The sequence below is a fragment of the Bos taurus genome, unplaced genomic scaffold (genome assembly GCF_002263795.3).
Source record: "Bos taurus isolate L1 Dominette 01449 registration number 42190680 breed Hereford unplaced genomic scaffold, ARS-UCD2.0 Leftover_ScbfJmS_713, whole genome shotgun sequence".
Lineage (NCBI taxonomy): Eukaryota > Metazoa > Chordata > Mammalia > Artiodactyla > Bovidae > Bos > Bos taurus.
In genome coordinates this window covers 1-104,703 of record NW_020192012.1, presented here as the reverse complement: position 1 = coordinate 104,703, position 104,703 = coordinate 1, and the positions used below count along the sequence as shown (strand labels likewise).

The following is a 104,703-nucleotide window of genomic DNA, read 5'->3' as shown; positions in this document are numbered from 1 at the left end:
GGCCAAATTATTAGAGTTTCAGCTTCAACATCAGTCCTTTCAATGCATATTCAGGACTGATTTCCTTTAGGATGGATTGGTTGAATCTCCTTGCAGTCCAAGGGACTCTCAAGAGTCTTCTCCAATGTCATAGGTCAAAAGCATTAATTCTTTGGCATTATAATCTAACTCTCACATCCATACATGACTACTGGAAAATCATAGCCTTGACTAGATGGACCATTGTGGACAAAGCAATGTCTCCAATTTTTAATATGCTGTCTAGGTTGATCATAAATTTTTCCCCAAGGTCTAAGCGTCTTTTAATTTCAGGGCTCCAGTCACCATCTGCAGTGATTTTGGAGCCCCAAAAAATAAACTCTGACACTGTTTCCCCATCTATTTGCCTTGAAGTGATGGGACTGGATGCCATGATCTTCATTTTCTGAATGTTGTGTTTTAAGCCAACTTTTTCACTCTCTTCATTCACTTTATCAAGAGGCTCTTTAGCTCTTCAATTTCTGCCATAAGGGTGGTGTCATCTGCATATCTGAGGTTATTGATATTTCTCCCAGAAATCTTAATTCCAGCTTGTGCTTCATCCAGCCCAACATTTCTCATGATGCACTCTGCATATAAGTTAAATAAGCAGGGTGACAATATACAGCCTTGATGTACTCATTTTCCTATTTGGAACCAGTCTGTTGTTCCATGTCCAGTTCTAACTGTTGCTTCCTGACCTGCATACAGGTTTCTCAAGAGGCAGGTCAGGTGGTCTGGTATTCCCATCTCTTACAGAGTTTCCCACAGTTTATTGTGATCCACACAGTCAAAGGCTTTGGCATAGTCAATAGAGCAGAAATAGATGTTTTTCTGGAACTCTCTTGCTTTTTTGATGATCCAGCAGATGTAGGCAATTTGATCTCTGGTTCGTCTGCCTTTTCTAAAACCGGCTTGAACATCTGGAAATTCATGGTTCATGTATTGTTGAAGCCTGGCTTGGAGAATTTTGAGCATTAATTTACTAGTGTGTGAGATGACTGCAGTTGTGCAGTGGTTTGAGCATTCTTTGGCATTGCCTTTCCTTGGGATTGGAATGAAAACTGACCTTTTCTAGTCCTGTGGCCACCGCTGAGTTTTCTAAATTGTTGGCATGTTGAGTGCAGCACTTTCATAGCATCATCTTTTAGGATTTGAAATAGCTCAACTGGAATTCCATCACCTCTGCTAGCTTTGTTCGTAGTGATGCTTCCTAAGGCCCACTTGACTTCACATTCCAGGATGTCTGGCTCTAGGTAAGTTATCACACCACCATGATTATCTGGGTTGTGAAGATCTTTTTTTGTACAGTTCCTCTGTGTATTGTTGCCACCTCTTCTTAATGTCTTCTGCTTCTGTTAGGTCCTTCCATTTCTGTCCTATATTGTACCCATCTTTGTATGAAATGTTCCCTTGGTATCTCTAATTTTCTTGAAGAGATCTCTAGTCTTCCCATTTTACTGTTTTTCTGTATTTCTTTGTATTGATAACAAACAAGGCTTTCTTATCTCTCTTTGTTATTCTTTGGAACTCTGCATTCAAATGGGTATATCATTCCTTTTCACCTTTGCTTTTCACTTCTCTTCATTTCACAGATATTTGTACAGCCTCCTCAGACAGCCATTTTACATTTTTGCATTTCTTTTTCTTGGCGATGGTCTTGAACCCTGTCTCCTGTTTCACGAACCTCCATCCATAGTTCATCTAGTACTCTGTCTATCAGATCTAATCCCTTAAATCTATCTCCCACTTCCACTGTATAATCATAAGGGATAGGTTTTAGGTCATACCTCAAAGGTCTAGTGGTTTTCCCTACTTTCTTCAATTTATGACTGAATTTTCCAAAAATGAGTTCATGATCTAAGCCACAGTCAGCTCCCAGTCTTGTTTTTGCTCACTGTATAATGCTTCTCCATCTTTGGCTGCAAAGAATATAATCAATCTGATTTCTATGTTGACCATCTGGTGATGTCCATGAGTACAGTCTTCTACTGTGTTATTGGAAGAGGGTGTTTGCTATGGCCAGTGTGTTTTCTTGGCAAAACTCTATTAGCATTTGCCCTGTTTCATTCTGTACTCCAAGGCCAAATTTGCCTGTAACTGCAGGTGTTTCTTGACTTCCTACTTTTGCATTCCTGTCCCCTAAAATGAAAACAGCATCTTTTCTTGGTGTTAGTTCTAGAAAGTCTTGTAGGTTTTTCTAGAACTGTTCAACTTCAGCTTCTTCAGCATTACTGGCCAGGGCATAGACTTGGATTACTGTGATATTGAATGTTTTGTTTTGGAAATGGACAGAGATCACTCTGTTATTTTTGAGATTGCATCCAAGCACTTCATTTCAGACTCTTTTATTGACTATGATGGCTATTCCATTTCTTCCAAGGGATTCTTGCTCACAGTAGTAGATATAATGGTCATCTGAGTTAAATTCACCCATTTCAGTCCATATTAGTTTGCTCATTCCTAAAATGTTGACATTCATTCTTGCCATCACCTGTTTGACCACTTCCAATTTGCCTTGATTCACAGACTTAACATTCCAGGATCCTATGCAATATTGCTCTTTACAGCATCAGACTTGGCTTCCATCACCAGTCACATCCACAACTGGGTGTTGTTTTTGCTTTGGCTCCATCCCTTCATTCTTTCTGGAGTTATTTCTCCACTGATCTCCAGTAGCATGTTGGGCACCTATGGACCTGGGGAGTTCAACTTTTAGTGTCTTATCTTTTTGCCTGTTCATACCATACATGGGGCTCATGTATTCAAGGCAAGAATACTGAAGTGGTTTGCCATTCCCTTCTCCAGTGGACCACATTTTGTCAGAACTCTCCAGCATGACCCATCTGTCTTGGGTGTCCCTACACTGCATGGCTGATAGTTTCATTGAGTTAGACAAGGCTGTGAGCATAGATACTGTTTCCATAGTGAAGACGCCATCTTAGCCTCTTTCCCAGGAGCTCAGACCTGGCTCTCTTGCACCCTGATGCCTAAGCCCTTCCCTTCCCCATTTAAACAATACTCAGTTGTCTTCCTCAACTGATGGGCACCAAGGACTTGCACTCATTTCAGGAGCAACATCAAGCCCCTGCCAAGAGGGAGTTACTTTATGGGTAAAAAAGCTATGAAACAAACAAAATTGATTATATGACTACCTTCCTTCAGGTTTAGGAAACACATTGATTTCTTTTTTTTTTTTTTTTATAACAGAAGTTTTTTTTTTTTTTTTTTTTTTTTTAGTTTACACTATTGTACTGGTTTTGCCATACATCAACATGAATCCACCACGGCTGCAAACGTGTTCCCTATCCTGAACCCCCCTCCCACCTCCCTCTCCGTACCATCCCTCAGGGTCATCCCACTGGTAACGCATTGATTTCTTTCTTTTCATCAGGGTGATCACCACAGGAAACAAAGGAAGCAGTCAGTAAAGGTGAGGCGGTGCCCTTAATATTCCAGGAGGCTGGGTGCTGATAAAGCAGTCACTAGAAAAGCCCATCAATTCCCTGGTGTAAAAGTAGACTCTGGGTCTTCCCAGGTGGCTCAGTGGTAAAGTACCTGCCTACCAATGCAGGAGACACAGGATATACGGGTTTGATCCCTGTTCAGGAAGATACCCTGAAGAAGGAAATGACAACCCACTCCAGTATTCTTGCCCAGGAAATCCCAAGGACAGAGGAGCATGGTAGGCTACAGTTTATGGGCTCACAAAAGGGTTGGACATGACTGAGCAACTAAACAACAAAAAGTAGAATCTGGGTCACAAAATAAAAATTTAATCTTTTTTCTTTCCCTTTGTGCTGAGTTGACATTCACTTGCTCACAGATCATCTCCTGCAGAGGCCTCACATTCCTAGCCCTTTAGACCAGGTTCCTGGGGAGAAATGACTGCGCTGACATCTCAGCTCTGAGGGCCATGTGGAAAGATGCTGCTCAGGGTGCTGTGATTCAAGATGGCGGCCAGGGTCCCGTGGGCAGAGATGATGCACCTGGCACTGCAATCTGGGCAGACAGCTACACAGCTGAGCCCACCCAGCAAGAACCGTGCCCCTCTCCACTCACATGAACCACAAGCAGCAGCCCCATGGAGGACTTTTGGGGGAGAGCATGTGGTCCAGATCAAGTTCTATTGGAACAAGCCACAGCTTCTTGGGTATCCCTTTGGGTAACAGACTAGAGGGTGGGTAACAGACTAGGAAGAAATCCAACCTTCTTCTGCCCAATAACAGAATGTGATTCTCCAAGAGACCTAGATAAGGGAGAAGCAGCAGACTAGTTTAGAAAATTATTACATAATACCATTGTGGTCTGCATCATTCCCTTTAAAATGATGTTTACTCTTGGAAACATGTGCTTCCCCTCCTGATAGAAACCAGGCGAGACTTATAGACCTTCCAGTTCTATCAGGTTAAAGACATAAAGAACCAGAAACTCGGGAACCTCTCAAAGTGGGATTCTTGAGGGAAATCCGTTGTCTGGGAGACCCAGACTCACTCTAGACCCAGAAGCCAAGAGCATCAGACAGTTTTCTCCTTCAGACTTCCCCACCCTTCCTGACCTGAGCCCCAGGAAATATCCTATCATGCTAATCTGAGGATTTAAACTCGAGATTTGGTGACTAGCCAGGGAATGGAGCCTGACTCAAGTGATGAGACTTTGATAAGGATGAGACTTTCCTACGAGGATGTATCTCCTTCAGGAGGCAGGTACAGATTCATGTGAAGAGAGCAGAAGGGGGCCCTCAATAAAAAACAGGTTCAAGAGGGACAGTGTTGCCCTGGGGATTTTCTCCAATAGAAAGAAAGTGTAGTTGTTCAGTCTTGTCCAACTCTTTGTGACCCCACATACTGTAGTCTGCCAGGCTCCTCTGTCCATGGGATTTTCTGGGCAAGAACACTGGAGTGGATTGCCATTTCCTTCTCCAGGGGAGCTTCCCAACTCAGGGATCAAACCTGGGTATCCCACATAGCAGGCAGATTCTTTACCATCTGAGCCACAAGGGAAGCCTAAAGGCTCAGTTCTTTAAATGATTTTCCCTTTAGAATATGGGGAAAGACTATTGGAAAAACTTTAGCTATTTCCCTGCTTACTGAAGTAGATATTTTAAACATATTCTGGTTCTTGAGTTAACTGAGACCATCCCTGCCCAGTGTGGGGCTGCAGTTCCAGGGAGGCTGATGGGACAGGATGGTGAGATGGGAAAGGAGAACAGTCTCTCCATCTCCACTCACTGACCCACTGCAGAGACAGTGTCATCCTGTCAAGTGGACTGTGACTCAGAAACTCAGGTCCTGAGAACAGTCCAGTGAGCACGACAGAGCAGGAGGTAAGGGGAGAATTCCACACAGTATCAGCAGTCCTTGGAAGGGGACAGAGCAGGAGGTAAGGGGGGAATTCCCCCACAGTAGCAGGGCGTTCTCCTTACTGCACAGTCAGGAACACCAGGTAGAATGAATCTGCTGTCTGTCACTATATCAATCACCTGAGACATCAGTAGCCTAAAACTGTGATCCCTTATTGATTACTCAGTACAGTTGTGAGGGCTGATGAGGCAAGGCTATTGCTGGCCTCCTGGGCTCACTCACAGGCCTGCCAACAGCCGGGGGGCCCCGCTGGCACTGGGTGTCCAGATGGGCCTCACTTCCACTGTGGGCTGAGCTGGGATGGCCGGAGGACCTGGGGTGGCCTGGTTTCTCTCCCCACGTGGCCCCTCATCTCAGGCTTCTGACAGCTCGGTGGTCAGGGAGGGAGTCTGTGATGGAGTCACCTCCAAGCTGAGGTCTCCTAAAGGATTAGAAGGCAGCAGTGAGCAGGGAAAAGGGGGAGAGGCTGGTGAGAGGGTGGAAGTTGACTTATATTAGAGAATAACATGTGTCTGTGAGATAGGAGGAAGATGACACTTTCTAGAAAAACAGGAATAAGGTTAGGTTGGTTAGTGCAAGTAATATAAGAAAAGAGAGGAGGTGAGTGTCAGGTCATGCAAGTTCAAGGAGCTAAGGAGTTTTTTTTTTTTTTTTTTTTTCTTTGTTTTTAATCTTTGTACCAAGAGTGGGAAACCGTTGAAAAGTTTTAAATAATGGGGTGACATGATCTGATGTTCTCTTTAAAAAAGAAAGAGCATGATTATGCATTTCAAGTTTTACAGGGGGACTGGAGCAGGCTTTCTCAACCTTAGCAGGGTTGACATTTGGACCAGACAAGTCTATTTTGGTGAGGGGACCTGTACATTGCAGGGTGTGTCACAGCATCCCCGACCTCTATCCACTGGATGCAGTAGTCACCTATCCCTCAGTCCTGACAACCAAAAATGTGTCCAGACGTTGTTAGCAAGATATCCTCCGGGAAACCAGTTCCTGGTTGAGAACCACTGGGCTGGAGTGAATGTAGGGTTTCCTCTGTCTTCTGGGACAGAAATTCTCCTCACTGGGCTTGAGTGGTGGAGATGGAGCTGAGATGAGCAGATGGGATAGCAGAGACCAGAAGATGAACTCAGCAGTACTTGGGGGGACAGACCCATCACAATGATCCAGTCCTCAGTATTCTCTCCGCTTCCCTCCTTCAACATTCCACCTGCTCTGAAGAAAGAATCTGGTCTTGTGTTGGGGATACTGATAGTTGTGTGGCAAAAGGATAGGACGTGAAATGTAAAGTTCTCTTTCACCCTGTTGTAGTTTGTTGATGCAACACTCATATAGTGTCGAAGTCTGATCAAGGAATTGATTGCTCATGTAGGGTCAAAGTTTGATCAAGGAACTGATTGCTCATGTAGGGTCAAAGTTTGATCAAGGAACTGATTGAAAATCAGCAAGGCAGGGCAAAAAACCCCAAAAGTTAAAAAACAACAAAAGGGACTTCCCTGGTGACCCAGTGGTTAATAAGACTGTATGCTCCCAATGCAGGAGGTACAGGTTTAATCTTATTTTCCCTGGTCGGGGAACTAAGGTCTCATCTGCCACACAGTGTGACATTAAAAACCAAAAAGAGAGAGAAGGAAATAAGGTTGGTTATTCCCAGGTTTGTTTGTTTACTTATTTTTGGCTGTGCTGGTCTTTTGGTCTTTGTTGTTTTTATGCGACTTTCTTTGGTTGAGGAGAGCAGGGGCTATTCTTCATTGTGGTGTGTGAGCTTCTCGTTGTGGTGACTTCCCCTGTTGTGGAGCACAGGCTCCAGGCATGCAGGCTTCAGTAGCTGCAGCATGGGCACTCAATAGTTGTGGCACGCAGGCTTGGATGTTCCACAGCATGTGGAGTGTTCCCGGACCAGGGATCGAACCTGTGTCCCCTGCACTGGCAGGTGAATTCTTATTCACTGTACCACCAGGGAACTCATCCCAGGCTTATTTTTGAGTGAGGGTAGTGTAAAAGTCTGGAGAGCAAACTTAGACATGAGGGCAATGGAGAGAGTGCTCTGGAATGAACTTGCTGAGGCACTGGCACCAAACCTTACAACATCTGTCTGCAGATGCAACCATGTTCTTTTTAAATATAATTGTGTCCTCATTCCCTTGTTTTTCCTTGTTCTTATTCAGTCACTTAGTCGTGTCCAACTCTTTGCGGTCTCATGAACTATAGCACACCAGACTCCTCTGTCCTCCACTGTCTCCTGGAGTTTGCTCAAATTCATGTCTATTTAGTCAGTGAAGCTATTTAACCATCTCACCCCCTACCACCCCCTTCTCCTTTTGCCTTCAGTCTTTCCCAGCATGAGGGTCTTTTCCAATGAGACAGCTCTTCACATCAGGTGGCCAAAGTATTGGCCAGGAACAATCTTTCCAATGAATATTCAGGGTTGATTTCCTTTAGGATTGACTGGCTTGATATCCTTGCTATCCAAGTGACTCACACGATTCTTTTTCAGACGATAATTCGAAAGCATCAGTTCTTTGGCCCTCAGCGTTCTTTATGCTCCATCTCTCACATGAATACACGACTATGGGAAAAACCAGAGCTTTGACTATATGGACCTTTGTCAGCAATGTAATGTCTGCTTTTTAATACACTCTCTAGCTTTGTGACACCTTTTCTACCAAGGAGAAAGTGTCTTTTAATTTCATAACTGCAGTCACTGTCTGCATTGATTTTGGAGCCCAAGAAAAGAAAATCTGTTACTGCTTTCACTTTTTAGTTTTCTATTTGCCATGAAGTGATAGGATCATTTACCATAATCTCAGCTTTATTTCATGTTGAGTTTCCAGCCAGCTTTTTCACTCTCCTCTTTCAATCAAGAGGCTCTCTATTTCCTCTTCACTTTCTGCCATTAGAGTTGTATCATTCACATACCTGAGGTTGTTGATACTTCTGTTGGAAAACTTGATTCCAACTTGTGATCCATCCAGCCAGGCATTTCACATGATGTACTCTGCATAGAAGATAAATAAGCAGGATGACAATATATAGCCTTCTGTACTCCTTTCCAAACTTTGAACCAATTAGTTCCACATCTGGTTCTAACTATTGCTTTTTGATCCACCTACAGGTTTCTTTTTACATAATGAATAATAATTCTCTATACTGTGCCCACCTGTTAAAGGAGTCTCATGAGGAATGGTGAGTTCCCAACCCTAAAACACTAGGAATTCACCTGATCGAACCCTGTCCTTAGTTCTTATTTGTTCATATCCTATCATGGGAAGTAGGTGTTTGAACTTTTTATTATGGAAAATTTCAAAAATATCCAAAAGTAGAATAGCACAATGAACTTCCATGAAATAAGCTTCAACAATTATTCATATGTTGTCCATTCATTTCATCAAACTCTCCTCTTTTGCCGCAGTGCCACCACTATTGAGCAAGACTTCAGGATACATGTAATTTCACCAACTGACACTCCAGTACATATTTCTATGAGCTAAACATTTGAGAAAGATAAACACAATATCATATCCCTTTACTAATCACCTTAGCATCAATATATGTGTGTAGCGCGGGTGGCTGCAAAGGCGTACATAGTGTGGCCGAGAGGAGCTACCCCATGTCCGAGGTCAGGGGCAGAAGCCGGGAGGACCCCATGCCCGAGGGACAGCGGCCAAGAGGAGCTACCCTACGTCCGAGGTCAGGGGCAGCAGCCAGGAGGATCAACCCCACATCTAAGAAGAAGTGGTTGCGTGGGTGCAGGAGGGGATAGAGGAGCTATGCCACGTTCAAGGTCAGGAGGGGTGGTGGTGAGGAGATACCACTTGTCCAAGGTAAGGAGCAGCCATGAAGAGATACCCCCCGTCCAAGGTAAGAGAAACCCAAGTAAGACGGTAGGTGTTGCAAGAGGGCATCAGAGGGCAGACACACTGAAACCATAATAACAGAAAACTAGTCAGTCTAATCACACTAGGAACACAGCCTTGTCTAAGTCAATGAAACTAAGCCACGTCCGTGGGGCCACCCAAGACGGGCAGGTCATGGTGGAGAGGGCTGACAGAATGTGGTCCACTGGAGAAGGGAATGGCAAACCACTTCAGTATTCTTGCCTTGAGAACCCTATAAACAGTATGAAAAGGCAAAATGATAGGATATTGAAAGAGGAACTCCCCAGGTCAGTAGGTGCCCAATATGCTACTGGAGATCAGTGGAGAAATAACTCCAGAAAGAATGAAGGGATGGAGCCAAAGCAAAAAGAATACCCAGCTGTGGATGTGACGTGATAGAAGCAAGGTCCGATGCTGGAAAGAGTAATATTGCATAGGAACCTGGAATGTTACGTCCATGAATCAAGGCAAACGGGAAGTGGTCAAACAGGAGATGGCAAGAGTGCATGTTGACATTCTAGGACTCAGCGAACTAAAATGGACTGGAATGGGTGAATTTAACTCAGATTCTATAATGGTATAGACCATTATATCTAGTACTGAGGGCAGGAATCCAGGAGAAGAAATGGAGTAGCCATCATGGTCAACAAAAGACTTTGAAATGCAGTACTTGGATGCAACCTCAAAAACGACAGAATGGTCTCTGTTCGTTTCCAAGGCAAGCCATTCAATATCACAGTAATCCAAGTCTATGCCCCAACCAGTAATGCTGAAAAAGCTGAATTTGAATGGTTCTATGAAGACCTACAAGACCTTTTAGAACTAACACCCAAAAAAGATATCCTTTTCGTTATAGCAGACTGGAGTCCAAAAGTAGGAAGTCAAGAAACACCTGGAGTAACAGGCAAATTTAGCCTCAGAATACGGAATGGAGCAGAGCAAAGACTAGTAGAGTTTTGCCAAGAAAATGCACTGGTCATAGCAAACACCCTCTTCCAACAACACAACAGAAGACTCTACACATGGACATCACCAGAGGGTCAACATGAAAATCAGATTGATTATATTATTTGCAAACAAAGATGGAGAAGTGCTATACAGTCAACAAAAACAAGACCAGGAGCTGACTGTGGTTCAGATCATGAACTCTTTATTGCCAAATTCAGACTTACATTGAAGAAAGTAGGGGAAACCACTTGACCATTCAGGTATGAGCTAAATCAAATCCCTTATGATTAAACAGTGGAAGTGAGAAATAGGTTTAAGAACTAGATCTGATAGGTACAGTGCCTGATGAACTGTGGACTGAGGTTTGTGACATTGTACAGGAAACAGGGATCAAGACCATCCCCATGGAAAAGAAATGCAGAAAAGCAAAATAGCTCTCTGAGGAGGCCTTACAAATAGCTGTGAAAAGAAGAGAAGTGAAAAGCAAAGGAGAAAAGGAAAGATATAAGCATGTGACTGCAAGTTCCAAAGAATAGCAAGAAAAAATAAGAAAGTCTTCCTCAGTGATCAATGCAAAGAAATAGAGGAAAACAACAGAATGGGAAAGACTAGAGATCTTTTCAAGAAAATTAGAGACACCAAGGGAACATTTCATGCAAAGATGGGCTCGATAAAGGACAGAAATAATATGCACCTAACAGAAGCAGACGGAGGAGGCAATGACACCCCACTCCAGTACTCTTGCCTGGAGAATCCCATGGATGGAGGAGCCTGGAAGGCTGCAGTCCATGGGGTCGCTGAGGGTCAGACATGACTGAGCAACTTCACTTTCACTTTTCACTTTCATGCATTGGAAAAGGAAATGGCAACCAACTCCAGTGTTCTTGCCTGGAGAATCCCAGGGATGGGGGAGCCTGGTGGGCTGCCGTCTATGGGATCGCACAGAGTCGGACACGACTGAAGTGACTTTGCAGCGGCAGCAAACAGAAGCAGAAGATATTAAGAAGAGGTGGCTGGAATACACAGAAGAACTGTACAAAAAAGATCTTCATGACCAAGATAATAACGATGGTGTGATCACTGACCTAGAGCCAGACATTCTGGAATGTAAAGTCAAGTGGGCCTTAGGAAGCATCACCACGAACAAAGCTAGTGGAGGTGATGGAATTCTAGTTGAGCTATTTCAAATCCTGAAAGATGATGCTGTGAAAGTGCTGCACTCAATATGCCAGCAAGTTTGGAAAACTCAGAAGTGGCCACAGGACTGAAAAAGGTCAGTTTTCATTCCAATCCCAAAGAAAGGCAATGCCAAGGAATGCTCAAACTACCACATAATTGCACTCATCTCACACGCTAAAAAAGTAATGCTTAAAATTCTCTAAGCCAGGATTCAGCAATACATGAACCATGAACTTCCAGATGTTCAAGCTGGTTTTAGAAAAGGCAGAGGAACCAGAGATCAAATTGCCAACATCCGCTGAATCATCGAAAAAGCAAGAGCGTTCCAGAAAAACATCTATTTCTGCTTTATTGACTATGCCAAAGCCTTTGACTGTGTGGATCACAATCAACTGTGGAAAATTCTTCAAGAGATGGGAATACCAGACCACCTGACTTGCCTCTTGAGAAACCTGTATGCAGGTCAAGAAGCAACAGTTAGAACTGGACATGGAACAACCAACTGTTTCCAAATAGGAAAAGGAGTACGCCAAGGCTGTATATTGTCACCCTTCTTATTTATCTTATATGCAGAGTATATCATGAGAAACTTTAAGCTGGAAGAAGCACAAGCTGTAATCAAGATTGCCAGGAGAAACCTCAATAACCTCAGATATGCAGGTGACACTACCCTTATGGCAGAAAGTTAAGAGGAACTAAAAATCCTCTTGATGAAGGTGAAAGAGGAGAGGGAAAAAGTTGGCTTAAAGCTCAACATTCAGTAAACGAAGATCATGGCATCTGGTCCCATCGCTTCATGGGAAATAGATGGGGAAACAGTGGAAACAGTGTCAGACTTTATTTTGGGGGGCTCCAAAATCACTGCACATGGTGACTGCAGCCATGAAATTACAAGACGCTACTCCTTGGAAGGAACGTTATGACCAACCTAGATAGCATATTGAAAAGCAGAGACATTATTTTGCCAACAAAGGTTCATCTAGTCAAGGCTATGGTTTTTCCAGTGGTCATGTATGGATGTGAGAGTTGGACGGTGAAGAAAGCTGAGCACCGAAGAATTGATGCTTTTGAACTGTGGTGTTGGAGAAGACTTTTGAGTGTCCCTTGGACTGCAAGGAGATCCAACCAGTCCATTCTGAAGGAGATCAGCCCTGGGATTTCTTTGGAAGGAATGATGCTAAAGCTGAAACTCCAGTACTTTGGCCACCTCATGCGAAGAGTTGACTCATTGGAAAAGACTGATGCTGGGAGGGATTGGGGACAGGAGGATAAGGGGACAACAGAGGATGAGATGGCTGATGGTATCACTGACTCGATGGACGTGAGTCTGAGTGAACTCTGGGATTTGGTGATGAACAGGGAGGCCTGGCTGTGATTCATGGGGTCGCAAAAAGTTGAACACAACTGAGCAACTGAACTAAACTGAACTGATGGATATATATACTTATACTCATTACTATATCTCAAGAACATCTTAAGAAACTGACAGTTGCCTGCTAAAATCTTAATGCTAGTATTTCACTACAGTTTTCTTCAGATCCATCAGCGTCTATAAGCATATGCATTTAATTCAGCATTACAATCCTTTATTTATTGAACCCAAGAGGTTGTTCCAATTATGACTGCTTCCTTTTCTAAATCATCACAAGCCATTGGTTTAATACTGCACTTGGGCTTCCCTAGTGGCCCAGTTGGTAAAGAATCCACCTGCAATGCAGGAAACCTGGGTTCAATCCTGGGTTGGGAAGAATCCCTGGAGAAGGGAAAGGCTACCCACTGTAGTACTCTGACCTAGAGAATTCAATGGACTATATCCATGGAGTCGCAAAGAGTGGGACATGACTGAGCCATTTTCACTTTCTTGGGAATTTTACATGAAAGCAGTTTCTGGAATGATTTATTTTTTCCCTTTGAAACACTGGATAAAGAGCTTAAGTCTTTTTTTTTTCTTTGATAAATGTTTTTATTATGATTTTTTCCGATTATTATAAGCTTCTGTTTTTCTACCTCTACAATGCCTTTAGTCATTATGGATATGTATCACAGCACAAATATTACCCAGTAATTTTTTGGAAAAAGCAAGCATTCTATTAATAGCCATAATGATGGGAAAACACATTTAGAAATCTCCATTTGTCCTCTCACTTCCAATTTATTTCCTCTAAGTCACTATGTCAGTGAGTAAAACAGCCTCACTTGGAACTAAGATTCCTTAATTTTCTGCTAGGCAGATTTCTTATCTTTCTGGGACAGACATTGTCTGGCTCTAATCAGATTGTTGACTGAGAAAACAAGAGCTTAGAGACTGAATAACATTCAAACATACAGATGGCTAACAAACACATGAAAAGATGCTCAACATCACTCATTATCAGAGAAATGCAAATCAAAACCACTATGAGGTACCATTTCACACCAGTCAGAATGGCTGCGATCCAAAAGTCTACAAATAATAAATGCTGGAGAGGGTGTGGAGAAAAGGGAACCCTCTTACACTGTTGGTGGGAATGCAAACTAGTACAGCCACTATGGAGAACAGTGTGGAGATTCCTTAAAAAACTGGAAATAGAACTGCCTTATGATCCAGCAATCCCACTGCTGGGCATACACACTGAGGAAACCAGAAGGGAAAGAGACACGTGTACTCCAATGTTCATCGCAGCACTGTTTATAATAGCCAGGACATGGAAGCAACCTAGATGTCCATCAGCAGATGAATGGATAAGAAAGCTATGGTACATATACACAATGGAGTATTACTCAGCCATTAAAAAGAATACATTTGAATCAGTTCTAATGAGGTGGATGAAACTGGAGCCTATTATACAGAGTGAAGTAAGCCAGAAGGAAAAACATAAATACAGTATACTAATGCATATATATGGAATTTAGAAAGAGCTTAAGTCTTATCTTGATACCATTCCTTTTATTTTTTCATTATTATGCAATAAGCTAATGAGATAATTTTCCACCCAACAAATGGAGTCAGATAATAAACATGAGTTTGAGGGTTTCCGTGTTTCAGATGGTTAAGAATCTGTCCACAGTGTGGGAGACCTGGGTTTGATCCCTGGGATTGGGAAGATCCCTTGGAAAAGGTAATGACTACCCACTCCAATATTCTTTCCTGGAGAATCCATGGACAGAGAAGCCTGGCAGGCTACAGTCCATGGGGTCACAAAGAGTAGGACATGACTGAGTGACTAATGCTTTTACTTTCACGTTGAGGAGAGATAAAAACAGACTAAAGACCTGGAGTATACTGAGAGGGGCTGCTGGTGACATGGAGGTCAGGGGCCAACAAAGGTACCTTTTCCTCCCTGTCACAGTTGTAGGGGATCTGGTTCTGGTGAAAATGCTGTGATGTTTGCCTTTGCTGTGTGTTAAGTGCCCCACACCCTTGTTTAAAAGTGAGATAAGAAACTAATCAACACCTCAGACCCTCCTGCCTTTTCCATACTCCTGGTTCTCCCCTTGTTCTCCTGAGTGAAGTCACTCAACTGTCAAGGAATAAGCTTTTAAACAACAAAGAAGATGGCTTAAGAAAGATTTCAGCTCTGAGATAGAACTCTGGGAAACCTTTCATGAATATGAGAGGAAATCTAAGGGCAAGTCCAAGGGCAGAGGGAATAGAAGGGTGGAGGTGCTGGGGGTGGGACAGGGGGAGCACTGGCTGTGGGCCCAGAGGACACTCATTCATGTCACCTCCTCCCTACCTCTCAGTCATGGTCTGATTCAACCGTCAGGGGGCTGGGGATGGAGACACGACAAGCCTTCTCCTACCCTCAGCCCTGCTCTTCTGGGGAAAGTGAGTGAAGAGTTCTCAGAGGTTGAAGGATAGGACTCAGTGATGACTAGTCCTTTCTACTCTGGGAGTGGATGAGAGATTTGGACACTGTAAAATGTGTGCTGTCCCTATTTAAGTGGCTTGTTTGGGGGTGCAGATTAGCAACCATTTATACAAAGAGACGCAACACGTGTTTCCCTCAAGTTGAGCTTCCATTCACAGCCTTGACCGCAGAGCCTCAGCATATTAGAGAATCACCCAGAGTGAGCCCTCAGGGAATGTCTCCATGGCACGATCATCCTGGAAACTCTTTCGCACACACAGGATAGGCTTTGTGCAAATCACAGCAACTGGCTGTCGGCCATGCTCTTCCTGAACTTCCCAGTACTTTTCTCCCTTCTCTCTCCAACCGTCTTCTATTTAAATCATGCAGGTGTCCTTACCCTCCCTGCAAACACCTGAAGTTTATTAGCCACTAATTCCTAAGTCCAGGGGGAAGAGAGAAGCAAGTGGACACATTTGAGACTTGGAAAGTTGTTCACCTACTGCCTGGGTGCCTTCAAAGTCAACCACCAAATACTAAGCCCTCCTGTGCCCAGGCTCCCAGACAGGTGCTGGGGTCCCTAGAGGAGACACAGCTGCCACTCTTCCCGGCTAAAGGAGAGGAGAAAGGAGAAAACACAGGGGAGTCAGGAGAGGGGGGCATAAGGAAGGGGGAGGGCTCATCTCAGGGAGAAGGAGTCCTGCTGGTTAGAGCCATGTCTCATCTGTGACCTGAGAGGAGAGTAAGAGTCAGTCAATAAAAAATGTGGGGGGTGGGGGTGGGGGTTCCTTGGTAGAAAAAGATGGGTCCAAAGGTCCAGAGCAAAGGAGAGGTTAGTGGATTTGAGAAACTAAAACAGTTAAGACATGTTCAATTTCAGGCTAGAGTGAGAGAAAGTCTGGAGATGAAGCAGGAGAGGAGGCAGGACTTGGGTGGTGGAGGCCTGTCCCTCTGGACAGATTGGAGTCCCTCCCACTTCCTCCTGTGGACACAGTCTTCCGTCCTAAAGGAGTTCTTCCCCAACTCCTTACATGCCCCATTAGGGTTTTTCACTGAGTAGTTAAAATCCAACCTTCCTCAGCGCCTACTAAGGCAGGCCTGGGACTAGATCTGGAGGAAAACAGTGATAACACTCAGTCCTCCTAATAAGGGGGCCATGTAATTATGTTCTTTTTGAAACACCAAATATTAATGACAATGAATATACCTAAGACGTAAAAAAAATTAAAGACTACAAAAAATAAATAAAAAACCCCACATAATCAACTCCTTTCAGTTCAGTTGCTCAGGCATGTCTGACTGTTTGCAACTCCATGGACTGCAGCACGCCAGGCCTCCAAGTCCATCACCAACTCCCAGAGCTTACTCAAACTCATGTCCATAGAGTAGCTGATGCCATCCAACCATCTCATCCTCTGCCTACCCCTTTTCCTCCTGCCTTCTATCTTTGCCAGCATCAGGGTCTTTTGAAATGACTTGGTTCTTTGCATCAGGCGGCCAAATTGTTGGGGTTTCAGCTACAGCATCAGTCATTCCAATGAATATTCAGGACTGATTTCCATTAGGATGGACTGGTTGGATCTCCTTGCAGTCCAAGGGACTCTCAAGAGTCTTTTCCAACACCACAGTTCAGAAGCATCAATTCTTCAGTGCTCAGCTTTCTTTCTTTCTTTTTTTTTTATCAGTAATTACTTTATTTTTTTTTAATTTTATTTTATTTTTAAACTTTACATAATTGTATTAGTTTTGCCAAATATCAATAGTCCAACTCACACATCCACACATGACTACTGGAAAAACCATAGCTTTGACTAGACGGACGTTTGTTGGCAAAGTAATGTCTCTGCTTTTTAATATACTGTCTAGGTAGGGCATAACTTTTCTTCCAAGGAGCAAGTGTCTTGTAATTTCATGGCAGCAGTCACCATCTGCAGTGATTTTGGAGCCCCCCAAAATAAAGTCTGTCACTGTTTCCTTTGTTTCCCCATCTATTTGCCATGAAGTGATAGGACCGGATGCCATGATCTTCATTTTTTTTTTTTAATTTTTTAAAATAAATTTATTTATTTTAATTGGAGGTTAATTACTTTACAATATTGTATTGGTTTTGCCATACATCAACATGAATCCACCACAGGTATACACGTGTTCCCCATCCTGAACCCCCCTCCCTCCCCGTACCATCCCTCTGGGTCATCCCAGTGCACCAGCCCCAAGCATCCAGTATCATGCATCGAACCTGGACTGGCGATTTGTTTCATATATGATAGTATACTTGTTTCAATGCCATTCTCCCGAGGAAACCAGAATTGAAAGAGACACGTGTACCCCAGTGTTCATCGCAGCACTGTTTATAATAGCCAGGACATTATCTTTATTTCTTGAGTGCTGATTTTCAAGGCAGTTTTTTCACTCCTCTTTCACTTTTACCAAAGGCTCTTTAGTTTCTCTTCACTTTCTGCCATAAGCATGGTACCATCTGCATATCTGAGGTTACTAATATTTCTCCCAGCAATCTTGATTCCAGTTTGTGCTTCTTCCAGCCTGGGATTTAGCATGATGTACTCTGCATATAAAATAAATAAGCAGGGTGACAATACACAATCTTGATGTACTCTTTTCCCAATTTGGTACAAGTCCATGGTTCCATGTCTGGTTCTAACTGTTGCTTCTGACACGCATACAGGTTTCTTAAGAGGCAGGTTAGGTGGCCTGGTATTCCAATCTCTTGAAGAATTCTCTACGGTTGTGATTTACACAGTCAAATACTTTGGCATAGTCAATAAACCCAAAGTAGATGTTTTTCTGGAACTCTCCTTTTTCTATGATCCAATGGATGTTGGCAATTTGATATCTCATTCCTCTTCCCTTTTTTAAAGCCAGCTTGAAAATTTGGAAGTTCTTAGTTTACATACTGATGAAACCTCTCTTGGAGAATTTTGAGTGTTACTTTACTAGCATGTGAGATGAGTGCAATTGTGCAGTAGTTTGAGCATTCTTTGGCATTGCCTTTCATTGGGATTGGAATGAAAACTGACCTTTTTCCAGTCCTGTGGCCACTACTGAGCTTTCCAAGCAGTGCAAAGGAGTGCAGCACTTTCACAGCATCATCTTTAGGATTTGAAATAGAGCAACTAAAATTCCATCACCTTCACTAGTTTTGTTCATAGTGATGCTTCCTAAGGTCCACTTCACATCACATTCAAGGTTGTCTGACTCTGAGTGATCACACCATTGTAGTTATCTGGGTCATTAAGATCTTTTTTGCATAGTTCTGTGTATTCTTGCCCCCTTTTCTTAATATCTTCTGCTTCTGTTAAGTCCATAACTCTTCTGTCCTTTATTGTGTCCCTCTTTGCTTGAAATGTTCCCTTGATATCTCTAATGTTCTTGAAGAGATCTCTAGTTTTCCCCATTCTATTATTTTCCTCTATTTCTTTGCATTGATCACTGAGGAAGGCTTTCTTTTCGTTCCTTGCTCTTCTTTGAAACTCTGCATTCAGATGGGTATATCTTTCCTTTTCTCCTTTGCCTTTAACTTCTCTTCTTTTCTCAACTATTTGTAAGGCCTCCTCAGACACCCATTTTGTCTGAGTGCATTTCTTCTTCTTGGGGGTGACTTTGATCATGGCCTTCCACACAATGTTACAAGCTTCCATCCATAGTTCTTCAGGCACTCTGTCTATCAGATCTAAGCATGTGAATCTATTGGTTACTTCTACTGTATAATCATAAGGAACTTGATTTAGGTCATACCTGAATGGTACAGTGCTTTTCCCTACTTTTATGAATTTAAGTCTGAATTTTGCAATAAGGAGTTCATGATCTGAGCCACAGTCAGCTCCCAGTCTTGTTATTGTTTACTGTATAGATTTTTTCATCTTTGGCTGAAAAGAATATAATCAATCTGATTTCAGTATTGACATCTGGTGATGTCCTTGTGTAGAGTTGTCTCTTATATTGCTTTGAAGAGAGTGTTTGCTATAACCAGTGTGTTCTCTGAGCAAAACTTTGTTATCCTTTGCCCTGTTTCTTTTTGCACCCCAAGGTCAAATTTGCCTGTTACTCCAGGTATCTCTTGACTTCCTACTTTTGCATTCCAATCCCTATATGATGAAAAGGACATCTTTTTTTGGTGTTAGATGTAGAAGGTCTTCTAGGTCTTCACAGAACCACTTAACTTCAGCTTTAGTGGTTGGGACATAGACTTGGATTACTGTGATATTGACTGATTTTCCTTGGAAATGAACGAGATCATCCTGTTTTTTTGAGATTGTGCCCAAGTACCTGCATTTCAGACTCTTTTGTTGACTATGAGGGCTACTACATTTCTTCTAAGGGGTTCTTGCCCACAATAGTAGAAGTAATGGTCATCTGAATTAAATTCACCCATTCTGGTCTATTTTAGCTCACTGATATCCCAAAGTGTCGATGTTCACTCTTGCCATCTCCTGTTTGATCACTTCCCATTTACTTTGATACATGGACCTAACATTCCAGGTTTCTAACATCAGACTTTACTTCCATTACCAGTCACATCCACAACTGGGCATTGTTTTCTCTTTGGCTCTGTCTCCTCACTCTTTCTGGAGTTATTTCTCAACTCTTCTCCAGTAGCATGTTGGGCACCTACCAACCTGGAGAATTCATCTTTCTGTGTCCTATCTTTTTGCCTTTTCATACTGTTCATGGGGTTCTCAAGGCAAGAATACTGAAGTGGTTTGCCATTCCTTTCTCCAATGGATCACATTTTATCAGAAATTTGAATGAAAGCATTTGCCCTTTGGGAAGAAACGAGATGTTTTGCCTCCAACAGTTGGCTGCAGGGTGGAATCTCCTGGGGGTTTTATTAATAAAACGTGTTGACTCCTGCCTCCCCTCCCCAAGATTCTGATTTAGCTGAGATGAGGCCTCAGCACTGGGATTTTATAGAGTTCTCCGGGTGATTCAAATTTGCAGCCAAGTTTACAAACCACCAGCCTTTGCCATAATGAGGATATAAAGGACTGTACCTGGAGGAGATAACTGAATGTACAGGGATCAGGTGATTCTGCAGGAGCAGGAGTGTGCGTTTCTGTGTGAGGAAGGTGGGATGAATGAGAGTGAGGCAATGCTAGAGGCCCCCCTTCTCTTGCCTGCTGTGAGGCCTTCCTGGCCCCTTATTCCCTGGCCTTTCCACGCTCCTCACCTGGACTCGGTGGATTCTGCTTCCCCCTGGTGGTGATTTTCAGCATGGTACCCTTCACTAGACCATTCAGGTATGACCTAAAACAAATCCCTTATGATTATACGGTGGAAGTGAGAAATAGATTTAAGGGCCTAGATCTGATAGATAGAGTGCTTGATGAGCTATGGAATGAGGTTCGTGACATTGTACAGGAGACAGGGATCAAGACCATCCACATGGAAAGAAATGCAAAAAAGCAAAATGGCTGTCTGGGGACGCCTTACAAATAGCTGTGAAAAGAAGAGAAGCGAAAAGCAAAGGAGAAAAGGAAAGATATAAACATCTGAATGCAGAGTTCCAAAGAATAGCAAGAAGAGATAAGAAAGCCTTCAGCGATCAATGCAAAGAAATAGAGGAAAACAACAGAATGGGAAAGACTAGAGATCTCTTCAAGAAAATCAGAGATACCAAAGGAACATTTCATGCAAAGATGGGCTCAATAAAGGACAGAAATGGTATGGACGTAACAGAAGCAGAAGATATTAAGAAGAGATGGCAAGAATACAAAGAAGAATGGTACAAAAAAGATCTTCACGATCCAGATAATCACTATGATGTGATCACTCACGTAGATCCAGACATCCTGGAATGTGAAGTCAAGTGGGCCTTAGGAAGCATCACTAGGAACAAAGCTAGTGGAAATGATATAATTCCAGTTGAACTATTCCAAATCCTGAAAGATGATGCTGTGAAAGTGCTGCACTCAATATGCCAGCAAATCTGGAAAACTCAGCAGTGGCCACAGGACTGGAAAAGGTCAGTTTTCATTCCAATCCCAAAGAAAGGCAATGCCAGAGAATGCTCAAACTACTGCACAATTGCACTCATCTCACACACTAGTAAAGTAATGCTTAAAATTCTCCAAGCCAGGCTTCAGCAATATGTGAACCGTGAACTTCCAGATATTCAAGCTGGTTTTAGAAAAGGCAGAGGAACCAGAGATCAAATTGCCAACATCTGCTAGATCATAGAAAAAGCAAGAGAGTTCCAGAAAAACATCTAGTTCTGCTTTATTGACTATGCCAAAGCCTTTGACTGTGTGGATCACAATAAACTGTGGAAAATTCTTCAAGAGATGGGAATACCAGACCACCTGATCTGCCTCTTGAGAAATCTGTATGCAGGTCAGGAAGCAACAGTTAGAACTGGACATGGAACAACAGACTGGTTCCAAATAGGAAAAGGAGTACTTCAAGGCTGTATGTTGTCACCCTGCTTATTTAACTTATATGCAGAGTACATCATGAGAAACACTGGACTGGAAGAAGCACAAGCTGGAATCAAGATTGCTGGGAGAAATATCAATAACCTCAGATATGCAGGTGACACCACCCTTATGGTAGAAAGTGAAGAGGAAATAAAAAGCCTCTTGATGAAAGTGAAAGTAGAGAGTGAAAAAGTTGGCTAAAAGCTCAACATCAAACAAACGAAGATCATGACATCTGGTCCCATCACTTCATGGGAAATAGATGGGGAAACAGTGGAAACAGTATCAGACTTTATTTTTTTGGGCTCCAAAATCACTGCAGATGGTGATGCAGCCATGAAATTAAAAGACGCTTACTCCTTGGAAGGAAAGTGATGACCAACCTAGATAGCATATTAAAAAGCAGAGACATTACTTTGCCAACAACAGTTCATCTAGTCAAGGCTATGTATGTGGTCATGTATGAAACAAGACGCCAGTCCAGCTTCGATGCACGATACTGGATGCTTGGGGCTATTGCACTGGGATGACCCAAAGGGATGGTATGGGGAGGGAGGAGGGAGGAGGGTTCAGGATGGGGAACACATGTATACCTGGGGTGAATTCATTTTGATATTTGGCAAAACTAATACAATTATGTAAAGTTTAAAAATTAAATAAAATTTAAAAAAATAAATAAATTCATGGATTTTAAAAAATTTTAGTGTTGTAAAATGCAGGGTTTAAAAGCTGTCGGTCTTCTGTTTATCATTATTTACTTATGACATTTCTAATGTGAGATAAACTCTATCTCAGAGACTCATTTTTCATCTGGGTAGTCTGCAAAATTTAATTTTAAAAATGTTTTTCATGTAATGTCCTCCAGAATTAAATATGATAAGCTTTTGGATCAAACAGTGTTTTGGAATACCCAAGGCTTCTACCTATTGGGATGGATACTTGTGAGCATGGTTGTTGAGTGAAAGAGTGAAATTAGTCAGAACCATACAATGTGAACTTCTTGTACAACATTCCTAGTGTGTCTAAGTCTTAACCTTGTTTCTTCTTAAAAAAAAAAAAAAAAAAAAAACACAAAAAAAAGTCACACAATCCCAGTTTGACTCCTAAGACAAGTCAGATGGGCATGGAATACAAATGGAGGTCTCACAGGGCTTGGCATGCAATTCCTACTAGTAATGTTATTTTTAGGTCTAAATTCAAATAAATATATATTTCTCCCTGTTTTCAACACATGTTGCTGTTTTAGTTTTTGAAAAAAAGAAACACTTTCCTTAGAACATTATGTTTAAAAAACAAAAACTCAGTTAATCCATATTCTTTCTGCTTTTAAAGGAAAATTAATAGCTTACACTTAAAACTTTGTATTTTAAAAATCTCTGAGAGTTTAAAAGTGGTCTGTTCTGCTTCCAGGGACCTTCTTCAACCTTAGGACCATGCTGTTGATTCAAGAATAGAATCGGTAAAAATACATGCACAGTATTGTTTTTAGACTTGAAACAAATCCTTTACACTTAAACAGAAATTTACTTATTTCTAACTTTTTAATGCTACTAAAAATCTTATCATGCAGACTACAGCCTTGTCTAACTCAATGAAATGAAGCCATGCCATGTGGAGCCACTCAAGATGGATGGGTCATGGTGGACAGGTCTGACAGAATGTGGTCCAATGGAGAAGGGAATGGAAAACCACTTCAGTATTCTTGCCTTGAGAACCCCATGAACAGTATGAAAAGGCAAAATGATAGGATACTGAAAGAGGAACTCCCCAGGTCTGTAGGTGCCCAATATCCTACTGGAAATTAGTGGAGAAATAACTCCAGAAAGAATGAAGGGATGGAGTTAAAACAAAAACAACACCCAGTTGTGGATGGGACTGGTGATAGAAGCAAGGTCCAATGCTGTAAAGAGCAATATTGCATAGGAACCTGGAATGTTAAGTCCATGAATCAAGGCAAATTGGAAGTGGTCAAACAGGAGATGACAAGAGTGAACATCAACATTCTAGGAATCAGTGAACTAAGATGGACTGGAATGGGTGAATTTAACTCAGATGACCATTATATCTACTACTGTGGGCAGGAATCCCTTAGAAGAAATGGAGTAGCCATCATGGTCAACCAAAGAGTCCGTAATGTAGTACTTGGATGCAATTGCAAAACAACAGAATGATCTCTGTTCATTTCCAAGGCAAACATTCAATATCACGGTAATCTAAGTCTATGCCCCAACAAGTAGCACTGAAGAAGCTGAAGTTGAATGGTTTTATGAAGACCTACAAGACCTTTTTGAACTAACACCCAAAAAAGGTGTCCTTTTCATTATAGGGGACTGGAATGCAAAAGTAGGAAGTCAAGAAATACCTGGAATAAGTAACAGCCAGATTTGGCCTTGGAGTACGGAATGAAGCAGGGCAAAGTGTAATAGAGTTTTGCCAAGAGAACGCACTGGTCATAGCAAACACCCTCTTCCAACAACACAAGAGAAGACTCTACACATGGACATCACCAGATGGTCACACCGAAGTCAGATTGATTATATTATTTGCAGCCAAAGATGCAGAAGCTCTATACAGTCAACAAAAACAAGACTGGGAGCTGACTGTGGCTCAGATCAAGAACTCCTTATTGCCAAATTCAGACTTAAGTTGAAGAAAGTGGGGAGAACCATTAGATCTTTCAGGTATGACTTAAATCAAATCCCTTATGACTATAGAGTGGAAATGAGAAATAGATTTAAGGGACTAGATCTGATAGACAGAGTGCCTGATGAACTATGGATGGAGGTTCATGACAGTGTACAGGAAACAGGAATCAAAAGCAACCCAAAGAAAAAGAAATGCAAAAAAGCAAAATGGCTGTCTGTGGAGGCCTTCACAAATAGCTGTGAAGAGAAGAGAATTGAAAAGCAAAGGAGAAAAGGAAAGATATACCCATTTGAATGCCAAATTCCAAAGAATAGAAAGGAGAGATAAGAAAGCCTTCCTCAGCAATCAATGAAAAGAAATTGAGGAAAATAATAGAATGGGAAAGACTAGAGATCTCTTCAAGAAAATTAGAGATACCAAGGGAACATTTCATGAAAAGATGGGTGCAATAAAGAATAGAAATGGTATGGACCTAACAGAAACAGAAGATATTAAAAAGAGGTGGCAAGAATACACAGAAGAACTATACAAAAAAGATCTTCACGACCCAGATAATCATGATGGTGTAATCACTAACACTCACCTAGAGCCAGACATCCCGGAATGTGAAGTCAAGTGGGCCTTAGGAAGTATCACTATGAACAAAGCTAGTGGAGATGATGGAATTCCAGCTGAGCTATTTCAAATCCTAAAAGATGATGCTGTTACATCAGCAAATTTGGAAAATTCAGCTGTGGCCACAGGACTGAGAAAAGGTTAGTTTGCATTCCAATCCCAAAGAAAGGCAATGCCAAAGAATGCTCAAACTACTATACAATTGTACTCATCTCACACGCTAGAGAAGTAATGCTCAAAATTCTCCAAGCCAGGCTTCAGCAATACATGAACCGTGAACTTCCAGATGTTCAAGCTGGTTTTAGAAAAGGTAGAGGAACCAGAGATCAAATTGCCTACATCCTCTGGGTCATCGAAAAAGCAATAGAATTTCAGGGAAAAAAAAAAAAAACACATCTATTTCTGCTTTATTGACTATGCCAAAGCCTTTGACTGTGTGGATCGCAATAAACTGTGGAAAATTCTGAAGGGGAGATGCGAATACCAGACCATGTGACCTGCCTCTTGAGAAACCTGTATTCAGGTCAGGAAGCAACAGTTAGAACTGGACATTAAACAACAGACTGGTTCCAAACAGGAAAAGGAGAACATCAAAGCTCTATATTGTCACCCTGTTTATTTAACTTAAATGCAGAGTACATCATGAGAAATGCTGGGCTGGAGGAAGCACAAGCTGGAATCAAGATTTCCTGGAGAAATATCAATAACCTCAGATAGGCAGATGACACCATCCTCATGGCAGAAAGGGAAGAAGAACTAAAGAGCCTCTTGATGAAAGTGAAAGAGGAGAGTGAAAAAGTTGGCTTAAAGCTCAACATTCAGAAAACTAAGATCATGGCATCCAAGTCCCATCACTTCATGGCAAATAGATGGGGAAACAGTGGAAGCAGTGGCTGACTTTATTTTGGGGGGCTCCAAAATCACTGCAGATTGTGCTTGCAGCCATGAAATTAAAAGACTCTTACTCCTTGGAAGGAAAGTTATGATCAACCTAGACAGCATATTAAAAAGCAGAGACATTATTTTGCCAACAAAGGTTCGTCTAGTCAAGGCTATGGTTTTTCCTGTGGTCATGTATGGATGTGAGAGTTGGACTGTGAAGAAGGCTGAGTGCCAAAGAATTGATGCTTTTGAGCTGTGGTGTTGGAGAAGACTCTTGAGAGTCCCTTGGACTGCAAGGAGATCCAACCAGTGCATTCTGAAGGAGATCAGCCCTGGGATTTCTTTGGAAGGAATGATGCTAAAGCTGAAACTCCAGTATTTTGGCCACCTCATGAGAAGAGTTGACTCACTGGAAAAGACTCTGATGCTGGGAGCGAATGGGGGCAGGAGGATAAGGGGATGACAGAGGATGAGATGGCTGATCCATCACTGACTCGATGGACGTGAGTCTGTGTGAACTGCGGGAGTTGGTGATGGACAGGGAGGCCTGGCGTGCTGCGATTCATGGGGTCGCAAAAAGTCGGACACAACTGAGCGACTGAACTAAACTCAACTGAAAATATTGATAATGTATTGCAGGGCCTTTTGAAAGCCTGTATGCTCTAATTTTAAGTTAAATATGATGGTAAGAATTAATAAAGAGGATAGTGCTAGAGAGGGTAGTACTGATTGACAGCTCATCATATATACAGCATTGTTCAAAAGCATTGACCATATTCAGCCTTGTTTCTTACCTGTCTGGTATTAAATATCAGTTTTATCTAATTTCACATTTTCAGCCCACTGAGACCTAATCAATGACCCACTGTGCATGGCTAGTGTGCAGCTCAGCCATGTGCCCCTCCACCCCATAGTGCAACCCTCACACTGGTCCCCAGGGTGTTCAGGATCCCACCCATCATGAGGGTGGATATCACAGCAATACAGATGGTTTTGAGTTTCTAGCTTTCTTGAAATTCCTGTACTTACTTCTAACCAGGCTACAAACACGTCATGGACTGGTAGTAGTGCACAGTCCTCACTGTGAGTATCACTGTCATAGTTAATCTTTGCAGCAGCCTTCTGAGAATCAAGAAGGTATCCCCACCTCACCTTTCCGACAAAGACCCCGAAGCACAGTGGGCTTCCCAACCTTAACAGCCCACACTCACCAGGTAGCAGAACTTGAATTCAAACCCAGTCAGTGCTCAGAGGAGCCAGTATTTGTCCCTGACTCCAGAGCTTGTGCTCCTCCCTGTGTGCTTGTGCCATTTTAACTACATGTGGAGGAGGAACAGTTTGGTTTAGGCCATCAGATGCGGACCTCCTCAAGTACACTTTCTTCAATCTACAAACCTCCTTCATCCACACCCATTCTGTTCTCCTGTCCTGGTGATAAGAATCTCCAAGGTCAGTGATTCCACCCTGTGTCTTTGGATGTTCTTAGGTCATCATCCCAACCAAAGCAATGGTTCAACAGCAGGAACTATTCATTTTCCAGACAAAGAAGCTGAGATTCAGAGGTTGAGATGCTTACCCAAGCATGTAACTAAGACTACGTGGCTGTAGGGTGTCCAGAGCCTATTTTGTCAAGGATGGTGCCATTCTAATGTCCTGGCACCTTGGCTTGTCACTGCTTTCCCACACCCACACTGCTAGTGGTAGTAGAGAAAGGACAGATCAGTGTGACTGACTCCAAAACCAGGGCTTTCTGTTATCCCAGGCTCCCTCTTAATATCTCACAGTTATAAAGTTGAGAAGGAAGGTTTGCTCTCAGTCATCATTTGTGCATTCCACAAACATTTACTGAGCACCCTCTGTGCACATTCTGCTAGAAGCCATAATCAGTGAACAGGGCACAGTTTCAAGTCTTTTGGTCACTTAGTTTAGTGAGAAACTAAACTAACTTTTTCTCACACTCAGGGCAGGCTACATGCACAACAGAAAGAACAGGCCCCTTGTTTAAAAATAAGGTCTCTCAGGATGGTGACACAGGACACTAACCTAGTATGGTTCAGTTTAACACGAGAGGTGCTCAGGGTACCACACAAATCCGAGTTACCTAGGATGGCGACTGATGTTAATGTGACTTCCTAGAAGAGGTAACAACTGGACTGACCCTGGAGAATGAGGATATCTCCCCTACATGTACCTTCTCCTCTATTTTTTAGACCAGAGGGTATTCAGGAGAATCACTGAGTCATCATTTTGACTTAAACATCAGTCATCAAGAGTCTCCCCCACAGTACACCCTCATCACCTACCTCTGGAGCTGTGATACATGCCCAGGGGGGACATGGAGATGTGCTCTCCTGACCTCCCTTCAGGGACTCGTTGTCCAGCAGCTGTAAGTGCTGCCAGTGGGAAACCTTAAACCACCAGCCCCTCTGGGGGCAGCCTACGTGCAATGATCCATCTGGGTGGAGGTATAAAGACTTGGTCATTGGATGTGTCAGGACAACCCTGAGGGGCTATCTTCATTCCAGACCCCCATGGGGTCAGCTCAGGTCATCTGGGCCAGTGATTTAGCTTGATCCTTCCCTTTGCCTTACCCTGTTTCTTCCCTCCACAGTGTTGACCCCAAGGGCACCCCTGACACACATCCCAGTGCTAAACTCCATCTGAGTCTGCATCCCAGAGAACCAGCCTGCAACACTTATCAGAAAACACTCCAGTATTTGGGGAGGATTTTTATTGAAAATTACTGGTTATACATGTATTTATAACATTTTAAAACCCCCCAATAAAACACAAAATGGTAGAAACAAGGACCTTTTGTGTGAATGTGGTTACCTATGGTTTAAAATTCACAATCGAATGTTGTCTGACCAAATGAAATTAAGTTATATGTTAATAACAAAAGAAAACTATATATTGAACCATATGAAACTGCCACTTTATCACTTATAAAAAAGACTGAATGTTAGCAGTCCCACATGGCTGAATCTAATTTAAAAAAATCCATTCAAATTTGAAATTTAGAGAACATTATACTTATGAATAACTCATGGGTTAAAGATACAGTTAATGAATTAAATTAGGAATTAGCAAATGAATAATACTATGGCTATCAACGGTGTTGAGTACCAAAACTTGCAGGTTGCAGCTAAAGAGGATCTTAGGGGAAAAGTCAGCTTTATATATATTAGAAAAATAATGATGTTAATAATCTCTTTTCAATTTAAGAATTTAGAGGAAAAACCTCAAAGTTAAGGAAAAGTTGAAGGAAAGAATGATATTATGAACTGGGGAAAAAAGAGAGCATCAATCAAGCAGAAAGTTGATTCTTTGAAAACAGGAAAAAGTTATGCAAGATTATTTATAAAAAGAAGGTTAAAAGAAAATTAGAAAGCCAAAAGAATACAGAGATGCTGCAGATATTAAACATATAAAATATTGTGAATAAATGTATGCCAATCAAGAAAAACTCACAGGAAATAACTTATCAAAATGACTCTGTGAAATAACACACTGAATAGGAAAAAACATAATTACCAAAAGTTACCCAGACAATGTGGCTACACAACACTGTAAATGTGATTAATGCCACTGGATTATGTGACTAAAAATGATGTTATATATACTTTACCACCATTTGTAATGTAAAAAAACAAAACAGAAAAAACTAAAATCCTCTATCTAGAAGACAGTCTAGCACATTCTGTCCTTCATTAGCAAATCCCTTAGAAGGGCTCCTATTTTGAGAAAGCATATTTTATCTTCCTTCTCTTTTAGAACATATAACATTGTCCTTCAGTATTTAACCATATATATATATATATATTTTTTTTTTTTTGGTTACTTAAACTAGGCTTAAATCAGGGTTTCCCTGTTGGCTCAAAGGGTAAAAGTCTGCCTGCAATGCAGGAGACCTGGGTTCGATCCCTGGGTTGGGAAGATTCCCTGGAGGAGGGCATGGCAACCCACTCCAGTATTCTTGCCTGGAGAATCCCATAGACAGAGGAGCCTGGTGGGCTACAGTCCACGGGGTCGCAAAGAGCCAGACACGACTGAGGACTTCACTTTCACTTTCTTTCTTTCACTTTCACTTAAACTATAGTATATTGTATGTTTTCCTATCAGTTTTCCCTATAGTATTTTAACCAGAGGTCTTTTGGTGGAAAAATGGATCCTAGTCATGTTAAAGGAAGTGGTGACACAAAACAGCAACTTCACACAGTCTTCAAGTAAACAGAATCCCTGATATAACTGGAAAGTAATATGTAATTCTGGAAACAGTAAAATAAAAAACAAAAAAAAACTGTGACAACTTTGTCTCAAATCTTAGAAAATGAGTTTGGCTCTGGAGTCTCTCAAGACACAAAACCTGGGAAACGGCTATTATTGGTGGCCTGCACCTCTGATTTGGATAAGAAAGAAAATAATATAACATTTAAGTAAACATAATAAATCCTTTTTCAAGAGCTTGAAATCATTGAGTGAAGTTGGAGAACTCACATTTTGTAATGTGTAAATATTTGTTGCTGGTGTAAAACAAGTAGAATATAGTTTATGCAGTGCAAAACCTATTGGAAAAAAGCCTTTGGAATAGACATGAACTCATGGTAGAATCACAGTGTTGACTCAAAAATTGTGAAGGCTGAGGGCTGTCCACTGGAAACATTTATAACCACATGGTCACTGTGAGTAATATTTTGCTATCTCCTTTTGAAGTACACCTGAGGGAGAAAAAGACAAAAACAACATGTTTAAAAGTTTTAAAGTCCTCCTCCTAAGGCAACACATTTCTAGGTATCCTTCTAAATGTGAAGCAATCATATTACTATTGGAGACACAGTTTTAGAAAACCAGGGCTGTATTTATTCTATGGAGGGAGCAGTCCCATTAAAACCCCCAGTGGGTCTGGACGTAATGCCAAATAACCTGTAGATCTCCTAGATTTCTGATCATTCTGATTCACAGATATGCTTTATCACTACAATAAATTGATAAGCAAAATCATTTTATTCCCTGAAATAAATTAAAAACAGGGTAACAAAGAGGTAGGAAATCTAACATCTGAACAGGGTTTGTCATTTTCACATATAAAAGGAGCACAACAAATTTGGATGTTAGTATCAGGCTTTTATCTTTATATTTTATAAACTCTGATTTACAGGCACTAAAACACTGGCATATATGTATGAAATATCCTGGTGTTTAATTTGTGCGGCAAAGCAGTTATAGGGCCTCTAGAGATGTGATCTGTGGATAGTGGGTGCCAAGAATGAAAAGAGAATCAAAAGTGCTAACAATGACTCAACCAAGAGACTTCTCTAAAATGTAAGATGATACCCAATAATAGGACAGATCTCTGCCAGACCTTTGAGCTGCTGAATTCTACCAAACTCTAGCTGAACTGGAAGAGATACAGGTCTTCTCAGTGTATAATCAGAACACAGAGGAAATGAAGTGTTGTCAAGTTCCACAATCAGTTTTTAGTAGCTATACTGTATCTCGGTTCTTTACAGATGCACATAACAAAATAAAATAATGTCAGGGCTTGTGAAGCCTTAACTCTAAACATGTTTGGGCAAAAAAACGACTTCAAGTGTAACTCTTTATCCTCAAAAGAATGTGAAAGTTTCATTTGAGTCTTTAAAACAGAAAATGTATCGTCTATCAGAGGCTGACTCGTTTCACAAACTGGGTTGCTTCAGTTCAGTTCAGTTCAGTTGCCCAGTCATGTCCGACTCATATGATCCCAGATATCCTTTATAAAACCTGACCGCAAGTGCATTGTGGGTGCTGTAAACAAAGTTATTGAGAGAGTCATTTCCTAGGCAGGTTGATAGGGAGTCCAGGGGTCCCCAAAGAGAGAGGGGTCTGGAATTCTCAAGGAGGAAAAAAGGACAAACTTTTTTTCTTTCTCCACATTCCTTAGGATTATATACCAATAATGTATCCTGCCTAAGGACAGTCTTTGGATTCAACCTTCTGTTATTTTAAAATGTTAATTATGGGAGTATACCTGGTCTTTACAAGGATGTATCTTGCCTGAGGACAGTGTTATCTTAAAATGTAAATTATGGGAGTAGGTCGGAGGAGGTCTTTACAACCTCCAGACATTCTTTGGATTATATAACCTCATTGTTAACACTAGCAAGCGGGTACTCTTTCTGCCCCCTTCTGATGCCTATGTCAGAAGCTTTCTCTATCTCCTTTATACTTTGATAAAACTTTATTACACAAAAGCTCTGAGCGATCAAGCCTCGTCTCTGGCCCCGGATTGAATTCTTCTCCTCCGGGGGCCAAGAATCCTGGTGTATTCGCGTGATTCAACAACAACCTTTCATTATTATGAGATGGAATGAACTTCACACACAAAACAGAAAAGCACTAGGACACCCACCTTCATAGTAAGTGTACTTTCTTACTCTCTTGTTGCTAACATATCCTGCTCTGCATATGAAATGCTATATATTTAAATGTCACTTAAGGGGAAAAATAAACCCTCCAAGAATGCTTGGGTCCACTGGCTGAAATCTGAAGCTATTTCCATTGTAATGGAAGCATTTAAAAATAAAGCCTTTGGTGAGAGTCAGGGGTAGGGGGTGGCTGGTTAATTGCATATCATCACTCTCCTCCATTTTATTAAGCTAGACATACTTTTTGATTATAGATTTATGTACTCTTTTGGGGAAACTAAAAACAGTTAAAGGAACAAAGGAAAATAAGTTTCATTTTCTACTGCTTAATATTCTTTCCAAAATCACCTGGTTCCTTTCTCCATAACCCTTCTCAATACAATTTTTTTTTATAAAGAAAATATTATTTTTAGCAACTTTTAACCGAAAAGGACTTTGCTTCATGGTCTAAAATACCTGAACTGAATACTGCAAAGGATATTCAGCAGTTGGGGACCCCTGATTTAGAGTCTCTAAAGTGACCTAGAAGAATTATGGGTTTATTTGTTTTATTATTGGGAGGCAAGGTTTCTACCTACAGCCTTTTACAAAATGATCCCACTTTTATACTGTAAAATGCTCTGTATTCTTCAAGCACTTAAGCATGTGCTCTCTCATCTGATCCCTGTGGTAAGTGTGAAGAAGCCAGCAGGGCTGTAATCTTGCTCTACACACAGGTGAGGACCTGAGGCTCAGAGACCTGGGGGACACAAGGCCACGTGGATGCTAAGTACCTGCTCCATCTATTCAAATGGGTCCAGGCTCCTGGAGCTAGGATATGATAATTTTATAACTTCTGGGCTGTATTAGGTGATGTCATGAATAGACAAAATGACACCTCTGTTACACCCTGGGAACAAAGAAACTTCAAAAAACCTCAACCAGATCTGCTTCATCACAGGATAGAGTGGATGATAGGTATTTATTCTTGGAGCTGAACTGTGTCCCTTCTGAAAGGCTGTTGCAGAATCATGAAGAAACTGAGATTCTTGGCATCCAGAGAAGAATTCAATCTGGGGCTAGTGATTAGGCTTGATCATTCAGAGCTTTTGTGTAATAAAGTTTTATTAAAGTATAAAAGACATAGAGAAAGCTTCTGACATAGACATCAGAAGGGGGCAGAAAGAGTGCTCCCTGCTAGTCTTTAGGTGGATGTTATATAGCTACTAGTAGTAGCAGTGTTAGTCGGTCAGTTGTGTCCGACTCTTTGTGACCACACGGACTGTGGCCCACCAGGCTCTTCTGTCCATGGGATTCTCCAGGCAAGAATACTGGAGTGGATTGTCATTCCCTTTTCCAGATGATCTTTCCAACCCATGGATCTAACCCAGGTCTCCTGCACTGCAGGCAGATTCTTTACCATCTGAGCTACAGGGAAGATCCATACAGCTACTAGCAGTCTGCTAATTAGAGAAAGGAAATGTCTCAGAACTCAGAGACTGGCAGCAGGCCCATTACAAACAACATTTTTTGAGATAACATTGGCACAAGGTGAGTTGTCCCTGGCCATAAAATGATTGACATGAATCTTGAAGAAAGGCAGGTTTCTAAGCAAATACAGTCTCATTGACATAGCTTATGAAAACATTTGCATGAGTAAAACATACTCGTTTGTCATGTCAATTCTGAGTCTTAGGGGGAACCCACTTGAAGACAGAGTCCAGGGTAAATACATAGTTCATTTGCATAGTTTAAGACAATCATTTCCATAAGAAAAATGCTTTGGTTAGCTCAAGGTTTGAGAAAGTTAAGTTCAGGTGGAACCCGGTATCCTTATGGCAACACAGAATTTTAAAAGAAACCTCTTTTTAAATTTGTATCAGTTCAGTTCAGTTGCTCAGTCCTATCCCACTTTTTGTGTCCCCATGGACTGCAGTACACCACGGTTCCCTGTCCACCACCAACTCCCAGAGCTTACTCAAACTCATGCCCATTGAGTCACTGATGCCATCCAACCATCTTATCCTCTGTTGTCCCCTTTTCCTCCTGCCTTCAATAATTCCCAGCATCAGGGCCTTTTCAAATGGGTCAGTTCTTTGCATCAGGAGGCCAAAATATTGGAGTTTCACCTTCAGCATCAGTCCTTCCAATGAATATTCAGGACTGATTTCCTTTAAGATTGACTGGTTTGATCTCCTTGATTTCCAAGGGACTTCAAGAGTCTTCTACACCACAGTTCAAAAGCATCAATTCTTCAGTGCTCAGCTTTCTTTATTGTCCATCTCTCACATCCATAAATGATTACTGGAAAAACCATAGCTTTGACTACATGGACTTTTGTTGTCAAAGCAATGTCTTTGCTTTTTAATGTGCTGTCTAGGTTGGTCATAACTTTTCTTCCAAGGAGCAAGTATCTTTTAATTTCATGGCTTCAGTCACCATCTACAGTGATTTTGGAGCCCCCAAAAATAAAGCCTATCATTGTTTCCACTGTTTCCCCATCTATTTGTCATGAAGTGATGGGACCAGATACCATGATCTTAATTTTTGGGATGTTGAGCTTTAAGCCAACCTTTTAGCTCTCCTCTTTCACTTTCATCAAGAGGCTCTTTAGTTCTTCACTTTCTGCCATAAGGATGGTGTCATCTGCATATCTGAAGTTATTGATATTTCTCCCGGCAATCTTGATCCCAGCTTGCGCTTCATCCAGCCCAGAGTTTCTCATGACGTACTCTGCATCTAAGTTAAATAAGCAGCGTGGCAATATACACCTTTGATGTACTCCTTTCCTGATTTGGAACAAGACTGTTGTTCCAAGTCCAATTTTTACTGCTGTTTCCTGACCTGCATATAGATTTCTCAGGAGGCAGACCAGGTGGTCTGGTATTCCCATCACTTGAAGGATTTTCCACAGTTTGTTGTGATCCACAGAGTCAAAGTCTTTGGCATAGTCAATATAGCAGAAGTAGATGTTTTCCTGGAACTCTCTTGCTTTTTTGATGATCCAGTGGATGTTAGCAATTTGATCTCTGGTTCCTACGCCTTTTCTAAATCCAGCTGCTTAAACATCTGGGAGTTCACGGTTCACACACTGCTGAAGCCCAGCTTGGAGAATTTTGAGCATTACTTTGCTAGCCTGTGAGATGAGTGCTATTGTGTGGTAGTTAGAGCATTCTTTGGCATTGCCTTTCTTTGGGATTGGAATGAAAACTGACCTTTTCTAGTCCTGTGGCCAATGCTGAGTTTTCCAAATTTGCTGGCATATTGATTGCAGCCCTTTCACAGCATCATCTTTTAGGATTTGAATTAGCTAAACTGGAATTCCATCACTTCCACTAGCTTTGTTAGTAGTGATGCTTTCTAAGGCCCACTTGACTTTACATTCCAGGATATCTGGCTCTAGGTGAGTGATCACACTATCATGATTATCTTGGTGTTGAATATCTTTTTTGTATAGTTCTATGTATTCTTGCCACATCTTCTTAATTTCTTCTGTTAGGTCCATACAATTTCTTTCCTTTATTGACCCCATCTTTGCATGAACGATACCCTTCGTATCTCTAATTTTCTTGAAGAGATCTCTAGTCTTTCCCATTCTATTGTTTTCCTCTATTTCTTTGCACTGATCACTGAGGAAGGCTTTCTTATCTCTCCTTGCTATTCTTTGGAACTCTGCATTCAAATGGGTATATGTTTTCTTTTCTCCTTTGCCTTTAGCTTCTCTTCTTTTTCAGCTATTTGTAAGGCCTCCTCAGGCAATCATTTTGCCTTTTTGCATTTCTTTTTCTGCGGATATAAATTTGTACAGAGAAGGGGAAAAAATATAACACTAGTAGTTTGTTTCCTCCTGCAGCTTAAGAGAGAGATAAAAAATGTCTGACACTTGCAAACTACTCCCTCCATTTGGAGACCCCTGGTCTTCTTGCCTGTTACCCTCTCACCACCAATTTTACATGTTGAAGTCCTAAATCCCCCAGTACCACAGAATTTGACTGTATTTGGAGACAGTGTCTTTAAAGAGGCAATAAAGTTAAAAAGAAATCATACAAGTGGGTCCTAATCTAACAGACTGGAGTTTTCATAAGAAGAGACCAGGACAGTCTTACACAGAGGGACGAGCATGTAAGACACAGACAGAAGATGGTGTCTACAAGTCAAGGAGCGAGACCCCAGAGGAAATCAACCCTGCTGACACCTTGACCTCAGACTTCCCACCTCCAGGGCTGTGAGGATATAAGTTTCTGCTGTTTAAGTTGCCTACTTTTTGGTCTTTGTATGGCAGCCCTAGCAAATTACTTCCCCTTTAGCTTTATGTATCTAAAAGGTACTTTCTCTACTATTTCAAGGATCATCCAAAAGGGTCAATCAGACAGTGTCAGCTCACCTGAGCTATGAGTTCAACAAACTGAGATGTGGAAGCACCTTCTCCCAGATTTTGGGTTTTCTTTTTAGATGAATGAATTCTGTTCTATTAGTGAAAACCTTATGACTTAGGCTAATGCTCCCCATGTTATAGCTCTGAACAATGCATTGATATCTGACACTTGCACATTCAAAAAACTGATGATCTGGCAGTTTGTACTCCTAAGATGATGCAGAGTATGCAGAAGTAATGTCAAGATGGGATGAGAATTAAGAAATGCATTTCTTTCTGTAGAGGTGATCTGAGCCAGTGGCAGGACTGAAATCCAAAAGTGAGGTTCTGTCACCCTCTGAACTTTGGTGACTGGCCCGACCTTGGCTACCACGGAGCAGGGGAAGTGTTCTCAGGCTGGACACAGAGCGCAGTACCTAGGACAGCACCCAGCCTCCCAGCAATTCCCTCCTGTACTCCCTGGATCAGCTCAGTGACCTTCAGTGAACTCTGAATGCACTCTCCTCATCCATGACATGGGATAAAAATGGACCATCAGGAGAATAAGTGAAATCATACATGTGAGAACTGTATAAAATAAATTATGAAGAACTATACAAATATAACTTACCATTAATATTGTTAGAGTAGGTGCAGGATTACTAGGCCAGGAATCACAAGATTTCTAAGTCTATGACTTATGTCTGCTTCAGTGTGTATGTTACACTTGATTTAAAATATTTACTGAAAGAACAAATTTATAATTCTGTGTCTGCTATGGTAGCTTAACACCAGTTATATACATAGGGCCACATTCCTTCTAAAGCACCTTAGTTTCCTTACCTGTACAAAGAGAGGGTTGAACCCTATTATCTTATTATCTGAACCAATCTAAAATTGTGATCTATTTCTCATTACTCAATGTCATAATAATATAGTTTTAAAATGAAGACTTTGACACACAGGTGGGAACACATCTTTTTGATATGAAATGCCTAAGGTCAAAAGAGCAAAAGAGTTTGGGAGATTCCTGGCTCTCTAGGTCTCAGGAGGGATGGTTTGACTAGGAGACACTCTAGTGGATAAAAGCACTCTGTGAATTTCAGGCATAAAAAAAAAAAAAAAATACAGAGTTCCTTGTTCAGCTTCTCAACATTTGCACACAATGTAAGTACTTATGAAAAATTCAGAACACAGACTTTCTTGTCCATAAACCTAAGCATGAACTCTAGCTCTGTCAACTCTTCAGCCAGCTCTGTGACTCAGGAAGTCTTCTACCTGATGAGCAGTGGAAGGTCCTGCTCTGCATTTCCTCATTTCTATAGAAGATTGAGAGGAGACAGTGATGAAGTCAGGCCACATTTTAGATACATCTTTTGTATACAAGTATTTAAGATACTTGGGCATGTTTTCTTTAAGACTTTTTAAATAATACACAAATAACAAATAATCTTATTCTGTTTACAAGTGAAAATCTGGGAAAGGCGGAAAAGTATAAAGAAGGGGACATACAAAAATAATTTAACACCTAGAGATAAATTTTCGATAGGGAAGCCACATCCCACCCTGAGCCATGCATGTTAAGGGGCAAGAACACCAGACCTTCCTTCCCTCCCTCTGTCTTCCCATCAACCCCAATCCCACTCCCACCTTGTCTCAGAAAGAATTACAGATGGCTGTATGACAATGGCTAAACCTCTTAAACCAGACCTTGGTTACCACTTCACCTCTCTTAGAAAGATACCACGTAACCTAATGTTACTCACTGAGCCCCTTCCTCACACCACATACGGTGCTTAGTGCCTCACACACCTCACCTCTGAGAAAGTGTTCTGTAACCCTTCAGGCACCATTCAGACTACAGTGTGAAGGTGCTGTGAGTTCTTGATTTGTCCTGATGAAAATTTCATCTTCTAGAATATAGAGGAAGCATGGAGGGCAAATGGACCTAATTCTAAACAACAAAGAATTAGGGAGAAAGTGATAATTTCAGGTAAGAGTTTTCTTTACAGATTACAAAACAGAAGAGACCTACACCATTGTCTGGAAGATCTTCCTAGAATCAAAATATTCCAAGATTTTTCCCCTTAAACTCCCAAATTTCCGGGATATTCCTCAACAAAACTTGTATCACAAATGTGCTGAACACCAATCAGAATGAATGTAAAGGGTCTTCAAAATGAGGGTGTTCAGTGCTCCATGAGAATCTCAACTCAGAGTCCGAACATGTGGAAAGTCGAATCAAAAATCTCTGTCTCAGGCACAGGTGTGTGTACCCAGAAGGGTTAACACATCCCAACCCCAACCCCAGCACTGCTGCAGATTCTCAGCAGACCTGCCTTCCACCTGCCACATGTTGTTAAGACTCAGTCATGAAACTTCCTCTTTGGTGGCTTCTAACTGAAAAGAGCACAGAGTGCTTGTTCCCAGACACTTGGTGGAGATCTTGTGAAGAGTGCACCCTGGAGGCAAATTTTAATTACACCTTCCCGCAGCAGGCTCACCTATTTTGCCCTTTTGGTGAGGGTAGCAGCCTCCGCCTCGCCCAGTTGTTGCACCATCTTGTAAAATAGGCTGTTTCTATTTTGCAGCAAAATATATGGCCGACTATATTCTTTCTGTGTCCCTGAATCCAAAACCTGTTAACAGCAGAAAGAAATCCATTAGCACACAGTATCTCCCAGAAACATAACTCAGACAACATTTCAGAAGGGGGCAGGTCAGGGAGAATTTGGGTGGTAGGACTGATATTTAAATGGCTTGATTACTCTGTTTTACTAGGTAGACAAAGGCCCAGCCTGACCTTTCATTATTATATGGTTATAGGAAAGGAAGAAAATGAAAATTTAAAATATGATTACTGGAACTGGACAGTCTGTAGCATTTTATATTATGCCCAGGGCATTTGGGGTTGTTATCATTAGTTAGTGCTTTTAGCTCTCAGACTCTAAGCTTTGAGGGCTATTTATACAAATATACAGAGTTGGGAAATGTCTTGATTCAAGAAAATCAGACTGCATTTATCTAAAAAGTAGGTTGACATCATACAAACCACATGGCAGTGTCCTGACAACAAATTAATTGTCAAGTTGATTTGACAATCTGAGCAATATTTTGGGGAGACAAAGTAAATGCTTCCAGAATTTCTTTAGGGTTCTGGATAACGTCAGCCCCTACTGGACGGACTAAATGTGAGGCTGAAACTCCATTACTTTGGCCACCTAATGGGAAGAGCTGACTCACTGCAAAAGACCCTGATGCTGGGAAAGACTGAAGGCAGGAGGAGAAGGGGACAACAGAGGATGAGATGGTTGGATGGCATCACCAATTCAATGGACATGAGTTTGAGCAAATTCCAGTAAGTAGTGAAGGACAGGGAAGTCTGAAATGCTGCAGTCCATGGGGTTGCAAAGAGTCGGAAACTGACAGACTGAGAGACTGAACAACAAGAGGGGCAGAATCCCTTGTCCAAGAGGTTAAGATGCTTCTTGACGTTGGCTGTGGTTATAGTTTATTATTATGAGAGTGGAAGGCTGGCAAAAAGAGCTGTTATATAAGCAGCTTTTGCAGAACTGCTCTGCACAGAAGGCATTTCTAGAAATCCAGTTTTCTTTTTGGGTAAGACTATAAAACCAAATCAGAAATTGAGCTCCAAACTGAAGAGATCACAGCCTGCACAGCACATAGGGCAGCCCAACCTGAACTGCCTAGGATCTGAATCTGTTTTCAAAAATTACTTTTATTTGCTTCTTTCTCTTTTTTTCTTAAGCTGCCTGCCTTTCACCCCTTTAATTGCTCATTAATAAACCTGCTAATTGGAAATTGAAAGGGAGAGGAAAGGGCTCTTAACTCTGCTTTTCCACTTATAAGTGGCCTTGGTTAATGGTTATGGAGGAGGAAAAAGTACCTGAAAAAATTGATCCAAATAATAGAACTACAAAAACAGTTCTGATGTTACTGATGCTGCTGCTAAGTCGCTTCAGTCCTGTCCAACTCTGTGCAACCCCATAGATGGCAGCCCACCAGGCTCCGCCGTTCCTGGGACTCTCCAGGCAAGAACACTGGAATGGGTTGCCATTTCCTTCTCCAACCCATGAAAGTGAAAAGTGAAAGTGAAGTCACTCAAGCGTGTCCAACTCTTCACGACCCCATGGACTGCAGCCTACCAGGCTCCTTGGTCCAGGATTTTCCAGGCAAGAGTACTGGAGTGGGGTGCCATTGCCTTCTCTGGTTCTGATGTTAAGTGGAATTTAATTATTCATTTAGGTCATATTTAAAGTAAATGTTTCTAAAGAGAATATGTTGTATGGGCTTACCTGGTGGCTCAGTGGTACAAGAATCTGCCTGCCAATGCAGGAGTCCCAGGTTTGATCCCTAGTCCGGGAAGACCCCACGTGCTGTGGAGCAAATAAGTTCATGCACCACAACTACTGAACCCACATGTCACAACTACTGAAGCCTGAGCGCCTAGAGCCTGTGCTCCACAACAACAGAAGCCTCTGCAAGGAGACGTCTGCACATTTGTCGCAACTAGAGAAAAGCCCACACAGCAACGAAGACCCAGCACAGCCAAAATAAATTAATAAAATTATTTTTTTAAAAAAGAAGAGAATATGCTGGAACTCTAAACAAGACACAAGTTATTTTTTCTACATGTAGGTATTGCAGCTAACTTCATCCTTTTTATTTAGTTGGAAACATTTTTTAAGTCTCACAAAGGGCATATTCCTATTAATCTTTTGTTTATACTGTGAATCATTGTTAAGAGCAGCTTTCTCAAAAGAGTCCAAGAATAATTGAATGTCTCAATTACATAATTAATTTTCTATATGCAAATTGGGCATTCCAATTTAGATGCCCTGAATGTGCAATTTTACTTAAGCATAGCATAATAGAACATAACTGCTCCTCCTGATGTTGAAGAAGAAAAACTGCAGTTTTAAAACACATGTCTCCAAATATCTATGTTCAATTAATCTATGAGAGATTAGATAAGAATATATGTTGAAGAAAAGACAGCCTCTTTGCTAGACAGTTCCAGGAAAGCTGCATACCTGGAAATGAATGAAATGAGAATACTCCCTCATATCACACATAAAAATAAACTTAAAATAGTTTAAAGACCTAAGATAAGACTGGGTACTATAAAACAAAAGGAAAACACAGGCAGAAAACTCTGACATAAATCACAGCAATATTTTCTTAGATCAGTCCCCCAAAGCAAAATAAATAAAAGCAAAAATAAGCTGGATCTAATTAAAGTTAAAATGCAAGACTCACGTTAGGGGATACAAGAGCTAAGATGGGACATAGACTGAAAAATGGCCAGAAACAGAATTTTACAAACTTAGCCTTTACATTTACTGGCTTAATCAAAGATTCTAGATATTTCAGAACAAATAAACATAATGCAATCTAAATTCTCTTTGTGTACAGGAAAATAGGTATAGTTTTAGATTTTTAACATCCTTTGTAAGAATAACATTGTATAATTTCCCACTATATCCCCACCCTTGCTGTAATACAAGTTAAACTATAAATTAAATCACACATTCAAATTGGTGTGATAATAATCCCTGAACCCCAGGATCTCTCCAGGAACCCCAACCTTGAATTACTTATCAAGCTCTAGTAGATTAAGTAAAAACACATTATGTTGGACAAGAAAGTGAGTTATATAAGCTCAATGAAGGCATTTTTATGAAACCTGTTTATGTGCAGATATTCCTGGTGGGGATGATGAAGGCTGGGTCATGGTCACCTCCACAGTCACTTTCCCAAATCTGCTGCTTTTGCACATAAGCACTCCCCTCTTAAGAATATCTCTTCTCCCCAACTGCTTTCTACCTCCATATTAGTTACTTTCCTTTGAAAATTTGAGTGAAATCTTTTGGAGTGTTTGAAGGAGTTTTCTCTTCTGAAATATTCTAATTGCAGCCATGTAGGCTTCTGAAAGAAATGTTCCATGAAGGTGAAAAACAGAATTTAAAACTCTAGTTAGGCGTGAGCTGTTTTGTGCTTTCCAGGTGGGAATGTTACAACAGTTTCTGGTTTTGATTTCTCTGGGGAAAATTCTACTGAGAAGAGGTTTGTGTTGAGGAAGAAACAAAAAACAAAATCATAAGACTGACTATAAACAAAAGAGGTGGAATCTGAGTTTCCTGTCCCTGGTTTTGGTTTTTCATCATTCATTTCCAAAGAATTCTCTAACTGCAGACAGTGCAAACATTGACCACAAACAACAATACCATTAACGCAAGTGCAGATTGTCACATGCTTCTTTGTTCATGGTTCTAGGGAGAATTCAGGTGATATGAAGACTGCAGTGTGCAGGAATTGGCAGCAACAGCTGTGCTATTGGCTGCAGAGAAAGCAGGTCATAAGCACCCAGCTAATCCTAAAATCTATAGGAAGAACCCTCTAATATAGACAGTAGTGAGTCTAAGGAGAAAAGACTGTCTGTCTTGTTCCACTATTTTGGGGCAAATGAGGAAGATTAGCTTAGTTGCTGTTATGACTTATATGCTTAGTCATAACTTAGATGCTGTTATGACATCTTTAAGAGAATTTCTTTGTAAAATAAAATGCTGAAACATTAATGGTTTGGTTTAATGAACCAAAACTGGTTAAATCCTTTCAGAGAGCCAACATGTACACAAAGTTATTAATTGGGTCACAGTTGTTTCCCAACAAGTCTTTTCTCTTATTTACTTACACTAAGCAAAACCATATCCATCTAATTATTTCAAGATTTATTAATAAAAGTGACAATTTGAAAAATATATAATCTCTAAAGTGAAAGTGTTAGTTGCTCAGTCATGTCCAACTCTTTGCGACCCCATGGACTGTAGCCTGCTAGGTTCCTCTGTCCATGGATTTCTCTGGGCAAGAATACTGGAGTGGGTAGCTCTTCCCTTCTGCAGGAGATCTTCCTGACCCAGGGATCAAACCTGGGTCTCCTGCAATGCAGGCAGATTCTTAACAGTCTGAGCCACCAGGGAAGCCCATATTATGTCAAAGTTTCAGATTAATTATACTCGATCGCTAAGATGAAATTTTATGCAGCTATTAAAATTGTGCTATAGAAAATTAATTAATGACATGGGGGATTTTAAGAATATATTGTGGCTATAAAAATTCTGCTGATGAAATACTCTGTTTTGCATAAGACTAATCGAATGAGAAACCTATATGCAGGTCAGGAAGCAACAGTTAGAACTGGTCATGGAACAACACACTGGTTCCAAATAGGAAAAGGAGTATGTCAAGGCTGTATGTTGTCACCCTGCTTAATTAACTTATATGCAGAGTACATCATGAGAAACGCTGGGCTGGAAGAAGCACAAGCTGGAATCAAGATTGCTGGGAGAAATATCAATAACCTCAGATATGCAGATGACACCACCCTTATGGCAGAAAGTGAAGAGGAACTAAAAAAGCCTCTTTTTAGTGAAAGTGAAAGAGGAGATTGAAAAAGTTGGCTTAAAGCTCAACATTCAGAAAACTAAGATCATGGCATCTGGCCCCATCACTTCATGGGAAATAGATGGGGAAACAGCGGAAACAGTATCAGACTTTATTTTTCTGGGCTCCAAAATCACTGCAGATGGTGATTGCAGCCATGAAATTAAAAGATGCACTACTTGGAAGGAAAGCTATGACCAACCTAGATAGCATATTGAAAAGCAGAGACATTACTTTGCCAACAAAGGTCCGTCTAGTCAAGGCTATGGTTTTTCCAGTGGTCATGTATGGATGTGAGAGTTGGACTGTGAAGAAAGCTGAGCGCAAAAGAATTGGTGCTTTTGAACTGTAGTGTTGGAGAAGACTCTTGAGAGTCCCTTGGACTGCAAGGAGATCCAACCAGTCCATCCTAAAGGAGATCAGTCCTGGGTGTTCATTGGAAGGACTGATGCTAAAGCTGAAACTCCAATACTTTGGCCACCTCATGAAAAGAGTTGACTCATTGGAAAAGACTCTGAATATGGGAGGGACTAGGGGCAGGAGAAGGGGATGACAGAGGATGAGATGGCTAGATGGCATCACTGACTCTATGTACATGAGTGTGGGTAAACTCCGGGAGTTGGTGATGGATTGGGAGCCCTGGCATGCTGCGATTCATGGGGTCGCAAAGAGTCCAACATGACTGAGCAGCTGAACTGAACTGAATTATTAAATAATTGATAGTTCTAATTTTATCCAAATAATATTATAGCACTATACAACTGTTACTTTCTGGTGGTGCGTATTTTGTAATCTTCCCTTTATAAGATTTTTAAAATTTTTCCTATTTCTACCTTGTACATTTATTGCTTGTTTGTAACAAAAATATAATTTTATGAGTTAGACTCTTCATTTTAAAAGACAGAATAAAAGAAAATATCCATCTATTTTTGTGCAGAAGTATTCATCAGTGCAACAATATGTAATTATTACACCTTAACACTTGCAGTGACAGGACTTTATGGTGACAGCACTGTTGGTTATGCCCTTCCTTCGTCAGCATCTGTCACTTCCCCAAACCCCTCCCCCAGGCTAGCATCCCTGTGAATCATCAGGCTTTGGAGCAGATTGACTTGTCTTTATGTCCTTAAAGCTTTCAGAACAGACAATCACTTGCTTTCCGGAAAGGAACTGGTACAGGCATGCCTCAGAGCTATTGCAGGTTCAGGTTCAGAACACCAGAATACACTGAATATTGCAATAAGTGAGTCATGTGAATTTTCTGGTTTTCCAGGGCATATAGAAGTTACGTTTACACTATACTATACCCAAACATGTGTGCAATAGCAATATATCTGAAAAAAACTATGTACAGACCTTAACTTAAAGATAAGGCTTTGCTAAAAAATATTAACCATTATCAGAGACTTCAGTAAGTCATAGTAGTAATATTATCAAAGTAGTGATATTATCAAAGACCACTGATGTTACAGATCACCAAAGCAACTGCAATGATAGGGAAAATGTCTGATATATTGTGAGAATTACCAAAAGGTGACACAGAGACATGGAATAAGCAGATGCTGATGGGAAAATGGTGCCTATAGACTTGCTCGATGCAGGTTTATGACAAGCTCTCAATTTGTACAAAATGCAGTATCTGGGAAGAACAATAAAACAAGGTATGTCTATAGTTCTAAAGCAAGCAATAAAAATAAGATTGCCTCAAAAATCTATGGGGTCGCACAGAGTTGGACACGACTGAAGCGACTTAGCAGCAGCAGCAGCAAAAATTGAAGGTTTGAGAAAGAACATTATTTGTGATGTTTTTGCTACATTGAAAGCCAACTGCTAATTAGAAGCTCTATAAAAATTACAAGCTTTATACCTGGGGTTAATGGAGCACAGAGGACAATCCCCAACTCTGAAGCTGGGGGATGCCTGTCTCTTGGTGCCCTGAGGTCTAATCCTGTTATTCCTACCAGGGGAGTCAGCAGCCACAACCAGCTCAGACAGACGTAAACACAGGGCCAAGCTTATATCTCCTGGTGGGACCTCCCTGTGACATCACTGATGACCTCAACCAGGAAACCTTAAACTGAAGGTCTCCCAACACAGGAGTGGGAAGAGCAGCTCCACAGTGAAGGGTAAGATCCCTTCTGGAAACAAGGTCATTCATCACAAAGATGACAGGCTCCAAAGAGAACCCTTGCATTTCCTTTCTCCCTCTGTCCTCCCCATTCACCCAGATGCTCAGTCTCTGTACCCAGAAACCAGCATCAACTTCTCTCTCTGCCCTCAGATTCCATGTTCAATCCATCACACAGTCCACTTGGCTCCACTTCCTTATCTACCCCAAGTCCCACCATCTCACCATTTCCACTGCAAGCACCTTAGACTAAGCCAACAGTCTAGAGAGGGCACATTATAAGAGAGTGAAGATTGAATCTGGAGAGCTGAAAGACCATCAGTGTGGTTTTGTCTGTAAAGGAAGAAGGGAGAACAGAGTGAGACAAAACTAGAAAGTTGGGGAGGGACGGGCAGTGCACTGCTTCATGAAACTGCTTTAAATATTTGTTCATAGACATTGACCAAGAGAGAAAAAATTTGAGGCTACAGAAATTTATAACATCCTTACCAGGAGATATTGGTAAGTAAAAGACGCTTGTTCCTTGGAATAAAAGTTATGACAAAATTAGACAATATATTAAAAAGTAGAGAGATTGCTTTCCTGACAAAGGCCCATATAGTCAAAGTTATGAATTTTCCACAAGTCATGTATGGATATTAGAGTTGGACCCTAAAGAACCTGAGTGCCAGCCTAAGAATTGATTCTTTTGAACTGTGGTGCTGGAGAAGACTCTTGAGAGTTTGCTGGACTGCAGGAGATCAAATCAGTCAATCCCAAAGGAAATCAACCCTGAATATTCACTGGAAGGACTGATGCTGCAGCTGAAGCCCCAAAATTTTGGCCACCTGATGTGAAGAGCCAACTCACTGAAAAAGACCCTGATGATGGGAAAGACTGAGGGCAGGAAGAGAAGCGGATGACAGAAGGTGAAATGGTCGGATGGGATCACAGACTCAATGGACGTGAGTTTGAATGAGGTCTGGGAGATAGTGAAGGACAGGGAAGCCTGGCGTGCTCAGTCCATGGAGTTGCAAACAGCTGGACATGACTGAATGACTAAACAACAAATCAGTAAGTAAAGCATTTATAAAAATGAACATATTTTGATAATAGCAACAAAGCTGACTGGTTCAGAGGATATAGATGTTCACATCTGCAGATCAGGTGCTGAGTGATAACACCTTAGGACTGACCAGGCGACATGTCCTCTAAATTCTGTCCTTCTTCAGTTTCCCTAACCAACCACACATTTCAAGCTGACAGTACTTCTAAGAATTAGATGATAAAAGGAATCTGTTACCATGAATGTCGTTAATGTATAATATCAAAAACCAAAAATAAATCTTCAGGGTATATTTAGGGGCAAAGAATTTAATTGAAGAGACCCTTAACTGAGCTGGAGATCAAGCCATCTTTCTGCTGCTATGTCTAAAGCCTGACAAAGGGCTTGAAACAGATACATTTCACAGCATCATTTATTTATTATGGAAAAATGGTATGTTGGGGGACAGTCTTTGAAATACAATGTTGAGACGTAAGAAAAATAAAGTGACAGGTAAAAACTAGAAATAAAAGGTTACTTTTCCAATTAGCATTCAAGAACATAAAATGAAGGACTAAGGACGCCTGACACAAAACATTTCTAGAAATTAAGAGTCACTGTTGGGCAGTCTTGAATGCCACCCTATCTCTCATGAAAGTCTGCAGGTAGAGCTCACTTCCTACTCTGATGTCTAGTCCAGGTAACCAGACACACTGCTTAGCACCTAGAGCATCCCTTTGGTTGGGGATGCCCCACTCCTGTCGTCTGCCTCCCCAGAGCTCGCTCTTGTGCACGTCCAGCTTGGGGAGTGAGGCTACAGGCACTGCCTCAATGCTAACAGCCTGGTATCTACTCAATGCCCCACTGATGATCCCATCTGACAATGCATGTGAAGTAGGACAGGAGGTGATATTCCAGAAGCTGCCCAAGAAGTCAAAAGAGATGGTACTATGTGGATATTACTGACCACTCATTAGTGATTATTACCTGTTTTGTATGGTTCATCAAAATATATTAAAGTTTTGCCATATCGCCAATTAAAATAAATAAATGTATATTTAAAAAAATAAAAAATTATTTTAAAAAAACCCTTAAAGTATCTTGCATACCTTGAGATTATTTGCTGCCAAAGTTTTTCCTTTGAGGAATGCTTTTCTTATTTTATAAACCCACATCCCATTTCTCATTTATTAAAACTAAGCAAGCAACAGAGGGAAAGGACAAAGAAAGAGATCAAACAGAAAAGAGAAAAATAATAGATGGAGGAAGGAAAAAAAGCAAAGGAAGGAAATATTAAATTACTAAGGAAGAAAGAGCCAATCAAACCTGGAAGGAAGACACTACGCAGATAAACAGAGACCAAAGCCTGGAGCCTGCTGTGTGTGCAGAACAGAGCTATTGTGTAAGAGACTCGCTGGTTGTTTATTTAGTCTCCCATCCCTGATTTGCCTTTCTTTCCAAACTCTCATCTGTGATGCAGAAGCTGGGTCTCTGCAAGTCACTGCAACAGTTCAGAGACCGTTTCGCCAGGTGGCCTTTGTTAGGTCCTGCCACTAGGGGGCACTAGAGGGAGACTGAAGGTGGGAAACACGGCTAATGTGCTACTTGATTCTGCTACTAGCATCACCTCAGCACTGGGACCTGACTCCAGCTCCCAGCTATGAGCACCTGGAGAACCAGCCCCATTCTGCTCCCTCAAAATGTGACCAGCAACCGGGCAGTGACCTCTCCTCAGAGGTCCGAGTATCAATTTTTTAGGGCCTCTCTTCTGAATTCTCAGGTCTGGAGATCTGTCCTAGGATATGGCAGCTGCTTTCTAAAATCATTACACCAGTGTTCAGTTTTTCTAGCCTTCTAATCCCTATGTAAGACATTTCTTATATGAAACCCTTTCATTTAAAGTACTGTTTTTCTCACTAGGCCATTTCTTCTCATGGACTTCTGAGAAATTCTACAACTTTAGCCATCAACCTCCTGGCAGTCTAAATTAGAGTCTATTTTTTGATAAGGGACTCCAACAATGCTGAAACAACTATGACACAGTGAAAATGATTGTGTTCTACCCCCCTAAAATATGGAGCTATAATTTGGGTTTGGAATATTTTAATGGTTGGCCATCATAAAAAAAAATGACAATTCAAATAAACTTTTATTATGAAAATATAAGATTATTGGATATATTATTTAATAGTGCATTATAAAAGTATAGTTAAGTACTTGAGTAATTTTCAGGAATGAGAGAAGAAACTAACAGAAAAATTAATGCAGGTTCCTATCAAATTTTACAAGGAAGGATACATTGAAAATTGAACATAAATGGAAACAGCTAAAATAGTGAGGGTCTTACCAGTACGAATTCACAGTCAATAACAGTGCTCAACCTGTGTGCAACGGTCAGCACAGTGCACTGGGCAAATCTCTCATGAATTCTTTTTTGTATTAACTCATCAGTTCTAGAAACAAAGAAGTTGATTTAGTTCAGTAAAGACAGGAAAAGCAGACTTAAGACTTAAAAATATCCTATGATATTTTTACAATGGTTTTAAAACTCAATATTTTAACATATAGTCTTGCTCCTAAAAAACTAAGTATAAAAAGTCTACTTAGAAATTTACTATTTTTCATAAAATGATGGAAAATTAGTCTTCCCTCAAAATTGCTTGAAACTATCAGGATCTGGATTTAGGAATTCAGCTTTTTTAGGGTGCCTTATAGCAACATTAACACCATATACCATGTCTTGGTTTTTTCCTTTGTTTTCTGGCATTAATATTATCAACAGATATCCATGAGGCCAAGAGAGCACTTAGAAACATTTATTAAGATTCACTAAATGTTTTCCATTTACCACATTTACAAGTCAGATTCAAGATTGCCTGGGGCTCAGCTCCACACCTTGGATCCACGTATGATGTGGCTTTGTCAAGAATCAATATCTGATTCTTCCTGAGAATAGCCCTGGCAAGGCATACCAGTTGTTTCTGACCAACACTCAAGTTCAATCCAGATTCTGCTAATTCAGTATTCATTTTAGCAGGAAGACCTTCGATGGATTCTTTGAGTTGTACCTGTAGATACAGAAAGAATGACATTTTTCTAAGCAAACTGCTACTGAAGTAGACAAACCTCTTAGACATTAGAGCTTTGACATCCTCAGGACTTCTTATGTATTTTACATATACAGCCAGGTGATGGGGAGAGCTCCTTCCAATGAGTGTTCACTGAGAAAGATGGTGGAGTCAACTCAGGACAGAAAGATCTCAGTGTCCCCCATTCCCACCACAGGACATCCACCAGAAACCTCACCTAGGGGTTAGTTAAAGAAGTCTCTCAAAAAGTGAAGCTATTTCTCCCAATGTGATTTAAACAAAAAACTTAAAAGGATCTTTATGGTTGAGTCAAGTTTCCCAAAGTACATTTTGCATAGGAGTTGGTACACTAGAGAAAAACTTCCAGTAATTTTACAGAAAATCTGGTTCTCTGAAGATATAAGCTCATTGGCCCTTAACTATTTTCTAAAGTTCAATATATTCAAGTTCAAGCAATGGCAAACTGCCCCTTATACATTAGTAATCCTGGAGCCCATTCTGATGATGATTCTTTCCCAAGTTTATTCCTACAAATAGTGGACCAATCAAGTGCATTCTCTTCAGTGTCGTAAATGCATTGTAGTGAATTAAAACATATGAAAAATAAAACACAACATCTTATTTCCCCCAGCATATGGATACAGGTTATTGTCATCCAGTTGCTGAGTCGTGCCCAACATTTTGCAACACCGTGGACAGCAGCACACCAGGGTTCCTTGCCCCTCACTATTTCTTGGAGTTTGCTCAAACTCAGGTCCATTAAGTCAGTGATGTCATCCAACCATCTTGTCCTCTTTTGTACCCTTCTCCACCTGATTCCATCTTTCCCAGGATCAGGGTGTTTTCCAATGAGTCATCTCTTCACATCAGGTGGCCAAAGTATTGGAGCTTCAGCTTCACCATCAGTCCTTCCAAGGAAAATTCAGGGTTGATTTTCTTTAGGATTGACTGGTTTGATCTCCTTGCTGTCCAAGGGACTCTCAACAATCTTCTCCAGAGCCAAAGTTCAAAAGCATCAGTTCTTCAACGCTCAGCCTTCTTTATGGTCCAACACTCACATTGGTACATGACTACTGGGAAGACCATAGGTTTGACTACATGGACTTTGTCCGCAAAGTGACGTCTCTGCTTTTTAATATTCTGTCTGGGTTTGTTACAGCTCCTCTTCTCAGGAGCAAGCATCTTTAAATTTCATGTCTGCAGTCACCATTTGAAGTGATTTTGGAAATAAAGTCTGTCATTGCTTCCCCTGTTTCCACATCTACTGCAGTTAAGTGATGAGACAGGATGCCATGATCTTAGTTTCTTGAACGTTGAGTTTTAAGCCAGTTTTTCACTTCTGTCAAGAGGCTCTTTAGTTCCTCTTCACTTTCTACGATTAGGGTGGTGTCAGATGCATATCTGATATTATTGATATTTCTCCCAGAAATCTTGATGCCAGCTTGTGCTTCATCCAGCCCAGCATTTCACATGATGTACTCTGCATATAAGTCAAATAAGCAATCTGACGATATATAGCCTTGACGTACTTCTTCCCCAATTTGGAACCAGTCCAAATTGTTGAACCAGGTGTTCCATGTCCGGTTCTAACTGTTGCTTCTTGACCTGCATACAGGTCAAGGCAGGAGGCAGATAAGGTGGTCTGGTATTCCTATCTCTTTAAGAATTTTCCACAGTTTGTTGTGATCCACACAGTCAAAGGCTTTAGTGTAGTCAATGAAGCAGATGTTTTTCTGGAGTTCTGCTGCTTTTTCAATGATCCAATGGATGCTGGCAATTTGATCTCCAGTTCCTCTGGCTTTTCTAAATACAGTTTGTACATTTGGAAGTTTTTGATTCATGTACTATTGAAGTCTAGCATGAAGGATATTGAGCATTACCTTGTTAGCATGTGAAGTGAGTGCAATTGTGTGGTAATTTGAACATTCTTTTGCACTGCCCTTCTTTAGGATGGGAATGAAGACTGACCTTTTCCAGTCCTGTGGCCACTGCTGAGTCTTCCAAATTTGCTGGCATATTGAGAGCAGCACTTTCACAGCATCATCTTTAAGGATTTGAAATAGATCAGCTGGAATTCTGTCACCTCCACTAGCTTTCTTCATCATGATGCTTTCTAAGGCCCATTTGACTTCACGTTCCAGGATGTCTGTCTTTAAGTGAGTGATCACACCATTGTAGCTATTTGGGTCATTAAGACTCTCTCTCTCTCTCTCTCTCTCTCTCTCTCTCTCTCTCTATATATATATATATATATATATATATATATATATAGTTTGGAAGGAATGATGCTAAACCTGAAACTCCAGTACTTTGGCCACCTCATGCAAAGACTTGACTCATTGGAAAAGACTCTGATGCTGGGAGGGATTGGGGGCAGGAGGAGAAGGGGACGACAGAGGATGAGATGGCTGGATGGCATCGCTGACTCAATGGACGTGAGTTTCAGTGAACTCTGGGAGTTGGTAATGGACAGGGAGGCCTGGTGTGCTGCGATTCACGGGGTCGCAAAGAGTCGGACACGACTGAGCGACTGATCTGATCTGATCTGATAGTTCTTCCATGTATTCTTGCCACCGCTTCTTAATATCTTCTGCTTCTGTTAGGTCCATATCGTTTCTGTCCTTTATTGTGCCTATCCTTGCAGGAAATGTTCTCTTGATATTGCTAATTTTCTTGAAGAGATTTCTGGTCTTTCCTTTTCTATTGTTTCCCTCTATATCTTTGCATTGATCACTTAGGAAGGCCGTCTTATCTCTCTGTGCTATTCTTTGGAACTCTGGATTGAGACGGGTATATCTTTCCTTTTCTCCTTTGCCTTTAGCTTTTTTTCTTTTCTCAGCTATTTGTAAGGCCTTATCAGACAACCATTTTGCTTTCTTGCATTTCTTTTTCTTGGGGATGGTTTTGTTCACTACCTCCCATATAGTGTTACAAACCTCTGTCCATAGATCTTCAGGCACTCCGTCTATCAGAACTAAGCCCTTGAATTGACTCTCACTTCCACTGTATAATTTGTAAGGGATTTATTTTAGGTCATATCAGAATTGCCTTGTGGTTTTCCCAACTTTCTTCAATTTAAGCCTGAGTTTTGCAATAAGGAGTTCATGACTGAGTCATAGTCAGCTCCTGGTCTTGTTTTTGCTGATTGTATAGAGTTTTTCCATCTTTGGCTGCAAAGAACATAATCAATCTGACTTTGGTATTGACCATCAGGTGATGTCCATGTGTAGAGTTGTCTCTTGTGTTGTTGGAAGAGGGTGTTTGCTATGACCAGTGCGTTCTCTTGGCAAAATGCTTGTTAGCTTTTGCCCTGCTTCATTTTGTACTCCAAGGCCAAACTTGCCTATTACTCCAGGTATCTCTTGACTTCCTACTTTTGCATTTCAGTCCCCTATGATTAAGAATTGCCGGGAACCGGCATGAGGAGCTCCGCCTGTGGCAAAGGTAGTGAGGAAGGAGGCTCGGCATACGCAAAGGCGGGATCAAGCCTCAGGAGTCCCCCTGGAAATTCTCGAGCATCTACCCCCAAAACCAGAGTCTGCCTACTTTCTGCTTTGTGCTCTCACCTACACCTCTGACTTTACAGGGGGCTGTCCCCCACTACCTCTCTCTGAAAAAAGAGTTAGCTTACAGCTCCAGTTAATAATTCCTGGGTGTGACAGTGTTTCAACCTATAAACTCCTTGGGAAGTCCTCTAGCCTGCCTGAATAGGTTTTTCCGGCCACATGTGATTGTTCAGAGCCTCCCAACTATGAGAGGCATGAGATGTTCTAAACTGTCTAAATACAGATTCCTTTGAGCAGTTAAAAGATTGATTAGAAACTGTATTGGTGAAGGGTTTTTCACTTGTTGGGCCAATGTTTGCTGCTAAGTCTCCATATCCCTTACCTGCTGTGTCCCTGGCAGTGTATTGATTAATATAATTGGTGTAAGTAGTAGCTTTAATGTTTGTAACCTTGGACCCTTGAGTTAATTATTTTTCTTGTTATAGCCCACCACACCTTTGCCCTGTAGGAATGCAACTTTATCTAATGCTTTTGGAGGGTGGCGCCTGACTAATCACCTTTAGAGAAAAATAAGTTTTATGAAGAAAGGGTCTTAATATGTTAACAGGCCTCTGGGCCAGAAGATGATGCAAATCACCTAAACTTTTGCATATGATATGTTTGCAGGAAGAAAGCCTGGCTTACTGCATGACTCTACCCCTTCCCCCATTATCCTCTATGTATAATTTAAGGTATAAAAACTACTTTGGAAAATAAAGTGTGGGCCTTGTTCACCAAAGCTTGGTCTCCCCATGTCATTCTTTCTCTCACCTTCTGGCTGAATTATTCAGCCTCTTTTCTCCACTGAATTTCCTCACTGAGCTATCCTTATTTAACCACTTTTTATATCTTTAATTAACATTTAATTAAGCAATTGTTTCCTGATCCTCGCTGACGCCGTCCCCCTTCGAATTTCCTGGATCCACCAGGGCTGGACCCCGGCAAAGAAGACATCGTTTTTGGTTTTAGTTCTAGAAAGTCTTCTAGCTCTTCATTGAACTGTTCAACTTCAGCTTTTTTGGCATTAGTGGTTGGAGCATAGAATTGGATTACTGTGATACTGAATGGTTTCCCTTGGAAATGAACTGAGATAATTCTGTCACTTTTGAGATGGCCCCAAAATACTGCATTTTAGACTCTTTTGTTGACTATTTTTTTGAAGCCAAACAAAAATAAATTGGAGACTTGAAGCCAGGCAGCCTGGGCATAAGTCTTGCCTGGCTGTGCCAACTGGGCAAGTTCCTGAACCTACTCTATCTTATCTTCCTAAACTCTAAGTAAGACTATAATATCATACTTATAAAAGTCTGTACCTCCTAACATTGTGAAGAATATTAAATGAGTCAGTACATGCAGAATTTGTAACAGATCAATAGATATTGTCTATTATTAATAATGCATCAGCTAGCCCCTCCTCAAGTTCTGCTTCACTTTTCTCCTTTGCATGTATCAGCACTGAGATTTTGTTACATATGCATTGGCTTGTTTTTCAACTTCTCAGGAGAATTTAAGGTCCAAAAGGACAGAATTTTGTCTCTTGATGACTGTGATAGCCCCAGAATCAGCAACATTGCCTGACAAGCTCTCAGTAGATATCTGCTGGCTGGATCAAGGTGGACTTCCCTGGTGGCTCAGGTAAAGAAGTCACCTTCCAAGCAGGAGACTTGGGTTCGATCCTGGGTGAGGTGCCTGGCTAAGGAAATCGCAACCCACTCCAGTATACTTGACTGAGAAATCCCATGGACAGATGAACACGGCGGGCTACAGTTCGTGGGGTTGCAGAAGAGTCAGACGCGACAAACAGCAACAACATGAATGAAGGCATAAGTGACTCTATTTGTGTGACATATCCATTCCTGTTAATTAGAAACTAAATTCATATGGATAAATGTTATATATAAAACTGTTCTCTTATTAAGTGTAATTTTAAAAAGGATATATTTGTATAACAATTAACTGGCTCTAAGATTTAAACACTTTAAACAAAGGAAAGCACTGAAAAATTTATAATTTAAGGAAAATAGAACAAACAACTACTATTCAAAACTATACATCTCTGATGTGCAGAAGCTTTTAAGGTTAATTAGGTCCCATTTGTTTATTTTTTATTTTATTTCCAATATTCTGGGAGGTGGGTCATAGGGGATCCTGCTGTGATGTATGTCAGAGAGTGTTTTGCCTATGTTCTCCTCTAGGAGTTTTATAGTTTCTGGTCTTACGTTTAGATCTTTAATCCATTTTGAGTTTATTTTTGTGTATGGTGTTAGAAAGTGGTCTAGTTTCATTCTTTTACAAGTGGTTGACCAGATTTCCCAGCACCACTTGTTAAAGAGATTGTCTTTAATCCATTGTATATTCTTGCCTCCTTTGTCAAAGATAAGGTGTCTATATGTGCGTGGATTTATCTCTGAGGGAGGAGGGTTCAGGATGGGGAACACATGTATACCTGTGGCGGATTCATTTTGATATTTGGCAAAACTAATACAATTATGTAAAGTTTAAAAATAAAATAAAATTTAAAAAATAAATAAAAAATAATAATAAAAAAAATAATAACAAAACTATACATCTCAGTATAGAATACTTCAGGTTGTTTTTGAGCTTGGGAAAATAACAGAATATAGTAAAACTGAAAAATAATACACTGGACTTATAAGGCAGCCTGTCTCCATCATCGCTATGTGCACTCTGTGTAGTAGGTGCTGTCGCCACAGGAGGGGAACACGGATGTCAGGTGGTTTCCACATTTTGTGGAACTTTCTTAGCTTTCAAAAAGAAAATCTGGTGTGAGCCAGAAGGAGACAATGAAATGCAATCAACAGATGGGGAAGAGCTTTTACTAGAGCATGGCCAGCAGTAAAGGAAGTTCACCTAATACAAGGCCCAGGGAAATGGACACGTGACCTGGCTCCACCACGAGGATTGAACCATGTGGTTCCTGATGCACAGGCTGCTGATGCCCAGATTTCTGTATCTTGGCTTCCTGTGTGATGAGACACACTTTTGTCCTAACAGAGACACTATCAATGTCAGACATTTAAATGTACGATTTCTTCTTAGTTTTGACACAACAGTTTTGTCATTGTTTAGTTGCTAATTCGTGGACCTTACAGACTGTAGCCCACCAGGTTCCTCTGTCTATGGGATTTTCCAGGCAAGAATACTGGAATGGATTACCATTTCCTCCTCCAGGGAATATTCCCAACTCAGGGATCAATCCCACTTCTCCATTGAAGGCAAACTCTTTATCACTGAGCAACGGGGGAAGCGCCCATACTATACTCTTAATTCCAAGTCCCAGTATGTAAGGTATTTTTTTTTAAACAGAAGCAACATATCAATGATTCATTTCCAGAGTTTTATCTACTGTGATCTTTTAACTTCTGAGTGATAAAGTGCTTCATCCCCAGGCACTACTCATGTTATATTTTTGGAGCTGCCTTTGCTTTTAGCATCCTGATTAGCACTAATTTCTGATGAACTTTCATCAGTTTACAGTAAGTTGACAAGTTTTCAGTACATGAAAAATGTATTTTCAGCATATTTTGAAAATTAACCAAGATGAGACAGGCAGCATCCATAGGACTGTCTTCCTTCTGAATGTCCATCTCTGCCAAGGAAGAAGGAAGAAACAGAACTAGAGGACTTTAAAAAAATTTTACAGCCATCGTTTCCTTTTAACTGCAGTTCATAAAAAGAAAAACATAGTGGTTCCCTCCTGCTCATTGTCAGGTTAACTCTGTGAGTTTGGATTCACATATCCAGTTAGGCACCATTTACAAATTAATAACTAGGGTTTTTGGTTCACTTAAAAACTGACTTCATTGATTTAGTGATACCTCTCGATGAGGATAAAGAAGGAGAGTGAAAAAGCCAGATTAAACTCAACATTAAGAATACTAAGATCATGGCATCCAGCCCCATCATTTCATGGCAAATAGAAGGGGAAAAGGTAGAAGCAGTGACAGATTTCCTCTTCTTGGACTTTAAAGTCAGTGAAGATGGTGACTGTAGCCTTGAAATTAGAAGATGACTGCTTCTTGGCAGGAAAGCTATGACAAAACTAGACAGTGTGTTAAAAAAGCAAAGATATCACTTTGCTGACAACGATCCATATAATCAAATCTATGGTCTTTCCAGTAGTCATGTACAGATGCAAGAGCTGGACAATAACAGAATGCTGAAGAATCAATGCTTTTGAACTGTGGTACTGGAGAACACTACTGAGAGTCCCTTGGAAAACAAGGAGATCAAATTAATCAATCTTAAAGGAAATCAACCCTGAATATTCTTTGGAAGGACTGATGCTGAAGCTGAATCTTCAATACTTTGGCCACCTGATGCAAACAGTTGACTCACTGGAAAAGACCCTGATGCTGTGAAAGATTAAAGGCAGAAGGGGAAGAGGGAGACAGAGAATGAGATGGCTGGATGGCATTGTTGATTCAATGGACATGAACTTGGGCAAAATCCAGGAGATGGTGAGGGACAGGGAAGCCTGGCACGCTGTAGTCCATGGGGTCACAGTTGGATGTGACTTAGCAACTGAACAACAACTTAGAGTGATAAATCACCCCTTTATCCAGATTCTCTTGGAATTATTTCTTTATCACATTTGTATGTTTTTCAATGAAAGATTTGGTAAGTTTTCTTTAAAACAGTCATATGGAATCAATTCCTAGAGAAACATAATGATGGGATGATTTCTTTAAGTGGTATCATAAAAGTTAACAGGGTTAATTCCAGAAGCAATACATGCAGACCACATACTTCACTTCATGAAATAAGCTCACATTTCTTTATTTTTATAGAAAGTCCCAAGTGTAGTTTAAATAGAAGTAGATCTTAGTATTATCTACCACTTCAGCATTTTTATAATTTAGATTAACATTGCCTCTCTATTCATGAAACAATATGTTCTAAAATTCTAGAGTAATGCTACCTGAGAATCTGTGAAAAAAATATCTCAATCTGGGAAACAAATAAAAAAATAATTTACCAGTACTTCCAGTTATTTTTTTTTAATGTGTCCCAATTTCACCATTAAATTTGTCCTATGAATTCAAGAGTAGTGGATCATCTTATTGGTCTTTACATTTAATGGTTAACGCCCCTTCTCTTGTAGAATTTTACTGTAAAAGACTCACAAACTTAAATAAAATCAGAGGTGCACTGCTTTTCAGGGAGGAGAAGGTGAAGCATTCGACCCAATTTAAGAAAACAAAATCCACATGCTGCTGAAAAGCAGGGTGGTTGTACAAAGACTCCGTGGTGACATCCTTCAGAAATCAGAATTACTGGCTGGAGATCGTCATACCTCCAAGTCTGCCTGCTCATAGTCAAGGCGCATCTGTATATTACAGATTTCAGAGCTTCCCTGAAAGGGTAACACTAAATGACAAACACACCAATTCAAAACAACATGAACAATCAGTCTCTCAGATTTGTGTAACAAAAACAAACAAAAAAAAGATTAAAGAAAAATGCCAATGTCTCTGAAATGAAAAGATCAATCAAATATTCAGTAGTTATTTACGTAGAGTGTTTTCCCTGTGTTTTTCTCTAAGAGTTTTATAGAATCTGGTCTTACATTTATGTTTTTAATCCATTTTGAGTTTATTTTTGTATACGGTATTAGGGAGTATTCTAATTTTATTCTTTTACACATAGCTGTCCAGTTTTCCAAGGACCACTTACTGAAGAGATCGCCTTTTCTCCATTGTATATTCATGCCTCCTTTGTCATAGATTAGTTGGCCATAGGTGTGTAAGTTCATCTCTGAGCTTTCCATCCTGTTCCATTGATCTATATTTCTGTTTTTGTACCAGTGCCATACCAACCAGATTACTCTAGCTCTGTATTGAACTGGCCAAAAAGTTCATTTAAGTTTTTTGGAAAAACTTAAATGAACTTTTAACCAATACAATATTGTAAAGTTAAAAAATAATAAATAAATAAAACTAAAATTTTTGGCTCTAATTCTATGAAAAATGCCATCAGTAATTTGACAGGGATTGTATTGAATCTGTAGATTCTTTGGGTAGTATAGTCATTTTCACAATATTGTTTCTTCCAATCCAAGAACATGGTATATCCCACTATCTGTTCTGCATCATTTTTTATTTCTTTTGTCAGTATCTTGTAGTTTTATGAGATAGTTTTGTCTCCCTGTAGTTTTGTCTCCTTAGGTAGGTTTATTCCTAGGTATTTTATTATTTTTATTGTAATGGTAAATGGGATTGTTTTCTCAATTTCTCTTTCTGATCTTTCCTTGTTAATGTATAGGAATGCTCATATTTACTTTTTAAAAGCAAAAGACTGAGCTAGGTCCTAGGAGAAATTAGAAGTCGCCTATGGTTTAGAAGTCTAGGATTTCTGCCATCAGGAGAATTGATTTGTAAAACGAGTGCAAATATGCAAAATAATTTGTATTAAAATACAAAATGACAGCAATCTACTAGTCATTTTTTTTTTTTTTTAATACAAGGGTGAAGAAATTCAAAGAAGTGGGGCAAGGGGAAGTATGACACAAATAACAGAAAATTCTCTATAAATGAACCAACCTATCCATATAAAAACTGAGCAGATCTTCCAGGGTTCTGTTACCTGCATTAATGCTACAGTATTAAAATGACATAATTGTCAATAAATAATCATTATAAATTCCGACTATATAATTTACCTTTCTAAACGCTTTCCTGTGACCTCTACATTTTATTGGTATGATCTTGTTTACATCTTTTAGTTAATAAGGAAAAACTACTATTGTCTTCACTTAGTAAATATCCCCTAAGACCAGAGGAATAAAATGAATATTGGGGTGTAATGGAGTAATTTTAATTCACTAAGTCACTAGTAGAATTTAATCCCAGTTTTAACATCTAATTGAGTACTCTGCTAAGAACAAGATAATGTATTTATTTGTTCAGGGTTCTAGGAAAATAGCTAAAATGAAAACATGTTGCATTATATTGTTGATTTTCATCATCATCAATACACACATTTTAAGTGCACGCATGTCATCAGAGTTTTCCTAGGAGGTAAATGAAATCAGTGAAACTGATACACTCCCCTTAATTATTAGCAATGCTCTAAATGAAAACATACAGATACTGATACTAACAAGTTAATTACAGTTACTATTAATAAATTACCTCTTCTAAGGCATTCCACAGTTCCTCATCCATATGCTCATTAAAAGGATCCAAATTTTTCCTCATTGTTCCAGTGAATAAAACAGGTTCCTAAATACTCCAAAATAGTGAATATTATTGTAACCTCTTTTCATTTTATTCCAATGTGTACAGAATATAAAAATTAAAATACAAAACATCCAAATTCATTCATTATTAGTAATAAAGTTGCAAATGTATGTTTACAAAACAGTATCTCTAAAATAACTTTCCATTGTACAAACTGTTCTACAAAATATCTTTCGGACTACTGAACACTAACAGAAGAAAGTGCTAATGTTTTTTTATCCTAAGAGAAAAAAAAAGAAAACAAAGGAAGATTTGATTAAAAAAAAAAAAAATGTTATCCCAGTCATACATGTCTGCTTAACACACACACAAACTGAGGAAATAATTACGTGAGAAACTTAACATCAAGATCTGCATAAATTAACTGTCAATCCTGATGTGACTGGGAAATACCAACAGCATGATTAGTAGAAGTTTGTGCCTTAAAGCAAACCATTAAATATTTACACATTGACACTGAAGAATAAACTAAGCTATTTTCTCCATTGGTCAGACTGTCTTCTAGGACCTGGAATCTCTCCATATGTGTGAAATGAATATCCCCACACATCCAAGGGGAACATCAGCTCCTGGAGCCTGAAGCTCCTCTGTCCATGGCGAGATCACCTCTGATTCTGCACCAGGTGATCCCCAGGTTCCCTCACCTGTGTGTTAGTATCACCTGCCTCACAGAACCTAATTATTAACTGCAAGGTCAGGATGACCTGAAACCCCCGTGACATGAGCCATAATGAAATTATTTAACTAGCTTTTCCTGTTTTACTTCCAGAGGAGCCATAAGAAAATTACTAGAAATATATGTTTCCTTCTGAGTTTCAAGAAAGAATCTTCTACATAAGCTAATGTAGGTCATTTACATTTTCTTCTAGAAGATTCTAGTAAGCCATGTCACAAGAATGTGTGCAGCAATGAAGAGACCAATTGGCTCCTTTCAGTGAATAGGGCAGAACAAGGGGAGGCACACTTGTGGGAACAAGAGGAGACCTGACTCTTCCAAAAGTGCCCGGAACTGCTCAGAATCATCATGTTCAAATCCTGCCTGGACTTGGGGCTGGACTTTGCTCATCACTTCACAAAAGTCTGAGAAGAAAGATAAAGACAGACAGGCATTTCTTTTCCCTAATCATGAGGAAGAATGATACTCAGGAAGCCTTCCAAACCATCCTTCAATATTGTCTCAGTTTTAAGTCTGGGCAGAGAGAAATGAATGCAGAAGACTCAGGGTCTGCAACCAAAAAAGATGTATCCCTGAGCAAATTCACAATTAAAAAGACATTATAAAGGGAGATTTATTCATACAAAGTTGATTAAGTGGCCTGAAAATCACTAGTCATAGGATATTTCAGAATGAGTATTGAACTGAACTGAAAAATCCCAAGCCCAATTTAAGGTCTCCCTTAAAACTCTTGAATTTAGAATCAAAGACTAAACAAACATCTAAACAATAGTAAGTGTTTCTTGTCAGGAGAATAACCAACATTCTACTTCAGATTTTTATAAAATCTTGTTACTGTTTGTAATTATAAACACTAAGATTCCCACTTGCAGGCAATTTCTCATCTTTCAGCTGTCTCCATGAGTTTTACATAAAAGATGTGGCCAGGCGAGGAGGGAAGGCCGGTCCCCAATATTCCTCCTCCTTCTCTTCTCCATCTTCCCTCCATTTTCCAGATCCATTCAAGTAAGCAGGCTACTTCCTGAATATAATCTCAATCAGTGTTCTTTCTGGGAGACATATTTAATTACTTTAGATCCTGAGCACAAAGAACACACATACTTCAGCTTCCTGTTGTGTTTAAGGAAATTATTTAAGAAGATTTTTCATTTTTGCTTATTTCTGAAATTTTGAACAGAAATTGAGGCGTAACTTCTTAAAAAGTGTTCATCTTTGAAAGTCCCCCCCACCCCCAGGACTGACGGTCTTTATCTCCACTCCCCTGTCTCTGGTTCCTACCCAGGTCCTTGCTGTTATCACATCTCCCTCAGTTCTGAGAGAGAGAGAGAGGCCATCCTGGAAGTTCATCACTGCTTCCAGGATCACAGGGAGCAGGGATTCAGGAAAGATGATGTGGGCCTGGCTCACCTAAGTGGGGCAACTCAAAGAAACAGCACTGGGCTCCCCCTCTGCAGAGTCTGCTCTCAGCTTCCTAGGTTCCCTAAATCAAGGTATTGAGACACAAGTATGATTGCTTCCTATTTGTTTGGCGGGGAAAGAGAGACATAAGTTTTCCGTACTTAGACAAGTAACTTCAAATAATCACAGTAACAGACTTTCTCCACCTCTGAGCTAGCAAGGCTTTGTAAAGAGAAAGGGCTCTTGGCTGGAGAGGGATAAGATTTTGAGTATTTTCTCCTCTCACTTATTAGACCATGACATATAAGTGAATAACACATTTCTTAACTGATACTGTCCAAATGAGAGACAGGGCAGTAGGAGTAGTATGTTATGGCTTTGCTCCATGATTATTCACTCTTGTTATAGTTTGGGCAATTCTTTTGAGTGGGATGGTAGAAAAAAATGGGGAAAATATGAGTATAACATTGCCAAAGAATTGATGCTTTCAAATTGTGGTGTTGGAGAAGACTCTCGAGAGTCCCTTGGACAGCAAAGAGATCAAACCAGTCAATCTTAAAGAAAATCAACCCTGAATATTCACTGCAAAGACTGATGCTGAAGCTGAAGCTCCAATACTTTGGCCACCTGGTGGGAAGAGCTGACTCATTGGAAAAGACCCTGATACTAGGAAAGATTGAGGACGGGAGGAGAAGGGGGGTGATAGAGGATGGGATAGTTGAATGGCATCATTGACTCAATGGACATGAGTTTAAGCAGGCTCCAGGAAATAGTGAAGGGCAAAGAAGCTTGGTGTGCTGCAGTTCATGGGGTCACAGAGTCAGACATGACTTAGCAACTGAACAACAACATTTATTGAAAAAAAAAAAGTTTGGAATCAGTTTTAGGTTCTGATTCTATTGTTCACTAGTTATTAGACCCAGGGTAAGTTATTAACCTTCTCAAGACTCAGTTCACTTATTGGAAACTGGGATTAGCCTTGTGGGGTTGCCCTGAGAATCTGGAACAACAGTGAAGTTCCTCATATGATGCTAACATGGACCAGGAGCCCAGCCCAACAGGGGACAATGAAAAGCAGTGTCTGTTAAACTGCAGGTGTAGTTAATGGATCATGAAATCAATTTAGTGCTTATGACCATCATTTTGTCTTTTATATTAATTAGAATAGAACTGGTAGCACAGAAGATATCAGAGCACAGAGCAAGAGCAGTATTGTTTTGTGAAATTTTTGTGCCTGTGTGCATGTGGTGTGCATGCACACATGAAATAATGATATGAAGCAGTTTCATGGACCACAGTCAACAGCCAGTTGAAGTCACAAGCTGAGCAATTCACTGCTCAGGCTCTGGAGTTGGGAGTCTCTTTAATTTGAATCCTGTTAAAATATTTTAGAAATTAATATTTGTATCATTTGCAAATATTTTCTTCTATTCCATAGGTTGTCTTTTCAATATTTTTTAATGGTTTCCTTTGCAGTACAAAACTTTTATGTTTAATTAGGTCCCATTTGTTTATTTTTGCTTTTGTTTCCATTATTTTAGGGGACAGATTCAAGAAAATATTGCTGTGATTTATGTCAACAATTATTCTGCCTAAGTTTTCTTCTAGGATCTTGTCTGACAAAGTATTTTGTCTTACAGGTCTTTAGGTCATTAATTCATCTTGACTTTATTTTTGTATATGGCATTAGAGAAAGTTCAAATTTCATCATTTTCCATGTAGCTGTGCAGAGTTCCAATTCCAAAGAAAGGCAATGACAAAGAATCCTCAAACTACCGCACAACTGCACTCATCTCACACACTGGCAAAGTAATGCTCAAAATTCTTCAAGCCAGGATTCAACAGTACATGAAGCATGAAGTTCCAGATGTTCAAACTGGATTTAGAAAAGGCAGAAAAACAAGAAATCAAATTGCCAACATCCATTGAATCATTGAAAAAGCAGGAGAGTTCCAGAAAAACATCTGTTTCTGCTTTATTGACTATGCCAAAGCCTTTGACTGTGTGCATCACAATAAACTGTGGAAAATTCTGAAAGAGACAGGAATACCAGACCACCTTACCTGCCTCTTGAGGAATCTGTATGCAGGTCAGGAAGCAACAGTTAGAACTGGACATGGAACAACAGACTGGTTCCAAATTGGGAAAGGAGTATGTCAAGGCTATATATTGTCACCCTGCTTATTTAACTTATATGCAGAGTACATCATGAGAAACGCGGGGCTGGAAGAAGGACATGCTAGAATCAAGACTGCTGGGAGAAATATCAATAACCTCAGACATGCAGATGACACCACACTTATGGCAGAAAGTGAAGAAGAACTGAAGAGCCTCTTGATGAAAGTGAAATAGGAAAGTGAAAAAGTTGGCTTAAAGCTCAACATTCAGAAAACTAAGATCATGGCATCCAGTGCCATCACTTCATGGCAAATAGATCAGGAAACAGTGTCAGATTTAATATTTTTGGGCTCCAAAATCACCGCAGATGGTGATTGCAGCCATGAAATTAAAAGACACTTGTTCCTTGGAAGAAAAGTTATGACCAACCTAGACAGCATATTAAAAAGAGAGCCATTACTTTGCCAACAAAGGTCCATCTAGTCAATGCTATAGGTTTTCCAGTAGACATGTATGGATGTGAGAATTGGACTATAAAGAAAGCTGAGCGCTGAAGAATTGATGCCTTTGAACTGTGGTGTTGGAGAAGACTCTCGAGAGTCCCTTGGACAGCAAAGAGATCCAACCAGTCCATCCTAAAGGAAATCAGTCCTGAATATTCATTGGAAGGACTGATGCTGAAGCTCCAATAATTTGACCACCTGATGTGAAGAACTGACTCATTTGAAAAGACCCTGATGCTGGGAAAGATTGAAGGCAGGAGGAGAAGGGGACAACAGAGGAAAAGATGGTTGGATAGCATCACCAACTCAATGGACATGAGTTTGAGTAAACTATAGGAGTTGGTTATGGACAGGGAAGACTGGTGTGCTACAGTCCGTTGGGTCACAAAGAGTCGGACATGACTGAGCTACTGAACTGAACTGCACTGTGCAGATTTCTCCACACTATTTATTGAAGAGACTGTCTTTTCTTCATTACATATTCTTACCTCTTTTGTCTTAGGTTAATTGACCATAAGTGTGTGGATTTATTTCTGGGTTTTCTATCCTGTCCCATTAATCTATGTGTCTGGTTTCTGTGACAGCAACATACTTTTTCCATTACTGTAACTTTGCAATATAGCCTGAAGTCAGGGACTGTGATTCCTCCAGATTCATTCTTCTCTCTCAATATTGTTTTGGCTGTTTGGGGTATTTTCTGTTTCCATACAAATTAAAAAAAAAAAAAAAGTTCTAGTTTTTTGAAAAATGCCACCAGTAATTTGATAGAGATTGCACTGAATCTGTAAATTGTCTTGGGTAGTATGGTTATTTTTAACAATATTGATTCTTTCAATCCAAGAACACAGAATATCTTGTCTTTTGTTTGTATCATCTTCAATTACTTTCATCAGTGTTTTACAGGTTTTGGACTAAACGTCTTTTGCCTTCTTAGGTAGATTTATTCCTAGATTTTTTTTCCCCCTTTGATGTGATGTCAATGGGATTGTTTCCTTTATTTCTCTTTCTGATACTTGTTTCTAGTCTATATAATTGCAGCCAAAGAGGAGAGTGGTGAAGGATAAATTAAAAATCTATGCTTAATAAATGCACACTACTATTTTGCTATACAATTGAAACACTCTGAAAAAACAATCAAGCCCACACAAAATCTGACTCCTGGCTCTTCCCTTACTTGATAAATGGGACAAGCTCCCAGTGCCTCAGTTTTTAAATGTGTCAGGTAAGGATAACAACAGAAATGTGAGGGTCAGCAGGAAATGGTCAGATATGGGGCTGCTGCTGCTGCTGCTAAGTCTCTTCAGTCGTGTCTGACTCTGCGACCCCATAGATGGCAGCCCACCAGGACCCCCCGTCCCTGGGATTCTCCAGGTAAGAACACTGGAATGGGTTGCCATTTCCTTCTCCAAGGCATGAAAGTGAAAAGTGAAAGCGAAGTCGCTCAGTCTGTCAGACTCTTAGAGAACTCATGGACTGCAGCCTACCTGCAGTAGGACGGGCTGCTCCTCCATCCATGTGATTTTCCAGGCAAGAGTACTGGAGTGGGATGCCATTGCCTTCTCTGCAGATAAGGGGCTAAAATGTGTTAATGATTTCACAAATGTTAGGAATTATTATCAGTACTCGTGTAACTTGTCAGGGGCTGTAACAAGCATGAGAAGAGCAGAAACAAGAGATACAGGCCCTGTCCTCAAGGAGAAGAAGAAAATAGCCAAGAGTGTGGGGAGAGCTGAGAAAAAAGGCCAGAGGTCTTGGTGGCAGACTGGCAAATAAGTGTACAAGGTCGTGGTCAGGAAAGAAGTTGCTGGGAGAGTAACATGAAATCAAAGTACAAAAAAGTAGTATTCTTTCTTCTTGCTTTTGGTGGAAACATTAGATACATGTCTCTGTTACTTTTCCCCAAATTCCTATTGTGTTTTTTCTATTTTTGTTTCTTTGCTCTACTATTTATATTTATATGAACAATTTAGTTTATATTGTAAACAATATATGTAAAGAAAATTACCAAGGACCATGAACACATAAGCAGAAATTAAAGAGTAAAGTCATTCCACAAGGTGCTACTCTTTCTATTAAGCAGAAAGAAGATCCAAAGGCCAGTAACCCAATCATTAAGAATAATAACAGTTCCTGATGACTGAGCATTTTGTTGTTGTTGTTCATAAGGCACAAACCTTATCTCACCAGTTGTGTGTGAAAGTCTCTTCAGTCATGTCAGACTCTTTGTGACCCCATGGACTATGGCTCACCACACCCCTCTGTCCATGGGATTCTCCAGGCAAGAATACTGGAGTGAGTTGCCATGCCCTCCTCCAGTGGATCTTCCTGACCCAGGATTTTAACCTGCATCTCTTATGTCTCCTGCATTGGCAGGAAGGTCTTTTACCACTAGCACCACTTGGGAAGCTCAGTTATATCTTCACAACAAATCTGTGTAGCAATGATTCCCAGACCTGGATTAAGGATGGGGACACTGAAATCTGGAAGCTGAGTGATATCATCAATGCCCCACAGTCCTTTGAGGCAGAGCAGGAATAAAATTGTTGGGTCACCTTGACACTCGGTCTACACAAACATTCTATCCCTGGCTGTCTCTGGAATGATTTCCTGGGAATCTCTGCACATTGCAAGTTCTCTACAGATACTCCCTCTTTTATCAACCAATATTGTACCTTGGAGACAGAGGCATATAGAGAGGAATCTACATGTATACAAAGCTTAGGACTATTTTGTAAGGATGCTGTCTGGAATGCGTACATTGAACATGCTCAAAGGAAGGGTGGAAATCAACAGAACAGAACAGAACCAAACCATGTTGATGCAAAGGTATGTTTAGTCTTTGCTCAGATGTGCTTCCAAACATTATTGGCACAGACAAGGATCTTCTAACATTATTTCTTTATTTGTAGAGTTATTTTATGTACACAGACATATAACTTTTTCTTATTAAGAAGCTTTAAAAATAATGCAGGGCATGTTTCTAAAGCTTAGCATCCAAGGTTATGAAAGGATTTTACAGACATGCCCTTTATTTCTGTTAACTAATCTCATTTCAGATATGAGTATGATCAAAACATAAAACCTGGGAATCTAAACTCATTTATTTTCTACTGTAACCACAGGTAACAAATTAAATAACCAGAAGGAATCTTTAAATATGGAGACTGAATGTGCTAAAAAGTTTTTCCCATTTTTCCTGAAAGGGATATCTTTGGAAAAAATATTTAATTGTAGTAAAATACACATGAAATTTACTAGCTTAACCATTTATAAGCACACAGTTCAGTGGTATTAAATACACTCACATTATTGTACATCTCTACCTTCTAGCCACAGAACTTCTTTCATCTTGCAGAACTGAAACTCTACCCACTAAACAACAACTCCCCACTCCCAGCAGCTCCTGGCACCCACCATTCTACTTCCTGTCTCCATGTGTTTACTACTCTAGGTAGCTCATATTAATAGAATCATACAGTATTTGTCCTTTTTGATCGCCTTATTTTACTTCGCTTAGTTTCCTCAAGGTTCATCTGTGCTGTAGCAGGAGTCAGAACTTCCTTCCTTTCTGAGGCTGAATAATACTCCACTGTATACATATATGCACTACATTTTGTTTATTGATTCATCTGTCAATGGACCTTTAGGTGCCTCCACCTTTTTGCTACTGAGAATAATGCTGCTATGAACATGCAAGTGCAGGTATCACTTCAAGATCTTTCTTTCAATTCTTCTGGGTTTATAGTTTAAAGTAGAATTGGTAGATCATATAATAATTCTATCTTTAACTTTTTCGAGAAATGACTACTTGTTTTCCACAGTGGCTGTACTATCTTACATTCCTACCAGCAACAAACAATGATTCTAATTTCTCTACATCCTTGCCAATACTGCCAACCCATTTTCTCTTTCTCTCTTTCATTTTTCTTTTTGATAGTAGATGTCTTAACGGGTGTGAGGTGGCATTTCACTGTAGTCTGTAAGGCTGTATCTTGGTTTCAAAAGTACTTAGACATATACGTTACCATATGTAAAATTAGATAGCCAGTGGAAATTTGCTGTATGAGCAGGGAGTTCAAATCCAGTGCTCTGTGATAACCTAGAGGGGTGGCATGAGGTGGGAGGTGGGAAGGAAGTTCAAGAGGGAGGGGACATATATATACCTACGGCTGATCCATGTCAATATATGGCAGAAACCAAAAGAATATTGTAAAGTAATTTTTTTCAATTAAAAACAAATTAATTAGAAAAACAAGAGTACTTAGAGTAATTCCAGGTATTTTAGAGGCCATGGGTATAGCAACAGCTGTACTCAGTTGTAAGATCCAAGCCCACATTCTCCTTCCCCTTTAGGTGCCATGTTGAGATGCTTGCTAATACACAGGCATTTCAGGGCACATTAAACCCACATTCCAGAAAGCACAATTGCCTGGATCATTTTGTCTCATCTCCTCTCTGTTTTTCATCTCATGAGGGTATTTATCTGAGTTTTCTTTGATGGGCAGATGATTATCAAGTATATAAAATAAATTCAAATTCCTTTTTTTAAAAATCAGTAAGTCTGTCAAAGGAGAGGGCAGGATGGAAGATGAGGATGCAGGATCTAGGTTGCCTTTGGCTATATACCTGAAGGATAGTAATGTCTCAGTAAATATTCACCGAATGATGTTGAGTGAATGAACCACAAGGAATGACATGAGTGTCTACTGTGCATATGAATCGAGTCTCCAAAACACTCTCTGAAAGTTATACTTCTTTAAGACGCAGAAGAAAAGAAATTAGAATCAGAGTCCAGGAAAAGACTGGCTAATGGCCAATTCAATGCTCCACTATCACGGCAGTCACATCTGGGTCTACGTGAAGCACTCCACACTTAGTGACATATTTTGTCCTCACAACAGCTCAAGGGGTCGGTACTGTTAGTTACCTTGTAAGACAGAGAAAACTGAGGTACACAGAGACACATTTCTCAGTCACCTGCTCTACCTCACTATTCTATACTGCCTCCCTGGTGAAAATTATTTACTAATGGATGAATTGTCAAAGTCTCCCCAAAGCATCTGCATACCCTGTAATTCTCAAAGCTCAACACTTTCACAGAAAGTCCTCCAAGAAGATAATCACCTTTGAAAAGATGTCCTCATTTCCCACAGCGAAATTCCATCTGTAAGACACTTAAAAGTCATGTTTCCCTATAGGAACCTCTCCAGTGCTAAACAAACAATTTATCCTTTTGTTCTCAGAATTATGTGGTTATCAGTGGATAAAATTGTGGAAACTGAGGAAGACTGAGTCCGGAAATCTATCTCAGTAACTAATTAAATCACATGCACATAAAACTAACGAATGAACAAAGAAACAAAACATGTGTCCGATGAAAACATCTGTTGAAAATACCTAATGTTAAAACTGTACTCTATTGGGAAAAAAAGTATCAACCCTTTGATGTAATTTGAAAAAAAAAAAAAAAGGCAAATTAAAAGCAATTAAACTTAGATATGTTATAAAAAGAACAATGTGACAATCTCTGATGTGCATACCTGAGGTGCAACTGACGTTTTCTTCCTTAAATCATGAAGTCCAATGTCGTTTGTCCAGATCCCATCAATCCGAATGCCACCTTTGGGTTCTGACAATCTAAGAAGAGCAGCGATGAGGGAACTTTTTCCCACTCCTGTTCTTCCCACAATGCCACACTGTAAAGAGACCAAGGGGGATTAAGAATTAACAGGATACAACAAACCTAGGAGAAACCCTGATTGTTGAAGATGAATTTTCAAAGTTCTATTACATATAAAGAGTAGTCTGTAGTTTCTCAAGCATGGTCTTGGTGACATTTTGGGCCAGATAATTCATTGTTGGGGGGTCAGGAGACTGTCATGTATATTGTAAGATGTTTAAAAGTACCCATGAACTCTACCCACTAGGTACCAGATTCAATCCCCAAATTGTGGCAATCAAAAATGGCAGATATTCACAAATGTCCCTGGTTGAGACCACCATCATCCCAAGCATATGGAATATAAACTAGAGCAATTTTAACACCTTCTTAAGATTGTAGCCCAGCAGCTGGTAAAGAATCTGCCCACAATGCCAGAAACCTGGGTTCAATCCCTGGGTTGGAAGATCCTCTGGAGAAGGGAAATGCTATCCACTCCAGTATTCTGTCCTGGAGAATTCCATGGACTATATAGTCCATGGGGTCACAAAGAGTCAGACACAACTGACTTTTACTTCACTTCACTTCAAGATTTCATGCAGTTTTATTCATATTTCCCTGAAGGGATGCTTAATATGCTTAAAATTGTTTTCTGTGATTATCACATAGTATCCATTATGTGGTATGTTAAAGGGGAGGACAAGTATGTGTGTGTGGTGTATGTGTATAAATGTGTATGGATGTGTGTAACTAACATTCATAAATAAAGCAAGATAACTTAAAAAATCATCTGCTGGCTGTGAAAAACCAGCAGTCTCCTAAGTGGTGCATAAGAAGTCAGCTTTTAAATTGGCTTTATTCCTGCTGCTTAGGTAATTGGACCTTGGGAATCACATGGGTAGTTTTACAGAGATGTCAACAAGTCAGAAGTGATACACAAACAAGTACTCATTTTCTCAGGGATCTGTTATTTAAGAGGAATTATTCTTTGGTAGAAAAATGAAATCATTTCCTGATATTAAATATCTTAATTATATTCGATATTAAAACATCTTAAAATATAAAATGCAAAATCTTAAAAGACAGAGGCCAGTAGACAAAATGCACATAATGAGGCCAACAATAACATAAACAAAATTTGCTGTTTACATGGGACCTTTAATTGGAGCAGTACAAAAGGTATCTTATTAACAAATTAATACTTACAATTGAAAAAATACATGTCAAGTGTCAGTATATTTATTAATACCAAAGCAGGGAGAAATTAAGTGACTAGCAATAAGATTAAAGAATCTATACAATGTAGGTTAAATGCTGCTGCTGCTAAATCACTTCAGTCGTGTCTGACTCTGTGCGACCCCATAGATGGCAGCCCACCAGGCTCCCCCGTCCCTGGGATTCTCCAGGCAAGAACACTGGAGTGGGTTGCCATTTCCTTCCCCAATGCATGAAAGTGAAAAGTGAAAGTGAATTCGCTCAGTCATGTCCGACTCTTAGCGACCCCATGGACTGCAGCCTACCAGACTCCTCCGTCCATGGGATTTTCCAGGCAAGAGTACTGGAGTGGGGTGCCATTGCCTTCTCGCTGGTAGGGAATAAAACTGCATTTAAGTATGTATGCAGAAACTGACTTTTTACCAATCAGTTTGAAAGTGAAAGAAAGTATTAGTCACTCAGTCTTGTCTGACTTTTTGTGACTCCATGGAATGTAGCCCACCAGGCTCCTCTGTCCATGGAATTCTCAAGAGAAGACCAGTAGAGTGGGTTGCCATTTCCTACTCCAGGGGATCTTCCTGTCCCAGGGATGGAGCCTGGGTCTCCTGCCTTGCAGGCAGATTCTTTACCCTCTGAGCCACCAGGGATGTCTAACTGCAAATTCCCTGAAGGAAGCTTCCCTAGAGATGATTTCTTCTCTGTTTAGAATCTGGAATTGATGAGGGTGTAAGACATGCTTTCGATCATTTGTAAATCAGTAAAATTTTAAAAATCACAGCTTTAAAGAGAACTAAATCTTTCTATGCAATATAATCAGAATTCTTAGAAACTTTGATTTTTCTGATTTGAATACCTCTAAAGTCTCACAACTTAGCCTGTCAAATCAATCATGGCATTTCAAAAAAGAATTTATATTTATAGAGATTAAATATAAGAAAAGTGGGCTTAGCTAATTTTATTATCTTACAAAGATAATACGTCTATAAGATATTTTGTTGTTGTTGTTGTTTAGTGTGTCAGTCATGTCCAACTCTTTGCAACCCCATGGACAGCACATCAGGCTTCCCTGTCCATCACCACCTCCTGGAGTTTGCTCAAACTCATGTCCATTGAGTCAGTGATGCCATCCAACCATCTCTACTGAACCCTTCTCCTCTTGCCTTCAATCCTTTGCAGCATCAGGGTCTTTCCCAATGAATCAGGTAGCCAAAGTTATTGGAGCCTCAGTTTCAGCATCGGTCCTTCCAATGAATATTCAGAGTTGATTCCCTATAGGATTGGCTGGTTTGATCTCCTTACAGTCCAAGGGACTCTCAAGAGTCTTCTTCAGCATCACAGTTTGAAAGCATCAATTCTTTGGCACTCAGCCTTCTTTATGGTTCAACCCTTACATCCATATATGACTACTGGAAAAACCATAGCTTTGATTATATGGACTTTTGTTGGCAAAGTAATGTATCTACTTTTTAATATTCTGTCTAGGTTTGTCAATATTTTTCTTCCAAAGAGCAAACTTCTTTTAATTTCATGGCTGCCATCACTGACCACAGTGATTCTGGAAGAAAATAAAGTCTGTCACTTTTCATTGTTTCCCCATCTATCTGCCACGAAGTGACTGGACAGGACACTATGATCTTCATTTATTGAATGTTGAATTTTAAGCCAGGTTTTTCACTCTCCTCTTTCACTTTCTTCAGGCTCTTTAGTTACTTTTTGCTTTCTGCCATTGCCATTAGGGTGGTGTCATCTGCATATCTGAGGTTATTGCCATTTCTCCCGGCAGTCTTAATTCCATCCAGCTCGAGCTTCATCCAGCCCAGCATTTCACATGATGTACTTTGTGTATAAGTTGAATAAGCAGGGTGACCAAATACAGCCTTGACATACTCCTTTCCCAATTTTCAACCAGTCCGTTGTTCCATGTCCAGTTCTAACTGTTGTTTCTTGACCTGCATATAGGTTTCTCCAGACATTTTGCACCTTATTTTAAACCCTAATCTATATTATACAGTGGGCCATTCTGTGCACACAGGCAAGGTGTAGTTTATATATATGTGACTCATGTTTTGTGTACAGGCAGGCCTCAAAGATATTTTGGATTTGGTCCAGACAACCTCAGTAATGTGACTATCACAAAATAAAGCAAGTTACATGAATTTTTTTTTCTCTGTTCAGAAAGATTTATGTTTATTCTATATTGTAGTCTACTAAGTGTACAAGAGCATTATATATTAAAAAGATATTTTATTGCTAAAAGAATGCTAACCATCATTTGAGCCTTAAAACACACTGATCACAGACCCCAGAATAACACATATCATTAATAATGAAATGGTTTAAAATATTTCAAGCATTATCAAAATGTGACACAGAGACATAAAGTTAACAAATACTGTAGGAAAAATGGTGCCAATGTATTGTTTGACACAGTGTTGCCATAAATGTACAATTTGTTGGAGGGGGGATGCATTCTCTGTGAAGCACAATAAAAACAGGTATGCCTACATATCTCGGTGTTCTCATACATAAATCAACCCACAACAGGACACAAGTGAGTACTCTATCTGTGAGGATGCATGGATGTTCCCATGTCATCAGCTCTACTGAAACTGATCCATCTTTGCAAACAGGAACATTTGTAGAGTTTGAGTAAATGGTCTGAGATATATACGGGCACCTATAGGGCTGTTCATGAGTACAGGACTGTGAACTTCAAAATCAAGTGAGGAGAACTAAACAAATAAATAAATAAATGGAGGGCTTCCCTGGCAGTCCAGTAGTTATGATTCTGTGCTTCCACTACAGGGAATGTGGGTTCAATCCCTGGTCAAAGAACTAAGATCCCACATGTTGCATGGCCACAGGCACCCCAAAAGAAAAAGGCAATTCCAAGAAAACCTGGTTCTGGCTATTTCTACAGTTCAGTCACCAAAACTATAGTCTGAATGACTTTTCTAGGTAACCAAAGGGTTTTACCAATTGCCCATGAAGAGTATTACCAGTATCACTAACCTTACATCCTTTGATCTAAAGATACTTGGAGGGCTTCCCTGGAGGCTCAGTGGTAAAGAATCCAGCTGCCAGTACAGGATTCATGGGTTCAATCCCTGGTCTGGGAGAATCCCACATCCCACAAAGCAACTAAGCTCATGCACCACAACTATTGAGCCTGTGCTCTAGAACCTGGGAACCAAAACTACTGAGCCCACATGCCACATCTACTAAAACCCTCACATCCTATAGACCATGCTCTATAATAAGAGAAGACACCACGATGAGAAGCCAATGCACCGTAAGTAGAACACTCTCCACTCACCACAACTAGAAGTCTCCACTCACTGCCCAAGCAAACATGTTTTAATTTCATGGCTGCCGTCACTGACCACAGTGATTCTGGAGCCCAGGAAAATAAAGTCTGTCACTTTCCATTGTTTCCCCATCTATCTGCCTCAAAGTGACTGGACCAGATGCTATGATCTTCATTTATTGAATGTTGAATTTTAAGCCAACTTTTTCACTCTTCTCTTTCACTTTCATCAAGAGGGTCGTTAGTTCCTCTTTGCTTTCTGCCCGAGCAGCAACAGAGACCCAGCACAGCCAAAAATAAATAAATAAATAAATAAATAAATTATAAAGACACTTGGAGAAAATCTTATTTTATTTGCTTTACAATGGCTCCTTTCTGTTTTTCCAACCAGGTTGGTCTCTGATGATGACACCAACTTGTTAGACACTTGCACCTGGATCTCTCTTCACACATCAAACTCAACATAATCAACATCCAATGCTCCACACAAAACAACCCCTTCCTTCGTCTTTCCCACTTTACTCTCACGATTTCTTTCCTAGGGGCTGAACTGTCCACCTTACTTCCCTGAGTAAAGCATGGTGCCAAGCCCTGAAGACTCTACTCTTGCAGTGTTTCATGACTCAGTTCTTCATTTCAAGGTCCACCGTCAGCACCAGAGTGCCAGGTTGCATTACCTTTAAAAAGCAAGCTAAAACAAACTCTTTCCTTAAAAATAAACAGTGCAAATGAATTTAAAAAGTAAATACTAGCTAGCCTCAACACTCTGAAAAAAACATTTTCAAGATGACATTTTTACTTTCTAGTCTACTGTATGTGTTCTTGAAGGCACAAGTTCACATATATAAACAAAATGGGATTAATACAAACATACTGTTACATGTTTTCATTTAGTATTTCATAAGAACATTTATTTTAATAGCTACAAAATATTACAATATATGTGATCATTTACCAAACCCTCTACTGCTGGATATTTAGGCAATCTCAATAATTTACTATTATAGATAACTCTGTTAAATATCTTTGAAGCTAAATCTTGTTTTTGCAAACAACTTTAATCATTTCCTTCAGATAAACTCTCAGACGTGGAACTGCTGAGAATCAAATATGAACATTTTCAGAGGAAGCTGTTAAGATATTAATCTACCCTCCAGAAATACGATACCATTTTCTACTCCCACTCGATTCCCTGCATATTCACAAACCTGGATGTTCAAAGCTTTGTTTTAACTGACATATGTTTGATCCCAAAAAGTGGAATCACTTTCCCAAGATATTTTGCTGGAGGCACAACAGCTCCGGGCTCCCTGCCTCCCTCATCTGCCTACTCTGGTCCTCATGCTCTCACTTCTAGGATTAAACTCCCAACAGTCGGCTCTGCGCCCATCACTCCACCCCAGGATGTCTCTTCTACACAACCTTCCCAACTGACCCACATGTCCACAAGTCAGCTTCCTTGGGGTCACTCAGTACTTTTCAGGTTTGAGTATGAAAGTGTCTGCTGCACACCTGGTAGCTGATTTTCTGGAATGCTCTGCAGGTGCCTAATTCTTCACTCACTGGATCAGGGCATCATGTTTTTGCTTATGTTGACCCCAACTCCTAAAGAACTTTCACATGCATTTCTACTGAATGCATTTCCATCTGCTGGAACCCTAACCACACATCACTAAGTCTCTCTCACATGCCTGAATCCTTGGAAATGCTCTCCCTGTCCCCTCATGTGGGCTTATCCCAATCCTAACAGATGTTATGTCATTAAAAAAAAAACAACAGATATTATTTTTGTAAAAACCTCTATAAAAATTATGACCTCTTTCTAGCTTACAAGTTAATATAGTCATTTTCTTGTTTCTTCGGATGAACCGTACATGTTGACAGCAGAATCTGTATTGGATTTGACTGTCTTTATTTGTATTACCTGTGGTGTCCTGAGAAAAAGAAGCTTCCATGTGGAACTTAGATTTTAACTCAGGCCAGACAAATGTATGGAAAATCTATTACCATATTATTTAGTTATATGATAAACCATACAGAGAAAGACACAACAGATGGACCCTACAGCTATAGATACAACTTCAAATGGCCAACACCTCTTTTCTCATGGGACAGACAACTTTTGCAATATAAGTGGTTATGGTCATTTTACACCTAATGAAAATGATGGTATCTTTATCCAAGCAATTACTCTGATCCCCGTACTGGGTGGCTTTACATGTCTTATCTTTTTAAGTCATACAACAACCCTACAGGCTACATCCTATCACTTCCATTTTGTGAAAGAAAAGATTGAGGCTTAAGCAGATGAATTAGCCTGCCTGAAATATCAGAGCCCATAAGTCACAGGATGGGACTCAAATCCACATCCTCGGGCTCTTTTCTCCATCTGCTGATGGCCTCCTTATCACCTGGATGGCCTGGCACCTTATCATGTCCCTCTGTGAAGCTAGAACAGAGAAAGTGGGAAGGAGTGTAGCTGCAATTAAATGTACAGGCCTAACATAGAGATCCTATGACCAGAGAGTTAAAGCATGAAGTGAATACAGGCATGTACATGGTGAGTGGGAACAAAGAGTGTGCCTGAGGTCAGGTGTGCCGGCTGTCAGCAGGAAGAACTGGCACCCACAGCTGGGCTGATATAGAAACCTGCAGCTGAGTGGGGCACATGGTACCTGGGGAACAGACCAGACAGACCTCATGCCCTGCTTGGGACAGGAAGACTCATTTTTTATCCCATTAGGTGGTGAAAGAACTGCATACACTGCTACACTCAGCTCTTTCTGACTCCAGGTCCAGGCAGGGCTGAGCCTGTGGGAAATCCCTCCAGTCCCCGCAGTAGGTTGGTGGGGAAGTTGGGAGCAGGATGAAAATTGCCTGTGATGACGACAGACTCCACTGAAAAGATGCAAATAAATGCAGTAGAATCAAACAGAATTAGATTATATTGTAAAGGCCCGACTTATAGAATATAAAAGTAAATATATCTGTAGGGTTAGGTGGCAGAGATTTTTCTAGAGCCTCCTACTCAGTCACAATAGGGGTTTGGGTGATTCATGAGCCCAGTCTCAAACTGTCTAAGGCTATTTCTTGGAAACACTAGCTATCAGTCATCAAAAACTGTCTTTGGTAGAAAAAGTAATTTACTAGAAGGTCCTGTTTAAATGCAATGCTAAGAAAGTAAGCTGAATGGGCCTGAGGCTCTGCATTTCTAAGAAGCTCCAGGAAATGCAGGTGCTACTGACCCTGGCACCACAGTCTAAATCACAAGGAATTAGGAAGCTGGCAGGGGAAGGGGGACAAGCTGAGAATGAAGGAAGGGGTTTCTAGGAAAATATTATGTTAAAAAGGAAAAAAGTAGGAAACTAATATTTTTTGAACATTATACCAAGGTCTAGTAAGCATCTGTAAAAATTTATTATTCAAGTAATAGCTGTGAGCAAAAACAAAGAAAATTAATCTACCTCAAGAGCTGAAAAATGCTTTAATATGGCCCAGGACTCTCTAAAATCATCAAATCAACCACAAAATCATCTAAAGAAAAAATGTAGCCCATGTTGAGAAAACCAGGAAGACTAAGGTGCTATTTACCTCAGTTTTTTTTTTTTTCTTTTTTTTTTTTTAGTTTTTGGCTGAGCTGGGTCATGATTGCTGTGTTCAGTTCAGTTCAGTTCAGTCGCTCAGTCATGTCTGACTCTTTGCAACCCCATGAACCGCAGGACACCAGGCCTCCCTGTCCATCACCAACTCCCGGAGTTCACTGAGACTCATGTCCATCAAGTCAGTGATGCCATCTAGCCACTTCATCCTCTGTCGTCCCCTTCTCCTCCTGCCTCCAATGCCTCCCAGCATCAGAGTCTTTTCCAATGAGTCAACTCTTCTCATGAGGTGGCCAAAGTACAGGAGGTTCAGCTTTAGCACCATTCCTTCCAAAGAAATCCCAGGGCTGATCTCCTTCAGAATGCACTGGTTGGATCTCCTTGCAGTCCAAGGGACTCTCAAGAGTCTTCTCCAACACCACAGTTCAAAAGCATCAATTCTTCAGTGCTCAGCCTTCTTCACAGTCCAACTCTCACATCCATACATGACCACAGGAAAAACCACAGCCTTGACTAGATGGACCTTTGTTGGCAAAGTAATGTCTTTGCTTTTGAATATGCTATCTAGGTTGGACATAACTTTCCTTCCAAGGAGTAAGCGTCTTTTAATTTCATGGCTGCAGTCACCATTTGCAGTGATTTTGGAGCCCCAAAAAATAAATTCTGACACTGTTTCCACTGTTTCCCCGTCTGTTTCCCATGAAGTGATGGGACCGGATGCCATGATCTTCATTTTCTGAATGTTGAGCTTTAAGCCAACTTTTTCACTCTCCACTTTCACTTTCATCAAGAGGCTTTATAGTTCCTCTTCACTTTCTGCCATAAGGGTGGTGTCATCTGCATAACTGATGTTATTGATATTTCTCCCGGCAATCTTGATTCCAGATTGTGCTTCTTCCAGCCCAGCATTTCTCATGATGTACTCTGCATATAAGTTAAATAAGCAAGGTGACAATATACAGCCTTGACGTACTCCTTTTCCTATTTGGAACCAGTCTGTTGTTCCATGTCCAGTTCTAACTGTTGTTTCCTGACCTGCATACAGGTTTCTCAAGAAGCAGGTCAGGTGGTCTGGTATTCCCATCTCTTTCAGAATTTTCCACAGTTTATTGTGATCCAGGCTGTCTCTAGTTGTGATGAGTGCAGGCTATGCCTTGTTGCAGTGCATGGGCTTCTCACTGAGGTGGCTTCTTTTGTTACTGAGCACAAGCTTGAGTAGTTGTGGCATGCAGGCTCAGTAGTTGTGCCGCATGGACTTACTTGCTCTTCGGCATGTGGAATCTTCTCAGACTAGTGATTGAACCAGTGTCCCCTGCACTGGCAGGTGAATTCTTCTCCACTGCAAAACGAGGGAAGTCTTGGTTCTTTATTTTCACTTGCTATTTTTTCTATGGATTAAAATCCTGCATAGTACCTACTACATTTTCCTATTGGCCATAACTTCCAGGAATCCTGACAGCAGAAGGAATGAGGGAAAGAGAATAAAGCCTCCCTTCTGCTAGGCTGGTTCACTCACATGTCCCCTCCTCACCCACAGCAGCCTCTCTCAATCAAATCCAACACCAAACGTGTCTCCTGGAGTGATGGGGGTGGAGACCGTAAGCAGAAGAGGAATAGGTGGGATGTACACACGTGGAGTAAAATGGCTTCATAAACATGCTGCCCAGGTATCATCTCCCCACACAGAAATGAAGCTAATGGCGATACTGTGTCAAGTTGCTACAGTCATTAATTCAGTCTCCAAATTTAATTTGCCCTGAAACATTTTAGAATATCAATAATCCTATGATTTTCAGGTATTAAGAAGGAAGAATAAAGAATCTGTTATGTTCCTAAGTTGTGCTACAGAATTTCTTAGATAATTCATATTCTATGCCTTTGGGGAAAGTTTAAGACAAGTGCAAGTTAACAGAATTACATTTACAATGGAAAATCTGACGGACACATTGTCTGACAGTAAACAAACATTGCCTTGAGTGCTCTAGGGGACAGGATTATATCAAGAGCTGTGGTTAATGTTTTCCTGACACACCAGTTCACCTTATTCCTGACCTACACTGGAACTGGAAATAACTAGGACCAGCTTTTGCCCTGTGACTAACTGAAGCTGCTCTCTGGGTAGCATTTGGGGATTAAGTTGAATATTTATTTTCTTCATTTTTATGTTACAAGGGTATCATTCACTAAATTACAGCTACAGTCCACTAGATGGGTCTGTGGTGGTGAGAGTTTTAAAGAGCAGTTCTTTCCATTATTCAGAGTTGTCTTGTGTATGTGTGTGTTGGTTACTGGCTGCTCACACCTGCCTGCTACTCACCCTCAACACCAGCAGTCCCTAAGCACCCTCTCTGTCCCCTGCAGAATGCCACTTTCTGGGGAACAAAGATGAAAACAAGATGCTTTCTGATTTTAAAAAACCTCAAGGTACTTACTGTGAAATACAGACTCCAAATTATAAAGCATGGTATTGGTGGTAGCTTTTATTTTCATTATAGTAAAACTCACATAACATAAAATTTAACTATATAACCATTTTTTAGTGGACAGTTTGGTGTTCAGTATATTCACATTGTTGTGCAGCCAAGCTCGAGAAATTTTTTGCCTGCTAAAGTGAAATTCTATACCCATTAAACAAACAACTTCCCATTTCCCATCCACCGGTCCCTGGAGACCACCATCCTCCTTCCTGTCTCCTTGAATTTGACTACTCTAGGAATCTCATATAAGTGGAATCAGAGTATTCATTCCCTTTGTGTCTGGCTTATATCATTTGGCAAGATATCGTGAAGGTTTATCCATAGGTCAGAATTTTCTTCCTTTTTAAAACTGAATATTTCATTGTAAGAATTTACTTCCTTCCAACTTTCGGCTACTGTGAAAACAGTGTACCATAATTTCTATATTAAAAGAAAAGATAAGGGGAGGAGCCAAGATGGTGGAGGAGTAGGACAGGGAGAACACTTTCTCCCCCACAAATTCATCAAAAGAGCATTTAAACGTCGAGTAAATTCCACAAAACAACTTCTGAATGCTGGCAGAGGACATCAGGCACCCAGAAAAGCAACCCAACTCTTCGAAAGGAGGTAGGAAAAAATATAAAAGACAAAAAAAGAGACAGAAGAGGGAGGGACCGAGCTCTGTCCTGGGAAGGGAGTCTTAAAAAGAGAGAAGTTTCCAAACACCAGGAAACCTTCTCACTGCCGAATCTGTGCTGAGCTTTGGAAGCACAGAGGGCAACATAACAGGGAGAAAAGATAAATAAACAATTAAAACTCGCAGATTGCAAGCCCTAACGTAACTCTCCCAGCGGAGAAGCAGCGCAGATGCCTGCACATGCCATTAGCAATCGGGGGCTGGGCAGGGAGGCGCGGCACGGGCTGCATCGCTCAGAGTAAGAATCTGGCCTGAATACCCTGAGCACTATCTGAGCGAGATAATTTGGGCTAGCAAACCAGACTGTGGGATATCTACCATGCGAAAAGCCAGCCCCAACCTAAGACACCGCCAGGCCCGCGCACGGAACAAAGGACTGAACAGAGATAGCCGGCTGCAGACCTTCCACCTCCGGACAGGCAGCCAGAGCCGGAAGGGGGCATTCGCAGCCCCAGAGAGATATTATCTATAAAACTGTAAGCAGGATTCTTTGCTAACTAAAACTTCTTTGGGGTCTGGACGGTCAACATTTGCCTGAGAAGGTGCGCCAGTTTTACACCCAAATAACCGAGTGGCGGGGAGGCGATAAGTCACAGCATTGGCGCTCGCCAAACACCTCATCACCTGAGCTGCTCGGACCTGGGAAGAGCACAAAACGCAGGCCCAACTGAGTCTGCGCCTCTGAGGACTACCCGAGTGCCTGAACCTGAGCGGCTTGGACCTGGGAGGTGCATGCAGCTGAGGGCCGGCCTCGGATTGTTCCCTGTGGAACAACCTAGAGCCCGAGCAGTGTGGGCAGGGAGGCTACATGCACCGTGAGCGGGGGCAGACCCAGTGTGGCTGAGGCACTGCAAGCGCACGCCAGTGTTATTTGTTTGCAGCATCCCTCCCTTCCTCCCCACAGCGCGACTGAACAAGTGAGCCTAAAAAAAAAAAAAAGTTTCCCCCACCGTCCCCTTTGTGTCAGGGAGGTAACCAGACACTGGTAACCAGACACCAGACAGCAAACAGAAGAAGTTATAACAGAGGGAAACGCCTTGGAAGCTACAGGCAATAGATTAAAACCCCGTGGTTACTATGGACTACATAGGAAGGGGCTTATAGATCTTGAGAAATATAAGTCGGACCAAGGAACTAGCCAAAAATGAACTGAACCCACAATACTCACAATAAAACCAGAAAAAGTCCTAGATATATTTTTACTATTTTTACGATCATTCTTTCTTTCTTCCTTTTTTTTTTTAAATTTTTAGGGAAAAAAAAAATTAAGTCCTCTATTGTTCCTTTAATTTTCACTTTTATAGCCTATTACTTTGCAAAAAAAAAAAAAAAAAGACCCTATTTTTTTTCTTCTTCAGCAAACTTCATACATATATATTTTATAATTTTTTGACCTTGTTTTTTTTTTTTTTCTTCTTCTTCTTTTTTCTTTTCTTTAACATTGTATTTTTGAAATTCCAAACTCTACTCTAGTTTTTTAATTTTAGCTTTTTGGTATATGTTATCAATTTTGTACCTATAGTTTTTTTTATAATTTCTGTGACTTTTTTTTTTTCTGTTTCTTTCTCTTCTTTTATATAACATTGTATATCTGAAATTCCAAACTCTACTCTAGATTTTTAATTTATGCTTTTTGGTATTTGATAATAATTTTGTACCTGTATTTTCTTTATAATTTTTGTGACATTGTTTGCTTTTGTTTGTTTGTTTGTTTTCTTTCTTTATGTCTCTTCTTCCTTTTTTTTTAACATTGTATTTTTGAAATTCCAAACTCTACTCTAGATTTTTAATTTTTGCTTTTTGGTATTAGTTATCAATTTTGTACCTGTATATTCTTTATAATTTTCACGACCTTGTTTGTTTTTCTTTGTTCATTTTTTCTCTCTTTCTTTTCTGTCTTCTTTTCTTCAACATCATATTTTTGAAATTCCAAACTCTACTCTAGATTTTTAATTTTTGCTTCTATGTATTTGTTACCAATTTTGTACCTTTAAGAACCCAATCCTCAGGACCCATTTTTCACTAGGGAGCGAGATTACTGACTTGACTGCTCTCCCTCCCTTTGGACTCTCCTTTTTCTCCACCAGGTCACCTGTGTCTCCTCCCTAACCCCTCTCTACTCTACCCAACTCCGTGAGTTTCTGTGTGTTCCAGATGGTGGAGAACACTTAGGGAACTGATTACTGGCTGGATCTGTCTCCCTCCTTTTCATTCCCCCCTTTTATCCTTCTGGCCACCTCTGTCTCCTTCCTCCTTCTTCTCTTCTCTGTATAACTCCATGAACATCTCTGAGTGGTCCAGTTGTGGAGTGCACATAAGGAAGTGACTACTGGCTAGCCCACTCTCTCCACTATTGATTCCACCTCATCTCATTTGGGTCACCTCTAACTCCCTCCTCCCTCTTCTCTTCTCCATGTAATGCTGTGAACCTCTCTGAGTGACCCTCACAGTAGAGAAACTTTTCATCTTTAACGTAGATGTTTTATCAATGGTGCTGTATAGAAGGAGAAGTTTTGAAACTACTGTAAAAATAAGACCAATAACTGGAAGCAGGAGGCTTAAGTCCAAACCCTGACTCCAGGGAATCCTGACTCCAAGGAACATTAATAGACAGGAGCTCATCAAACGCCTCCATACCGACACTGAAACCAAGCACCACACAAGGGCCAACAAGTTCCAGGGCAAGACATATCAAGCAAATTCTCCAGCAACAAAGGAACACAGCCCTGAGCTTCAAGACACAAGCTGCCCAAAGTCACCCCAAAACCATAGACATCTCATAACTCATTACTGGACATTTCATTGCACTCCAGAGAGAAGAAATACAGCTCCACCCACCAGAACACCGACACAAGCTTCCCTAACCAGGAAAACTTGACAAGCCACCTGTACAAACCCACACACAGCGAGGAAAAGCCACAATAAAGAGAACTCCACAAATGGCCAGAATACAGAAAGGACACCCCAAACTCAGCAATTTAAACAAGATGAAGAGACAGAGGAATACCCAGCAGATAAAAGAACAGGATAAATGCCCACCAAACCAAACAAAAGAGGAAGAGATAGGGAATCTACCTGAAAAAGAATTCCGAATAATGATAGTGAAATTGATCCAAAATCTTGAAATTAAAATGGAATCACAGATAAATAGCCTGGAGACAAGGATTGAGAAGATGCAAGAAAGGTTTAACAAGGACCTAGAAGAAATAAAAAAGAGTCAATATATAATGAATAATGCAATAAATGAAATTAAAAACACTCTGGAGGCAACAAATAGTAGAATAACAGGCAGAAGATAGGATTAGTGAATTAGAAGATAGAATGGTAGAAATAAATGAATCAGAGAGGATAAAAGAAAAACAAATTAAAAGAAATGAGGACAATCTCAGACACCTCCAGGACAATATTAAACACTACAACATTCGAATCATAGGGGTTCCAGAAGAAGAAGACAAAAAGAAAGACCATGGGAAAATACTTGAGGAGATAATAGTTGAAAACTTCCCTAAAATGGGGAAGGAAATAATCACCCAAGTTCAAGAAACCCAGAGAGTCCCAAACGGGATAAACCCAAGGCGAAACACGCCAAGACACATATTAATCAAATTAACAAAGATCAAACACAAAGAACAAATATTAAAAGCAGCAAGGGAAAAACAACAAATAACACACAAGGGAATTCCCATAAGGATAACAGCTGATCTTTCAATAGAAACTCTTCAGGCCAGGAGGGAATGGCAAGACATATTTAAAATGATGAAAGAAAATAACCTACAGGTCAGATTATTGTACCCAGCAAGGATTTCAGTCAAGTATGAAGGAGAAATCAAAAGCTTTTCAGACAAGCAAAAGCTGAGAGAATTCTGCACCACCAAACCAGCTCTCCAACAAATACTAAAGGATATTCTCTAGACAGGAAACACAAAAACGGTGTATAAATTCGAACCCAAAACAATGAAGTAAATGGCAACAGGATCATACTTATCAGTAATTACCTTAAACGTAAATGGGTTGAATGCCCCAACCAAAAGTCAAAGACTGGCTGAATGGATACAAAAACAAGACCCCTACATATGTTGTCTACAAGAGACCCACCTCAAAACAGGGGACACATACAGACTGAAAGTGAAGGGCTGGAAAAAGATTTTCCATGCAAATAGGGACCAAAAGAAAGCAGGAGTAGCAATACTCATACCAGATAAAATAGACTTTAAAACAAAGGCTGTGTATAATAGGTTCCAGTTTCATCCATCTCATTAGAACTGATTCAAATGTATTCTTTTTTTTTTTCTAATTTTATTTTATTTTTAAACTTTACATAATTGTATTAGTTTTGCCAAATATCAAAATGAATCCGGCACAGGTATACATGTGTTCCCCATCCTGAACCCTCCTCCCTCCTCCCTCCCCATACCATCCCTCTGGGTCATCCCAGTGCACTAGCCCCAAGCATCCAGTATCGTGCATCGAAAAACGTATTCTTTTTAATGGCTGAGTAATACACCATTGTGTATATGTACCAGAGCTTTCTTATCCATTCATCTGCTGATGGGCATCTAGGTTGCTTCCATGTCCTGGCTATTATAAACAGTGCTGCGATGAACATTGGGGTACACGTGTCTCTTTCCCTTATGGTTTCCTCAGTGTGTATGCCCAGCAGAGGGATTGCTGGATCATAAGGCAGTTCTATTTCCAGATTTTTAAGGAATCTCCACACTGTTCTCCATAATACAGAGTGAAGTAAGCCAGAAAGAAAAACAACAATACAGTATACTAACGCATATGTATGGAATTTAGAAAGATGGTAACAATAACCCTGTGCACGAGACAGCAAAAGAGACACCGATGTATAGATCAGTCTTATGGACTCTGTGGGAGAGGGAGAGGGTGGGGAGATTTGGGAGAATAGCACTGAAACATGTATAATATCATGTATGAAACGAGTCGCCAGTCCAGGTTCGATGCACGATACTGGATGCTTGGGGCTAGTGCACTGGGATGACCCAGAGGGAGGGTAGGGGAGGGAGGAGGGAGGAGGGTTCAGGATGGGGAACGTGGGTATACCTGTGGTGGATTCATTTTGATATTTGGCAAAACTAATACAATATTGTAAAGTTTAAAAATAAAATAAAAAAAATAAAGGCTTTGAAAAGACAAAGAAGGTCACTATATAATGATCAAAGGATCAATCCAAGAAGAAGATATAACAATTATAAATATATATGCACCCAACACGGGAGCACTGCAGTATGTAAGACAAATGCTAACAAGTATGAAAGGAGAAATTAACAATAACACAATAATAGTGGGAGACTTTAATACCCCACTCACACCTATGGGTAGATCAACTAAACAGAAAATTAACGAGGAAACTCAAACTTTAAATGATACAATAGACCAGTTAGACCTAATTGATATCTATAGGACATTTCATCCCAAAACAATGAATTTCACCTTTTTCTCAAGCGCACATGGAACCTTCTCCAGGATAGATCACATCCTGGGCCATAAAGCTAGCCTTGGTAAATTCAAAACAAATAGAAATCTTTCCAAGCATCTTTTCTGACCACAATGCAGTAAGATTAGATCTCAATTACAGGAGAAAAACTATTAAAAATTCAAACATATGGAGGCTGAACAACACGCTGCTGAATAACCAACAAATCACAGAAAAAAATCAAAAAAGAAATCAAAATGTGCATAGAAATGAATGAAAATGAAAACACAACAACCCAAAACCTGTGGGACATGGTAAAAGCAGTCCTAAGGGGAAAGTTCACAGCAATACAGGCACACCTCAAGAAACAAGAAAAAAGTCAAATAAATAACCTAACTCTACACCTAAAGCAACTAGAAAAGGAAGAAATGAAGAACCCCAGGGTTAGTAGAAGGAAAGAAATCTTAAAAATTAGAGCAGAAATAAATGCAAAAGAAACAAAAGAGACCATAGCAAAAATCAACAAAACCAAAAGCTGGTTCTTTGAAAGGATAAATAAAATTGACAAACCATTAGCCAGACTCATCAAGAAACAAAGGGAGAAAAATCAAATCAACAAAATTAGAAATGAAAATGGAGAGATCACAACAGACAACACAGAAATACAAAGGATAAGAGACTACTATCAACAATTATATGCCCATAAAATGGACAACGTGGAAGAAATGGACAAATTCTTAGAAAAGTACAACTTTCCAAAACTGGACCAGGAAGAAATAGAAAATCTTAACAGACCCATCACAAGCACGGAAATTGAAACTGTAATCAAAAATCTTCCAGCAAACAAAAGCCCCGGTCCAGACGGCTTCACAGCTGAATTCTACCAAAAATTTAGAGAAGAGCCAACACCTATCCTGCTCAAACTCTTCCAGAAAATTGCAGAGGAAGGTAAACTTCCAAACTCATTCTATGAGGCCACCATCACCCTAATACCAAAACCTGACAAAGATCCCACAAAAAAAGAAAACTACAGGCCAATATCACTGATGAACATAGATGCAAAAATCCTTAACAAACTTCTAGCAATCAGAATCCAACAACACATTAAAAAGATCATACACCATGACCAAGTGTGCTTTATCCCAGGGATGCAAGGATTCTTCAATATCCGCAAATCAATCAATGTAATACACCACATTAACAAATTGAAAAACAAAAACCGTATGATTATCTCAATAGATGCAGAGAAAGCCTTTGACAAAATTCAACACCCATTTATGATAAAAACTCTCCAGAAAGCAGGAATAGAAGGAACATACCTCAACATAATAAAAGCTATATATGACAAACCCACAGCAAACATTATCCTCAATGGTGAAAAATTGAAAGCATTTCCTCTAAAGTCAGGAACAAGACAAGGGTGCCCTCGTTCACCATTACTATTCAACATAGTTTTGGAAGTTTTGGCCACAGCAATCAGAGCAGAAAAAGAAATAAAAGGAATCCAAATTGGAAAAGAAGAAGTAAAATTCTCACTATTTGCAGATGACATGATCCTCTACATAGAAAACCCTAAAGACTCCACCAGAAAATTACTAGAACTAATCAATGGCTATAGTAAAGTTGCAGGATATAAAATCAACACACAGAAATCCCTTACATTCCTATACACTAATAATGAGAAAACAGAAAGAGAAATTAAGGAAACAATTCCATTCACCATTGCAACAGAAAGAATAAAATACTTGGGAATATATCTACCTAAAGAAACTAAAGACCTATATACAGAAAACTATAAAACACTAGTGAAAGAAATCAAAGAGGACACTAATAGATGGAGAAATATACCGTATTCATGGATCGGAAGAATCAATATAGTGAAAATGAATATTATCCAAAGCAATTTATAGATTCAATGCAATCCCTATCAAGCTACCAACAGTATTCTTCACAGAGCTAGAACAAATAATTTCACAATTTGTATGGAAATACAAAAAACCTCGAATAACCAAAGTGATCCTGAGAAAGAAGAATGGAACTGGAGGAATCAACCTACCTGACTTCAGACTCTACTACAAAGCCACAGTTATCAAGACAGTATGGTACTGGCACAAAGACAGAAATATAGATCAATGGAACAAAATAGAAAGCCCAGAGATAAATCCATGCACATATGAACACCTTATCTTTGACAAAGGAGGCAAGAATATACAATGGATTAAAGACAATCTCTTTAACAAGTGGTGCTGGGAAATCTGGTCAACCACTTGTAAAAGAATGAAATTAGAACACTTTCTAACACCATACAAAAATAAACTCAAAATGGATTAAAGATCTAAACGTAAGACCAGAAACTATAAAACTCCTAGAGGAGAACATAGGCAAAACACTCTCTGACATACATCACAGCAGGATCCTCTATGACCCACCTCCCAGAATATTGGAAATAAAATAAAAAATAAACAAATGGGACCTAATTAACCTTAAAAGCTTCTGCACATCAAAGGAAACGATTAGCAAGGTGAAAATACAGCCTTCAGAATGGGAGAAAATAATAGCAAATGAAGCAACTGACAAATAACTAATCTCAAAAATATACAAGCAACTCCTACAGCTCAACTCCAGAAAAATAAATGACCCAATCAAAAAATGGGCCAAAGAACTAAATAGACATTTCTCCAAAGAAGACATACAGATGGCTAACAAACACATGAAAAGATGCTCAACATCACTCATTATCAGAGAAATGCAAATCAAAACCACTATGAGGTACCATTTCACACCAGTCAGAATGGCTGCGATCCAAAAGTCTACAAATAATAAATGCTGGAGAGGGTGTGGAGAAAAGGGAACCCTCTTACACTGTTGGTGGGAATGCCACTATGGAGAACAGTGTGGAGATTCCTTAAAAAACTGGAAATAGAACTGCCTTATGATCCAGCAATCCCACTGCTGGGCATACACACTGAGGAAACCAGAAGGGAAAGAGACACGTGTACCCCAATGTTCATCGCAGCACTGTTTATAATAGCCAGGACATGGAAGCAACCTAGATGCCCATCAGCAGATGAATGGATAAAAAGCTGTGGTACATATATACAATGGAGTATTACTCAGCCATTAAAAAGAATACATTTGAATCAGTTCTAATGAGGTGGATGAAACTGGAGCCTATTATACATAGTGAAGTAAGCCAGAAAGAAAAACCCCAATACAGAATACTAACGCATATATATGGAATTTAGAAAGATGGTAACAATAACCCTGTGTACGAGACAGCAAAAGAGACAGTGATATATAGAACAGTCTTATGGACTCTGTGGGAGAGGGAGAGGGTGGGAAGATTTGAGAGAATGGCACTGAAACATGTAAAATATCATGTATGAAATGAGATGCCAGTCCAGGTTCGATGCATGATACTGGATGCTTGGGGCTAGTGCACTGGGACGACCCAGAGGGATGGTATGGGGAGGGAGGAGGGAGGAGGCTTCAGGATGGGGAACACATGTATACCTGTGGTGGATTCATTTTGATATTTGGCAAAACTAATACAATTATTTAAAGTTTAAAAATAAAATATAATTTAAAACCTGTTTTAAAAAATAAAATAAAATTTAAAAAAAAAGAAAAAAATAAAATTGAGGGGAAAAAAAAAAAGAAAAGATAAGACACTAACGAAGAATTGAGGGTCTCAAAGATGTGTTAGATCAACTCAGAAAATGAGGAGATGTTCACCAGACAGATGATGGACGCAACGGGTCTCTGAGGTGGAGGTGCAGCATGCACGCTGAAAACCGGGAGGGCATGGTGCTTTGGGAAAACCTATACATGACCTGATTGCAGGGATGTGCATAAGTCAGGAGACATACTGGCTTCAGAGGGAGGTGGGGGAGAGCTTCCTACCACCTTGTCTGTTCTGGTTTAGTCTCTTCAACACTCTGTCCTGGGCCCAGCTGAAAGCCTCATGCTTAACGAGAAAGGAACATCACCAGCAGACATGGACAATGGCAGGTCTAGGTCACAGCCTCTCTGCCATCTCCCATGTGGATCTTCCCTGCTCCCTTCAAGGTGCTTTTGACTTTGAGCAAGTCTCCAGGCCCTGCCTCCATCCGAGGCTCTGGTTCCTCACCCCTGACTGGGTCATGATTCAGGCTCTTCTCTTCCCGACAGCCCCTACTGGACTAGGCTTAGGGCTGTGGTCTGGTTCCAGCAGCAACTCACCCAGGCCAGTAAGGATCAGTTATGTGCTAAAGAAAGAAGCAGTCTGTGGGTGGGAGGGCAGGGGCATGGCAGCTCAGTGTGGGTGAGTAGAGGACAAGTCCACGGCAAAAACCCAGGGACAGAGGAGCAGGCTACACCAGAGGGCACCGTGGGAGGAAAAGAAGAAACACAAAGAAGAAAAGATGGGGAACATTGCTGGTGGTCCAGTGGCTAAGAACCTGTGCTCCCAAAGCAGGGGTCCTGGGTTCCATTCCTGATCAGGGAACTATTAACAGATCCCACATGCTGCAACTAAAAGTGTGCATGCCACAGTGAAGATCAACGACCCTGTGTGCCACAACTAAGACCAGCACAGCCAAATAAATAAATAAAAATATATTAAAAATAAAAGATGGAAAGGAATGAAATATTGGAGAGTTAGGAACAGGGAGCCAGGGCAGACTACACAGTCTTTGTTATGAATAATTAGGTGTCACATATAGTGTCCTGGGTCAGGTTAAGATCAAGCCCTGGAGCCCAGGACCCATCAACCACCAGGAAGGAGCTGGTGACACAGGGAAAAAAATGCTGGTATCCCCATTCCATGGTCAGTTTTCAAGAAAGATTCAGGGACAGTGTCACTGATCTAATCTGCATCCATTAGGAACAAAGAGTCCCCTGTACACAGACAAGGAAGCCAAGACCAGAAGTGGTGCTAAAACTTTAGCTGGATTTTAAAGAGGCAAATGGATTAAACTAACCTTTTCTCTTGGATTAACGAACATTTCCACGTTCTTCAGTACCAGAGGCCCATCCAAGCTGTACCTGAAGTTCACATTAGAAAAGTAAATCTTTCCACTCTCGGGCCAGGATGGAGGTGGACAATATTCATATTCCCAGGACACTTCTTTCTCAAGGTCTGTATATTCAATCCCCCTTTCTACTGAAATCATCTGAAATACATATGACATCACATGAGTTAGTGTCAGAGGGTCTTATTTATGGATGATCAGAGACTGTAAGTAAAACCTTCTTCTTTCCTATGGTTTAGAACATCCCGGGCTCAGAATCCATAAAGGACAGAAGTAGGAGTCTGATGAGACCTTGGATGATTTGCAAACTTGTTCATCATCCTCAACACTTTTACTTATGACTATTCCCTTCAAATTTATATTAAAACTAAAAGCATTACATAAATGAATGGTAAAATTTTATTGATCAACCTTTCACATCTGAAGAAAAAACAAGAGAATTTTTTCAAAGAAAAGAATACTTATGGACACCAATCAGTATGTGTGGCTACAGAAGGGTCACATGTTACAGATGAGCAGAATTGGACAGTCATCAAGACTCATTTTAATAATTAGTCACTGTCTACTCTGTTAGAAGGCTGACATGGAAAGACTTTGTTTTTCTCCCTTTAGGAAAAATTCAAAATGTATAATTTACATACTAAGGCCTCCTAAACAACCATAATCCCACACCTTTGAGAGCACACTATGAGAGGGAGCCTATCCTACCAAGAAGAAGGGCTGCCAGCAAATTCAGGTGTTCAACACATACAAGAATAAATGCTAAAATGCAGGGAGGGGTGCAGGAACATATTAATTAAATAAACCTCAAAATACTGGATTCTTTTCTTTTACCAAAAATGAGGAATTACCCATTAAGAAACAAAGGTAAACAAGCTGCTAAGTTAATAAACAATTAGCCTATATTCTCTCCAGAATTTCAGGACCTTTCTCCTTTGAGACATTTACTGTATTTGAAGTCAGTCTGTGATGAATATAAAACTTTCTGACATGGTATACATAAATCTGAGAAAGATGTATATATTTAATTTCACATTAACATTAAGCAGATGGAGGAGAATACAAAAAAAAAAAAAAACTTTGTTAACTATGATGCAAAAATAATAGTTTTACTATTTTACATAAGAATTGCTTTTATGCCATTTAATAGCAAGGAGACTTGAAAAGGCTAAGAACAGAAAGATAAACATCACCATGTTCTCAACTTCGGCACTTTGCCTGATGCACCACTGGAACATCCCCATGAGTGTGAGAGTAAGAGACAGGACCAGGCCAACCTGCCCGAGATCCAAAGCTAAATGAGGAAGAAGAAAAATAAGGTCAGTCTACTTCTCAACCCCTCACACAGCTCCTTCTGTCTCTTTACAATGAAGACTCTTTTATTTTTATGATTTTTATTGCAGAGTGACCGAACTGAACTGAATAGTTGATTTACAAAGTTGTATTAGTTTCAGGTGTACAGTAAAGTGAAATAGCCATATATATACATATAATCTATTCTTTTTAAAGTTATTTTCCATATATATCATAACAGAGTATTAATTAGAGTTCCCTGTGTTATACTGTAGGTCCTTTTCCATTATCTATTGTATATAATAGTGAGAGGATTCCTTTATAATATTTGATTCATTTACATGTAATGATAGTATTACTTATAATATTACTTCTGTTGATTGAGACCATAAAACAGTTAAAAAAATAAATAAGAAAAACCCACATGAGGGACTTCCTGCGTGATCCAATAGCTGAGATTCCACACTACCAATGCAGGGGGCCTGGGTTCGATCCCTGGTCAGGAAACTAGATTGCACATTCCACAACTAAGACTTCACACACTGCAACTAAAGTCCTGCCTGTCTCACCTGAGACTGAAGATCCCCCGTGCCCCAACTAAGACCCAGGACAGCCAAACGAATAAATAATGTTTTTAAATATTATGAATTTAGAAAGAATTAACAAAGTTGTTGTTGCTCACTAAGTCATGTCTGACTCTTTGCGACGCTATGGATTACAGCACACCAAGCTTCCCTGTCCTTCATTATCTTCCAGAGTTTGTTCAAACTCATGTCCATCGAGTTGGTGATGCTATATAACCATCTCATCCTCTGCTGCCCTCTTCTCCTTTTACCTTCAATCTTTCCCAGCATCAGGGTCTTTTCCAATGAGTCAGCATTTTGCATCAGGTGGCCAAAATATCGGAGCTTCAGCTTCAGCATCAGTCCTTCCAATGAATATTCAGGGTTGATTTCCTTTAGGATTGACTGCTTTGATCTCCTTACAGTCCAAAGGACTCTGAAGAGTCTCCTCTAGCATCACAATTCAAAAGCATAAATTCTTCAGCCCTCAGCCTTCTTAAGGACTTCCCTTGTGGCTCAGCTGGTAAGCGGGAGACCTGGGTTTGATCCCTGTGTTGGGAAGATCTCCTGGAGAAGAGAATGACTGCCTACTCCAGTATTGTGGTCTGGAGAATTCCATGGACTGTATAGTTCATGGGGTTGCCAAAAGTCAGACATGACTGAGCCACTTTCACTTTACAGCCTTAATGGCCCAACTCTTACAGTCTTACATGACCACTGGAAAAATCATAGCTTTGACTATATGGACTTCTGTTGGCAACATGATGTATCTGCTTTTTAATATGCTGTCTAGGTTTGTCATAGCTTTCCTTCCAAGAAGCAAACATCTTTTGATTTCATAGCTGCAGTCACTGTTCAAAGTGATTTTGGAAACCAAGAAAATAAAATCTGTCACTGCTTCCACTTTTTCCCATATATATGCCATGAAGTGATGGAACAGGAGGCCATGATCACTGTATTTTGAATGTTGAATTTCAAGCCAGCTTTTTCACTCTCCTCTTTCATCCTCATCAAGAGATTCTTTAGTTCCTCTTCACTTTCTGCCATTGAAGTGATATCATCTGCATATCTGAGGTTGTTGATATTTCTCCTGGCAATCTTGATTCTAGCTTGTAAGTCATCCAGCCTGGCATTTTGCATGATGTACTCTGCATATGCATTAAATAAACAGTGACAATATACAGCCTTTTTGTACTCCTTTCCCAATATTGAACCAGTCTACTGTTCCATGTTCAGTTCTAACTGCTTCTTATTGACCTGCATACAGGTCTCTCAGGAGACAGGTAAGATGGTCTGCAGAATTTTCCACAGATTTCTGTGATCCATGCAGTCAAAGCCTTTCACATAGTCAATGAAGCAGATGCCCTTCTGGAATTCCCTTGCTTTCTCTATGATCATGTGAATGTTGGCAATTTGATCTCCATTTCCTCTGCCTTTTCTAAGCCTAGCTTGTACAACTGGAAGTTCCCAGTTCACATACTATTGAAGGATTTTGAACACAACCTTACTAGCATGCAAAATGAGTGCAATTGTATGGTAGTTTGAACATTCCTTGGCATGGCCCTTCCATGGCATTGTAATGAAAACTGACCTTTTCCAGTCCTATGGCCACTGCTGAGTTTTCCAAATTTGCTGGCATATTGAGTGCAGCACTTCAACAGCATCTCCTTTTAGGACTTTAAATAGCTCAACTGGAATTCCATTACCTTCACTAGCTTTGTTCATAGTAATGCTTTGAAGTTAAGATACACCTGACTTCACACTCCAGGATGTCTGACTCTAGGTGAATGACCACACCATCATGGTTATCCAGGTCATTAAGTTCGTTTTTGTACAGTTCTTCTGTGTATTCTTGTCACCTCTTCCTAATCTCTTCTGCTAATCAATTCTGTCCTATATCATATTAATCCCACCTGGATTAAGATACACTTGACAGTATTAAACAGGTGAAGATCATGTCATTATTCATATTTTTGTCCCTATGGCTTCAATTATCATTATGTAATTTCACTTTCTACATCCAATGCAGCTGCAGTTGAAACCACAAAAACAAGGCAATGGGTTCTAAGAGGTAGTGTTTTTAAATCTAAAATATGACTCTCACAGCTCCATTATTAATGACTATGATTCAGTGTTATTACTATGGACTAGTTAAGGACACTGAATTCATGCCACATTCCAACAGCTGCTCATCTGGTACCCACACAGCAGTGAGGATACTGTTTTTGCAACAGAGAATCTTTCTCACCCCTATACCAACAACCAAGAACCCTACAACCAAGAGATTCAAGCAGACTTAAAGCTAAAACCTAAAACCTAAGCTGTACAAAAAGCTTAATAGTAAACTTGATTCTCTCCTCCTAACTACAGGACACTGCCTGGAATGTCCAGAAGATCAGTTTGCTACAGCTGTATAGACCTTCAAACCATTCAAGAAAAATAAAAAGATAAAAGATCTCAACAAAGACCTACTGCAAATAAATAAACTACTCAAAGCAATCTATAGATTTAGCGAAATTCCTATTAAATTACCAATGGCATTTTTCACAGAATTAGAACAAAATATTTTACATTTTGTATGGGAACACAAAATACCATGAATATCCAATGCAGTTTTGAAATAAACAAAGAAGAAAAATGAAGCTGGGAGGAATCAGGGTCCCTGTCTTTAAACTATACTACACAGCTACAGTAATTGAAACAGTATGCTACTGGCACCAAAACCAGAAATATAGATCAATGGAACCAGATAGAAAGTCCAGAGACAAACCTATTCACCTATGGTCACCTATGGCAAAGGAAGCAAGAATATACAATGGAGAAAAGACAGTCTCTTCAATAAGTGTTGCTAGGAAAACTGGACAGCTACTTGTAAAAAATAAAATCAGAACACTCCCTAACCCCATACTCAAAAATAAATTCAAAATAGATTGCACACATAAATATAAGAACAGACACTACAAAACTCTTACATGAAAACATAGAACTCTCTCTGACATAACTACAATAAGCTCTTTATTGACCCACCACTAGGGCAATGAAAATAAAATAAAACATAAACATTTGGGACCTAATACAGCTTAAAAGCTTTTGCATGGCAAAGAAGACCATAAAAATACCAAAAAAGACAACCTGCAGAATGAGGGGAAATATTTGCAAATGAAGTGACTGACAAGGGATTAAACTCCAAAAGAATACAGTTCATGCAGTTCAATATCAAAAATAAATAAATAAATAAATAAACAACCCAATTAAAAAAATGGGCAGAAGATTAAGACAGACAGTCTCTAAAGAAGACATACAGATGGCCAAAAAGCACATGAATGATGATCAAATCTCTGATTATTATAGAAATGCATATCAAAACTACAGTGAGGTTTCACCTCACACCAGTCAGTATGACCATCATCAAAAAGTCTACAAACAATAAATACTGGATAGGATGTGGAGAAAAGGGCACCCTCCAACACTGTTGGTGGAAAAGTAAACTGGTACAGACACCATGGAGAACACTGTGGAGGTTCCTTTAGAAACCTAAAAATAGAGCTACCATATGATCCAGCAATCCCAGTCCTGGGTATATATCCAGAGAAAACCATAATTCCAAAATATTCACACACCCTAATGTTCACTGTAGCACTATTTACAGTAGCCAGGACATGGAAGAAACCTCAATGTCCATCAACAAGCAATGGATATGGAAGAAGCAGTACCATACATACAATGGAATATTACCCAGCCATAAAAAGGGCAAAATAATGCCATTTACAGCAACATGGCTGGACCTAGAGACTTTAGTACTGAGTGAAGTAAGTCAGACAGAGAAAGATAGAGTATGATGTCACTTATATATGGAATCTAAAAAACAGCTTCAAATGAACTTATCTACAAAACAGAAGTAGAGTTACAGGTGTAGAAAATAAACTTATGGTTACCATGAGAAAGGGAGGGGTGGGATAAATTGGAAGACTGGGATTGACACATGCATACTACTATATGTAAAAGATTAAAATAGATGACTAATAAGAAACTACTGTAAAGTACAGGGAACTCTTTAATGACATACATGGGAAAAGAATATAAAAAAGAGTGGCTATATTTTATGTGCAGCAGATTCACTTTGCTTTACATCTGAAACCAAGACAACAGTGTAAATCAACCATACCCCAATAAAACTTAAAAATGAAAGAATGGACTAAATGAGCCAAAGCAGGAGCCCAAAGCACCACAGGTCTGCTGGAGCAGGCATGTTCATACCTGGTCTTTGCTCCTAAAGATTCCGAAAGCCAAAGACAGATATTCTTTTCTAAAGGACAATGTATGTGAAGTATCTATTAAAATGCAAATTACTAAAAAAATGATACATGTACCCCAATGTTCATGGCGTACAGAAAAAGAATCTTTAAAAAAGTGGAGATATGTATAATAGATTCACTTGCCTATACACCTGAAGCTAACACATTGTAAATCAACCATATGCCAATCAATTTTTTTTTAAAAGAGATCACAACAAGAACCTATTGTAAATAAATAAAAAAATAGGAAAAAAGATAAAAGTTCTCATCAAGACACAAATGACTTCACATGGACCAAACTGAGGAGTCATATGCAGCAAACAGTTTAATACAATTCATTAGAACTAAAGAGTATATATTAGACATGATGACAAGAATTTTAAAACTACAAACAAAGCTGTAAACTGTAAACAAACCACAAATGTCCTCATCTATACTTACTTTCTACCAGAATCAGGGCCCCAAAGGCAACAACAATGACAAAGATGGCAGAGATGACATCCAGATACACAGCGAGCCATCGGGACGTCGTCAAAAGCAGGAACCAAGCCTCTGGATTTGTGAATCATTAAGCATAATACATAAACAGAAAAACCATGTTAGCTGCTTCTCATAAGGGAGAGCATTTTCTCAGGTGAGCTACAGAAGATTTTACACAAGGTAGAAAAGCAAAGTTACACACCCAAGAATCCTGGAGATTCCAGAAAACTAGGCTCCAACACAAAACAACATGTGGGTCACAGAGGATCAGTCCAGGAAGCAAGGCTTGAGAACTTGAACCCACAGGTTATCAACAGAAATACGATAATAAGAGAGGAGGCAGGAAATCCTCTCATTGGTGTGTTCCCTGCAGTGCTGGGTCTCAGCATGAAGATCATCCTCTCACAGGGCTGACTGCTCCCAGCTCTCTGACAGCGGAGAGCACAGCTCACACTGTTTCCAACACCTTCTGCCCTCACTACAGGGCACTGCAGTGTTTATTCTTAAGGGCCAGGGTCTACATGACCATCAGCTAACAGGATCTGCATGTGACTTTCAAAATGCCATTTTATCTTCAAAATAAAGTAACGATTGGAAATTTGACCAGGATTTCATAGACTTAGAGGAAATTCTGAATTTTCTATGTAGGAAAAACAACTTTACCGATACAAAGTATGATCAAGTGGGTTGCAAATCAGGAAGTTATTTTTGTCAATCATGTCTGCTACCCTCCACACTCTGAGAAGAGTTGGCAAACCACTCTGGGGGCCAAGAACAGGGACCACCTGGTTCTGAATAGAAGGTTTTATTGGAACACAGCCATTGGCCAATGTATTGCGCTGGTCTGGACGGCATTCCGTGGTATTATCTTTGCCTGTCTTTCTGCTACAACAGCAAAGGTGAGTGTTGCAACACAGACAGCACACAAAGCCTACAGTATTTCCTATCTGGATCTTTGCAAAAAAGAAAAGTTTGCTGACTCCTGACCTAAAGAGACAGAAATCCACATGGCACCGTGATGGAAGGACCATGCAAGCCAGTCAGAGGAGAAAAGCAGGGCTGTGACGGGGGAAGGGGGAGCACAGAGGGGATGCTGAGAGGAAGGGGTGGGGGAGGCAGGTGGGCAGAGGGGCAGCAGGAAGAGAGATGCTGGCCAGCAAGACTACCTGAAAGGGAGGTCAGGACTCAGAAGACAGCACACCCCATCTTGAAATTATTTCCAGAAATTTACAGACCTGAGTGCAAATCCTGGTATGCATCAAATAGCTCCTGAAACTTCTCTTCAGCTTTGTATGCCCGGATGGTCCAGAGTCTCCGGAGAGAAGATGCTAAGTGGGAAAACACCGGGCTCCGAGCTGGGGAAGCAGAGACAGACACACGACAGAGAAAGTCAGGGAGGCTGGATGCGAGGAAACCAACTGCCTCCCGGGCTCTGTGGTCACATGTCCTTCTAAAGGGAATCCTCCATGTGACCCTAAACTCCTGCTCACACCAAGCTTCACTTAAATGACCTGGGAATGAGAGATTCTCTTTGAAACAATCTTTGAAAGATCAAATTCAAAAACCAAATTCAAATCACAGCTAGATTTAGATAAAGAAATTCTCGTTCTTTCACCAAGATCCTCTCAAACATGACTCCCTCCAAATTCTTCTGGCATCTCACAAGGTGGAAAATTGCTCACAATTTTTAAAAAATATACTGAAGAATATTTGATTTACAATAATGTGTTAGTTTCAGGTATATAGTATAGTCATTCAGTTATAGTTTTTTTTTTCCTGATTATGTTCCATTACAGGTTATTATAAGATACTGAATAAAATTCCCTATGCTTTACAGTAAATCCTTGTTGCTTATTTATTTGACATATCAATAGTAGTGTGTCTGTTAACCCCATACTTCTAATTTGTTCTTCCCTCCTCCCAATCCCCTCTGGTAACTAAATTTGTTTGTTTTCTATGTCTCTATTTATATTTTGTATACAGATTCATTTGTATTACTTTTAGATTCCATTTATAAGTGATATCATATTTGTCTTTCTCTGACTTACTTTCAGTTCAGTTCAGTTCAGTTCAGTTGCTCAGTGGTGTCCGACTCTTTGCGACCCCATGAATCACAGCACCCCAGGCCTCCCTGTCCAACACCAACACTCAGAATTCACTCAAACTCATGTCCATCGAGTTGGTGATGCCATCCAGCCATCTCATCCTCTGTCATCCCCTTCTCCTCCTGCCCCCAATCCCTCCCAGCATCAGGGTCTTTCCCAATGAATCAACTCTTCACATGAGGTGGCCAAAGTATCGGAGTTTCAGCTTCAGCATCAGTCCTTCCAATGAACACCCAGGACTGACTTTACTAAGAATAATATTCTCTAAATCCATCAATGTTGCTGCAAATGGCAATATTTAATTCTTTTCCATGGGTGAGTAATCATTGTTCACTAATTTTTGAATCAGTAGTATTCTAAAATTTAATTCTCATTAGCCTCCTCACCACCCTGAATTTTGATGAGCTATTTGTGTGCTGTTTCCACCATAGATTAGTAATCTAAGGGCTGGGATTGAGTCAGTATATCCCTCACAGTGGACCAGAGCCAGACATAGGAGAGGGGCGAGATGAGAAAGGAGAGTGGACAGTCTGCCGTCTCCCCCATCCTGGGCCTGTCCCTGCACCTGCACCAGGAGTCTCTGTGTGGGTCACAGAACACCTGGTTCGGCACCGCCCTTGTACCCACAGGACTCATACAACCAAGGATGCTTTGAACAGTCTTGACTTCCACTCTGGAAGCCTGATGGATGTTTTCATAACTGCTCTGCTGGATCTCTGAACCCTGACATCATCTAACACTTCCCCTTTGTACACTGTTTAGGCAAAGAGCTTAAAGTATTCATGGAGCTTTTGATCATCCAGTTGTGTGCCTATGTTCTCATTCCAGCATCCCCACTGCTCTCTCTTCACTCTACTAACTTCTTAGCTTCCTATAAATTTGCACTTATAAGAGCAACATAAACTCAGATTGAGCTTATGCTCCAAATAATAAAGGTGAGGGACTCTGTTCAGGCCTTTTCTTCAGCCCAGCATGTGTCCCAACCACCCCCAGAACTCATCAGTCTGGACACCAGGTGATCACAGGGATGACAAGGTGAATTCCGGGGCCCATCACCCTGTCAGGAGGATGCCGAGAGTCCAGCTCCAGAGAGCACAGAAAACTCACTAAAACCAGGCTCTCACTTTCTGAGCAAATGAGGTGACATGAACACTATTCATCTTAGACAAGGCTTCTGAGCAGGAAGCAGATGTGGCTGTTTACCCAGGGAGAGTCCTGGAGTGAACTCTCCAGTGTGGCCTCCCTCACCTGCTTCTCTGTCAGGAGATCAAAGCTGCAAGTGATTCTCTCCAGTGGTGATGGAGAGTGGGGTCAACTTTAGAAACCAGGTGTCATCTAAGCCTTGAACACCAGGGAACCAAAACCCCATCACCGACCTCACTTCATGCCCAAGAGTTACAGGCTGGGGGAATCTGGACCCATGAAAACCCATCATGTTCCTTTCAAATTCCAGTTAGGGCTTAGCGGGATGACAGGTGGAGAAGGTAATGGCAACCCACTTCAGTACTCTTGCCTGGAAAATCCCATGGATGGAGGAGCCTGGTAGGCTGCAGTCCATGGCGTTGCTAGGAGTTGGACACAACTAAGAAACTTCATTTTCACTTTTCACTTTCATGCATTGGAGAAGGAAATGGCAACCCACTCCAGTATTCTTGCCTGGAGAATCCCAGGGATGAGGGAGCATGGTGGGCTGCCGTCTATGCAGTCGCACAGAGTTGGACACGACTGAAGTGACTTAGCAGCAGCAGCAGCAGGATGCCAGGATGAGTGAACTGGAGGGTCTTAAAAGAAATTAGCTAGTACAGGGGGAGAGGGGATGTCAAGGCTCTGGTGTTGCCCAAAGTATCACTTTTCCCACAAGCACTGAGCTCCCTATCCTGAAGCAACTATGTCACAGTCATGGTGTCAGTCCTCAGTCACAGACACTTGTAACCCTACAGTTCACATGACTGACACCTGTGTTTCTCTAAACCCTGAGGACACTTGGGGACACACCCCACCAGGACTACAGATCTTCCTGGGCAGGAGGACCTTGGGCTGACAGCACTGCTGCAGGTTATATTTCAAGCCATGTGAGACCTCTAGTTGTGAGTAAGTTCTTGATTCCCCCATGTTCAAGGTTCCAGTGCCTTTGGTCATGGCCAGCAAGTACTTTACAAGCATTGATTCAAGAAATCCTCATGAGAACCCCAGAGACTGAGGGAGTAAGAGCAATCAGTGGCCAAGATTAACTATATTAACCCACATAAGTGATAGATCTGGGTGTGAGAGCCAACTTTCTGATTCCCAAGGTTGTGCTTTTAATCACAACAGCAGTGTCTCAGAGGGAGAATAATCAGAGTTAAGGATGCCTGTGTGCGACAATGTGTAATTTTTCTTCAAACTGTTACTTATGTTCAGAAAATCTTATTTATGTTCAGAAATCAAATCTTACTCAGCTAACATCCAACAGCCTTCACCATTACTGCACATCTTATTTAGCACCCGAGGTTGAACAAAGTTCCTGGTAATCTAGTATAAGAACTCTTTAAAACAGCAGACTCGATGATGATCTATGGTCCTAATACATCTGACACACGTGCTAACCCTCCCCTGGCAATGCTCATAGCAGACATTGCTAGTTGATCCCAGCACTTTTTCAGACAGAATTTGGATAGGGTTTCATTATTCAGGCACGGCCAAATCAAAAAGCTGGTTAAAGAAAGGCAATCACATGGTACCCTGGTTTTATGTACTTATCCATGATTGACCACTGTTATGCTCACTTTTGCAAAAATGTGCCCCTTAAAACCCTATTATAATTAGCTGCCAGTACGTCATTAAGATGAAAATGTCAACCTAAGATTCC

At 40.3% G+C, this 104,703-nt stretch overlaps 1 protein-coding gene across 1 annotated transcript; it reads right to left on the bottom strand.

The window, feature by feature from the left end:
• Positions 1-28,500: 28,500 nt before the first annotated feature.
• On the bottom strand, positions 28,501-101,062 carry LOC112445749 (ATP-binding cassette sub-family C member 4; the record flags this gene model as incomplete). The annotated part of the gene is given in 10 exon segments (XM_024989220.2): positions 28,501-30,508; positions 39,035-39,169; positions 49,494-49,599; positions 50,042-50,214; positions 60,935-61,024; positions 71,278-71,433; positions 93,069-93,260; positions 94,313-94,413; positions 99,712-99,822; positions 100,986-101,062. Coding segments are annotated over 9 exon segments (1,141 nt in total), but the record flags the coding sequence as incomplete, so codon positions are not given.
• Between the last annotated feature and the right edge of the window lie 3,641 nt (positions 101,063-104,703).